The 144179-nt window shown below is 44.7% G+C and overlaps 2 protein-coding genes and 1 long non-coding RNA gene across 4 annotated transcripts; 2 read left to right on the plus strand and 1 right to left on the minus strand.

Annotated features, from left to right (window-relative positions):
* The first annotated feature begins 5922 nt into the window (after positions 1-5922).
* DLX5 (distal-less homeobox 5) lies at positions 5923-8707 on the plus strand. Its single transcript, XM_065831998.2, has 3 exons — positions 5923-6477; positions 7586-7770; positions 8021-8707. The coding sequence occupies exons 1-3, from the start codon at positions 6123-6125 to the stop codon at positions 8351-8353; spliced, it is 873 nt and encodes a 290-aa protein (XP_065688070.1). The 5' UTR covers positions 5923-6122; the 3' UTR covers positions 8354-8707.
* Positions 8708-14202: 5495 nt separating this feature from the next.
* On the plus strand, positions 14203-56083 carry LOC139827281 (uncharacterized). Of its 2 annotated transcripts, none has more exons than XR_011737744.1 (3): positions 14203-15458; positions 50554-50763; positions 52267-56083. It is a non-coding gene; the product is annotated as an uncharacterized lncRNA (long non-coding RNA). The 2 variants fall into 2 exon arrangements; XR_011737743.1 differs by lacking the exon at positions 14203-15458 and adding an exon at positions 22013-22251.
* DLX6 (distal-less homeobox 6) lies at positions 14831-20936 on the minus strand. The gene is made up of 3 exons (XM_065832288.2): positions 20253-20936; positions 19138-19331; positions 14831-17319 (listed from the first exon to the last, which is right to left on the minus strand). Exons 1-3 carry the CDS (start codon positions 20605-20607, stop codon positions 17068-17070), a joined length of 801 nt encoding a protein of 266 aa, XP_065688360.1. The 5' UTR covers positions 20608-20936; the 3' UTR covers positions 14831-17067.
* Positions 56084-144179: the final 88096 nt, after the last annotated feature.

A 144179-nucleotide genomic window follows, 5' to 3' on the forward strand; every position in this document is an offset into this window, starting at 1 on the left:
GTACATATTGATAAACGTAATACGTGAGGCCAGACAGACCATGTAACACAAGTAATAATGACAGAACCATATGAGAAGGGATGTACATTTTACTATTTTTATCTTTAACCCAAAAGGTATCCTGGCTCCTTGTTGAATGTCACTTTTCATATTCATCGATGGAGCAGCCTAATTGCTGTGCTTCATTTCTTCATTGATTTGCATGGTTTAACATTGCCTGATTCAAGCTGATTGCACAGGCTTGCTAGCCTTGCACTAAACTTAGCATTATCTAAAAAGGAGTTTCCAAGAGCTGGTCCTAACACTGCCATCATCCACAAATCTTCAAGGTCTAAATTATAAAAGTTTGGCTGACCTCTGTAGGATAACAACATATTAAATCATTAAAAGAGGCAAAAGAAAAATTACAAGCTTAATTCCCAGAGCTTGTAGGGGAAAATCCACATTGCACGACAGCCCCACGGGCGGGTTCCCCCAGCCCCTCTGCCAGCAGCCCTGCCCTGCTGAAAACACACCAAAGGGCCTGAGGAGCTACGCCTCAAATTCTTTGATGGGTCATCTTTTAACAGGGATGTCAGAGACCTGGGAAAGCATTCCTGTGGCATTGGGATGCAAAGGGATTTATCTCACATCTGAAGTCCCGCAAAGAGACAGCAGCCCTGCTCCTATCTGAGAGGCTGAGAAGTGAGTTACGGCTGAAGGAGATGTGACAGGAGAGAGAGAATAAGCAGAGTGAACAGTCCGACTGGAGATGAATCAGCCCTCTTCCTTGAAGAGCAACTGCCTTTGGCTACTCAGAGCTAAAAGCTACAGTAATAAATTTTAAGGGCTGAAAAGATCATTACAGTCATCCAGCTCAGCTGCCCACTCATCCAGGATGCTGTATTTCCTGAAGTCGTTCCCTCCTGCCCCTCCTGCCACCACAGCCGAGGTCCTTTCCTCCTCTGCTCTTGGTCAGAGGCCCTTCCCAGCGTGCCACTGTCACCACCACTCTGACTGCCAAGCCAGACCTCTGCAGCAGGCAGGTGGCAAGGGCAGCTAGCACAAACATTTTCCTGGGAGTATTTCTGGCGAAGTGAGCTTTAACACCTGGCTCTCCAGTGGTGCTGGCTCAGGCTCTGCAGCACCTCCAGCAGCAGTTTTGCCCATGCAGCTCCAGGCTCGTGCTCAAATGTCTGGTGTGGAAACCTCAGGCAGCTGTACAGGGAGCCACACTCCTGCAGCTCCCACTGCTGACCCAAACTGCTGAGATGAAGATGGCTCCATCTGTTTTGTGTCATCTTTCTTAGAAACCATCAGTTGAAGTACCTACAGCTCCTGGAATAACAGTGCCCAGCTACCCAGAGAGCAGGTAGGCAGAAGAACAACTCAGGAGAAGTTGAGTTTTCTCATTACATTTCTCTGCTGGACTCCATGACCTTAGAAAGAGGCTGGTGTTACACCGCAATGGAAGTACATGGGCTGGAAATAGGAAAAAGCTCTGGGATGGGCTTTTCGTTGAACACCCTGCCCAGGCCAGAGCAGGTCTCCTCAAGATGGGTCACATATGTACCGACCTTTTGAATCAAAGAACAAGAGTTCCCCATTTGGCCCAGGAGCTCATGTGGAAGGAGCTTCAAAAGGGAAGGGAATGGTTGGGTTCATTATTTCCCACTCCGGAATGGCAGGCCTCAGGCTGGACTGTGAATGCCAGGTAATGCCCTACCTTGGGAAGGTTGTGGTGCATCAAGAAACAGCTAAGCAACCCATCAGTGACCCTGGCAGACATGCTGCAAGAAGGAGAGCTCCAGGCAGTAGTCTTCCCTCTCCTGGTATCACCTTATCCCACATGTTTGGCTCAGTCTGCTACAGCTGATGCTAACAAGGAGCCCTGGCTCTTCCCTTCAGTCATGTTGGCACAATTTGGGCGAAATAGGTGCAAGTGTGAGCTCCTCATGTCAGCTCTTTGGCAAGCAAAAGAGACAGCCACAATTTGCCCTAAAAAGCAAATTCTAATTCTTAACATTGTACGTCATGGTTTTTATGTGCAGTGCAATTTACAGGCCAGACGAGCGAGGCCAACAGAGCCCAGGCTGCGGCCAACCCCAGCACTGAGTCCATCAGCGGTGGAAATGCTGAAGTGACAGGTTCACTTCGTTAGCTAGAGGCCCAGCATTTCCTGGGCACTCGCAAGCCACTGGAAGAGAAAAGGCTGTTCCAGGGGTGGGAGATGACCGGACCCTATTGAACACTGTCACGATGGAGGGCAAAAACAACATCTATCCCAGTGCTTGTTGAGACCAGACGGGCTTCCATCCCAAGGTCACATGTGCATCCTTCCATGAACACGAATGGTGACCTTCACAGCAACACAAAACCGGCTTTTCTTTTGGAGGGATGTAAATTCTCCAAAGCTGAGCCTAGGTGGAGAAATGCCTGTTTTCCTCTCCCTGAAGCAGCAAAGCTGCTGTACCCAGAGCTAGAGGCTGTGCAGAAAGCTGCTGAAATCTGAGTAAAAAGTCCTAGCCTCTTTGCCTGAGTTTTCTGTCGGCTTTATTTCTCCTCCCTTGCTCCCAGTTGTTTTTTTCCAAAATCCTTTCCTGCATTTTTCCCTTTGATCACTGCCCTGTGAACATCCTTCTGGATAGTTCACTAGTCCTCTCCAGTGGATTCCTGCTTGCTTTTGCCCATACTGAACACGACAAGATTTTTACTTTGAAGCAGATGTAATTTTTTTTTTTTTTTTTTGCCTAGCCTTAGGCAGGAGTACAAGGACTTCCAGTCCCTTTGCCTTTTCATTCTGAAATTACTCCCCCAGGTAAACGAGTCCTAGGAGGATGCACTGAAGCACCAGGAAAGCCCTTAGTTGTTGAAGTTGTTTGGAAATCACTATTTTTGGATGCTGCAAAGCAAGAGTTAAGCCTTGTTTCCACTGTGGAGGGCTGTTTGGGTTTGGGGTTTTTTTTAAGAAAAAAATCCTTTCATTCTTTGCCAGCAATTTCCATGGAAATATGAGTTTCCAGCAAAAACTCGGTGCCCGAAAGAGAATATTTTATGCAGAAAGTGAAAGATTTTCTCTGAACAATTGCAAGTTTTCATCCAAAAGTCTGAGAGGCTTCATCCGAAATGTTTTGCTCGTTGGCTGGAAACAAAGCCCTGCCGAGAGAGAGAGGACGGAGAACCCTCTGCAAACCTTCCCGGTCTCCGTCCAGGCCTAGCGCGGAGGGCTCGGCCCGCGGGGATGCTCTCGAGCCGGGCCCAGGGCAGGGCGGAGCGGCCGGCGGGCACCGGCCGGGACACAGCGCCCCGTCCCGCCGAGGGGCTCGTTTTGGGGCCCCAGCGCTGCCTCCGCGGCAGCTCCCCGGCGCGGGCGGGCCACGGGAACAATCGCCGCTTTGTCCGGCCGCGGCCGCCGGCCCGGCGGCTCCCGCGCCCCGGTCCCCGTGCCCTGCGGGGACAGCGCTGGCTCGGCCGCCCGGCTCCGCGGCCGCCGCCGCCGCTCAGTCTGGCCCCGGCGGGGGCGGCGCGGGGGGGGGGGCGGCGCGCAGGTAGCGCGGCGGCGCTGCGCCCCGCGCGGCCACGCCGTGGCGCTCTTGTCACGGGCACGGACGCCGAGCGCTCCGACGTGTCCGCTGCCGCGGCGCCCGCGCACCCGGTGCCCCGGGACCGGCTGCAACCCCGGGCCCCCCTCCGCGGATGAGCGGGTCTTGGGCCCGAAAGGGCCGCGACTGGACGCGGGGGCCCTGGGCAGGCGCTGAGCCGGCGCGGCGGGCATGTGCCGGTAAACAATGACCATATTGTGAAATAGAAAACAGACTCCGGCTCCCTCTGAAACGCTCACTCCCCACCGGATGTGTTAAATAAAAACCGCTGGGGGAAAAAAACAGCAGAAAGTCAAGAAAATAGGGTTCGGGCTGGGAAGGACGAGGGGCAGGAAACCCGCAAACAGGGGGATTTGTATGCCCTCAGCTCGGTAATCCTCTGACGGACTGCAATGGCTGCGGACGCCTTCAAAAAAATCAGCCTGAGGGTTTTGTGGTTGTATCTGGTGGATTTCTGACTATTTTTTTCTTCTAAGATCGAAACTTTTTTTTTTTCCCAGCCTTGTTTCTGAATAAAACAAGAGCAAACTTTCTCTGCTGCAGGAAACCGACACAAATTTTCCCGGTGAGCTGCAAAAACAGCTTGTCAGGACGGCTTGGCCGGGACCCTCCGCGGCTCCGGCCACTGCCGGGGCTGGGTGTGATAGCAGCGCCAAGGTCTTCTGTTTTCTCCCTTCAAACGGCACCTTCTTGCCCGGACGTGTTGAAGTGCAGTGCCATGGAATTTATGACATAAATGGGCTTCCCCACGACATGCTCCCCCTGTTGAAAATCTCTACTGTCCATTCCAACTGGATGCAAATTGGGAGCTTTAATAAACTTATTTCCCCCACCCCAGTCGTAAACATATATCCCTCTCCGGTTCCTCTCTTTGGAAAAAAATGAAGAGGGGGAGAGATATTTCCAATGAACTTAAGTAAGTGATTCATATAATGAAATGCTTAGGGATTTGTTTAATGCGATTTTATATGAGCTGTGGACATTTCCAAAGCAAACAATAAGTTCAAGTACAACATGCATGGTTGTATTACAAGTGTTACCCAGCTGGCTAGGAGATCTTCGGTGAGCAAACAGGCTAAATCTGGAGAGTAAACAACTTCAGAAAAATCTACAACTCCAGGTCACTGAAAACAGCCTTTTATTTGTTTTCCTTAGTGTCTAGTTAAATCTGATCCATTTTTTTTGCAACGCTGCTGTAAAATCACCAGGGACGGGCATCACCAGTCCGTGGCTCGCCCCGGCCCGGCCGCAGAGGCCATCGCCTGGAACCTGGATGCGCAGATGAGCACGGAAAAACGGGTGCTGGAGAAGGAGGGTGAGGTCGGTCGGGGTGCTGCGGGGGGACGGGACATCCCCGCACAGCACCAGCCACTTCTGGGGGCCTGTTACTCGGGAAGTAGGCTCTCTGCGACGGCGTCTGAGTGGAGAAGCCCCGCGGTGGCCTCTCAGTGGTCCTGCCCACGCGTGAGGGTGATTTGAGCTCCCCTCGTGACGGGCATCTGACCCTGGGCTGGAGCCGGACCAGACGCTGAGCATCGCCGCAGGGCGATGAGGAGCGGCCACGCGTGGGGCCGAGCTGCCACAGGCGCATCTGGAGGGGCGCTGGCACTGCCCGGGGGGCCGGGAGATCTCCGCCCACAGGCATCGTGCCACAGCCGGGTCGCCTTTCGCGAAACACGCGGAGTGGGTGCCCCTATGCCGTATGGTGCCACGAGTGTCCCCAGCAGCTTCCCCACATCCCCATGACAGGGCGTCCTGCCGGGAGGCCCCTGCCTGGCTCCGGGCCGTGTTAGGGTCTTCGACGCAGGAAATGATGTAACTAAAATTCAAGATTTTTAGGGGGTAATGCTTTATTTAACGCGGAGGTCATGGACGGCATCCCCCTGGAGAGGGAGGACAATCCGAGTGAAATCACCACGGTTAGACGCTAATGATTATCGCCACCAGATCAGAAATCGAGTTGGGAACCAGGAGCGCCCGGTGCGTTGTTCCCAAGCCATCAGCGTAGCCAAGAGGGATCGGACGCCAAATCCGAGCGGCGTGGCTACGGCCATTTCCCGGGGCTCTGCGGACCGGAGGTGCGGGGGCACGGGGCTGAGAGCCCCAGGGGCTGCGGGGTCGGCCGAGCCCCTCGCCGGCTACGGGGGGAGGAGGGGGAGCCGGAAACCTTCCGATCGCGACGCTCCGGCTCGGAGATTGCTGTTGGTATTCACTTTAAAGGAGCTTGAATGGGACTTTTTTTTTCTTTTTCTTTTCTTTTTTTTTTTTTTTTTTTTTTTTTCTTTTTTAAGCCAAAGCTTTGTTGTGCTAAACTAGTTGGACGAGTTAGGGTGTCGCTGCTCCCGATTGCTCTGGCCAATGGAACCCGATCCACCCTGCTGTGCGTAAGAGCGCAATTAAGGATTTAACCAAGCCTATGCTGCACCCCAGCCAGCAGTCTGCCGGAGACAGACAGAGCGCCGCAGCCTCCTCCCCCAGACATGTCTGCTTAGACCCGAGCAGCCCCAGCAGCCAGCCCCAGCCAGTCGCCGGCTCCGAGCTATGACAGGAGTATTTGACAGAAGGGTCTCCAACATCAGATCCGGCGACTTCCAGGGTCCTTTCCAGACGGCCGCAGCCATGCACCACCCGTCCCAGGAATCTCCTACTTTACCCGAGTCCTCGGCTACGGATTCCGACTACTACAGCCCGGCGGGGGGAGCCCCGCACGGCTACTGCTCGCCTACCTCGGCTTCCTACGGCAAAGCGCTCAACCCTTACCAGTATCAGTACCATGGCATGAACGGATCTGCTGGGAACTATCCTGCCAAAGCCTATGCAGATTACAGCTACGCTAGCCCTTACCACCAGTACAGCGGGGCATACAACCGCGTACAGAGCTCCGCCAGCCAGCCAGGTGAGAGCCGGGGGCTGGGGACGTGCGGGGGGCTTCTACGGCGGTGGGCAAGCTGGGAGAGCGTGGCCCGCCAAATCGCCCTTGCCTGCCCTGGGCACCGCGGTGATGGAGCTTTCCCTAAACCACAGGGAGAAATATATTTTAAAAGAAAAAAAAAAAAAGCAAACAAACCAACAATTTTTAAAAGGGAAGATTTAAAAAAATAAAATAAAAGCTGGGTCTAGGTTTCCTGACCAGCTTGCACAGTGTTAAACTTAAATCCTAGGGCTAGTGCTTTAGAGAAGCAAACATCGCTCAAGTGCTTCGCTCCTTCCCTCCGCAAGAACAGGGGGAAAATAGCCGAGCCTTGTTGCGTGTCTCAAACTCGGGTTCGCGGTGGCAAAGAAAGTTTCCTTCCTCTGTGCTGGAGGGGCGGGGGAGGAGACAGGGAGGGGGAGCCCAGCCGTGGTGGGGCTGCGAAGCCGGGAGGGTTTTTTACCAGAAAACGCCGCGGTTTTAGCGCTTTCCATTTACTTCTAAGTTGTGGGGGGGAGGGAGTGGAAGGGACAGAGACAGGGAAAAAATAAAGCAAGCCCGTAGCCAACCCAAGTGGCTGGGGCTTGGCTGGGACGAGCGCGGCCGCGGTGGCCCATGGAGACACGCCGGCGGCAGCGAGGGGAAGGCGCGGGCGTGCGGGGGAAGCGGTCGGTGCCCTGGGTAGGGCTCCGCTCCGGGCCGGCCTCTTCCCAGCAGGGCCCCAATAATCCTCCTAATTCCCGCGGCGGGCGCGCATGCCCCGCGCTCCCGCCCGCGCAGCGCTGCGCGCCCGGCGCCGCCGCCCTTCGGGGAGGATGCCCGGGCGGTCGCTGGAAGCGGAGGAGGGTCGGAGGCGGCCAAGTCCCGGAGCTGAGGGAGCGGGGCCTCGCCGCGGGAGCCGGCGGAGGGTGCGCGGGGCCCGGAGGCGGGAGCCCCGGGGGGAGCCGCGGGGACCCGTCGGGCCGGCGCCGCTGCCCTGCCCGGCCCGCGGGCGGGACGCCGCCGCCGGCGGTGCAGGCTGAGCGAAGCAGAGCCGTGTCCCGCGCCTTAACGTCTGCGTCTGTGTCTCTCTCCCGCCCTTGCGCCCATGCAGAGAAGGAGGTGGCGGAGCCCGAGGTGAGGATGGTGAACGGCAAACCAAAGAAAGTGCGCAAACCCCGGACTATTTATTCCAGCTTTCAGCTGGCGGCGTTGCAGAGGAGGTTTCAGAAGACCCAGTACCTCGCCCTGCCCGAGCGGGCCGAGCTGGCGGCCTCTCTGGGGCTCACACAGACACAGGTACCGCTCTGGGCTTGGTTTGGCTCTGCTGGGCCTGGCCCGGCCTGGCTCAGTGCGGCCTGGGCCAGCACGGCCCGGCGGGACACAGAGATCGGGTGGCCGCGGCGGGAAGGGCCGGATCGGGCCCCGCGGAGAGGTCGGGAGGGCGGCGGGGAACGGGTCTCGCAGCCGCGGAGCGCCGGCTTGCCGGGCGGGCATTAATGGTGTCGGTTTCCCTCCTCCCTCCCTCTTTCTTCCCCTCTCCTCCCAGGTGAAAATTTGGTTTCAGAATAAAAGATCCAAGATCAAGAAGATCATGAAGAATGGGGAGATGCCTCCGGAGCACAGCCCCAGCTCCAGCGACCCCATGGCCTGCAACTCTCCACAGTCGCCCGCAGTTTGGGAACCTCAGGGGTCGTCCCGTTCCCTCAGCCACCATACCCACGCACACGCTCACCCTCCAAACTCCAACCCATCCCCTGCATCCAGCTACTTGGAGAGCTCCGCTTCCTGGTACCCCGCTGCCAACTCCATCAACTCCCACCTCCAACCCCACGGCTCCCTACAGCACCCGTTAGCGCTGGCCTCTGGGACAATTTATTAGAGTCTGACCCCCTTTTTTTTTTTTGTTCCTTGGACTCCTGTGTTTTACTGTTAAGGAATAATAACAAAAGGAATGCATATGGGGAATTTTTTAAAGGGAAAAGAAACAAACAAAAAGATTAAAATGTGTAAAGCTTGTGCATGTAACTTATTGCATTTCAAAGGAAACCCTTTTTTATAAAATACGGACATTTTTTGGCTCAGCTGTGGACACTATCAATGGTGCCTTGAAATCTATGACCTCAACTTTTCCAGAGACTTTTTTTCAATGTTATTTTAACCCTGTAAATAATTGTAGATAGAGGAATTAAACTGTATATTCTGAATAAAATAAAATTATTTCGACCACGAGAAACGTTTCCAAATTACCCCTTCTGCTATTAATAAGGGGGGCCGGGGGGGATAATGCAAATTTGCTTCCAGAGAGTGAGTGAGGAAAGAGGGATTTTAAGGAGCCCGATCCTGAGCACCTACATTCGGTCTCTGCGCCGTGCCCTGCCACCACAGCACGGGCGTGTTGACAGGATCTGACCGCATTAAGTTCCCACGGGCGAGCCAAAGGGCAGCGATGCTCTCTCCTCGCTGGGAAAGGGCCTTTTGCAAGATCGCGTACACCTTATCGCACAGTGATTTAAGCTGAAGCGAAAGCTGCCCATCCTAACGCTAGAAAGCAAATCTCTCGCCTTAAGCCGCCCTGAATCCTTTCCTGAGAGCAATTAGCGTCGAGAGCTGCACACTCCACAGCCCATCAGTCGCCCATGTGCACTCGGCTAATTATACAAATTACGTTTCCGTCAAAGGGAGCCACTAAATATAAGAAAAGGATAAAATGAGGGGCCCGCTCCCCTTGCTCCTGGTAAAAGCCTGCGGCGGCTCCGGCTGAAGGAGGGACCTCGCGGAGGTACTTTTATTTTTTGTTTATCTCTCTCTACACGACTCAGGGAAAAAGCCGGGCGGCGGATCCGTCACTTGCTCTGTCCGGTACACCGGGGAGGGGATGGGGACACGGCTTCAGCGAGGTGGCCGGAGGGCTGCCCACGGCCACGCACCGAGCGTGGGCCCCTCTCCCAGCAGAAAACTCGGGTTTTCCCCGGCAGCAACCGGCCCGTGGGTCCCCCACGGCTACACACGTTTCCGCGGACTTCGCCCCTCTCCCCGGCCGTCAGGGGAGGAGCGGGGAGCCCCACTGGGAATCCACGGCCGTACGGGGTAAGGCGGCAGCAGTACGAGTGACAAAGGCATCATTTGAAGGATCCCCGAGATAAAAAATTACCCCCTGTCACCCGAGGATGGCGGGGAGAGCGCTGGCAGGGCTGGGAGGCGAGGCCTGAGAAGGGACGCTCCTGCCCTGAGGCGCACTTACCTGTCTAGTCTTCCTCTCCGTTGCCCTCCCACTCCTTTCTTCTCCCCCTGCTCCTGCCTGCCATGTTTTGTGCGTGTGCGTGAGTGTGCGTGTTCTCCACAAAGAAAGAAGCCCGGGGTTGCTGTTTTGTAACAGGTTTGGGGGTTGGTAAAGGGCTTGCAGTACAATAGAACAGTTTGTTCGGTAAAGCTGCTCCCTGCACGCCGGGGAGGGTGCGTGGGTGCCGGAGACAGGGTGGCCGGGGCCCCCACTGGCTGCCTACCCCTGCCCGCTGCCCGGCGGGCGCTGCCGACTAACGGGCTGCGCTGCCGACTAACGGGCTGCCCTGCCGCTGGTGCCCAGCCGCTCCCCGCGTCCTCTCAGAGCCTCTGAGGACCGGCTCCTGCTCATTTCACTTGAAAGGTTTCAGGGACTTTCCGCGACTCTGGGGTTGCTGAAAACCTCGGCTTTGTCTCTTCTGATAACTTCCACCCCGTGGAAGAAAAAAGAAAAAAAAGCCAGAGCTTTTAATTTTCTTCCCTTTTTTCCTCGTCTCCCTCTACACAAGCATTAATATTATTTTTTCAACCCGCAGTAACAGATTCTCCCCGAGGTCCCTTTCTTTTGCCGAAAGTCTTGGACACAAGAGGTGGAAGGCTATTTCCCAGGTCGGTCCACCCACGCGTTCTTGGAGGAGCTGCCGCGGGGCTATGGTAACCTGCAGGGCCAGGAGGACTCGGGCGGATAGCGCAGCAGCAGCTCCAGGCAGGCGGGATGCCGGACAGGATGGAAATTCACTCCGCCGGCGCTGGCCGGACAGCCTGGGCTCTGGCACCACTCTCCGCTCCGAGCCAGCCGAGTCAGCTCGGCTCGATTTTCATGCCGGTTCCTCTCCCTGCTTAATTTGTTCCTCCTCCCAGCTCAAGGTGGTGTTGGGCAGGTCGGAGAGAGCCTGGCACCCCTTCCCGGGAGAGAGTAGCCAGGTCCAGTTAGGAAATGCCGCTCGCCGGGGCTTTCTGTCGCCGTGGCCCCAGTCCCAATGCATACCCATGGGGTACAGCCGGGATGATGCTCCTGTGCCCCCTGTCATACACAGGGGCAGGCACACCCCGGGGCCTCTCCCCGCCTGGGCACAACCCCAGGGTTCTGGCCGCGGCCTGGGGAACCCTGGTTTGTCTGGGCCTCCTCTCTTGCCTCCCCGGGAGAGGGATGGGATGAACTGTCCTTTGTCCGGCGCTGAGTTTGGGCTCAGTGGATTGCTGGCTCGGGGCTTTTTTTTTTTTTTCTTCTTTTTCCCCCTCTCCCTTCCCCTCCCTTCTCTTTTCCTGGCGGCCACTTCCATGTGGAGTCGGGGCAGCTCGGGGAGCCGAGAGGAGCCACATTCCTGTGGGTGCCGAGCGGCTCCAGGGCTGAGCCACAGGGCCTGACACACACACAGAGCAGCCTGCAACCCCAGCTGCCCCAGCTCCAAAACTCCTGGCACTGCTTGCACCCCTGGGGCTCTCACACTCACAGCAGATCCACCCTCCACACTCCGCTCACCCCCAAATGGGGCGCACACCCACAACACCCACACCCAGGCACACACAGCTGACTACCCGCCAGTCCCCAGCTGGGGACACCGGGGAAACACCTTCCCTCGTCGCCCCAGAAAGAGCCCCCCGATGCCCCCTGCCTGGGCATCCCCGCATCGCTCGGTGGGGAAGAGCCTCCACCCGGGGGAGCGCTGCCGCCTCGCCGAGTGACTCGGTTTCCCTCCCCCTCCCCCTGGGGAATAAAAAACCCCACGCCCTCCAACCTGCCACCGCGTCAAGGCAGCCCCACTCGTCAGGCGTTTCTGTCGCTCCCCTCGGTCTCCCCCATAAATTCATTCCCTTCGGACGCTGCCCGCTCCGCCGCCGGCAGCGCCGTATCCCGAACGCGCATCTCACATGTGGCATCGATTAAAGATTTCTACCACGCAATTTTGCGACTGACAGACTTTAGGTGGTTCGGCTGTGGATTACGGAATGGAGATCTATTGCTTCAGAAAATCGGTGGGGTGGGGGGGAGAGAAGCCCCTCTTCTTGCTTTCAGTCACTTCAGCGGTTGCCTGCAGTAACGCAATAACCTGTTTTATAGGTCAGAGAAGAACCGTGAAAATAGCAACCGCGGAGTTTACATTAAGCCTCCGTTTGTCTCTCTCTTTTGTAGGGAAAATCTGTTACATCAATTAAATGTTTCTTCTCTTTGTTCGGCGGTGCGTCTATTTACACCCGATTTGGGAGGATAAGCAACGGTTTATCTGCCGGTGTACAGACCAGATAAACCCCGACGAGCACCCTGGCCCCGCGTGTCTGTGTGAACACTCTCCACAGACACGGCCTCCAATGCCGCGCGAACAACTCCCAACCCCCCTCGCTTCCTTATTTCCGTTTAGGTGAGGTCCGCGTAGTGGGTCCCGGCCAGAAGCTGAGACTGCTTCAGCACTTGGCAAGGAGGAGCCTAGGGATGGCTCCTCGCTCTCCTCCCGCTGCTTGCCTTCCTCTTGGGAGTCCACAGAGGTTGCCTAAACCTCAGCCTGGGCTTTGCAGCAAGGATCGCCGGGCCGGATCCTGATTTGGCTCCGTGCTCTGCAGCGGCATCGTCTGCCTGATTGCGGAGCTGGCCCTCCATCCCAGGAAATCTTTACAGTCTCCTCGATATGCACCATATAACGCGTTTTATAGAGCTTTCTCCTCGTGGTATCCACTTAGCTTTCCTTTTCCTTTCTTCGCGTGATTGTAATTAATTCCCGTGGAGAAAAGCGCACAGAGGAAGGCTGCGGGCTGCGAGGCGCGGCTGCAGCTCGGGGAGAGCAGCAAGGGTCGGGGCCGGCACCCCTCCCGCCCGTGGGGCCAGACCCGACCACTGCCCCCCCGCCCTCACCGGGGTCCTGCGATACCTGCCGGCGGGGCAGCAACCGCCCTTTGATGATTTGGCCTGTTAAAAATGAAACGGGTTTGTGTGTTTCGTGCCCAGGGTTAATAAAAGCTAATCAGGAGTCGAAAGTGAACTAGCCCAATGAATTAACCTTGCTAGCTGCAGGTAGTCCAGTTAGCCAGGCTCCTTTAGTTAATTAATTACAATTGAATCGGATCTGTGATAATTTCCTTAAGGACCCCTGACGACTGGTCCAGAGGGTGCGCGGGAGCGCAAAAGGCCGCGGACTCCGCAGCCTCCCGTGGAGGATGCCCGGCCCCAATATCCTGCACCCCGCATCCCACACTCTCCCCCGCCCCGTTACGAGACTCCCGAGGCTTCTTGCCCGAAAGTGACGTTCAGTCACCTGAGAGGAGGTGCACGACAAGGGCGAGCCCGTTTTGGGGGGTTGGGTGGGGAGCTCGGGGATGCTCCGGGTACCGGGGAGAGGCTGCCGGGAAGAGTCGAGCCGAGAGGTGGATTGATGCAGGCGGGAGCCTGAAGCATCAGCTCCTGCCTGCACATCAGGCTCGCGCTCGTTGAGATTTGGACACGTAACGCTGCAGACCACTGATTTGCTATTTTCTTAATTCGCGCTCTTCTCATTCCCTACGAATCAAACAGTCTTTTGTCCTTCAGAGTTTGATTTGATCGCTACTGTTCACATTTCACTTTTGTATTTTTCTCTCCCTATACCATTACTCATTGAGTGCCCCGTGAAATTACAATCGTACATTTTCAACTCAGCAACCCATTTGCAGTGCAAAAATAGGGTCTAAATAATGGCTGAATTAGCCCTACTGGACAGTTTCAGATGTAACACTCTGTAATAATTATATTGCAGGCTGGATTAGGATGCTATTATCATAATCTGGACGTTTACAATTATCTGTAATTTGCAAAGATGCGCCAGGTCTTGATTACAGCAGGTTTTTTTTTTTTTTTATCAAGCTAACCATCACTAAACAGTGACAGTAATAACAGCTAATTTTGCTGGCAATATAAGAGGTGCTGGGGTGTGCAAACAATTTCACACCTGGATGTGCTCACTCAACCAAGAATATAGAGAAAGAGCTTCTGCCCTGAGACTCAGAAAAATATTCTCCACTGCTTCTGTTCAGTATAGATTTCTAGACCCCGATCCTTGCTTAGGAGATTTTCACAGGGGGTAAGTTTTGGGGCTCTCTTGGGTTTGGGGTCGGTTTGTGACTGTTTCGCGCCTTCCACTTTGAGGAAGGCTCCGTCTCTGCCCGTTCTACTTTCGCGGTCACTCTAGCGCCGGTGGTTTCCCGCACCGGCTCGGACCCCGACAGCTCCGCGCCCCCTTTCTCCTCGGTGCTGCCGGGGACGGCGGGCGGCGCGGAGCGGGGGGGCGACGGGGGCGCTCCCGGGTTTCCGGGGGGCGGCGCGGGTCTCAGCGCAGAAACCGTGCGAGCCCTGGGGCCAGCCCCGGCTCCGCAGCGGGGCGGTGGCAGCGCGCCTTTCCGCGGCTCTCCGCGGCGCCCATCCTGGCGGCCCCGGGGCGGCGGGCGGGCGGTGGCAGGTTTGGCGCTGGCGTGGGGAGCTGCTGCCGCTCCATCCATAGATGACGCTGTTTCACGAGAGTCTCCCGGGGCGGCAGCCGCGAGAGTGGGAGCCGACGCTGCCGCTGCTGCCATTCGCTGCCACCCTGCTCTCGAAGGCCTGCCTGCCCCATCTTCTCCCGCTCTTTAAAAATTAATATTACCATTTATTTGTTTGCTTGCTTGCTTGTTATCTGGGCTTTATTTAAGCCTATCTGAGAAATCACTCGTGGGGAGGAGACGCACCGAGAGGATTTCCGCGCCGACCCTCACGCTGGCACCGGCAAGGCGTGCAGGCGAGGACGAGCCCCCCGAAAGCCCACGGGAAGCAGCGATCCCCCGTCTCGTACTCCTCAGGGTCCGTCAGCGGGGGTGTGGACCACCCGCCGCCATCCCCTCTCGGGGGTTGTAGCGAAAGGGTTAAGGCGGCTGCGGGGGCCGTGGGGGCCGGGACCTGTCAAGCTGGGCTTGACTGGGCTGGACTGGACTCCCCGGGCTGCGGGGCTCGTTCACCTGGGCATCTGCCGTCCCTCTGCGGGGGCGAGGGTGAGCCCGCACAGGGTCCAGCTTAGGGGGTGTGAAGCAGGATTTCTGAAAGATGCACACACTCACACACACACACACACAAATGCTGTTGGTTTAAATGTATGGTAGCTTTCTCTCCAGTGTCATTTGAATAATTCAGTGAGCCCCACTACCAGCTGTACTTCTGAAGCCTCTTCCATTCTTTTCAGCATTATAATTTTGGTTAATTTTCAATTTTAGGCCCTACGTCTCTGCAATTTGTGTATGAATAACAGAATAATTTTCCTCTTTTGTTTCGCCTTTCCTGTTCCTGAATCTAAATAAAGATGGCTTTTTAGTATTAAAAGTGGAAGAAAATTACAGGTAATTATCTTTGACGGTAAAAACGCTGTAATCAGCGGGCTACATGAAAAATTACTCTAATTATGGCTGCATTTAAGAGAATGGAAAAAAACCTTCTTGTGGATAAAAACCTTAAATTGTCCCCAATGTCTGCTTCAAATTGGATGGCACTGCAGCTGGAGGCTTTGTTCAGAATTGATCCTGGGGAGCTCTGAACCCAAAGTTTCACAGTGGGAAGGGGAAAAAAAGAAAAGAAAACATTTTTCCTAATGTAACAATACGAATGGTAGAAAATGACAAGACTGATCGGTTTTAAACCACTCTGAAGACTGACTGAGCGTGGAAGTTGCTCAAAAAAAAACAAAAAAACACACCCCCCCAAAACTGGTATATTGGTAAGTAGTCTTTGCTTTGTGTCTAATTATAGTGACTGTCCTTTTGCACGACTGTATGTAGCTGTCATTATATGGAGCACTCTGAGGATCTCTATTGACTTCTGATAAATGGCTCAGTGGTTTCAAGGTTCATAATTTGCAGGATGCCCAGGTCTCTAGCCATTAATTCTCGCAGTATGGGGCACCCAGCTTGGATGAGGAAAGGGCTTTTCATTGTCAGTAGTTGCTGTGCTTTCCACAAGCTGGTGAGGCTGGAGCCGGCTGGACAGCGTGTTGTGTGCCTGGGCACCTCTCACGGCTCTGCAAAGCATTCCGCAGCGTGCATTGTCTGCTCTTTAAAAACAAAGGAGGGCGCCTCCTTTCTTAATAATTTGGAGAAGAAAGGCAGAGCTCTGAGCTTTGCCTCGGCGAAAAAGCTCAGCTCAGCGGAGCAGTGAAACGGCAGCAGAAACGATCGGGTGATTAGAAACTTCTTCTAGGCTTATCTTTGCGGTCTCGATATGTCCTGTGGTAGTCGTAGCCTAAAACCTAACCAAACCGCCAGCAGTTCCCCCGCCTCCATCCTTTCTGTCTTTGCTGGCAGATACATGTTCAGGTGGCGGTGTCTGTGAGCGCAAGCAAGCGGGGGGACAGCGTCCAGCTGCCTGGGCTGTACTGGGGGGGCAGGTCGGAGAGGTGGGGATCCGCTAAGGCGGAGAGAAATAGGACCCAGGCGGGCGTTTTGTGGCTTTTACTCTATATATGAAAGAAGACAAAAACATACAAAGTATATGTACAACTAAAATTCAACAATATATACAGAAAGGTTGCTCGGGGGAAAGGTCCCCGTCGCTCAGTGGGTGAGGCTGAACCTCCCTTCTCCAGCTCGCCGCGGCGGGTGATGCCGCGGATCCCTCGCTATGTCCTTCCTGCTCGTCTCCGGGAGTCTGTTCGACTGTGTGCGGGTGAGGGGGCTCTTCACGGGAAAGACGGTGGTTTCTTCTGAGCCGCAGCCCATTGCATTTTGAGAAAGCATGCAGGTTTTGCTTCGTGGTAATGTTCTAATCTTACAGTATATTTTCATTTTTCCAATCAGTTCTCCTTTTCTTTTCTCTCTCTTTTTTTTTTTTCTTTTAATTCCCTTCTTCTCTCCTTTTTTTTTTTTTTTCCCCAGTCCATATTTGGTGAATAAAATGAAGGAGCTTTGACTAGTCTCTCTTTCATCATGTAATGTCTTTAGCTCATTAAACAAGTAAAAACGGCTGCCATGGTAGATTCAGGTTCTTCTTGTGTGCAAAGTCTGTAAAAAGTTTGTTTTGACGTATACTCCACAGAGAAAGAGGTTGGTGCCTTGCAGTCCAAAGGAAAATATCCTAAAAAGAAGTGTCTTCTGTGCGCCAGAATGAAAGTTGTGTCTTTCTGTTCAAGATCAATCGCTGAGGTTACTTAAAAAAAACCAAAAAAACAAAACAAAAAAAAATCAAAAAATAAAACCCAAACAAAACACTGTCTCTTTGCCGCATCTACAAGTTCACACAGAGCCTGTTATCTGGCACGGCTTGGCAAAGCAGGAGAACTTCTTGCCATGTCGAGACGAGGCGTTCTTGGGAGATTATTTCTCTTGGACAATTCACATCATTTGTGGTCTCTGCATTGTGTCTTGATGTGGAGAAGAATACCAGTGAGAATAGCCAGGCATGTAGCTGTTGGGAGGCATATTGACCCCCTTGGCAGAAGCTGAAACGTCCCAGACTGGAGGCAGAGCCGGAGAGCGAGGGGAGAGGGCGGCGGAGCCGGGCAGAGGGTCGCTCTCGTGGGGGTTACTGCCCTGCTTCAGCAGCTTCTTGAATTTGGAGCGCTTGTTCTGAAACCAGATCTTCACCTGTGAACCAAAACGCAGCGGTTATTAGTCTGCCGTCAGCACCAAGGGCACGGCAGGAGAGACCCCGGAGGCCACGGGTTTGCTCTAGAGAAGGTCTTGGGAGCCCATGCTAGTCGGGTGTGGATCTGGGGATGAGGAGGAGAAGGAGGGTGAACTACTGCTGCTCTCGGGCTCTGGATGGAGGTGGAGAGAACAAGAGAGGCAAAGTGGAGCTGGAAAGCGAGAGGGATGAAGGTTTTCACCTGGATCCTTTTTTCCTCTGAGCAGGCCGGATTGATCGAGCTGAAACAGAATAAATGCTCTGAGCTCTCCTGTTTTCACGCCTCATTCAGAATTTTGGAGGCCATTTGATCATTTGGGCAAATGTTGTCAAACATGGGCAATCATATGATTTTGTGCCAGGAGACAGGAGCCAATAGACAAAGGGCATCTTTACGAGGAAATCGTGCATCCGAAAACATGCACGATCGAGTGGTCCTTGCTGATGTGATGTGGGAGGAGGCACAATGGAACCAGGATTGTGGCTTTATTTGAGAAGGGTTTTTTTGTTTGTTTGTTTGTTTGTTCATCTGTTTGTTTTTTTTTTTTTTAATGAAAGTAAAATATCTTGGAGACTAATTGCCTATCAGAATAGCTTTGGTTCCCATCCTGCTCCTAATCCAGCAGAATTCCCAAGAAGGGAGCCTGCACTTGATGAGGTGTGCAAGGATCGGGCCCACTCTGGCAGGTCAGAATTATTGTAAGCATGATATATGCATGTAAGACATACATTAACACATTTTTTTTTTTAAATCAAGCAAACAAGTAAAACAACTCCCACGTGTGTATTTGACCTCGCAAACTTTACGGATGTAATGTTAACATATAAACAGGAGCACTTGTCCAGCTGCATGCTCAGGATCGGGCCCCTAAATCTATGCATACGAGAAAGCGAGACAGCAAAAGAGAGACAGAGTACGCATGCTAAAGATACTAAAATCCCATTTGTAAAACCATGAGGTCTATTCCCATGTTTAATGTTTGCTGAGTATTCAGAAATCGCTGGCTGGAAGCAACTGTTATCAATGACAATGATAAAATCCTGAAGTTATTTGCTAAGCTCATAAATTCACATGATTACATTTTACCCAAATTGATCCCATCTATCCATGTAGTTCTTCACAAACCCCAAGCTGGGAAGCCTGTAATGCCTCATGTGTCTTTCAAACTTAAATTAGCAGAATGGCACAGTTACTCCAACCACACTTAACTATGGCTTAACCTGCTACAATTTTGTACACGGCTGTCTTTGATCTTCAGATCTATTATCACCTTTCGTACATTTTGCCCAAGGGTAACCACTGCATTTGCTTTAGTCATCCAGGATGAATTTACTATTGATTTTACAGGTATTTCCTAACTTGTTCCTGCTTCCTCTCTACCTATAGGTTGATACAAGGCAGCTTTGCTTTGCTTTTAGCTCTACCTCAGGCCCAGCGATTCCTTGCCTTTGCTTTGTTCTCCTTCCCACAGCTAGGCAATTACATCTCGGTGCCGGAATTATCCGAAAATATAGGCAATTTAAAAATGTAACGCGTGGCATCAAAAGCGAGCGTTTGCTCGCCAGAGGGCTGAGGGAAGGGCACATTCAGCTCCTTACGCGGTAGACCGGCGTCTCTGTCGTGCATCTGTCGTCCTATCACATATAGATGGGGGACCGTGTGCGTTACCTTTTCCACCGTTCCCATACGGAGGCCAAAGCGTTTAGGGAGGAACGTACTTGGCTTGGCCTTTATGTCTCGCGCAGGATTTCGGTGATGTGGGATTCCCAGTAATTACCTGTGTCTGGGTAAGTCCTAATGAAGCTGCCAGTTCAGCTCTCTCTGGAAGTGCCAGGTACTGAGTCTGCTGAAAGCGATGATTTAAAGCCTGGAGTTGTAGACTAGAGTAAATGGTTCGAGGCTTCCGAATCTTTTTCCCTTTTCCATTGAATCGGATTTCACCATTTTCAATCACTGTGGTTTTTTGCTGATCTGCAAGCGAAACAACACAGCTGAAACACCACCCTCCTTAGCTATTTGACGCGAGCATTTTGGTTGCAAGAGCTCCTAAAAACCCAGCAGGCTGCCCCGATATCGGTTCAACACCATCGCGTACACATAGGCTCCGGCTCCTTAAAGACACGCTGCTGCTTGGGAGCTACCGGGAGCTAAAACAACCGTCTGGGCATAATGGGCACGCACGTTTCCCCCGGGGGAGAAAAAAAAAATAACAATATTTTAAAAAACCCAAAGCATAAAACTGCAGCGCTGGCTTCGTGAAGGGATGCCTGGCTCCAGGGCCATCCAGGTTTTACCCAGCTAATTGACTTCACGTCTCCAGTTTGGTGGTCAGTGAATCACCAGTCCGAGACATTTAACAATGCTTTCCTCCCCTTGCCCCCCCTGCCGTGCCCCTCCGGATGAATATGTACAAATGAGAGGTTCTCTGCAAAAAAAAAAAACATAAATCAGACGGCCACGGAGCGGAATGCGACCCGCTCGCCTGGAAACTTTCACTCCTCAGGTGTTAGCAGGAATTTTGCCTAAAGCCGGTCCCGCCGTAACAAAGGAGCGCCGTGCGCAGCCCCCTACCCGCCGGCCGCAGGGCGAACGGGGAGGCGCCGGTGCCCAGCGCCGCGGTACCGCCGGCAGCAGCCGCCGGCTGGGATAGAGCGCGGCGGCCCCGCCGCCGGGTACCGGAGCAGTAGGCCCGCGGAAGGGCCGCTGGAACAAGCAACCCCCTTCTCTCCCCGTCGCCCCGCGCACCCCATGGCCGGTATCTTCCCTGGCAGGAGCGGGGGGCACGACGGGGTTTGTTATGCAGGTGGCCGGGGGTGGTCGGAGAGAGGCCCGGGGATGGAGGGAGGTGGGGGAAGAAGCTGGCAGCGGGTTAGGGAACCGGTGCCGGCTCACCTGCATCGTCCGACCGCGTCTGGCTGGCCGCGCTGCTGTTGTGGTAGGACTGAAGGTAAGGGCTGTGCTGCGAGTGGCTCACGTAGGGGTAGGCGGCCAGCGAGCGGTGGTTGTAGGAGCCGGCGCTGCCGGAGTAGGGCGAGCTGTGGTGGTGATGCTGGTGGTGCGGGTGCGAGCCGGCGGCGGAGTGCAGGCAGTGCAGCGGATAGTGGGCGCCGGCCATGGCCGGCGAGCTCTGCTGGGAGTGGGGCGGCGGCGGCGGCTGCGGCGGCTGCTGCTGCCCGAACTCCATGAAGGCGGATTTGGAGGAGTCTTGCGCGTCCAGCCCGTCAGCCATCGTAGTCATGGTCATCATCAAAGTTTGGGAGGGAGAGCGCGGCGCTCCCCGGCTCGCCCCCCGCGCTCTGCCTCCTCTCTGCCCAGCCACCGCCGCTCCCCTTACCCGCCGCGGCACCGCTGGAGAGGCGGCGGTGATTTAATTTAATTTCTTTTCTTTTTTTTTTTTTTTCTTTTCCGCCTTTTTTTTTTCTTTCCCCCCCCTTTCTCTCCAAGGAGCCGTTGTGCGAGGGGCCTCGTTCACTGAGGGAGGGGAGGAAGGGGAGGGCGGTGTGCGGGGTGTGTGGAGGGGGAGGGCGGGCTACTCCCGGCGCTTTTTTACGCCGCTCTTTCCCTTAACCCCCCCCCCCCCGCTCCGGCGCGTGGGGTGGTTGGTTTTTTTTTTTGTTGTTGTTGGTTTTTTTGGGGGGGGGGGCGGGAGGAGTGGGGGCTTAAGGTGGGAGCCGGGAAAGTTGGGGGCTCCGGCGCTTCGACTTGAAGGGCAGGGACGCGCACAAGTCGAATGGTTCGTCTCCGGAGGGCAGCGCCTCCCTCATTGGTCACTCAACCCCCTGACGTCACCGCCCCGCCGCGCCGGCAACGCGCGCGCTGCCCGCGCCCGCCCCCCTCCCCCCCCCCCAGCCCCCCCCTTTTCCCCCACCCGCGCGCGGGGTGCGGAGCGCGCGCAACGCGCGCTCCGCTCCCCGCGCGCGGGTCGGGGAAAAGGCGAGAGCCTGTTCCCATCCCCCTCACCCCACTCCCAAATCACAGAGCCCCTCAACACAAGACACCCCCCACCCCTCCCTTGCGCGGTATTTTCGCTGTGGCGAAGCGGCGCGCAGCGCATTTTCATTTTCTTTTCCTTTTTTTTTTCCCCACTGAAAGCAGCGGCGGCAGCAGCAGCTCCCGTAATCGCTTTCAAATATATGCAAATGGCTACGTGCGGTTGGCGGTTTTGGCAAAAGCTTGATTAGGATATAAACGACCCAAGGAATAAAAAAAAAAAAAAAGAAAAAAAGAAAAAAAAGCGCCTGCGCCCTAAATTTGTCTTTAGATTACAATTCCAGTTGATTTTATTTTATTGTCAACATTGTTAATGATAAAAATAGAGTCGTTTTACAGTTATTTTTACTTTCTGGAAGGAGGCAATTAGACTTCTAATCAGGAATACACAAAAATCTCCCATGATTAACTGCAGTACTTTGTTCAAATTGCTGCTATAAAATTCAGAACAATTTGCCTGTAATGATTATGGACTGGGTTTATTTTGGGAGGTGGAATAAAAGTGGATATAGCATAAATTATCCTCTAATTATACACCAGTGTCGCCTCAATTATCCTCTTATCAAAATGGTTGTCTAACTGCCGCATTTAGTTTCAATTCTCTCCTTTTTTCTATAAAAAGAACTTCATACCTTGTTATTATTAATCCATTTATTATTTGCAAGGGGATTTATATCCGAACATCCAGGTGGTATTACCACTTCTCTTACAAAGATGGACTGGGGAAAGACATTAAGTTTGATCCAACACGGCAGAGGATCTCTCTCTCTCCCCTCTTCTCTCTCTCCTCTCTCTCTCTCTCACTCCCTCTCTCTTTTTTTCCCCTCTTTCCCTCGCTTAAATCTCCTCGCGTCCAGCTAAGCATGAACTCCAGAGACAGATCCCACCGGAGAGGACTGAGGTAGGAAGGACCCGGCGGAACTCGCTGAGCCTTGAGAAATCCGAAAGTTGCTCTAGATGGGGAAACGGGCTGGAGGCTTTGGGCTTGAAAACCAACACGGGTACCAGCAGCCGCAAAACCCCGCACAGCCCAGAGACATCCTCAGACCCAGGACAGGTCCGAACATTGCCTGAGGATTGGTTTCTAAATTTTGCAGATTTTTTTTTTTTTTTTACGCGTCGCTTTTGGAAATATTTAGAGGGTTTTTATTTTTTTCAATCTGGGATATTTTTTCCCCTCTCCCTTTATTAATTTATTTTCGGGTTTTGTTTCTGCGCAGCCCGGTCATTAGCTCTGGGAAGCCGGGGGATGTGAGCCCCCTCTTTGCATACCACACGGTCCATGGGGGTGGGGGGAAGGGGGATGCGAAGCGATGCCCGATCGGTGTCAGGGCATAACCCGTAGTCCTTCGGCATTTATAGTTCAGCTGACTTATTTCAGGGGGGGTTATGAGGGTTGTGTGTCTTTTTTTCTTTGCGGTTGGGATGTTTTGTGCCCCCTTACACACCCTCTTATCGTCGTTTCACTTCTTGAGCCCTTGGAATCGGTTCAGTAACTCTGAATGCAGTTGTAAGTGTCTTGCCTTGTTCTCCTGCTTTTAACAAGAGTTCCACTTTAACACGCGAAAGGGTAACCCGATCCATGCGTTTACAAATCTACAATGAATAAAAATATAGAGAAAGGCGAAGAGAAGGTAAAGAATTCCTACTGGGACTCTTTATTCTTCGGTGTAGGTAAGGTGTTCAATAGGAACAGGTACATTTGGCAGTTTTATTGCTTTATACCCTCCAGCTTGCTGTTAACATCATTAAGGCGTTTTTTCGCAGGTGCACATACTAGCATTTTCTCCAGCAGCAAGAGCATGCATAACAAAAGGTGTCAGAAAATGGGCTGGGGAGTGTTTGCAACACGTTGCTTTCTTATTTCGAAATAATTCCTGCCGCATAATGAACGCTAACCCGAGAATGGCGGAAAGTTGAGCAGGAGAGGAGACCGGTTTGAAATAATACCTAGATGCAGCCTTAGCGAAGGGAAAAAGGCGTCTGAGTCACGAAACGTGAAACAAAAAAGAAGAAGAAAAGGCAGGGAGAGTCTGCAGGAGCTGCTCCCTTCGATAGGAAGCAAATGAAGTCGCATGTGCATCCCTCGTTCAGCCTAGCTGACGGACGAACTGCGGCGGGACGAGTGGGTGTCGCGCCCGCGGGACAGGCAGCGGCTGCGGGTGGGGGTCGCGGGGAGCGGCAGTGCCGCGGGGGTGCGGGAGCACTGGCGGGAGAGGAGGGCTGGGCACCCGGTGCTGCTCTTCCCTGCGGTGCTCAGCCATCCTCGCCTGTCGTCAGGACAGTTGACTCCATCCAGACTCACACCAATAATTTTCCCCAATTTAATTAGGCAAATCTCTCGGTATGGAGCCGCCAATGATTGGTCGATGTTAATGACTCGGCTGCAAGAAGTCACGATTCTTGTAAATATTTATTGTTTTCTTTTATTTTTAACCCCTCTCCCTCCCCCCCCACTCCCCTTTTCCACGTCGCCCGTGGCACGAAGGATCCGCGCCTGCGGAGAGGGGGAGTGCGGCGGGCCCGGCGCACCGTGGGTGGCGGAGCCGGGCTGCGTGGCACGACTTGGCATGGCACGGCTTGGCATGGCACGGCTCGGTACGGCACAACTTGGTGCGGCACGACTCGGTACGGCTCCGGTGCCTGCCCGACAGAGCTGCCCCCTTGTCCCGCCGCCCTGCCTCCATTTCCCCCTTCTCGTTACTCGCACCGGGGGGCGGAGGGTAAAGGGGGCCGGAACTGGGGGGCAATAGGGGCCCAAGCCATGCCCTGGCAGAGTCAGCAGCTGTAGGGTTATTTCTTCTGCGAGGGGCAGGCAGGCCCCGCGCTCTGGGGGCGAGGCGGGGGGTACCGGGAGGTCCTTTGCCGCCGGGACCCCGCGCTGCCGGGCACCAGCACCCCCCCGGCTCCACCTTGCGTGCAGCCGAGCTCCGTTACAGGCCTCCTCTGGGGAAATCAGACCTGGATCAATAGCTCTGGACGCATCAGAGCAGTGAGGTGCTCATTTTCAGGGTGGGTGACTCATTAAAGAGGGGGGAGGGGGGCGGACACCCCACAGCACCTATTCCCCTCGCACTGAAATGCATTCGAAAGCAAGCAGGCAGCAGCCACGAGTGGGGTGCGGAGCTGCGGTGGCGGGAGCCCACGGGGGTATCTGCCAGTCGGGGCCGACCAGGCGGGCTGGGGCAAGGTGCGAGTCAGGGGACGGCTGGGGACTACCTTGGGGCGGGAGCCCCCGCACCGCCACCTGGGAGCACCCGTCCACCCCTCCGGGAAAAGGCAGCTCATCGTCTGCTGCCTCCCTGTCTGGCTTCTCCGGTCGTTACCTGACCAAACCCAAGCTCCCGGAGAGGGAGACTGCATTCTTGGCAAAGGACGATAGGGATGCACCCTGCACATTGCTCCGCACCGGACCCCAGGCAACTCCCGCGCCCTGGCCGCGTATCCTCGGCCGGGCTTCTCCTCCCCTTCACCCCCCGGTTCATTCTTTCCCGGGGATACGCTTCCTGAAGTCACACTCGCTCGCCTGAAGGGCAGGGAGGCCTTTACACCTCGGGTAGGATTAGGGCCAGTCTTTCTCCTCACCCAGGCTGGGTGACAGCCGAGGGGACAAGGCTGCCTTCTTTCTCCCCCGCCCCTCCCCGGTGCTCGACCGCTCCACTGCCGCGGTGGGGGGCGGAGAGCGTGGCATCGCGCACCGCGCTGCCTGTGCCCCGGGACTGGGTGACTTCGTGCTACCTGTCCCCCGTGTCACCTTAAACCGCGTCCTTTCAATGATCTTTGCGGGTAGTACTTTCAAAAGACCAAAGCGTGTGTGCGTGGTTTAAAAGCACGTTTCTGAGACGAAAGATGTCACACAACAGACACAACAGTTGGAAGGAGCTGACGAACTACAGGAAACGGGGTTCTATTTTTAGGGTATAATAGGAAGTTAATATAAGCGGCCAGAGGCTTCCTATATGCCTCCAAGCACCTTCTGTTCCATTCATTCATTCATTCATTCGTTCACTTATTCAAGTGTTCAACAATAACAACAGGGGAAAATAAACATTCCTGTTCTGTTTCTCATCCCCCCCTTTCTGGGAAGTCCTGCTCTGGTGTTTGCACGGGTGGGCTCTGCGAACGGAGACCCTCTTTGAGGTTGTTCATATTGTTTGCTGGGGGGAGTGTGATAGCTTATGGCGTTCATCAGGCGGGACTCCCCCAAGATGCTGTCGTTGGGGGCTTCCTGCGCGCAGTGAGTTGAGGATGAGGGTTGCTCTCTGGAAATCTATATTCCCCCTCCCCAATTCACACCAGAGTTCGGGAGAGTGTTTACTGTCCCACCCTGAGCAGGGTGGCAGGAAAAGTCCGAGAGAAGATTATTTCAGGAATGATGTTACTGCGTGTGTTTGTTTGTTTGGTTGTTTTTTTCCACGGAAAGTAGATGTACATGCACAAAGACGATCTTGCAAAAGGATTTTTAAAAGGGCAGAGAAATGCTGGAAGTGGGGGAGGAGAAGGTTAGTGGCTGAACCCGGTTATTTAGCGACAGAACTGAATGTATAAAGCAATCTAAGGGCGCTCTGGAGTGAGTGGGGGTCTCCTGCAGAGCACTGGTGGGAAAATCTCGAGAGAAGTGGAAAGACGGAGAATATTCCCGCTGTCGGCGATCCTCTCCAGATGCATTTTTGCGGGGAGGCTTCGTCCGCAGAAGCACGGGACTCTCCCCGCCCGGAACGAGGCTTCGGCGGCTGCCGAACTTGCTCCCCCGCCCCGCGCGGCCGTGGCGCTCCACGGGTGTCCGCGGCCGCACGACGCGGCCGTGCAAGGCGGCTGCTCGGCACGGCACGGCTCGGCAGCCGCCGTCTTGCCCTGGCAGCGCGGACCTGCCCGCGTTGTTTACAGCTCCCAGAGACGCAACAGCAAAATATCTCGCTTTATTTCCGTCGGTAGCATTTTTTCCCCCGGTCTCTCAGTCCTGTTTACCCCAAAACATATGGTCTTCTTTCTTTCTGCCAGCATGTCATATTGCTATCGTCTTAATAGTAGCTGAGTGGTGAGCAAAGACTCCCGCAAAAGGAGGTCACCTCCCCAAGCTGGAAGCGAGCTATTTTAAGGAGAGACTGGGGAATTTGAGCGCTGCCAGTGCGAGAGCAAGAGCGGAGCGGAGGCTCCTCTGGATTTCAACCCACTAACATTATAACAGACAGGCAGGCGTCAATGGCTTTCCATACCGCGAGTGCGAAGGAAGTGGCAGGGAGACGGAGGGGGGGCTAAACCCCAGCCCAGCCTCGCAGATGGATCACACACGCCGCTCTCTATATTGTAGCCTGGGTCAAAATAATAGGAGTCAGAAGGGGAAAGATCCAGAGGGAACCAGCCACTGTCTCTTGTACAGATTTGTAGCGAAGCCTTTGCTGTAATTAAAACCTTACAGCCGGATTCATACAATGTGCGACTTTGCAAAAGGTCGGGGCTTCTTGTTGGTTAATGTTTTGCCGTGTTGTTGTAGTTAGTTGTTTTCCTTGATGGGGGGTGTGAGTATCTGGGGGGAGGGGTGTGCTGGATATCTGCTTTAAAATGGAATTAGGCTCCAGACGAGTGGCTGCCCGAATGAGGGATGGGACCCCGGCGTAGAGGGTCGCAGCACTGGGCTTGAGTGCTCTCCTCTCCCCACACCTGGCCAGGTGTGCAACCACACCGCCTTAGCCGAAACCCCGGGGACCGCTCGCTCTCGCCCACACGGCGAGACTGGCCCCAGCGTGAGGAATCCCCGTGAAGAGTCTGAGCGGGTGGGTTTGCCTTCCTAGCCACGCCGCTGGCAGCCTTACGTGGGAGCAGCGTGGGGGTACCTTCCCCTCCGTGGGCCAGGGGGAGCATCCCCTAATGCAGCGGCAGGTCTGCAGACCTCCGCCTGTGAGGCTTTCACTTGGCAGGCGTCTCTGCCTGCTCGGGTGCTGCTGAAACAGAGATGTTGTTTTTAGCGGGCACTTCTGTTGTTCTGTTTTCTTTTCAAATGAAAAAAAAAACAACAATTTAAAAACCCTTCTTCTGGCAGAAGAAGAAGACGCCATCCAATTTAAATTGAAAAAAAAAAAAAAGAAACACCACTGCTCTTAAGTGCCCATCTTGGAAGGGCTCGGAGGCGAGTGGAAACTCGAGGCTCTTTTAAGTCATGAGAGAAGCTGCAATTTCTCTTGCGGTAGCGGCCGGTTTCTCCTCTGAGCCAAGTGCCGCACCGAGCTCTTCGGAGCCCAGCCGCGACGGGTCGAGCCGCGGCTCCCCACGGCCGCTCGGCTCCTGTCCCGGTGACACCCGAGGGGAACGTGTCACCTCGGCTACGCTCGGGAATCCTCGGATTCCAGCGAGAGAAAGCAGAGACTTTAATTGCGGCAAATGAGCGCGTTGTCCTCTCCAGTCTGTTTAGCCTTCGTTTATTTTTAGTACACTTCAGATACCTACACATTTCCCTTGTTGAGATCAGTGCAATTATTTACTCTACCTTTAGGGATGCATTTACCCAAGTATTGAATGGAAATGTAGTAAACACTGAGCAAAGTCAATGCAGTTATTGAGATTTATTTAATAGGAAAAGAAGTAAATATCTCGGCTTTACTTGTTTCTTCAGGCAGCCTCGTTACCTAGAGTAGATTGCAATGAGAGTTCTTCACTCATTCCCGTGTAGTGAGATTGCTTTATATGTTTATCTCGTATCTGTATCTAGCTACAGCCTCTTTTGTCAGGGTCTTAACGGACTATAAAAACAAATCTAAAAGTTAATTTAGAAAGGTAATCCGGAGGGATCCATTATCTGATTTCCCTGTAGAAACTCAGCTAGGTGAGGTCCCGTATCGAGGGCGTAAAAAGAAACAGACAAACAGAGTATCGCCTCCAGCAACGTGAATTCCCCTGCATCCACCGTCCGCAGCGGGAAAGCTCTTGACACCGAGTGCGATTTCACTGACGGAGTGAAACTGCTTCGCCCGGTCAACTGGTCCCAGTCTCACCATGGCATTATCCTCCACCTCGCCAAGAATTATTTTTATTTCTCGCGAGTGGACATCGTCTCCTTTCTCCACTTGCTTGCCCTGAGCGCTCTCCCCCGCCCCGAGTATCCCTCGCAGGGAATAAATGAGGGAGGAAGGGACGGTTTGGGGAAGGTGGTAGGAGCACGTTAGATATCTGCAGCATGAGACGCAGGAGACATCCCAGGGTTCTGACAGCTGGATATGAAACAAATCAGATCTGGATTAACTTGCCTGTTTTGTGAATTGTCTGCATTTGAGCAAGCAGCCCTCACCCACTCTACTTCTGGCAGGTTTTGTTACACGTGCCTCTATAAATATATTATCCCAACCCTCTTTCCTCGTTGGAGCTCTCTGTTCAACAAAACAGAAAGCAGCACGAGGAGAAGAGACATTTATGAGTAACCTAATTTCGTATCGTGGAAGTAAATTTCATGCTAGGATATATTTTGCACAACATGTAATCTTTTAGAACCGGAAGACATTTAATTAAAGCCATATTCGAAGAAGTACAACTTAAAAGCAGTCATACGACCACATATCTAATTCATATTCAGGATCCCTCCTCGAATTCATATTGTTTTAATGTGGGACATCGCCTTTACGGCATAACTCTGCGAGGCCTGGACAGCATGAAATATAACAGAAAGGAGAGCAGACAAGGACTTGAACGTGGTGCTTCACCAGGCGGAAGATGTCTGTTTAACCTAAAGACCACAGCTTTGTGACTCCCAGCTCCCAACTTGCCATTGGAGGATCTCCCAGGAACGCACATACCGTAGTTTGGGGCTAGGGAGTAGAGGGAAAAGCCCACAGAGGACGGGCCCGGGTTAAACATCCCGAGCTGGGTACTCCCGCTTCGGTTCCGCACGCTGCTGTTCCCCTCACGTTGGTTTGGGACAGACGTGCGTGGGTGCAAGGTTTCGTCACACCCTCTGCAGTCCCCCAGGTGGGAGGTCCCTTGGCAGCCCCATTTTCCACCACTCCGGGCGGGTGTGGAAGCGGCCACGCAGACCCGCAAACCCTGTGGCTAAGAGAGGGTCTCTGGAGTAGGAGGGGATGGCGCCCTGCCGGCACCGCTCATGGGCGCCTGTGAACTTTTGAGGGCACCCATTCCGTTTGACGGAAAACACACTTTCTAATCAAGTTTTTGCCCCATCTCCTCTTAGACTGTTTGACTTCTCAAATAAAAATCAGGGACCCTCGAGGAAAAGGAGGAGCACGAAGGGAACAGCCCAGCCCCGAGGTGAGAGCGGAGCTCACGCCCGGCGCTCAGCCCGCCGTCCCACGGTCTGCAGGTCTCGGGTGTCGCCCGCTCCCGGTCCTTCCCGGCTCCGCCGGCCGGGACTCTGGCCCTTTCGTTGAAACAGCTCGTAAAAACTGCCCTGAAGTCGGTGCGAGCCGGATTGCGTCCCCCTCCCCGCACTAATTATCTCTATGTTAAGTTTGGTCCGACCGGCCGCTTGCTCCCTCCAGCCTTTTACCCGCCATCTCCGCGGCCCGCCGGTGCGAGAGGCTGGTTTTCAGGGAGCCGGGGGACCTGTGCGATCCGCGGTCCTGTCTGCAAGCGCTTTTGTTTTCTTCTTCATGAAAAGGATAGCAAAATACTCTCAAAGGCGCGGGGAAAATCGAAGCGAAATAAACTGGAAAAAAAAAAAAAAAAGATTCCCCAAAACCAATTAATTCCCCCCATCCTGCCCGAGGCAAAAAAAACGGCAGCAAAAGTAGCCCCCCCCTCGGCCGCCCGGCCTCGCTTTGGGGCTGCTTCGTTTCGGAGAGGATAAAATTCAGCGGCCAAATCAAATCAGAAAGGTTCTGGTTAGTTTCCTTGTAGCGGTAATTAAAAGTATTAATTGGTTGTGTCGACAGCTTAAAAAGACAGGTGTTGCTAAAAAAGCCTCATTAATCTTCCAGTCATTACTAAGCGGCGGTGGGAACTGGGCTGGGAGAAGGAGCCGATTGTTTACAAGGGTCTTTCAAGGTTTAAGAATGGAGATTATAATAATACCACTACTAATCGGACGACTTTCTCCACTCCTTTGAAAAATGAAAATAAATCAAATAGTCTGCCTGCAGCCCTCAGCTAGAACTGGGCAAGAAGTCTTTCATGGACTTCGCCGCGTGTAAATTAAACTTTAAAGAATTCGCTTAATTTTATATTAATATATATGGATTAAAAAATAAGGAACATAATTCATGCTTTGTGTCTTCGGCTTTTTCTTTTTCTTTTTGGTCAGGTGGCCTTTGTCGTGTGGGTAAAGTAAGTTTTATGCAAGTTTTCAGGACGCTGATCTAAACTTCACAGGTTCTCACTAAACCGGGTGGGGATTGGTTGTGCTCCCTCCTCCACCGTGCAAAGCAAGAGTCGGTGCTGGTGTAGCCCGCGTGTGAGAATGAGGAAACGACGAAGATCAGGCCCCCGGCATAAGACCCGACCCTGTTTTTTTAAATGGGTGACTGGGAGTTGGTTTTGTTTCGGGAGCGCTGCCGAACAGACTGCTGCGAATGGCCGAGCAAGCTGCACCGGGAAGAGAGGAGCTGCGGGAGTGGCGCGACCATGTCCCGGTGCGCACGTCGAGGGCACGGGCAGCCGTCCGGGAGTCCCCCCAGCAGTCCTGGGGAGCCTACAGCCGCTCCCGGAGAGCGCTGCCCAGGGCTTCTGCCGGACGCCCCTCGGCGCCTCGGGGCTGGGTCCCGTCCCTCCACTCTGGCAGGATCGGGCCGGGCAGGGCGGCCCCGCCTGCGCCCGCGTCCCACAGCACGGATGGCCGCGGGGCGGCCGCTCCTCAGCGCCGTTACCGTCGCCCGCGCGGCACGTGACCGCGGCGCGGGGCATGCGCGCAGCGGACGGGCCTCGACGGCCGCGCGCGAGGGGCGGCTGCGGCGGGTGGGGGCGAAGCGCCGCGGGGGTCGCTGCGCTGGCCCTGCCCGCCCGGGGCCGCGGTGCAGCCCGCCCCCCGCGCTGCCCGGCCCTCCGCCGCCCGCCGGGTCCCCGGCCCGCAGCCTGCCCGCCGTAGCGTCACGTCTCGACGCCAAGAAAAGCCCCGAAACGGTGAAGCACCCTATGAAGTCATCCCGCCCAGCGGGTTATTTTTAACCCTCCCGGCCGGGCTGTTCCCATCCGCCAGCCGGCGCAGGTGCCGTGGCTCGGTGGCGGTCCTCGCTCCTTCCCACCTCTCCCGGCCCGTCGGGTCGGCGGGAGGGGCCCGTGGCTGCTCCCCGCGCCGCTCGGGCGGTGGCGGGTTGTGCCGTCTCCGGCCTGTGTCGCGTTACAGCGTGTCCGGTTCTAGCGCTGCTTTGCCCTTGGACACGGCAGGCGAGGGGTTCTGGCCACATCTCCGAGCGGTGTAATACCCCCCTCCCCAGAATGATCTCTGAACGCTCAAGATCCGCTCGAACGGACTCTTCCTGCAGATTTATTTATTATCCAGAGTCCTTTCACAGCCAAAGAGCAGCAGCCCCGGGCAGTGCGTCTGCGGGGTGTTGCTGGGGCGAGGAGCGGGAGGCGAGCGGCGGCTCCGGCACGGGAGCACCGAGAGAGCCCCACCACCCCAGCGATGCACCCCATTCCCAGACCAGCCCCCCCCGGCAGGCTTCTGTGAGTCCAGGGTCTTAACCCTCTGCGGAACCGCGAAAGCAGCACATGCACAGCCTCTTCCTACTGCATCTCGGTAATGACTTCTTCCCCCCTTCCTTGCTCTAAAACAACAAAACACAGACTTACCTGAAGTGGTTTTTATTTTCACAACAAGGGATATTCCCTGCGTTACACACATACACACAACGCATGCACACGCATACACACACATATTAACCAATAGAAGAGCAAGATAAGAGGGTCTGATGCTCTGCTGTGACATGAATAATTGTCGCATCGTGTAACTTCCTACATCTTGGTTTTAATTTGCAGTGAACCAAACAAAGATATTTGCAATTTTAAAATAAGCACTCTATGTAATAAACGGGAACATTGTGCATGAATGCTGTTTCTTCCCCTTTTCTTTAGAAGACATTATTAGCTCTGACAGCATGCAGCTCAGGTTTGGAGGAGAGGATTTTGTAAAGGGATGACAGACAGGAAGGGCAGCAATCATGGGCTTCTTGGGCTAAAGCTTTTTTTCTTTTTTATCAGAATGTTCTGTTCGATGCCATTTATCCTTGATGATAGAAAATTGCTCTGTTGCCAGGACGCTGCTGCTGAAATAGAGGGCAGGAGCCACATTTCCATTTTGCAGCTTGAAAGCTATTCAAATGAATTTGCAGAAAGGGGGAAAAATCTAGAGATAAACAAATGAGAATAAGCCGAGTTCCCCTTTCCTCTCCTTCATTTCTCACTCTCTTTTTCTTCCTTTCTCCCCTTTTTTGGGGGATGTGTATCTGTATGTGTGAGGGAACTATTAATTCTCTAGATAAGGATTTTGGTTCATCAGTGTTTGCAGTACCTGGGAAATGCTCTAAATCTGGGAACACTTATTTTGCTGCTGTTCCAGCCACTGAACATATAAACATATTAGTGAAATTTACGTGTTCGTGCAGATATGTAGTCACCCACGATTTTCTTGTGTGTGTACACAGACCCAGAAACGCGGTGCTGTGTGTGCTTCTGTGCGAAGCGGAGGGGATACCAAAGACACGCACCACCACGTTCCAGCAAGTGGGATTTCTCCCAACATTTACGTGCTGATTCTGGTGAAATACCTTGTCGTTTTAGAACAATTAAAATCTAAAATGCTTCAGCCATAGCCTTGTCCTTCCATCATAACTAATTGGGTGAGAAATCTTCATTTTTGCTCCCAGTCCATTTAGATGTTTTTGGAGTCCCAAGGAGAAGTAATAACGCGTCTGGCTACAATCCAGCACGTAGCCCAAGGGCTAATTTTTAATCATTATTTTTAAATTAAGCATTGAATAAAATAAAGCCAGAAACATTATTTGTAAATCGGAATGAAGATAATGACAAGTAATTACGCTCTTCCTTCGCTGGCGATTCAAGGCTCAGCTCAGCTCCTCAGTTCAAATCCAAATGAATGAAACGTGTGAAGCCTGTTAAACACTTCGATTTCATTTACTTTTTCCATCTGTAGGTTGCTGCCGTGTCAGGCTGGAAATATTAGACATACCTTGACTGGGGTTGTAAAAACTCTCAGAGGTCTGAGAGCCCGGTTACCACAAAATAACTTGAAATGAATTCTAACTTTACTTCTCTGAGCAAAAGCTGGTGCCAGTGAGTCATGGGGTTTAGAAGATTATGCAGGGTCCTCTTAAACATAGGATATTAAGCGACCATAATATATTTGATGACATTCTAAATCTGATCAGCTTGGATGCTTTTCACTATGTCATTTCAACAGAGTTTTACCTCTTATTAATCTATAATTAGCACGTTGGCTTCAAGCATGATGTATTTCAAAGCGGCACCTTGTTAGATGTGGTTCCCTTCTGCAAGGAAGAAAATTCTGGAGGTGGAAAAGAAACAAACAGGACAGAGAGAGAAAAAGGAGGATTGATTTATTGGCCTTGGCCAACAGCTTTTCCATAAGTGCCCAAGCAGTCAGGCATGCGACTTTACTATTGATTTTTAAATCTCCCTTCAGCCGAAAAGATCAGCGCTCAAATAATAATAAAGTCTAATCACTGCTGCTATTAGATTAGGTTAAACGCGGGGATTCGAGGGTCCCGCCGTGCCCAGCTCTTCCACCCGTCAAGGTCGCTTCGTCTGCTCCCGGCCGAAGCCCCGCTCCGGAGGCCGGGGCAGCGCGGGGCCCCAGGGGCTGCACCCCTGGGAGGGCGAAGTGAGCGGAGCTGGGCTGTTCCCGGGGGATCCGCGGCCTCCCTTCCCTTCTTCCCCCGCCGCGCTCCGGAGCCGGCCCGCTCGCCTCGCCGCCAGGCTGCCGGGGAGCGGGGCGGAGCGGCTGCAGCCCCCCGAGAGCTGCACACCTGAGGGCTCTGCCCGGGCCCCGCGGGCCTGGCGCCTGGCGGGCGGCGGAAACCCGCCACGCCGAGGACAGCACCGCCTCCCCCGCCCGCGGCGGCTGCCGGGCTGCGCCGCCCCGCCTCAGTGCTCCCCGGCAGCCGCGCTGGGCCTCCTGCGGCGGGGCCCGCACCGGCTGGGCCGCCCGCAGCGTTTGGCCGCCCTTGGCTGGAGCCTCCCTAAGTCTCCGCTGCTCGTCTGTTCCACATGGCGCCCCGAGTTTTGTCGTGCCTGGTGCAAGCGGCGGGGGCCGACGTGTCCCGCTTTGATGCCTGATGGGCGATCCCGGCAGAAATCGGGTCGCCCCGGCCAGGCAGGCCCCGCCAGGGAAATGAATGCTTTGCAGCGGAGTTCCCTCGGGGGAGTCCGGGCTTCCCTTGCCAGGTGCCTCACTGGCAATGGAAAGGCATAAATTATGATTTGAGAGGCGAGATTAAAGCTGCTCTGGCCCAGTCTCCTGCTATTATCCGGGAGATGAGAGCCTCTGTCTGGGCTTCTCACCCCCCGCCATCCTTAATTTGGTGACTTGACTTGGGCTCAAGGAAGCCAACACTGGCACATTGAAGTGATTGTAGAAGTCAACCCAAATATCTGTAATACCCACTGCGGTTCAGAGGGTGCTAGTGTATTTTCAGGCAGCAGATGGTTAGGGTCATAACAATTACTTAGGGGTCCTTTGTTTAAGAAAACTGCAGGCCTAGATGAGTCCACGCTTGCTTACAAGGTAGTGACTACTTTGTTCGGAGGGCTAGAAAAGCAAAGATAGCTAGACCCAGGTATAAAATTTCAAAGGCACAAAGCTGAACAAAGAAATATTTAGAGAAGAGGTGACAAAAGCCACAGAATTGCCAGCAAATGCTAGAACAACCCGGAAAAAAAAAAACAAAAACAAAAACAACCCAAAGAACAACAAACCACCCCAACTTTGTCAGTACTGTACTTGTAATGTGAACCAGATTGCCACAGAAAACAAAACGGGTCATAGGCTGGGGAGCAACCTTGGCTATAGTCTGCCCCTTTTTGTCAGCAATTCCCTTGATAGCGTGTAGCATGCCACGCTGCTGCAGCTCTAGCCTGATGCCTCCCTTTCTTCCTTTCTCCTCACATGGTGTGGCAGAGGGAAGAAACCTGTTGACATGGCAGCAGGGCATTTCTCAGTGTCCCACCTCCACTGTCCAGGGCAGAGCTGGGTCGTTTGACCCATTTCTTGCCATGCAGACCTGGTAATTCTGTCTTTCCTCAGGGCTGTCCAGCACAGCACATGATATTGCTGTTTGCTCCTCTAATAAGTCAAGCTCACACTATCTTTGTCCTGTGGAAAAAGTGTATGTGGCCATGTAATTAAAGCATGTCTAATCATGAACTCACATACGGAACTGAATTTGGGTTGCATGTGTAACCTCACGTCTGGCACTTTCTACCTTTTGAGTGACTGACTTCACAACCTTACTGTTCTTTTAGCTTCAAGGTATATGCGTGTGAGAAAGACCATTACATAAACCAAAGCAAAATAAGCAAGCATGACTTTATTAAAAAAGTTTTTTTCTGAGGCTAAGGTTGTCCATAGTTTAGATGTGTGCCATGAGAGCAGAAGTGTATCTGCTGTTTGAATGCTGACAGCCACAGTACCTAAAAAATCCCTTCTCTCCAGTTTGGGTTCAAACACATTCAAAGTCTCATGAGAATAGCTTGAGACACAGCCTGGTTATCACTTGATCTCTGGCGCCTTCTCTTCCCCACAAGAGAATTAGAATGCCTCTTTTCTGATTACACTCATTTAAGAGATTAGGTGTTGGAAAATTAAAGAGATAAACATTTGAATATGCATCTGTCTCTATATTACCACTTTCAAATGGCTAGATTTTAATGGGACATTCCATCAGGAAACCATCAACTTCAGTTCAAAACCATACGGTTTTTGCTGTATAACAATCTTTTTAACAGACTTATATTGTTCCCGCAAGGAGTACAAAATCCATGAAATATTTAGTTTACAGATCTCATGAACTACATGAGGCTTCTGTCACTGAGAAAACTACAGACCTGTTTGATTCTCCAAAGTAACACTGGCTTGAGCAAGCTGGATTTTAATATCTTAACAGGTTCTTTTGCCTATTTGAGTCCCAAGCAATTCTAGATTCAGACTGGTCAGAACTAATACTAGTACATTAGTTTGTTGCAGATCCCTCTGGGCATGTTTGCAGCTCCCTTGGGAATCTTCTTCCCACAGCAGCAGGAATGCTTGGGGGATCAGCTCTTAGGCTGGCACAGCATCAGAGTGAGGGCAGGGCATGTGCATTCATCCTTGTGAACTCGAAGGACATTCTGAACCGATCAGATGTACAGTTTCTACTTCTCCTTAAACCAGATTTGTAAGGTCACCTTCACAGGAGGCCTGTTGTATGAATTTGCTGTTGTTACACAAATAGTAAAGCTTCTGGTCTGTAAATGTATCTGTTTTATACCCAGTGATTCAGAGAACTTTCTAAGGTGCTTTTACAGCCACCTGTTGCCTAACTTTCCAAACACAGCTGTGTGGTAATCAGCTGTATGTAAAGACTCATTTTTTACAATCAAGTAATGTATGGCTCAGATGGACCTTAAGCAAGGTCTGACAACAGAGAGAATTTCATAATAGTTTTATCTGAAAGCATCCACGGTAGGAAGCAGTCAGACTGGCTGCCTCCAGACAGTCCAAGATCATGCCTGTGTTTCCTAAGTATTTAGAAACTGTGGAGTTAAGGAAAATTAACCTAGATTTTCTAATTAAAACTTTTTTTCTCTGAGTTACTCAGTAACTCAGTAAACTAAGTAATTTTTCTTAGCCTGTTAGTTAAGAACTCCCTCCAACCACCACATGAAAATGACCCATTTTAATAATATTTTATAGAAAAAAGCGTATATGTATGTTTTGCAAAGGTAGATTGCAACACAGAACAGAGTTACTGTACCAGCTACACAGAAGTGAGAGCTCTTCATACTTGAGGTTAAAAACCTGAAGATTTTTATCACTTCACTTAAATGGAAGATTCTCTGTTGAAGACAGTAGGAAAACCTTATGTTGTCTGTACAGGTATTTAGACATGCTACCAGATGACTGAGCAGTTCCTACCCTACAGCTGAATGTTCCCACCCCTTGGTGAAGACACAGTCACTCGCCATCCATAGTGTCCTTTTCCGTAGCAAATATGAAGGAAAGTGTAAGGTGGCTTTGCTTAAGCCAAACAATGTTGACTATTGGAGGATAAATTACATCTGTTCATTCTACAGATATTATAAATTAGATACAAATTGTAATAATTATGCTTAATTGCTACTTAATTACTGATTAAAACAAACCTTTTTATTTTTCTTTATTACAATCCCATGCTTTTTTTATTTTCCAAGGATGTTTAATCAGGCAGACGTTCTGAAGAACAGCCACACATCATATTTTAGTGGAAGGATTAAAAATATAGTATTCCATACACCATTTTGAATAAGAGCATTTGCATCTGACCTAAACTTCAATACAGTTGGATCATTTGTGTCCAAGTGTTGCCAAAAAGTATTTTCAGAACAGTTTTTCAGAACAAAGATGTTTTAGAGGTCCAGACCATGCTAGTACACTAAATTAGTGACAGATTTCCTCCTCCCCCTGTATCATAGCCCTTTGTTAAGCAAATAAAATTGCAGGCAGTGACAGGAGAAAATAAAATAACTTTTAAAAGACTACTGGGATTTTTATGCTTCATTAGTAAAGTCCTTATATCAATGAATCAAGAGGAAGAGGTGGAGGAATCTTTTCATGCTCTGTTGTAGGGTAGGGAAGATGGAGATGTTGTAGAGACACAGAATGATAGTCTGCTTGAATTCAAAGAAGAGCCAGGTGAGTCATTAATCAAGATCATGCCTAGATAACTGGCTGAAGGGCAACAACAGAGTTGACTCTGTGTTTATGGCTTTGAGAGAACAGTTCATGGATATATAAAGAATTTTGACTGTGCAGCAACTGCTGGTTTGGGCTAGTTCTTCCATATACCTGAACTGAGTATCGTTTTTGAAGTCAGTGCAGATACACTGGTAACAACTGCTGAGATCTGCCCCTTGGTATTTACAATCTAAAAAAATCCAATTTTGTAGATATGAAGTCTATTTAAAATAATTTTCCAAGCATTAGAGAGACCAACTGCTGGTAGCTGTTTAGAGGGTTGGAGTAATTATGCCCATGCACTGCACAATATAAAGCACTTATGACTACTGTATGGATTGTGTTACTGGGGGTGGGGCCCATCATTTGGAAAGGAAAAATAATCACCTATTCTCTTCTTTCTTTGCTTGTTACAAAGCCCATTGAAGTCAATGGGAATGTTACCATTGATTTGTGTGGGCTTTCTTCAAGCCCTGTATATGCTACTGCACGCTGGAGGGGAAAAGGAGTATGGTTAAAGGGAAGAGAAGCAAGAGGGAGGGGAGTTAAACACAGGCGAAGAATAGAGCCCTTTGTCTATTAATTAGGGTTTACATGGCTTGTGGAAAGCAGCATTCCTCCAACGCTGGATCGTTCTGCCCCACTATTTCATTTTTACATCTCCCATGTTAGTTGCTTTTCAGATCAATATAATGCTAATAAACTATGCGCCATGTAGCACTAACCATTGCATGCTGCCGCTCTGATGCACAGGAAAGGAAGGCATTGAGTTGAGCAAGCTTCTCTAGGGTCAAAAATATTTTTTATTTCTGCAGCTGATGCCAACTCTCCCTGAAATGTGTTGTCTGGCAGCAACACCCACACGTATCACAAGAGCTTTTCTCTGAATTACTCAACAATATCTAATAGTTTGTTGTCTTTGGAGAGACAGGACCTGGTAGAACCATGGAGTTTCCCTGATGAAGCCTTGCCAGCATGCCTCATTTGAAACTGGAGGGGCTCACTGGACAGTCCCAGTTCATTCCTATGTCTATTTTCTTCTGGTTACCCCCACCAGAAGACAGTGACAATTGGTTGCAATTAGAGAGGAAAAGTGCCATTGTAGGCTGGACTCCGGAGATGTTGTTCAGTCGCTGGGTGTGCCTCAAACTGCTGGGTGACCTTGGGTAAGCCATTTGGGACTCAGACTTATGATCAGTTTATGACAATTTAACAAGCTATTGTGTCTCAGTTGAACAGCAGTGACTGTCCTTGTGTGCACTCTTACCCAGGGCAAACACAGGCTGATGTGATCCAAAGTGTAGTTACACAAGCAAGCTAAGCCAGTGCAACCAACTTTGCTGCCATGAGATTGTATCCCTGAGAAGGCAACTAATCTGGTTGAAAATCTAGGAGTGTTGTTTTGGTTTTGTTTTTTTTTTTTCCCTTCTCTTTTGCTGGATTGTTTTTGATCTTCACCAGTTCCCTAGTGCAGGTCACTCTGCAGGAATAGGTTTTTGGTAGCAATGTTTGGCATACAATTGTGGTGCTAATTTAACCTGTAGCGAAACAGGTCTAGTTACTTCATCCCTATTGTGCAGGAAGATGATGTACAAGGAGACAGCAGATCAGCTGGTGCTTGAAGATATTTTAATGTGGTTATGAGTCTCACCTATTAGATCCAAATCAGCAAAGCACCTAAATATCTCCATGGATCAGAGCATTTGTTCCCCATGTAAAAAGGGAGGAAACTTTACTTCCTTCTTATCCCTGTGCAGATTATAAGCTATATAGTGAAGATGCTCTCACTCCATGCCGGTACAGAGTACAACGTAATGCTGGACTGATCTTGTCTGAGGTCTGCATACAAGTAAAAATAAATCACAGGAGTAACAGAGGGAGAGGTGTGCTCATTTGTTGGTGGAGAAAAGCAGAAGGCAGCAATCAGCTGGATTTGTAAGCTTTGTTGACTGCCAATTAGTTCTGACCTGATAAAGGAATATCCTGAGCCCCCTTTCACTAGGTAATTTCCTGTGATAGGACTTTTTGTTATTATATGAAGTGCTATTTTTATAAAGTAAAGACTTTGGTAGAGAAACATTATCTTGATACTACGTTAACATATGAGTTATTTCACAGTACACACACACACACTTCCTAGTGTTAGGGCAGTGTTTTAGTCCAGTTTTCTCTCTCTTTTGGTGGACAGACAAAAATAACACGTGTATTTGTCTGTGTGAGTTAAGGATAACGTAGAACTTACTTGAGAGCAGTGGCGAAGGATGAAGTCAAAAGGGAGCCCATGGAACAGAAGACAGGTATCTGCTACGGCAGAGGAGCCTGCATCTCAGGGGCTTCTAGGTTATGTCTCAGAGAATAAGAAGGATAGACCCACTGGGTTGTGAGAATAGGCTGCTTTTTGCAGAAGAGGCTGTACATCAATTTTACTACATAGATTTAGTTTCATGTCTGTTAAGTCTGCTAAATTGATAGGCATTAGCTCTAGAGAAACTGTTCTTTTCTCAGCTGGTTTACACTCAAAAGCGGAGTACTTGCAGTTTATTCTTAGGTGCTGAGTAATGACAACTATATGTTGGTTCTTAGAAATATGATCATATTTTACAGTGACTGTAAATATTGCAGTTTAAAAAATGTGCGGAAAGGGGGATCTGGACTGGTCACAGTCAGGCTGTCACCCAGCTCCTTTAAGAAGGGCTTCACACCAGCAAGTTCCACGTCTCTGAAATTATTTCTCTTCTAATGTAGTAGCTACTAGCTAGCAGTTAAGTTTCTGTCTATAGAAAATGAGTCCAGCTGGCTCTGCTTCCTGTACCTGGAGAAACTCTTCAAGGTTCTAGGTTCCCACAGCTAGGCTTCCATGGCTTCAAAGGCATAATTTAGCACATGCCCACTGGGCATACGTTTGTCAAAGTACACATACAAAATTTCACTGTTAAAGATTTATGCCTCAGGGAAAATTCTGCTCTGAGGTAGAATTACTTCTTTCCAAATGCCATATTTGAACTATGTAGGCATACAGCCTTTAACATAATAATAGTGACTTCCAAATGCAAAGACATAGCCTCTGATTTACAGCACCCATATCCACCGCAGATTACCTCTTAAGATATCTGAAGGCAAAGTATTGTATCAAGAGCTATTTACCCTAGATTCTGCCTCTTTACAAATCATCCTTGTACGTTTTGCTGGAGGAACAATAAAACAACCTCCTATTACCTCTTACAGAGTGACATACAAATCAAAATGCTCTCATTTCTTACTGCTCCTCATTCAGACAACCATGCTGCTCAAGTGTAACCTCCTAAACAAGCCACACCTTTTTGAGACAAGTACCCTTTTTTTTTTTTTCCCACCACACACAACTTTTTATGAGTGAGGAATACCGCATGACAAGTAGTGCTCCTTCATGGAATGAAGCCACATGAGGTTTGTTCATCAGGTGAGACGCCCTAGCAACCTGCCCAATGGCTCTCTTTTCTGAGAGGTCTTCTTAGATCTTCTGTTCTTATAAGCTCACTCCATTTGACAGTGTAATTTTTGACACAGACCAGAAAGGTTAGATGAGTAACCATGGATGCCCTTGAGAAAGATTTGACAACGCACCATGTCCCAATACACAAGAACTAGTGTTTGTTTCACTTCTGCTGTCCCAAAGTGGTGTGTTTAGACTCACTAGGTCGGTTGTCTAGACTCCCACTTCAGTCAATGGAGAAAGACAGACTGTACTATTTTTCAGAGATATCTCACTTGGATTTCTTCGTTAGGGTACGGTGATGTGTTTCTGGAAGTGAACATCTACATCCATAGCTATAGAGGATGCATAGACAACTGAGTTATCCTAGATGCCCAACTCTTAGACAGCTAAATATGAGGAGATGGATCACATGTAAATGGATGAAAAAAGATGCCCAGAGAACGCCTACTAATCCAATTGTGACTGGATGTTTGGCATCGTACAGATTTTCTTCTGTGCCTAGTTTATGAAGGATCAGAATAGCTTCCAATCAGACCAGTTTTGCTTTTCGGTTACAGCTGTGCAAGTGCAGTATGGTTTTAGCACTGGAAATCCAAACGAACTGCTAATGAAGAGGGTGATGTGCTGCTTGATGCTATGGGAAGCATAGAACATGTACACTTCAGGTTACTACAGAGGTCGTCCTTGTGCTTATACCTCCAACTAGTTTTCATATCATCTGATGGTTTCAGCAGAAAGACTTGTGCAGGCAGGGTTGAAACCAGCAAAGTAGGTAGACTTGTCTGCCATTTTATGTACCATTTGGTACATGAAATCCGGTTTTGTAGATTGTTTCAGGGGAAGGAGGGGATGGGACCTTAGGCACCTCATTATGGCTTAGCTATCTAAGCCAGCTTTGAGGATGAGGCCTAAGCACCTACATATTGAGCCTGGAGGGACTTTGTTCTCACTAAAGGACATCACTGTAGAACTCACCTCCCACTTTTGTCTCACCAAACCTGAACCTCTTGTCCTGCAGAACACTGGTATCTTCTCAGGCTCTCTCCTGATGGCTGGTTTAAGCTTCAGGAGAGTTTCTTTTGGTGAAAAATGGCTAGTGTCAGTGTTGATACCTGTTAAAGCATTTTGCGTTTGCAAAAATTTCTGTGCATGTGGGTTTTGATTCATTACACCATAATGAATTTAATTAATTTTAACAAGATTTATTTCATTACAATATCCTTAGCTTTCTCAGGATGGCGTAGGTTTGTCTGTAGTCTGCTCTTTAGTCTATTTTGTTACCTATAACACTCCTTTTGGCACAGACAGTCACAGATCAGAGCTTGTTTTGGTTAGGAAGCTAAACCATTGATGGAGTCAGGCCTTTCTTGGATGCAGTTTTACCTATTTACAAAGAACATGCATCTCCCCTTTCCCTGACTGCAGGCGCAATCAAACCACCAAAGACAGTGTCTTTGCTTATAGCATCACATTTTTTTTTTGTTCGGTACCCCCGATAAGCTCTTCCTTAAGGCATTTATGCCTAGATAACTTCCTTTTAGCTGCTGTGTTTAGAGCTTTTTTCTCTCTCTGTTTCAGCTAGCTTGTTTTCTTGTACATGCATACACGCAAATACACCCTTACCCAGAGCAATAACCAGCAGTACCATCTGCCCACATTATTCAAGATTTAGGGTGCACTTTTGCCTTGCCTCAGAAACCTATATTACCTCATCAAAGAACCTGTTATCTCAAATGAAGGGTGGTGGTTACTTCCAGCAGCTTCAATGACTCTTCTCCCAGTCTTCAACAATAATACTCATGTTCACCCTGCTTTTGCCCTTACAGGGTTTTCTGCTTGCTTATCTTTAATTTATCTCTGTATTGCTTTATTTGGCATTAAAATGCAGAATGGAGGTGCTGGGGCTATATTCCTCTCTCACTGACACAGTTCCACTATCTTCTGTCTCCGCAGATACTAGATAGTGGAGATATTTTTGATGCACATCTATACATGAAAGATGAGATAGAGACTTGGTTTTTTCATTACTTTTGTCAACTCCTGCTAGGTTTTTTTTGTTTAATTTTTGGTTTATTTTTTATTTCTCTGATACCTCAACTTTTGTTTTTAGGTGACCCTAAAGAGAGCTGAGAACTTTAAGCAGCACTAAGGGAGAAGACAGAGCTATTTGAGGACCACAAGGAAATTACATCTAAATTAGAGAACAGAAGTCAAAGTCAGGTCTTTGTCTATCAAATAATCGTCTCTGGAATTAGGCAAGTAATGCTTTCACAGTTAGGAAGATATTAACTGCTAAAGCTTTTAGCTGTTTCCCCTGCCAAACAACATCTGACGTCCAACAGCCACGCTGACAGGGATTCACTTATGTCATAGATTTTATTTGGGGAGAAATACAAAGAAACATATGGGTCAGTTTGACCCACCCCTTCATTACAACTGTGGAAATGCAGGTTTTTTACAACAGAATAACATCTCTGTGATACCTTGGTTGTCAAAAACCACAATTACAGTCATTGTTTATGCATTAGGAAAACCTCATCCTAAATCTGGCACCATATGGGGGTGAAAAGAGCAGCTGCTGACATTTCAGGATGATCATTATGATCTAGCTGCAGATATGACTCAGCATGATGAGCCTGACAACAAGAAGGGGAAAAAAAGCAAAGCAGCATGAGCAGGTTTCAAATGTCACTTCAAGGCACCAGCCCAAATACATTTCCAAGGGGATAGACTTTCAACACACAGAGGGCAAGACAGCTCCTTATGAGCTCCACACGGAAAGCCTGGACAGGACTCCAGACCAGCATAACTGAAAGAGATGCTGATGTTTGTGTGTTTTGTAATCCAAGGGACAAAAAGAATTAATAATTGCCCAGGAAGAGTTTTGGAATATTGTTTTTTGCCTTCGTTTTTGTGAAAAATGCAACTATGCCAAGCAAAACTATGCAAGCAGCCTCACCTCCCTTCTTTTCAGCCCTTTTCTGAAGCACTAACTCATCACTTTTCAGTGAGCTTGGAGTTCAACAAATTCCTTTTGATCAGAAAATAATAGAGATATTTGGCTCCTTCCATGCAGCCCCACTGGTGTTATTCAGTATCCCTGAATTCTTTCACCAAGCCACTACCTCCTGCACTTTCAATCTACCTATCCCCTTCCAATGATGTCTGCAGAAAATGTCACTGTTGATGACTTTCTGAATGTTTTACTCTCTAGACATTTCTTTGCTCCTGTGTTCTTGGAGTGTTGATTTCCCAAGGCAGGGATGCTGTTTTTATGCAGACATCTGGAACACAGATATGTTTTCAGTGTCATGGATGAATCATTGTGACAGAAAGACACTACTGACAACTTCAGGAAAATGCTAGACTGTTGCTATGTGTGTCCAAAGCCAAGTTCTGCTGCATTAGATCTACCAATAAAAAATAGTTGTGTTTGCTCCATAAATATGTACTGCACACACCTTATGTCAGTCTCAGCCTTTTGGTCTGGAAGATTGTGTCATTTTTAAGGAAGAATTCATATACTCTAACCTCTGACTTGAAAAGAGGCATATCCATTAGAAAACAAAAATGCAAGTGCTTCCTTCACAAAATGCTCATTTTGGCAATAGATGAAGAGGTTCAAGCAGAGCCTATCTCAAGCCTGAGATTCGCTCATACTTTTGTCACAGGACTGTTCACATCAACCATTCTTCATGTGATAAGGACATGCATGAATTATGATGGATGCAACTCCTGGTTTGTAGTGGCCACAGGGCCTTGGGCAAAAATTATTCTAAGACCAAGCTTCTGGCCATCTTTTTGCCAATTCAGCAGCTTGCAATTCATTTCCATCCCGTGATTGAGGGTCTCAGTGAAGTTACGACAGCAAAGTGTGGCTATCGGTTGGATAAGGTATTCTGGCCTTTGGAAGCTGGCCCAGAGGCCATAGGTTGGGCATTTCTCCTTTATTCTTAAAAAAAAAAAGTCACATATAGAAGTAAATAAAATAATTAATTAATAAATTGAGGCCCCCAGTTGATTTGTAGGTAGATGCTAAGTTTTTCAAAACAGTGCAGGGACTTCTGGTGTTTGTCACAATCTCTCCTGTCCTGTTTTGAAAGAAAGTCTCTAATGTTTTGGCTATTTTTGTAGATTCTTCCACAGCTCAATATTCTGTTTGCTTCTAATATTATATAAAGTCTCAGATACACATTAGGGGCCTGACTCCCGAAGTTCCTGTCATGCCAATTTGAAAAGATACCGTTTACCAGCTAACAAATATATTTCAATAATTTTCCTGCTTATTTTGACTGTGTAGGAGGGAAATGAAGCTAAAGAGTATATGACCTGTGCTCTTATAGTAGACAACTGAATATTTATGTGTTTATAATGAATACATGTTCAAGGTTCAGCATTGCTATCTGTACCTATTATTATTGTTGTGTTAACATCATTATTATTTTGCACTGTGGTAGAGATCCTCCTGAAGATCAAAGTCCTTTTGTATTGGAGTCTGCATGAAGAAAATGAGAGGCCCTGCTCCCATGCTAATCAGCTCTGCTCATGCTTCAGCTGCACAAGTATTTTATTTATGAAGTAGCCTCTGAATGTACAGTGTTGGACATCAGGGGTGGAAAATACACATCAGCTGAATGAGCTCCATCATAATGTTCACCCAGTTCTTCAGAGAATATGACTATGGCTACTACTATATCTACATCTGGTTTTGTATAATTTGACTTGTTTACCTGCTTTACTGGTTTCTCTGTTGATGACTCTTTAATGGCTTGGACATTTTGTCTAATGTTTTCTTGCAGAACACTGAGATCTTGTCTCTGTAAAGTCTAAGTATCATGTGACTTGATTTTTTGGAGAGACTTCTCTGAAATTCAGGACAAGGGATGTGATTGGTGCTGAAAGTTTAGAGCTGTATGGATATGGAGAGTTTTCATCCTGCATGGTGTGTTGCCATGAGCTGGGGCTCCACCATTCTTCTTGAGAACCTACTCTCCTATGATGCTGACAGTTCTGGTGCATAAGTACAACAAACATAACTTTTCTTGCAGAGAAGCAGTTCATGATTCTATTTAACATAGACCCTCTAGATAGTTTCTCTTTTATTATTATTATTTGAAAACAGATGTATTCCCTTCACAGTAAGATGACATCCATCATGCAGTCAAATGACTGCTTACTGTCCAGGTGATTTAGATAAAGCTGTGGCATACATTGTAGCAGTGCTAACTCAGGACAGAAACATATTTATGATGGAGCTGTCAAAAATAACTGCTGAGTTGCATTGTCTGTTCATGAGTTTTATTGCTTCCTATTTTTCTTGATCTGTAGTGTAATCTGTTATAAAGAATGGGAAAATTACAATGCAATGGTTAAAACCCCCATATATTTATAACACGAAGTTGTGCATTGTGGATAGATAACATTCTCTGTCAGATCAGTGAAAGTGATGTGAGTAACACATGAGATTTTTGCTCACCTTCAACAACATGGACAAAACTGTTGCGATATCTTAAGTGAAGCTTTGTTCTCAATGTGCTGTTGACTCCAGAGCCTACAGTGGGAGAGCTGTGTTCATGGCAGCCACAGTTAGACGAGACAGCTGTTTTTCCAGCTGCAATGTTGCAATCTTTATTTAGATGCCAAAGCAGAAAAAGTTGGTTTTTTTAAAACAACAATGGTAGCAAAAACTGTCCTTCTAACAAATGTATGGTATTATTCCTCAATTCGTTTTTAAGACATTATGTTTCTCTTCCTACTTAGCAGTATACAGAAGGAAACAATAAAACTTGCATCACAGATCTGAAGAGTAGTTTTTGCGCTGTGCGCTCATGCTGTTCTAGAGGAAAATAGGGAGCGGGAGGCTAAGCCAAGAACATGTGTGGAGACTGGCACCATGAAAATGCTCCAAATTCCTGATCCCCTTCCCTCTGCTTTTTGTATGCCCATTCTAGGCAATGTGACAATGTGTTTGCTTACTGGTTATATCACCACTGGAGACAGAATGTCCTCTGGGGCTCCTGCAATAGGAGGATGATTTGTTGGTTTAGCAATCATTAACTCATCCCTATTTTTTTTTTAACACAAATTAAAGTCGGTGGTGGAGTAGGCTCATGCTGCTCCATGGCAGATCCTTGGCAGCTCCTTATGCTCTCTGGTTAGGTCCCCTATGCCAACCAACACATGGACTTCAGCTGTTGTTTAGAGTGCTTCAGCTGGCTTGTAGTCAGACATATCTTCTCTGAGATGTACTGGCAGGTAACTGGAAGACCTCTCAGAAAACATCAAGGTTTTTCATTAAAACCACTAATGCATGTATTAGCTAAGTGATTTACAACTGGACGTAAGCAGCTGGACACGATGTATGCATGTATCTAATAATCTAATAAAACAAGAATTTTAGGTTACTGAGTGGTTAGAACTAGGATATTTGGGTACCTGCAAATAGTTTCAGTTTAGGCTGAGGTCAGTAGTCTCCACTGATTTCTGAGGCATTGATGGGAAGGTATCTGTAACATTCAAAAGGCTGCTGACAACATCAATCAAAACCTATTATATGACATGTTATTTACTTGGAGATCTGCTGTATTAAGATGCCATGTGGTTGGGATCAGATAATTTTAATTGTTATCATATGTAATTGTCAGCCACAAAATCGTCTCTGACCGATCTTTAACAGTGTTTGTTTTTCAGATTTCTTTCCTGAGGCCTGAGCTCTTTGTGGATTACTTCAGTGGTCTTTTTAATATCAAAAGAAAAACTAAAGTTTTCAGAGACCGGACATTACAGTGATCCTACATCTAAACAATAGAGTGTCTGATGTTAAACCAACATTGTAATCTGACTTTCCCAAAAATTTCAGAGCTCATTATAAAATGCTATTTAGCTGTAAAAGCAGCAATGGAACCTTTTGTTCTAACCATGCAAAAGCAAACAGACAGATTCTGCTTTTAGTCACATTGTTTTGAGTGGATTTACTCTGTGATTTTGCTAATGTAACTGGCTCAGCAAGTTTCTGGAAGATATAATACGCTACAAAATGGAAGAGTGGGGAGAATGCTAACATCTATTAATTATTGTTATTTGATAGAAGCAGAAAATACCTGAATATATACTGTGGTTCTAATAATTTAAAAATAACACTGAGGTACACATGTAGTTCAAAGCATATGTGGTGGCAATATTTTCATAATTAATCTGTTAATATTTGCTGAACTAAGATGAATTCAGTTTCTTCACTGTATTTTACCTCAAGTTTGTATCTAACAATTATGGGCTGTGGTGTCGCAAGAAAAGTTGTACTGTAGACTTTACTATACTTTGTAAATGTTTGATAAACTTTGTCTTTCGTAATATCCCTTAAGGTAGGATTAAACAATGATAATCTACCTCCTTAGAAGATGGTTCTTAATAAACAATTGTCCTAACAAGTCATACCACAGGCAGATGAGGAAATGTTGCCTCTGGTCAATTTGCATACACTTGTACACATAGAATAGGTTTGTATTGAATCTGGGTGAGACAGAGTTAATTTCACCTCATGGTGCTGTGCTCTGTATCGGTATCTAGAAAGGTGTTGATAACACACCCGTGTTTTGGTTCTGCTGAGCAGAGCTCCCACAGCATCCAGGCTGTCTCTCTAACATTCCCTTCATCAGTAGGCTGAGGGTGGGCAAGATCTTGAGAGGTGACATAGCCAGGACAGCTGACCCAAGCTGACCAGAGGGATATTCCATACCTTATGAGGTCTGCTCAGCAATAAAAGCTAAGAGAAAGCGGGAGGAGCGGGAGTATTCATTGGTATGATGCTATGTGTGCTGAAACCCTCCTTCCCAGGGAGGTGGCTGAACATCACCTGCTGATGGGAAGTGGGGAATAAGTATTTTGGTTTCTGTTGCTTCCACGTGTGGCCTTTGCTTTTGCTTTAATAAGCTGCTTTTATCTTGACCCCCAAGGTTGTTCCATCTTATTTTCTTCCCCACCCCTGTCCTGATGAGGCTTGGTGGGCACCTGGCATCCCACCAAGGTCAACCCACCGCAATGATCAGCTTGTCTCCTCATATGTCTTTCTACTATCTCCAGTTATTCTTATGTTAAACAAACCCCTCTGTTTTTGGCTAAAGCCTGTATTCCTCTTGGCCTTAAGAGATCATAAAATGTACTTGGTTATCCCTGTGAAGATTTTTTCCAACAGATAAGCATCTGTGTTGTTGAAAAGGCACCTTACTTTCAGTCTCTCTGGCTTAAGTTTTCAGTGCGTGGTTCTCCTGCTAGATGGAAGAGTCCTTTCTAACTTGGTATTTCCCCACTGTGAATTACTTATGTGTACAACTCACCTCTTCCCATCTTCTTTCTGATAAACGAAACAGGTGGAATGCTTTAATTCTTTATTTTTTAGTGTGGTTTTTTTTGTTTGTTTTGTTTGATTTGTTTGTTTGTTTGTTTGTTTTTACTGCAAGGAGCAAGGAGTTATCTGAATAACTTTGTGGTTCTTTCCTGTACCATTCCTGATTTCTTTTTGCCTGCCCAGTCTTCATCATTGTATACCATCGTGCTGAACTCATGTCATTCACAGGTAGTGTTTAAGGATATGTAACGTGACCATTGGTGAAATTGCTGAAGAATATTAAGCCTTGTACGGTACTCAAGGGAACATTGGGAACATTCATTCAATCGCAAATCCCAGCTGATGCCTAGTTTTTTGAGATCTGTCAACCAGTGTTTAATCCATTTGATATGTGTTTTATTGCTATTACAAAATTCTAACATCATAATAGTGTGTCAATTTCTGTGGATATTAATTCAACCCTTCCTTTCTTCTTGTTCTTTCTGTGCTACTGCAGTAACTGAGTGCATTCTACATAGAATAAATACCCTTAAAGAAGCTCCATTGAAGAAACTTCTTAATATACCTGGCATTTTCCCTACATGTGGATTTAACAACAAATAGTTTGACTATTGTGCACATTTTGTTACTGGTTGAATACCTACTTGACTCAGCTGATGTCAATAGAGGATCTGATGGTGTAAATGCTTAACTGCATATATTAATTGTGAGTTACCTTCCAGTCTTCACTTTGATTTGAACAAAATATTATAGTATACAGTCAGAAAGTACAAAAAGAAAAGCCATTAATGGCGCACACAAACAAAGACAATATCACATTTGAAATTGTGGCTCTGGATTTCAAAGCATGATGAGTTTAGTGTTGCATGCTAAAAGCTGATCCACTGTAAGTGCTAAAACCAGTATATGTACTATTGAAATCAGGAACTTATGTTGTTGATATTCTTCAAGTTACTTAATTGAATGAGACATGCGTAACCAATTTAACTGTAATGCAATGACAGGGAAATTAGCTTGTACAAGCTTTGACTATTCAGTATGTTTAATGTACCTAGAGCCCCAAAATGCATGTATTTATTACCAAGGCCTGTGGATAAACAGAAGTAAATCGGCCCTGAGAATACCTGCTGATAACAGTATTCTGTAGTTGGCATTCAAATAAGTTGTTTTCAGTGCAACTACTGTAGAGTATTTGTACCTAGAATCTGAAAGACATTAAATACAAGACTAAGCAATGTGGGAAATCTTGATTTTGTAGCTAGTATATATCAATACTAACAGCATATATAACATAAATATGCCTAAATGCAGTGTAACTAATACATAATGAGGATAAAACTATTAGGTAAGTACAAAAGAAGCTGAAAGGAGTTAGAGGTTCACAAGGCAATGTATCACATGTATCTCCATAACCTCACGGAAGTTATGACAGGTTTTCTGACCTCCAGGTTTGCAGAGAAGGTGAGGAATCATAATATTTCTGAGTGCAGGACTTCTTCATCTGAATCAGATGTGATTTGATGGGCAAGGAGAGGGAAATTGTTTGGGTTTGGGTTTTTTTTTACATGTGTGTCTCTGGCAGCTCCTTTCTAGTTACTCATCTGAAGAAGATGTGATTTCATAATATATATATATATATATAAAATAAGGTAAATTAAGACAAAGTCTGGGAAAAATATTGTTTTAGCGTTGAAGGAAATTCAGCTGTGACCAAAATCTTAATTCTGTCCAATAATGAATTATTTTTTGACTGCAGTCACCTCCAAGGTGGACATCAGGCAGATCAAAAAGCTCCTGAACTATGGAGGGCATTGATACTCTTCAGCTTCGAAAATAAGTAGCGATATTGTTACAATGACTTGGGATATTGACTGCAAATCAGATAATGACTCTTGATAATTTTCCTGCAGATCCCTAGTGCGAAAGGGGATTCATAACACAGAAACACCTCCAACTCCCTCAAACAGTAATTAAAAAAATCCAGCAAAACAAGCAAGCAGTTGGCTTAATTCAGCATTCATGTACATGTGCCATTTCCCATTTGTAATCAATGAGAAACTTCTCTATACACCCCAGGGCAAAATCTGGCTCATCATATGTAAAACTTTAACATTAATTTAGGATGATTAATGATCAAGTCAGTAGCTGTGTAATACTTGTGAATTCTATTCTACCACTGCTTAACTTTATATTATTTTTAAATTTACAGCTGCCATGGAAAATGACCAGAAATCTACAATCTGAGAAAACCCATCCATCATCTTCAGGCAGTCTTCCAATCTGTTAACTTTAGCTGCTACTAATAAGTGTCTCAGTCCAGGAAAAGCAATTATTACGATGTTTCACAGAATAGCTTCCAGATAGCATATGATGTAAACTGCTCTTGGGCAACATTTCTTCTAAGGAAGCGGCCTTTTTTCTTCAGTAAGCAACTTTACTAATGCAAGTGTGATAAAAACAGAGGTAGAGAGGAAGAGCTGTTGGAAATGGGGATTGACCGTGGCAACTACGCCCATTGACATTTTCCAAAGAGTGGGATCACTATGCTTTGTAAAGCCCTTGTTACAGGTTTGATCAGTGTTCAGACTCTTTCAGTAAGGATCAGAGACATTACATGTGATGGAGATGTAGTCACTAACATGTCACGTCACACAGGACCAAATCAGGCATCCTGTTTTGAGTGCAGGTTCATATCCAAAAAAGCAACATTTTGTCTGCTATCCAACACACATAATAAGCAATGCAAAGCAAGCCCAAACTCAGTGCATTAGCATCTCTCTTGTGTTCCTTGCTGTTTTGAGGCCCTTAGTAAAAGTGCAGCATTGTTGCAGGCTGCTGCCTGCCGTCAGTACCTGATCCCTGAACTCACACCTGGCAGTCACTTGCATTATGTTCAGTGCTCCATCTCCAGGGCATGGGGACACCATGCAGTGGCAGAGGGAGCTGCCACAGGTCACTGTCGCTGGGAAGGTGTCAAGTGGCCTGGAGAGATGGAGGCTTCCCGAGGTAATAACGAAGTGCTGTTAGGTGACTTGATGGATATTCTGCAGATGTAGACAGGCCAGTGGAGGAGCACAGCTGAGGTCCAAAACCAGAGGGCTTCCTCTTAAGAAGGGTGTATCTAGGACTATCTTCACATGGCGTAATTTCTATAATGTGGGACCTCTAGCGAGGGATTTAGGGGGAAATCTTGACAACTCCTTTATGACAACAAACATACATTGGCAAAGCGCTGCTTTAGGACCTTAGAACCAGCACACTTAGGATCAGTCGGATAATCATATGGTGGCTTCTCACCGGGCCTCTCTGATTAGTTCTGGAGGCTGGTTAATATGATACCTCTTTATTGACCGTTCCTTGCTACTAGTTCCTGACTATTCTTCGCATGTCTTTGTAGGCAGATATTAGGTCATGAGTAACTTCAGAATCAATTCAGTCTGCCTCTGCTAGTCTCCTTGATCATGATGGGTGTTGTTAGCAGTTGACATTCAACATGCTTTCGGGCACCCATCTACCTCGTCAGACTGTATGAGTTGTCTTTTCAATTCCATTTTTGTAGCATATTATAGATCGCCTTGGCATGTTTGGATTTCTGATTGCAGACTTCCTTTCTGAACCTTGAAGAATTTGACACTAAAAGGAAAGCATGGTCTAGATTCCTTCTGGAAATTTCAGATTAATGTGCTAGATCTTTCTGCATAAAATGTAGTCCAAACGTAGACACCCATTTACTTCTCAGGCAAAATTTTGGTCTTGAATACCATTGTTAACTTGTTTGCCAGGAGAAATGAGGTCGATGGGACCATGGTACACTTGCAAACTTTTTCTGGCAATTGGTTCTTTTCACAGTTAAATTAAGGAGATACATATAGTGGAAGTTTAGAAACCATAATTTTCCTGGCTTAAAAGAAGATGTGCAGTATATCAAGATATTTGCTTTAAATCATCAAAGCTGTTTTGGCCAGCAGATGTGCACACACACACGCATTCTTAAAATGTGTGTAGCCATTCATCCTAATATGTGTGAATTCCTTATTTGGGTATAATTTGTACATCATTTGTCCTTACAAATATGTAAAATTTTTTCTTATATATACACATGTTCCTTTTTAATATGTCCTCTTGTCTTTAATTGTTGAAGGCTGATGGATGCCAGCAAGCAATCTAGTTTTGATACCTCATAAACGGGTAAGATACATTGCTGAAAGGTCAACAGCTGGTGTTTGGGAGTTCTTGGTCCCCTGGACACCCTGAAAATGAATAAGTGCCTGAAAAGGCTAATCTTGCCATAAGGCTTGTGAGCTGATCAGGGTTTGGCTATATGAAGGTCTATATTCTTCATGCAAGTCACAGGCAATTTAAAATATTAATCAACTTAGTTATGTGTTGTTTGTTGTCCTGGGCAGTATTTCTACTGCAGTGAGATGGAAGGTGTTAAAATCAGTTATTTTCCCTGGTCCAGGGGGAATGAGAGCTTCTGCCTTACCAATACATGAGTTTTTTTTTGCTTCATGTGAACAGTTTGGGGGCATTAGTGATGCAATGTATTAAAATATGATGATGAAATTGTGAGCAGGAAACATTTAATGGTACCTGCTTGATTCTTGATCACACTATCTGTAATGATGAAAAAGACGAAAATAAAAATGATAGTTGTTATTTGGCAGATGCTCTGTAGCACTAAGAGGCCAACAGACCCTTTCAAGGCTAGAAATTATTATAGGTCTAGTGAACTGAAAACGTGCTAGTTCTTACTGTCTATAACAACAGAACATTATTTTAGTTAAATATGTAAATTAAGATGTGTATGAGCAACAAATATCAAGTTTGAAGTAATGCTTTCCCATTACTTTGAAAACAGAAATCATCACTGCTTTCCTAGAGACATGAATTTGCAGTGAGAGCTACTCTGGTCTTTCTGGTATTACTCTGTTATGTGATTTCACAGCAATGTGCTCAGTCTGTAAAGTTCATACCACTGAAGACTTTTTTTTTCATCCAGATATTAATTTTCTTCTATAAGACAATCTTGTTGCCTCAATATTTTCAGACCTATCACTCAGTTTATGTGCACAAACATCTTTGATAGTTCTGCATCTTTTCCTAAAGATAAAAATCAGAGGGGAAAAAAAGTATTATTACATCTAAGGATTTGAAAATTACTCTGGCCGAGATGCCACTAAAGCACAAGTGTAACAGTATATATTTAAAAAAAAAATCTGTGTAGAATACAACATTTCAGACACATCACATTGTATTCAAATTCATATGTGCCTTTTGTCCAAGTCATTTATCCCCCTGATAGGTATGGGAAACGGGGTGGCATTTTTTCTGTTTTGTACTTTGCAACTTATCAAGGTCCTCAAGTTAATGTTTCCCTACATTCTTCCTTTGTACTCACTGGGGTTGTCAGAAGAGATGTGTGAATGAAAATAGATCTGAATTCTGCATTGCTTTTGGGACTTGGTTCAAAGAGGACTGGCAGCCATGGAAGGATCTCACCAAAGGCTTCCATGACTTCTAGTTATGTCATTAATGAAGACCTTTCAAACATTTTGGTCTTCTATCTTCCATATGAAGAGAAATAATGATCCCGCCTTTGAAGAAGGTTTTGAAATTGCTAGGAATGTAGATATTAATCACTGTTATACCTTCTTACAAGCAGTGAGAAATGAAATAGCATTTAACAGAAAGACTGTTTTTTATTGTATTTACAACAATGAAACTGGAATATAACCTTTTTATTTAAAAATCAAGCCACAGATTAAGTTTTGATTGCAGTATTTTGTACTGAAAATGAGAATAATAGAAGCAATTAAGTATTCATAGTCCTGCTCTCACACAAACACCTTCCATGGTGAGCCTGTTTATGCAACTGAGTGTGCCATACAATTGTTTTTATTACCTTATTATAAAACAGCCTGTATAAAATACTCCTTTTTTTAAAAAAATAAATATTTCTTTGTGTATTGTTGAGCTTGTTTGCATTCTAAAGGGCTTTACCTCATTAAAGCAATTAAAGTAAACTTGCTGTAGTTTATTGCTTTTTTCCCCCTTCTCCCTCTGAGCACTAGAGATATCTGTAAAGAGCTCCTGCCCAGCTGGGATGTTCTACATCTCCCAAGGCTAGCAGTGGGAAGCTTCATTCTGAGGCTAGAAAAAGGCAATGCCTATGCTGCAGAAAGGCTGATGAAGTAATCTCCAATATTTTTCCTTGAATCATCTTAAAGAAAACTTAGAAAAATGAAGTCTTGCAGGTGGAAGAACCTACTGAAGACCTACAGGTAAAAGTGACAGGGAACACAAATGGCTGGGAGCTTTCTGAAATAATGTCCTCAAATCATAAAATGCTGATTTATCAAAGCTGTAACTTTCAATGGGAGTATGTTCACTGGTTCGATGAGTTTTTGGTAGAAATAAGAGACCTTTGTTTGATGTGTCAGGGCAGCCAGAAGTCCCTGGGTAGGATATTCAGATCCAAAAGAACCAATCACATGTAGGCCTATAGTCTCTTTAAGTTGACCCAGGGACGTGAAAGTCAGCACCCCACAGCCTGGGTGGGTTCTTGGCTGCTGACTGCTTTGAAATGGGAATTTCTCCTGTTAGAGATGCTCCAGTTCTCATAGATGCCGAGACAATCGTTAGGCAAGAGAGTGAAAGAGCCTGAGCTGGTAGTCCAGGAGTTAGATCACCATGCTGGGAGGAGCAGACAAAAGTCCAGGTCTCTTCCCAGACTGACATGTCATTACTTGTACAAAGTGAAACAGCTTCAGGCAGGGAAATGACAAAAGCACCCCACCCTCCTCCAACACACTGAGCTGATACTGCACTGCAGCAGACTTCTTATTTCTGTAGCGAGATGTTTTTTACTCAGTTCTCCAGCATCTCTGGTGAGAGTCTTAATCCCTGGCTGTTGACTGCTCCGAGCAGGCCCTATTTGAAATGCCTTGGTAGCATCCTGAAGTAGAACAGCAGCAGGGACTTTTTTGAAACCACGAGATCTTTCACTTTGCAGGGAAACCATTTTTCCTACCCAACTCTAATAAGGAACAAGTCATTGAAAAATAAAAAAGATTTTAAGGCCAGGAAAGTATATAACAGTATAGCACTCAATAAAGGGGCCCTTTTATTTTCAGGAATATGCTGAAGTAACTAATATGAGTCTCTTGATATCCATAGAAATGCTAAACAGAGCCACAGGGAGTAGAATTAGTCAGGGAGAAAGCTCCTCAGTCGGCTTGGGGGCAGCCCCAGGTGAGGAAAGCCATGATTATTACTGCTGTCAAAGAGTATACAGTACCATACCCGCAGAGGTTTCTTCCTTCAAATCACAAACCTAAAGAGCTGGAGATGCTAGGGCTTATTCCTTACCATACCATAGCCTTTGCAATCCTTCACTTCTGCACAGAGGAATTTTAAGGGCTCAGTTGCCTGGCACCACCCCCCAGCTCTGCTGGTCACCAAGGTGCCGTGACAAAACACACGAGGGACAGGGCCACATAGAAACCTGATGGGCCTCACTGGAAAGCCAGTAGAGAAACTTCTGTACATTAATATAGGAAACAGAAAGTAATGCTTTCCTATTTCATGCAAACTCTCATTCAACTGGGATTATAGCATATTAAATTATCTAGTATCACTACGAACTGTAGGCTAATGCTATTTGCAAACCAGACAGATATTCCAGTGGTGACTGCAAAGGGTTACTCCAGAAATCAGTAATCTCTCTCCTTTCCTGGTGAGCTGTTGCTCATGCTGTTGGCTGTAAACCCTGGGAGCTGCTGAACACCTACCTTTCAGCATTTGACTCCAAATCTCTATTATTTAAATAAACTCAAACTGTAAACCCACAAAGAATTCTTTTCTTTATGATCATATAACTTCTTAGAGAAAAGAATTCACTCCAAAAGCCCACACCAGTTCTGAGTTTGCCTTAACATTTTTATTGCAGATAAGATTGTTCAAAACATCTGCATTGTTATTGGAGCTGCTATGATTTACATGTCAGTAACTGCAAGTCTGTCCACAGCTCTAAAAGCGCTCACATCAGCATCACCTCTCCTTATCTCTGCACCATCACACTGCTCCACTATATCTAACTCTAAAGAAGTGGTTTGTATTTATTTGTGGGTTGTCTCAATGATTTTGGAAGCTGCCAGTGATTTTCCTAATTCAATAATGCTGCTACTACAGCATTAATCATTCATCATATCCTGAAAGCAAAAGTGGAATGATTTAAGAACAAAAGGATTTAAAGAAAAATAAACACATGACCCACTGCGGCTGCTTTGGGGAAAGTAGCAATATATGCATGGCAGAGGCAGTAATGAATAGCATCTGCTTTATCTGTGGAAGAGCAAACAGTTGTAGACATTGATCATTTCTCAAAAAGAGTGGTGTTGACCAAAAACATGGGGGAAAGCCATCCAGAAGCTATTTTGTGCAAATGAAGTGCAGATTTGTGTATATGAGTCGATACCTCATTTGCTGTTTCCTTTCATTAAAACCACAACATTAGCACTGGAAAATGATTATAATGGTTACAGTCAAAGCCACTGTAATGCTCAATTCACAGAGAACTCTGTGAGGGAAAGGGAAGAAAAAAAAAATCCTTTAGATCTCAAGAAGTGTGCTTTCACGTAATGAAGCTCTAGTGGAATAGGCTCAGGTATCTTATCTTTTCATGCTCTCACTAGCCTATTGTGTAAGTCATTCATTGCATCCTCAGGGCTACGCAATGGCACAGTGTGATTTCTCAAAGCACCCTATTACCACCTCGATTTCCTTGCTGTATTTAGGCCAAATCCTACTCCTTGCAAGAGGTAGCTCTAGCGCATGGAAATAATTAATGGTATCTCTTGGCTGACTTTATCTTGAGGATTATTTTAGTCCCCTGGCTCCCAGAGGCAGAGATCTGCAAGCCCTCAGCAGCCACAATGTGCCTGGAGCCTGCCCAGTGCTTCATGCTGACCTTGCCCTGTGCCCCTTGGCATGCACAAGCAGATGAGTGTCCAGGAACTGTGCAAACTAATACTAGGGGAAATGGCTTTACTTTACATCCTGACATGTCTCCAGGTGTGAAGAAGGGTTTCTGTTCAGGCATAAGTATCTGAAATTGCTATTCGTTATCCAGTAGTTGGTAGGGGATTGCTCCAGTGAGATGCTCGCAGGAGGACGGTTGCAGGTTTATGCCTTATGACTGTGATGTTGAGCCTTGGTTGCTTACTTTTCCTGTTATCAGGCAACTCCTCCCAAGACTACACAAGCCTTCTGTGTTGGGCCTGAGCTTTTCTCTCAGCAAAACAAGGAGCAAAACCTGCACTGGCCTAAGTGGCAAGGGATGGGAGCCCAGGCTTCACTGTGCCTACAGCTGTCCAGTGAAATCCTCTTCAAATTGCCCTTCCAAGTCATCCCTTTCCACGGAGGTACTCAGGACCAGATCTCACTTGTCCCTTAAAACCAAGCAAACGTCCTGCCCAAGCCAGTGAAGTCCTCATTGTCCTGAGTATCTGCTTACTGATGAGGGACATTTCAGCCACATAGACTTTGAGGATACTGTCAAAGCAGTGATATAAAAAGTCTGTTAACCAGCTTGTTCCTCAAGTTGTCCACCTTTTCCCTGTTAAGATGGCTGTAAAGGGAAAAGGGCAAGTGAGATTTCTTGGCAACACTTCTAGAGCCAAATTAAGTTGGGTGAATGGCTGGCCCCGAGAGCTGCCTTCCCTCTTGCCTCCTGTGAAGCTGCAGCCCCACGCTGGAGCAGAGCTGGGGTTTGGCACACTAATGCTCTACCTCTACATTGCTGGGAGAGGCCACTGAAAATATACAATCCCCAGACGGGAGCGATTTAGTGAAATTAAGAACAGACAGGGGGCATTGAAACAAGGAGGTGTCAAATGTTCCCCCTGCCCCACCAAGATTTTGATGTGGCTGCTATGTATACCTGTCTGTCTCCTCTTCACTGCTGTCTCAGCTTGAAAGTTAAAATGCACAGAAGGAGGGGAATTAGAGCAAAGACACACACACCCTCACAGACACACACATGCGCTTTTAATTGTGTGTTATTACCAGTTAATTTCAGCTTGTCCAAAGGCAGGAAGAAAACAGCCTACAGCAGGGCTTGGGCCTCCAGAGGTATTGTAAAACATAACATCCAAAGGCCTTCCTTGACTCCATTGCTTCCTCTAGCCCACAAAGAATGTATTAATTCACATTGTTTGATTTTTCCAGATGCTGTTGCTTTCCCACTGTAGTCCTTCTATTTTTTTTTTGTTAGAAAATAGACTCTTATGCATGAGTGAATGATAACGGTGCTGCCTTTTAGCACAGAACAAGCAAGAAGAAAATTAGGAAGTTAAGAGAGCTTTTTACGGGCCTAAGTAGCTGAATGTCTCAAACAGAATGTTTTATTTGAATATATCAGAAGCTTGAAGGCTTCAAGGGAATCACAGCATCACTTGGGCTCACAGGAATTAAAGGTGGAGCTAAGAAAGATTCTTATCACATGAGGTTTTGGGAAGTTATTTTTCTCTGCCTCCTCTTTTCTAGTAGTAGTAATGGTACAGAATGTGAAACAAAGGTGTTGCCGAGGCAAATTAGGAAATTAAAAGCAAATGAATTACCATACTGTATAAATCTGCAACTGCCAAGTGATAGGATAATATTTGCATTTCCTTATTAATTAGGGGAATAGGAAAAAAATGTAGGAGATAGAAGACATAATATTTAAAGCATTAGGGTAGTGCTTAGACTACCAGTATTTAAAAATACAGGGATAATTTGGGATTCATGGACCAGTGGGAATCTTATCTGTACCCATTAAATTCATCAAATGGCAAGTAAAAATAAAAAAGTAACAGGAATATGTAAACAGATAAGATTTGGCACAGATTTTGCCAAATCATACCTCCCTAATCTCTCTGAATCTTTGCCCATGTCCACAGCAGGGTGTACAAAGGGGAACCAGCCAGCCATCGTTCTACACTTCCAGTAAGCCTCTAACAAAATACATGAAGCTAAGGAAAAAAACCAAATCATCATGCAAGTTAAGTTGAATATTTCCATCAATCAAAACCAGCTAGAACATAGGAAGCAAAGTATTCTCTATACCTAGTGAATAAGCAATTACTCACATAAGGATTAAATGGCTAGCTTTTGTCAAAACTAAAGGTTTACCATTGAGATGCTCCATTTACTAGGATCAGTGTAATTACTTGCTATACTGCTATTTCTGTATTACCATTACTACTGCTCTTACTGTACAAGTGGGCAGTGTGATAAAAAATAAACAGAGGACATAGCATTGTTTTTTTTCACTGTGTGAAAAGAACATTTTGGGGAGGTTCACATGGTTGCAAACAGACTACTGAGTAAAAAAATGACAGCTGAAATTCAATGTTGATAGAATATTTCTATATACATATTGAAAGGGAAAAAAAACCCCTTTTTTTTCAAAGAGTCCTAAATTTAACCACTGATTTAGAGGGGAATCCTAGTTGGTAGTTCACTGAGGGTGTTCTGTTAATGTGAAGCTGTGGATTAAACCCTGGATGGGATTTAATGTGATGGATGAGGAATAGTAGAGGAGAATGCTGTTGCTTAAATCACTACTACCTCTTCCCCCAGCACTGCATAGGTGGGACTAGTTGTTCTGTCTGCAGAGAGAGAGGGGATTTGGAAATGTGCTCAGAAATGACTCTGACTCATGGGTGGAGAAATTGGAAAGCTGGGATTTGTTTCTCTTTGAAACGGAGAGAAAAAAGACAGAATCATGATAAAAGTGGAGAAAATAATCAGTGTACTCTCTCGCACACAGCAAAAAGTGGACACTCAATGAAAATTAAAGGCAGCTGATTCCACAGCACAAACAGGCAAGTTTCCTACTCGCGGGGGCTCAGGCTGCCTCTGGACCACTTTGCCAGAGGATACCACGCAGGCCAGGAATTCACCAAAATCTGAAGAAGCACTGAGCTTTCCTTTGGGCAGTAAGGCTATCTGCAATTACAATAACTAATGCCAAGAAAAATAACATTAAATACAAATATAGGAACTCATACTTCAAGCCAGTCACTCACTGTCTTAGGGATTATACTGCAATCTTAATTAGACCATGGTCATGGCAGGTAATATGTCAGGTTATTGTGAACTCTGTCCAATATAGGACAGTGAGCAGATGGATTAGGGGGCTGGGCCAGAAAAGCAATTCCCATATTGTTACCCTGCCTAAGCTATAAATACACATTTTTGCAAGGCCATCTGATAGCAAATTGAGTGTCAGTTTTAACAGCCATGGCTTTCCTCCTGTATTTTGCAATTCATTTTTATTAAGAAGTAAATAACTAGGATTTTCTAGACTGAAGTTTGATCACAATTTCTATCTGGAGAGCTGCTGATAAATATATACATTTTTAAATGACTATACTCATTTTAAAATCAGATTGTCTCATTAAATGATGGACAATGGCTCAGGAAAGACAGGCATCACTTTATACTCTCTGTTTGTGCTCCCTAACTTTTAACAACACACAAGATCCAGGATCCAGACAGATAGGATGCTTGGTATCTTTTATTTTCTTCAAATACTCTGTATTTAAAATACTACTCCAGTGGTTTCTGACAACTGCTTAGGGCAATTTTGCTTAGCCTAGCGGAATGTCCTGGAAACTACTGGCAATGATTTAGCTCCCAAAATTGGAACACATTTAGCAGAGACAGAAAGCCTATGAACAAATAATGGACAAATGCCAGAGTAAATAAATGCGGTTCGTGAGCTGTGGTCAGAAATGTCTCTCTTTCAGTATGCAGTGCAGATCTTTTGCCAACATTTACCATAAAGTTATTACACAAAGCAGTTTTTCCTCCCAGTAAGACAAACTCAATGAAAGACCGCTTCTAGTCTAGCAGCCTGCCATTACGGCTGCAATAGCCTGTCATGCCAGGAGAAAACCTGTGTGCAGCGGGCTCGTTTCAAGCTGCGCTTTTCATTTTGTTAGTCGGGCTTCTGTGCAAAAAACCCAGGGTGAGCAAGAGGCGCCTGACGGTTCGATATTCCTTCAGGAGACCACGATGAACCACAGGGCGAATATCTCCCAAACCCAACTCTTGGCCCATCTGCACAAGTCCTAAAGCACTTTATGAGACTGTTATTATGGACAGAGGCATTGCAGGCACAGCAACCTCGGACCCAGCAGCATCACTGTCCTCTTTGAGTGACTTATCAGGAGGTACAAGAGAGGAAAGGGCAGATGTGAAGTGGGGGCACAATATTGTTGCTGCTTCTTTCTGAAATCATCTCCTCCACCATTTTTGCAGGATAATTTCAAGTATTTGCATTGTAAAGACCCCATGCAGGATTTTGGTCCTTCGTTCTGCATGCTGGTCGTGGATGAGACTTCTACTCTACTCTCCTGTAGCTTTCGCCATCTTTGGAGGAGGCAACTGATGTAATCTTCACAATCCTGCAGAAGAAACCAAAGAATTTGCAGAGCCGCTCTGTACCGTTAGGAATCCTGACTCCAAAGCTAAAGAGCCAGAGGTGGCTGGTTTTGGCTGCTCTCCCACCAAAAATGCCTTTCCAGCTACCAACCTTCCATGCAAGAACAGAAGGAAAAGAAGTCTGGAGGAACAGCTTTGTCATTCTCAGGCAGTTTGGGGTTGAACCAACACCAGGGTAAGACAGATGAGAGAACCAAAATTATATTGTTCTGCTCTGAGTAGTTTTCCTTGTACTAATAGCTGGAAATGCAGAAACAGAGGCTAAATTAACATCTGCATGCTGCTTATCAGTGGTAAGCCTCAGAGTGTATCAGCCCAGGCACGCTGCCACACAGAACGATTATCAGCCCCATCCCTTGGCACGTGAATGAGAGAGCATCTGGTTGAAAAAGTGAAATCTGGATTTTTGTTTCAAACCTTGCCCAGCCTGTCTTCCTATGCACGCAGACATATAACCACACACTGTCCCCCAACAGCTAGAGAAACACGTGAATTGAAGCAGAAGAGGAATCCTAATAGAAATAGTTAATCGGAATCAGTTGTCATTTGCAACTTTGTGAAACCCTTAATAAATGTTGTTCTAGCAGTGTCCTGGATTTCCAACACTGACAGGATCCAAGCAAACAAAGCTAAATGATTTTGGTAATGCCAGCCAGAAGCCGAAGTTACAGGGTTAGAAATCATCCTACTTTTAAAATTTGGAATATTTCTATATATAAAAACCTCTAAGCCCACTCAGGCATTCTCTAACAGGCACTGAACAGATTTGCTTTACTCTAACCCCATTCCTTTAATGAACATGCATCATTCTGTGCTGTGCCCGGCAGATGTAATAATAGCAATGTCTGGCGAGCTTCTGCAAGGAGCCCTGCAATAAAAGCACCTTCCCCTCCCGCCAAGTTAAAAGAGAACAGGCTGACATGTATTGGAAATGCACGGGCAATATAATGATAGCAAATTGCTTTGGAAAGAAAAAGGTTCCGTGGTGCAGATGTCATTTCAGTCCCTGGCTATGAGGCAGTGCTTCAGCTCCATCCTTTGTGTCTCCCTCCACATCTACCCCCTCCCTCACGCTGCTTTTGGGGAGAGCTCACCCCGTGCTGTAGATCAAAAGCATCGTCTTCACTACAAAGGAGAAGAGAGCCCACAAACACATGCTGAGCACCCCCAACCTCAAAAAGGGGAAGCCTTCTTTCCCCCTTCATCACTCTTTTAAGAACACATTGGAAAAATTCATTCCTTTCGGTCCCTGCCGATGAATTCCTCTGACTGGGATGTTCCTGCTAGTGCCTGTTTCCCTGCTCAGCCCTGTCCGGGCTGTGCCATGAGGCTTTTGTCACAACAATGGTTCTTCTGAGATGGTGACAGAACATCTTCTAACACCCAGGAAAATGGGGCTTAGCCATTATTTCTAGAATATATTTAAGCCCTTTGGGAGGTTGCTATTGAAAAGGGATGTTGATTACCATTTTTTATTTGGATGTCTAACAAATATAAAGATTGTCTGCTGCACTGAGGAGGAGTTTAGTTTTCAATACGCCGAGTGGTTTGCCACTGTGGGTCCAGCGCTGCCAGGCACAGAGGGGGAGATCACGTTATCCCCTCATCTATCCCTCTGGACTCTTTCCTCATCCACACTCTACTTCTTTGACCCCTGGGCTGTGTTTGTGCAATTCAGAATGCCTTTTATAAAGCACTGTTCTTATTTTTGCTCAAAACTCTTCAGCTTTTTCAGCTGTGTGAAAAAAACCCAATTGCGAAATGGTGTAAATCATACTCATCCACCTTTCTGATGTGTAATGCGGTCAGAGTATCTGGACATTGTCAGGGCATTGTAGCGCGTATCCCAGAGTGACTTTGTTATAAGAAAGGAGTTTAATTTTTTCCTCTTTTGTAACCTTGTGAAATTTCCACATTAAAAAGCAATCACATCTTTCAAACCAGCAATGATTGTGTTTGTCATAATGGCTGCAAACCCCCAGTGTGCAGAGCTGAGCTTGTTTTCACTAAAACGAAATCAGCTTTCAAAATAAATGATCTGCAACAACATTATATTCCCCAAATCTTATAATCCTATTAACAGAGTTGATTTTTTTTTTTCATTGCCACTAGACTGACAAGATTGGACCCATTTCAAGGGGGAGAAACAGAAAGTCGGTTGAGGATGTAGCCAAGACATGCACTGCAAGCCGAGGACCAGCCCTGCCAGGGCCTGTGGTTAGAAGCTCTTAACAACTATTGTAAGCCCTTAAATATAATCATCTGTATTTCACCTCCACCTAATGTACTTCATGTGTAGTATGTTTATCTGTTCACACAGTCTTTGAAAAGACTCAACAAACAGCCCTGTTTGCAGGCGTGAGAGACGAGCGGGTTGCCCTGACTCTCCCGATGAATGAGACTTCTATCAAAAATGACACGGCGGTGCCAATGTGGTGAAGGGAAATGTCTCCAGATTAGCCTGGGCAAAAAACTCTTTGCCAGAAGTGGAAATTACATGGTAATATCAAAAGGCAACTTTACTTATATATAATTCCAGGTTTCTCTGCAAGTATTTTTTTTGGAGGGAAGTCAGGAGGGCTCAATCTTGGGCTGCTTTTGCTGATCCTGCCCTCTGAGCCCTTCCCGTGGAGGGAACAAGGACCCCCTCCTCTTAGGGGCACCGTGCACCTTGGAGTCACTTCACTGTTTAAACCCTGAGTAAAAAGGTGCAATAATTGGCCCAGGAGGAAGAAATCTTCATGATCACAGCAGAAGTTTTCCTTTTGGGAGTGGGAGGGAACACCCAGAAAGTGCTGAGACCATCCAGAAGGAGCATGGGAGGGTCACGGTCCCCCTGCAATGCCTCTGTGCTGATGTCCATTTGGGGGTTGCACCAGCTGGGATATCATCCCCCCCTCTGTGAACCCGGTGTTTCTGACAAGACGAAAGCTCCTGCGGGCACAGTGTGTCAGCAGCTGCCTGGGGCTGCTGGGCACTGGCTTGCAGCATTTGCAATACAAAAGTGTGAGGCTCCTCCGGCTGCACTCGGGGTGCCCAGCAAAGCCTGGGGAGAAACCTGGGGTGCTGTGTGACAACACACATGGGACCACTGAGGCTCAGACCCCCCCCAACCCTCCCAGACACCTTTTACTGCAATGAAACGCTGACTGGGGAATGTAAACACAGCCTTTATTTTTTAACATTTTCCTTTTATTAGTTCAGCAGGGCAATAGTGGTTTCCCTCCGCTGTACATCAGATGCTGACAGGTCCCCACAGCCGCAGGAAAACCGGGCTCTGCACAGTATCCTCTAGTCAGAAGCCGCCGCTGCGATAGTGGCTGCACAAGTGCTGCTGCTCCTTTATTTACTAAATGGCTTTGCAACGTCTTTATGTGAAATTTAAAACTATAAACCCATTAGGTTATAAAGTAAATAGGCATAACCATCTCTGAGAAAACATAACACCTGCTTCTCTTCCCCTTGCTTCTCACTCATGCTGGCAGCTGAAATGTATTTTTGACCAACCCTGTGATGAATAAATCACTGACATCGGGTCAGACCTCCTACCACTGGAAGCCAGGAGAGATCTGCTATCGATAGTGCTGAGAACGCCTCAATCAGTATCGCAATCCTAGTGATTTAAAAACCAGTGCTGAGATCCCTGGAATAATGGGCTTGGCTTAAAAATCAGGAGAATTTTAGATCTAGGAAATGGGGGCTTGATTTTATCTGATTTCTGAATTTTAAGCCTCTGGAAGATTATACGGCTGAGTTTTGCTCTGTAACCAGGAAGATTTGAGGCTTCAAAAAATAAACAAAGGAAAGCTGATATTCTGCCAGACTGCTTCTGCCAGGAACTGGGATTTCAATGGGGCAAACTATCCCAAGACTCGTGACAAAATCTTCAGGTCTGCAGCATAAGCAGGCCCAGAGTCTGGTCAAAATGTTCACATCCAGCTGCAGTTTGGCAGATATGTGAGCTTCTTGGGAATTGTGTGCAAGTTCCTGGCCCTGTGGATGTAAATGGGATCTGATATATAAAATTGCTGTTTGGGCAGGTAATTTCAGGATCAGACTCAAAAATTATTACAGTCTCTTCCACTATTATGATTTTAATAACTGCAGCTAGAGGTATGAATTTTCCATGCAAATTGCTGTTGGGATGTTATTAGTCCTGTGATAACAAAGAAGTGTACCTGTCGAGAACAGATCCAAACTGCATCTGTTCACTGTATGCATTAAATACCCCTCAGGTGTAAGTCCAGATATTTAAATTAATAATATGAATAAGGCATGGATTTGCCTACAGTTTCTCCAGTGCACTTGGCTTAGGCACAGGTTCTTTTCTGACCAAATATTTCATTATACATAGAGGCAGATTCGACAGAAAGCCATCGTATCTCAACAAATCTGCTCTGGACTTGTCTGCCTTCCACTTACAGACCTCCTGGCAGAATCACAGTGCAACTTTGTTTGGAAATTACATTTAGATAGTGCCTGTTGCATAGTTCATTTTCATTTTACAAAAGAAATGGTTCAAAAACCTGTTTAGTTTTAAGTATTGAAAGAGTTATTAATTCCAGTAATGTCATTACAAACACCTAAAGCTGTGTATAAAAGATCCCTCTTCTGGCTTCTGCCCTCATTTTTGAGGGGTTTCAGACCACTTGATATCTGGATTTGTTAAATGCTGTCTTGTTTCTCCAACTGCCAGAGCAAACCCCTCATCTAAATGCTGGACGGGGCAGAGCGAGTGCAGACCGCTGTGTGCAGAATTAAACATTTGGATAAATATCTTGCTGAACTGGAATCTTTCTGGGAAGGGCTGGATGTGAGCACTGAAGTCCAATGCTGAGGGTGGGGTTATATAGTCTTTCTCCTTTCAGAGCTCTTCACCATCCAAAAGAAATGTTGCAATTAACAAATGAACGTAGGCAGGCAATAATATGGGAAGAAATCTAGGTGAGATTTGCAGAGGAGCAAGGGAGATGGAGATGTGCAAGTCTCACTTTTTATTTGGGATTGGGTAAGATCAGATTCTTAAGGAGGTATGATAACGTCAGTTTACATGCTAGTTTTTAGCTATTGAGATTTTACCATAAACAATAGTAGAAAAAGTACTGGAATAATTATGAAAAATATACTGACATTTTGCTTTTAAGAAATTTCAATTTATTTTTTTTTCCTGAAGAAACAGTTTTCTAAAGCAATTTACTCAGACAATAATAGAAGTATATTTATGTAGCAGAAAAGATTAGCAACTCTCTTGAGAGAAAACAACAGATTCCATCTACCCATCGGGGAACTACCGTGGCCCGCAGCTGCAGAGCGAAAGAATAAGATCCACAAAAGCTCATGCCAAGAAGAGCCGCCTTGCACCCCAGCTCACCGAACTGTCTTTTACTGGCAGCCCTTCTGCAAACCCTGACTGCTGCGCATATAAGCGAGGCTGGTGTTTGCACTGCAGAAGTGTTCAGTCAGCATAGCATAAACTTATAAAGTGCTCTCCAAACAGGCGGAGGGCTCGATGAAGTTTCCTCTCCAGTTGTTCCAAAGCCCCAGCCAAAAATCTTAGTGGGATTTCCCGGAGGAATTACAAATCAAGCGCGGCAGAGCTGCAGCCAGACGCCAAGGCTGGAGGTTTGTGTCTTTTCTGCTCTCCCCCATGGCTCCTGGGATGGACCCCATTGCCGTGGGTGAGCCGAGACTGTCACCAGCTCTGCTCAGCTGCTCTCACCTTCATGCCAACCTCCTCGTCCTACTTTTCTCTGCCGGCTCTCTCACCAGAGCATTACCGTCTTCCATTGTTTCAAAGTCATCCTCTAAAGCAGGGGTGTCAAACTCATTTTCATCAGGGGCCACATCAGCCTCGCAGTTGTCTTCAAAGGACCGAATGTAATTTTAGGACTGTATAAATGTCCTGTGCAGTCCTAAAATTACATTCGGCCCTTTGAAGGCAACCGTGAGGCTGCTGTGGCCCTTTGACACTCCTGCTCTAAAGTGTATTTTTTAAGGCTTGGTGCCTAGAGCCATTTAATTACATTATAATCTCAGCTTTTGTTTAAAAAGAAATGCGCTAGGCCCTCGTGATGGCAGGGAGAAGATTGTACATTTGAACCTTTGGGGCTTGTAGAAGTCAAAAAAAAATACCTAGTGCATATATATTTAATTTCATGGTCTGGGGTGGAAGACTAGCGTTTTATAGTATCACAAGACTGGCAACAGCGAACATGGTTTCAAACCAAGCTAAGGAGGCTTTTTAAACATAGTTCCAACAGGACTGATTTTTCTTCTTTGAGCCCTTGTTTTTTTCTGGAGCACGATGTGCTTGTGGCTTGGCAAATGAGTCTCTCTGGATCATTGTAATGCTTTATTGGTGCATATAAGACTATTGGGACAACAGCTGTAAACCAGAAGTGAATTCTTATTTTCTTTTTGTTTCCTACTCTGGCATGGTAGACATTATAACCTTGGTATTTTCTGAAAAGGCAACAAAAAGTCTTACATTTCCTGGTATGAAAAATACGGGTAGAGAAAACAAACACCTCCAATCAGCAGCCTTTTTAGCTTAATGTCCTGTTCTGGGGTGGATGCCTGAATACCTTTCTGTGCTTGCAAAGCCACATATTTCTTTCTGAATCTTACTCTGAATGTAGGGGTCATATTAGGCCAAATATGATTGTCCTCAACTAGATTTTATCTGCTTACTGTGGTAGGAGAACAGGCTTCCAAAAGCTCTGTTGAGAGGGCTCTGCAGCTTTCTCAGCTTACGGGGTCATGTTTTTTCTTTTCTCCCTCTGTTTCCAACTCATGATACTGCTTTTAGATGATGACAAAAATCAGGTTTTCATTACCAACACAGGCAAAATAGCAAAGAGCATGTGCAGGTGCTGTGGCGGGAGAGAGGGAGAGGCTGAGGTTGTGTGCCTCACATGGGCTCCACACTCAAGAATGACATGAGAAATGCTTCAGGGCGTTTTACGTGTCATGTTTCTGCCCAGCATCCTTAGTGATAGGGTTACCCAGAAATCTTTCCCTTTTTGTTGTTGTTGGTTCTGTTTTGGTAGATGTCAAGGTATTAATATAGAACAGCTTGATGCCTGTGGTGTGTAAGTCCTCTGCAATAAAGCTATACCTGTGTGAGGTGGATCAGGCCTTTGGGCAGGAATACGAGGTCTTTCTTATGCTTTTGACCCACCATATAAGTTGTTGTACTTCAGAGAAACCCTGAGGTATCCAGGAATGCTAGGATGGGATCACAAAGGGTTCAGATGACCTAAAGACCATTGCACTGCATTAGCCAAGACAGGTGCATGCTGTAATTTGCCAGCAGTGACACAACTTCATCAGCCACAGGCACATAAACATGAAAAAACCCCCAAACAACCAAAAGTAACAATCTTATCAGCAGGTCTCGGGAGGTTATTCTCCCACTCTACTCTGCCCTGGTGAGGCCCCATCTGGAGTACTGTGTCCAGTTCTGGGCTCCCCAGTTTAAGAAGGACAAGGAATTACTGGAAGGAGTCCAGTGGAGGGCTACAAAGATGATTAGGGTTCTGGAGCATCTTTCTTATGAAGAGAGACTGAGAGAACTGGGTCTGCTCAGCTTGGAGAAGGCTCAGAGGGGATCTTACAAGTACATGTGAAGAGGATGGGAGAAGGCTCTTGTCAGTGGTGCTCAACAATAGGATGATGTGAGCTCCGTAGTCCTTATGCTCACATTATCTGCTACCCTCCAGCTGTAGTCCTTCTCATGAGGTGGAAATGGTTTTATGGTTTCACTCCTTCACTAGGCTGGCAGTGTCTTGCGCCACCACATTTCTCCTGCTGTTGGCTCTGCTGGGAGTGAAGGACTGGAGGTGCACAGCTCTGATGGTAAAGCACCAGTCACGGAGGGAGCAGAGGATATCTGTGTGGGCAACATCGGCCTCTAAGGGAGGTGTGATTTATTGAGACACTCTCCTTTTCCACCAGAGTGGTGGGAGTAAGGGAGACCCCAGTGTTGCTGGAAAACATTCTGAGAAATCTCAGTAAGTGGTTTCTTGGCCTCAGTGTGGGCTTTTTCCACTTAAAGGTACAATATAACACTTAAGCTATGAAATGCTTGGTTCAGGAATTTCTGCCTTATGCCTTAAACATGGATGGCACTTAATAAATAAAGTGTTACCCCTCTTCCCGGCTCCTTGCTTTTTTTTTTTTCTTTTCTTGTTGATCGGTCTCTCAGTACAACTGCAGAACTTGTATACCTTCACTCCAGGTAACCTCTGATCACCTCTCAGTCTTCCCCCATGACAACTTCTCTCTTTGAGTTTTCATTTTCACTTTCATTTTTTCATTTTTCATTTTCATTTTCAAAAATCTGCTGTGCATGGAAAGTGACAGGATGAAAGAAGCACAACTGGAAGGAAGGTAAAACTGAAAAGGCATGGGATCAGTTGTGCTGACTTTTGTTCAATGTTTGTTTATTAAAGGCCTCCATATTTAAAATGTAGGGGAAGCTGCTGCAGAATGTGCCATCTCTTGCACTAGGTAATCTAAGACTGCTGAAACGATAGTTGATAAAGCTGGTTTAAGCTTTGTACAGAGTATGCTCAGTGTTGAGTATGTTTGTTAGTTTTGGATGGAACTTCTTCTCTTTTAGCATTTAACTGCTTGGCATTTTTTGCTGCTTCATTAAGACACTGGCTGAGATCAATCTCCCTTGTACCTGACGCTGAGTGCTCTCTGTCACAAAGAGCTTCACCTCTAGATACACAAGACAGCATGAGAAGGAAAAGGAAATAGAGGAATAAATAGGTGCAGGAATTTGTCCTAGGATAAATGGCAGGATGGTAGCAGTGGTGTGATGAGAAACTAAGTCTCTTAGCACCTAAGTCAGTGCCCTTTCCACTGGGCTACAGTAGCAACAGCAATGAATCCTGCTAACAAGGAGGTAATTTTGGTATTCATAGCAAGATTAACCAACATACCATGTCCGGTAGAGACGACTCAGAATTCATATATACAAAGGGCACATTTGTTACAAATTCACTGAATCCTTTTAACCTTTTTCCATTTATGTCTGAATATTAACACTTGGAAATACACAGAACTAGGGCTTAAGCTAGAAGAATTAGATTATGGATGTTACTGTGCTCCTTCTATTTCATTAAATGGCATGCAAGGTAATTATCAGTCATTGAGTTTCCCCTTCTCAGAGATACACCAAAGGGGCTCAATTATTTCTGTAAAATCTGAGAGGAAAAAGAAAAGAGAGACAGATTTTTAAAAACAAAAGTAACAAAGCTGCAGTGCAAGCAGGCTGTTCAATAGAATAGAATAGAATAGAATAGAATAGAATAGAATAGAATAGAATAGAATAGAATAGAATAGAATAGAATAATCTCAGTTGGAAGAGACCCTCAGGATCAGCAAGTCCGACCATAACCTAACCTAACTCTAGCACTAAACCATGTCCCTAAGAACCTCGTTTGAACACCTTTTAAACACCTCCAGGGATGGTGACTCCACCACTTCCCTGGGCAGCCTGTTCCAATGCCTGACAACCCTTTCCATGAAGATTTTTTTTCAAAAGGACCATGGGCCATGCAGCCCTGCAGAAGATAGGCAGTGACTTCACATAGACATGAATGAGCTGTAATGTTCAGTGATCAGACTGAGCAGAACTTACTCTTGGATGTGACAGAGGGAAAACAACTATTTCCTTACCTTCTTCGCTCTGGCAGGTGAGGCAGAGGACGGCAGGTTGCTCGGTGGCCTGGCTTGGGCCAGCCTCTTTGTGTCTCAATGTTTACCTCTATAAAAGAGACCAGTAGCTGCATCCTCTGTAAGAACTTTGAAGGCTCTATATGGGAAAGCTGTTCCAGGTGTATGGATTCCTATTAGTATGATTTGGTTTTGTGCAGGAAAACCTCAGAGCAGTACTTTGTTTTCGAACAGCTACCATCTAACTAATTTTTTTTTCTGCTAATGGTACTGCTTGCCCTCTTGATCAAAAGATACATTTTAAAATAAAGCCTGGTTTGTTTTTTTGGGCACAAGTAAAGCTTTAGACCACTGTATAAACAATAGTGTAAGGAAAACAGCAAATTTTGAATATGAAGTTTCAAAGAGCTTCTTCACAGTTTGCCTGCGAGGAAACTGGAGGGGCAGGGCATGGCCACCTACCGCTGAATGCAGCTCCTTTCTATATGTCTTTTTCCTTTTCTTCTGGCAGGTCATTAGTCATGATGACAAAAGTATTTACCAGGTAACTTGAAACAGGCAGTATTCACATCAATGGGGAGGAATTCGACAAGATTTCCACATCAGGCATCTTTCATCTGACCCCATTCTCTCTCCCAGAGTGCTTGATCAGACCTGCCTACGTGATGTGGACAACACATCAGGGAAAACCCTTGTGTTGGTAGAGGGTGACCTAGATGACCCATCAGCTCTTCTTCTCTGATGCCTTTGGTCATTATGAGGCACACACCTGAACATGCTCTAGCAGTGCTAAATGCTCACACATGCACAGAGCAATGTGGAGTGTTTCCATGCTTGGATGGACCGGTGTGGAGATGTGGGATGAAGATGCATCCGAAATAGGGCCCTTTCTCTAGAAGGAGCTGAGCCTCTTGTGAGTGTCCCATGGCAAAGCAAAGCATTTTGGCAGAACTCCAGAGCATAAAATTATCTCTGACAAGGAGACGAAGAGAAGGTTACTATGGCCATCTGAATAGTGAAACCAAACACAAGTAGGAGTAAACTGAAGAAAATTCCCCTTCTTTCATATCCTGTGTGTCCTTTGTGATTGTTTACTCTGAGACCATTTGTTCAGCTGCCTGTATGAATTAGCATGTGGATATCTGACCTTGAAATTCTGGTCTGAGACCTGATCCCACCATTTCTACCACTTGAAACACATGCTCCTGCTGTCTTTGTAGCTAAAATTAAACCCATATCCAAAAAGTGTCCTGCTGAGGTTAGGCATTGCACTTCTCAGTGTCTCAGCATAAGGTATTTTACATGTGGAATTGGCTGAACCCACTCTAACAGTGATAATTAAATCTAAAATATTAATATTTACCATGGAAATATTACAAGACCACTAATAAGAAGGAATACAGTTCAAATGCTCACTTGATATGTGTTCAGATTTTGTTGTTTAAGTATAAATAGCCCTGAAATACATGCTTGAGTCCAAATTGTGAAGCTTAGTGAGGGCAGCTTCAGGATCCAAACCTAGAACTGTGTAGGAATTTCATGGCTGGTCACTCTGATGGGTTGCCCTGCCCTTGTCCTGTCCACAGACAAAAATCAGGAGAAAAGGGCAGATTTCCAGCACTGATGCCTGCATCAGCCCTTGCCAGGAAGAACAGGCTTGTGGCTGTCACAGCACACTGGAGGTCTGAAGACCTTTGTTCCCTTCTTAACATCTGGACTTCGGGAAGTTGCTCTCTCCTCAAGTCAAACTCATTCTTCTCTCTGAAAATGGGAAATAATACTTCCCTAAGCAATAAGAGTAAAGTATGTATGGTACTCAATTACTTTGATATCAACTGCTATGTAAAAACCAAATAAAGAAACAAAATCACCAGTACAAACCTATGTAGTTTTCTCAGTTTAAACATAACTTCTTGTATCCATACTACTTGCTTAAAGCTAGAACTCCACTGAGAAGCCAGCCAGGGTGGTCCTAATGTGATAATTTTGAGTTTCTGGTGGCAAAAGGTTCCTTTTCTTTTCCAAACAAAAGTCTTTTTCTTAATGCATTGAAAACCAGCCACACAAAGACCAACATTCCCCAGTGTTTGCATTAAAAAAAGAGATGTACTCATAAAATGCAGACGACCGGCAGCTTTCCTGTAGTCACAAGTCAGCATATTCAAAGCACTAACATATGTTATTTGCTAAAAGCCAATACCTAAATTCAGATCGGTTCTGGCTCAAGACTACCCTTATTAGTCACTGAAAACACAACACCTTGTTCATCAGCTCTCAGATGTAATTTTAAATAGCTTCACAGTTAATCTGAATGCTATAAAATCTCTCAATTACTTTCAAGTTTATTTTTCTCCTACATTTGGATTCTCCTCTAACTAAGATTCACTGTTGTTATATCCTCTATTTATGTCAATGTTTTGTAACTGTCAGTGACCAAAATGATTTTTTTCTGTCTACAAGGTCATCAGTCCCATCACAATTGCATTGTTTATGTCAACAGTATTCATGATCCCTAAGTGGGCTTCCATCCCAGCACTGTTCAGGCCCACAGCATTTAAACTTTTAACATCAGGCAAGGATGGAGCCATTATAGCCAGTAATACTAAGGCACAAATAAGATTAAGGTAATAAATATCAGATATCAAAGCAACTTCAACACAGCATATATCAGAGTTGTGGAAAGAAAGAATTTTTCTGATTCATCAGCAGCTCCAAAGAATAAAAAGCATTTCTGACCACTTAAATGAAATATACTGTTTGATCCCTGAAAGAACTGTTTTATTTTGAAATTGAGATTTTAAAAAATGTTTTCAATTTTATTTCAAAGAAAGTTGAAAGGCATCTCAAAACAAAAAGTTGTTTTTTAAAGAAACACTGAATCCTTAATTTTGAAAATGCTACAACAAAGGATTTTAATTTTCAGGGAATTTCTCCTCAGTTTTGTGCGTGAATAAGTTGGTGAAATGGGACATTCCTGGAAAGTTTCAGTGTTGACAGTACTGCATTTTTCATCCAGTAGAGTCCTAATGAAAAAACATTAGTCCATAATTTCTTAAATCAGATGCCATTCCTTCACTTTCCCCAAGACATTTATATTTTGAAGGTGAATGCACAGCTTTCCTCAGGAGGAAGACAACCCTCAGCAGGACAGGCTTCCAAATATAATTATATTCAAACCCAGGATGGATTGTCCCACACCACAAAACTATCAACATTGCATTGACTCCATGGAAAGTATGCAGCTCAAAGCAGAGTTTAAAATAACATGGCAATTTTATATCAATGCTAGCCCATCAAAAATGTTTCATATTCTAAAATTAGGTGGGTAAACCATCAGCTGATGTCACCGAAGTTTAGCTAAAGTCAGTCTGGTTTCTTGTTGCCCTTAAAGACCTGCCAGTGTCACTGGACCTTGGTAGGACAGCAGGGCAGCCTTAGACTTGCAACGCTCTGTCCTTCTCATGTCTCAGCTCTGGGGAGTTTAGAGAGGGATACAAACCTCAGTCTACTCAAGATGCTGCAACATGCCTGCCTCCTTGTAGACAATTATGCCATTTACCTCTTAACTAGGTCTAATGCGAATAGCTGACAGTAAAATTTGAGGATTTGCTCTTTTTTGGAATTGCACGGATTACTTTCTTAGAAATAAAACTCATTCTTAGATAGGATCACTTCTGGGTTTTCCATGAGTTTAGCAGCTGGAGAGTCATTATTTTCCTTCAGTGTCTTGAAGAATGGAAAAGCACTTCATAAGGTTGGAGTGTTAGATACTTTTTGATACTGAAAGCCAAGTTGAGGGCATTACTGGTATAAATAATGGGTAAAAGAATAGTCAAAATCACAGTTACATAACTGGTATACAGTGATTTTCTTCTGAGATTCTCAAAGAGAGAATCATATCTACCCCTGTTCCTCTACAGAGGCAATGCTTTTGCAAGGGTGTTTCATGCCATGCATGTGTGAAGGTGTGGATGTCCTACTGGAGGGTTAAGAAAAGAAATTCTGTAGTAATTACATTCATTTTAGAGAGCAACAGGCAACAGATACTTTTCAGATTTGTTTTTTTCTTCTGCTTCCAAGAAGAAACACTTTATCTGTAATTACTGTAAGTTGTTTGTATCAGGAATACCAATGTGAAGAAGATTTACAAATGTTTTTATCAACTTCTCTGTGTGAAAGAAATGCTCCCAATGCTTTTATATCCTTTGCCCCATTACCGCTCCATCTCTCATCATCCCTCTTGGAGAGGTTTGGTTTGGTGCTGGGCAGTCTGCAAACCACAGCCTTGATCTGCAGTTTCTGAATGTGGGCAGAAAGCATGCCTAAGTACTTACACGTTACAAACTGGAGGTTAGGGATAATATCCAAGTTAGTGCACTCTGCAGCCTATTATGTAGCTTAATTAGTGTTCAGGTCATAGTCCCCTAAGATGCTTTAGATGCCCCAAAGAGCTTACACTGGGTCAGAGCTGTGAATCTGAGTCTTCTCAGGTTTAGCAAGCTCAGGTGTCTAGGTCCTTCTCTTTCTGAATGAAGAATAGGCCGGTGCTATCAGCATTTCCTCCTCTTTCTCGTCATCAAAAAGAGATGTGCGTACACTGGCCAAGTCACTTTGCCTCATTCCTGAATTGGGCACTGGTACAGGAGGGTGAGCTCCCACCTGAGAGATTCTCCTTCTGGATGCCTGGGAGAAGGACGCTGTGCCTCTGTCTTTGGCAGCTCCAGCTGACCACACCAAACCCTTTCACAGCTCTGGATTTGATCACTTGAGCCTAACTTGGCACCATGAATTTCGTGCCTGCAGTCAGCTCCTTGATTTTTCAGTAGAGCAGGACTATGTTTCATGATGCCTCTGTTGCCCTTCCATTTAAGCCTCAAGAGACTATTTCCAGGATTGAAGTTGCAATCTGTCAATCATGCCCAGCTTCTAGGTGCATAAAAAGCGAGGAAGAAGAATTCACCGCACCTCCCCAAATCCCTATGTCAACATGAGCTTTCTCATCACTGAATATCAAAGTATTAAAAGTTAATCCTGCAACTCTTCCTGCAGGACAAACAAGTCTCTGAGTCAGTTGTGCACACAAAAAAGAACCTCTTCCTCTCCAAAACAGGGGGCTGTTTTACAGCAGAAACTGCTAGATGCACAGACACACATCTAGCAACCCACTGAAATCAGAGACCAATGACAGGGTCTATATATATATATACATATATATATATATATATATATATGTATATATATATATATATATTTTTTTTTTTTTCTCTCTTGCCTCTTTGCCAAAAGGAGAATGGGTGGAGACAGACACTTCGGCTCCACGTTTACCTAAAAGCCCTTTCAAACACCCGGCCTGTTGAGCAACACGGAGGCAGAAGTTTCTGTCTTCATTTCAGCGTGTTGACAAAGAGAGAGGAGAATTTAACTGGATCAGCTCGTTTCCTGTGGCAGGGTAGGGTTTGCATGGGTGTAGCAGGAGCAAGGTGGATGCACAGCCATGAACAAGGGCTGCCGTGACACAGGGAAGCAGCAGCAAACCTGGGTGTGTTTTCACGTGGATGAACTCCCAACTAATGCTCCAAATCCCAAACTGAATCCAAACCTGAGGTTGCCACATTAAAGTAGTGTGAGGCTCCAGGTCTGGTTCAAATCACCCTGAGATGCACAAGAGATCTTCTGCACAAGTGGAAAGGCATGGGAGCTCCAAACCACAAGGAAAAGCGCTGTTTGGTGAGATTCCAGCTCAAAACCACTTCCATACAGGGCCTGTTAACAAGGTCTGTACCATGACATCCTGCCCATCTCTGATTTTTCTACCAGTTCTCCATTGAGGAAACATTTGTGTCATTTTTTTGCTTGGAGCACTCAAAGTTGACCTTGTAGAGTGTCCTGCCCATCTGAAGAAAATGGCCAAGCCCAGGAAGCTGATGTGATCTGGGGGAAATAGTAACAGGAAGAAAAACCAGCCCCTGAGTGGAAAGCTACAGCGTACTGCTTTCCTCTAAGGCCAAGATGGAAATGTTCTGGAGGCAAAGGGATTACACCAGACATGAACCTGTCTTGCTGTGTTTTGTGAAAAATTGGGTGTGTGGAGTACAGCTGCCTTCAGGCACATTCTTCCTGCAAAACCTGTTCATCTTGGTAGAAAATAGGATTTACTGCCCTCAACTGCATCTTGAGAGCTCTGCTCCCATACAGGGTAGTGTTTGCATTAATAAAAATAGTTTCTCGGATTACTTTTAAATGTTTATAAATGGAAATAAATGATTTTCCTATCTCAGAAAGCACTGAAGACAATCCTGACTACAGAGATGAGAAGCCAGAGTACAGTGAGACTTACTGTGCATTTTCAGTGGTCTAGGATGGATCTGGTTTCTTACATAAACTTCACACAAAATTCATTGATGCGTGAGGCCCAGTATAACTGTTCCTTGCAAATGGAGCATCTGCTACTGCCAGTTTAAATGCATCTGCGTACATCCATACACAGGCACTGAAATATTGTCAGTATTTATGACAATTTAATTTTTCCTTAATGACTAGTGCTGCATGAACAGCACAAATGGCAAAAGTTCATGCTTCTGTTCTGTGATCGTACTGCACTTCTCTATTCCAATCAATGCCAAATACATCTGTAGATTATAAGGAACCTTTAAGCTATAAATAACCTCTCAGTTTCCCTAAGGACAAATCAGTTATTTGCTTTTTGTTCACACAGACACATCAAATGACATCACAGATGCAAATTTTTATGTACCACTTCAAAATCTGAATGTCTGTCAATCTCATAAATCAAAGAACTACTATTTCTTGGAAAACACTGTGAAAATGGATAAAACTCCAGATATGAATATCTAATCAGTTAGGCTTTAGCTGGATGAGTCATCAGCTCTCACGAGAGATGGTTTTGTGATGCTTTGTGTTTGGTGCTGTGGCTTTGACATCATCAGGTGCACTTCCCATAGTGACTCATAGATGCATTTGGACCCGAGGGGAGGAGGTGAAAGGGGAGAAAGGATTTGTGCATGTGTGGGTATGTGCACAATGCAATCTGAGGTACATGATGAAGCAAGGCAGGCTCTCCTGCAGAGTCACTGGGGAGGAAAGGCTCCTTGGAAGATGGTTGGCCACAATGGCCAACCATAGGTCCACTGGAGGAGCCATTGTCTATATGGCCAAGATAGCTGGTACTCTAATATGTGAGATGTATAGGGTTACATGCTACAAACACCGCTCCCAGAGCCCTCAAAAGAGAAAAGCCAGCAAGATTACTCACAGGCACAGGCAACTTCAGGTGGTTGCTTTGGATTCTGTGCTTCTGAAGTCCTTGGGAGTCTGTGCCTCCCATGCCTCACATCCCTGCTGGCAAGCTGCCCCTGGTGAGCTGCTTTGCAAAGCTGTTGCTTCTTTCAGCACACCGAGAGGAACAGATGCCTTTGATGCGCAGCGGGGAGGGTAACCAGCCAGAACAAGACAACGTGCTCCACCCTGGATGGGAGTATTCCTTTCATGGGAGGATCTGGGGCAGCAGGCTTGGAGATGCAGGGCTAGGAGTTGAAATCCTCATTGGGAGAAGTGGGATGCTCAACACAGCAGTTGGCGATGCTGAAGACAAGGGCCTGGAGATAGGAGTTTGATAAATTTTTAGAAGAATTTAAGATTCTGCTTCTAAATCTGATAGTTCACCAAGAAAGAGAACAAGGGCTAGATTCTGATCTCAGCAACGACATTGCAAATATGGATAACTGCATTCATGTCAACTAATTCTAGAAGTGGTAAACTTGTGTTACTAAAAGTGCTGGTAAAACTCCCTGGGATTCAGTGGAGCTGAGAAATAACCTCATTGAGACACCAGCTGGGCAGTTTCAGATGCCAGCATGTTGGACTCCAGAAACCCATCTGTGTCCTTGCCTATATCCTGGTCAGTGATTTTAACCCAAATATGATATCCCATAGTTGCAGCTAAATCTGAGTTTCTGTATGCATTAATGGGAGGTTGTGCTTTTGGAATTATTTGAATAGTCATGAAAAATAAAGCAATTCAGCTTATTGTCATATGCCAGCTGACACACAGGACAACAAGACTGGAAAGGTACTTCCAGGGCCAGACAACCGAACTCTACCTGGTTGTGGGCACCATCTCAAGCTCCTTCATGAAACGGGAACATCAAAACGGTACACAGCATTTGAGATGAATTCTCACCGGGGACTTGTAAAATTTCATGAATGTGTCTTTATCTCCTTTAGTCACTAGTTCGTATGGCTTCTGCAAACACAGGCAGAAAAAGAATCAGATCATTGATTTGAAATCAATTTGCAGCTGTGAAATTAAGCGTAAACTGTACAGAGATACTTTGGGTAAAATTGTGGCATTTGAGAATAGTTAGCTTTCTGTCAATATTTCTACTTCAGAAGTATTTAGGAGGTGGGTAGCTGAAATTTTGTTGTTACTTAAATTATAATGCACTAAACAATAAAGTATCTCTATCATCATCATGAAATTAAGACTTGATTATGTGTAGCATTTAAAATGATCAAATGACAATTATTCAGGTACCACCACCTGTAAAGCTTTTCAAATAATCTATAGTCAGTGAAGCTAGTAACACCAGTAACAACCTAACAACCTAAGATAAAACTTGTGTGTCCATAAATTAGCCACGGTGAATCCTTGACCTAGTAAGCACTGCTAAGTTGCATGGTAGCAGGACAGTGGACAGTGGGAAAAGATGGCAACCTACTTTCATATTGGCAGTCAGCTATGTGTTGAGGCATGAGCCCATGGGGATAGATCCATAGATCCAGATACCAACTCACAAGAGATACTCCCTGGCCAGCAGCTCCTGTTCCCTGCTGCCAAACACACTGGGGTGCACTATCCGTCCATCGCATGCGTGCAGGTGAGTCACCATCAGGTGTGCAGCACATCCAGTCACACCACACACGTGGAGTCACTGGCTCATGCTCCTCTGCCCTGCCTGGGCTCCTGAACACTGCGCAAGGCTCTGCAAACAAGTGCTAAGAAGTGCTGCCCCAGCATAGCTTGGCAGTGCTGGTCATGTTGGGAATCACATTACTTGCTTCCTTGTTTGGTCATATTGGGAATCAAACTGTTTCCTTGCTAACCAGGATTAGTGAAGGAGATGGTAAGTACACGTGGAGACTTTCAACATGTTTGTCTCAGGATACAAATCCACATCCCACATCATGCTTCACAAATGAATGTATACATAGCTGAGCAGTGGAAAGGAGGTGTGGTGACAGGTAATATGGAATAGTATTGCAGCACAGACTGTAGGTTGGGGCTTGCATACCTGTGATGCTCCAAATGGCTCTAGCACATGACCTGACACCCTTCTGAAGCAGACAGAGTATATATGTCCTGTGGCTGAGCATGAAAAGAAGGATCAGTAATTTCTGAGGTGAAGAGACTTCTGCAAATGGAGATAAATTCTGCCTGCATCTCCAGTCAGTACCAAACAGTTGCAGATGCTGAAAAACATTTTTTCTACGTCACTTTCTTTTATACACATGCACCTATGTTAGCATGCAGGAATAGAGTGTCCCAGGTGCATCCCCTCTGCTCCTTTGTGCTTTCAGCTGAAAACCTTTGCCTCAAGTGCAGTGACTGCTTCAAACTATGATTCTTTCCTGAAGCAAGCAGCTACTGTGGAAAAGTGCTGTGGAATATGCTTGCATGTTCTTTGAGGAGTGCAAAAGTTGGAGAGAGCAAGGGCAAAAGGAGAGAGTGGGACACTTAGCACAACTAATTTCTTTTTTTCCAGTCTGCCTTCCCTTTCAGTGTTGAAGCTTGAAGGTGTTCATTAGAGGGAAAACAAGTAATTTTCTTCCTTTCAGGAATTACCCAGAGATGTCCATTTTTCTGTCGGTGATGTTTCCAAGCAAAACTACATTTGAGTGTAAACCTCAAGAACCAAAGGTCATCAATGTAATTGCAATTGAGAATCACTGATTAAACAGATCTTGTTTCAAAGCCCAGAACTGGTTGTGTTTCAAAATTCTGGCTTGTTTTTCAGTGTTCCCATTGATTTATTCTTTTACAGAAAAATGGTGTGCAGCCAGGTTGTTACCGACCAAAAGATGCAAAAGGATTTCAGCACCATTCTCATTGCACTTGCTAGGGCTGAAGCATCCTTTGAATAACCCATGGGCATCACACAGCCCCATCCTTCAACAGCATCTGCCAGGCTTACGGTATCCCCTGCTACCCAGTGTGACATGGGGCTCTGGCCCACCTCACAGAGGGAGATAATGGAGAGATCGGACACAGAAAGACTGTGTCAGGACTTTCTCCAGTTAGCAGGACAGGGTGCCCACATCATGACTTCTCTGGCATTCTTGATGCCAGGAAACAGCCTGTTGTGGAAACATGGGATATGTCGAAAAATATCTTGGTCAGGGATTCACCCAGGTGGTCAGGGGCTCACCCTCTCTTCCCATGAGAGACAAGTGATCCTGTGCGATGAGCTGGGCACTGTCAAAGCACACAGGAACGTGGAGTTGTGCACTCTCACCAGAGCCCATCCCACCATCATGGGCTGCCTGGCATCGGATAGGGTTTTGTAAATCCCTGTCATTCTGCCTATGAATGTATTAATAAATATTTATCTATCTTGAGAGTGTCTGTGCCTTTCCTGTTGGGATCCAAGAAGAAGCATCACCTCATGATGCAAATCAAGGTGAAAGGGATAAAAATAGTGGAGTGAGAAGCAGCTGGGGAACACACAGGGTGTCCTTTGCTTGGTGAGCTCCAGCCTGCTCTCTGAAGAAGAGATGGGCTGGGGACAGTAATAAAAGAAGTTCTAAATTTCTGTGGTATTTGTCCTTTGCGATAAAACTTAGCAAGGCTTTACACCAACTGTCCTCAAATAGATTTACAGTTTCCACACATATCTGTTTTGTGTCTTGCAGTGGGTGGTGTCTGCTTCACAAATTATGCTAATAAATATTACAGCCATAGGTCTCTCCAACAGCACCACGTTTCCTTATGTTTCCATTCCCTTGGATCTCCTGGCAGCATGTGACATTGCCCGGGTGTGCCAGCGGTGGCTGCCTACAGCTCCTCTGACCTCACTAGCATGGTAGATGAGAAACAGACCATTCAATATTGTGAAACCACCGCCTTGTTGTGGGAAGGTATGCGTAGAAAGTATCTTGGAGACTGCCCTCCAGGCATCCCCCTTGAATTTTTCCAAGATTACTAACACTGGTACAACCCCAGTGATAGCAGCTGGGGCTACCACAGGCAGTGGGAGTCTGCACCACCATAGTGTGTCCTGGTTCAGGCTAGGTGACACAAGGGAAGGAAGGCTGAAGACCTGTTTACAGAAACCTTCCCCCTCCACTGCAGAGGCACCTGCAGCCACGGCTGTGTCACATTGCAGGGAAGGAAAAAAATGTTGGGTGGAGGTCTCTGGAGGCTGCTCTGCATGCACAGGGCTGGCTGGCTGCAGGAAGGCATGTCCATGTGTGGAAGGCATGTCCATGTGTTGCAGGCACTACCAAAGGCGCAAGCCCTGAAGCTCGGCCTGTGGGGTGAGGTTGTCCCTGGAGCACTTGGGAGGGGAGGTCACATGCCTGCGTGTGGCCCCAGACTCTCACCTGTGCAGACCAAACAGGTGGGACATAACAATCTTCTCTAGCAGCAGGTGACCTGAACTTTGCTTTTCCTAAGCTCTTGGTTGATGAGCCTGGGACAGGAGGTGTAGGGCTGGAGCAGTCACTCTCCCTGCTAGATCATCCATGGCAGCAAGCTGCTTCCAAAGCAGAAACCTCTGCAAACTGTGCCGCCCCTTCTCCACTGCTAGCTACACTCTGCCATTGGCTTTACTCTCCTAGGCACTTCCTTGTGCATGGAAATTGGTCCTTCTTTTCTGCTCTGCTTTCCTTCCCTTCTCACATTTTGAGAGTGATGTGTATCATGGCCCTGATTATTTACATTCATTGCCTAGTTAGTCTTATTTGCGTCTGAATTTGTGGGCTAATTACACAGGCACATGCACATAGACAGAAACCACTTTGGCCCATTCCCAGAGATAAAGTAACCTAAAGCATGCATTACCAGCATGCTCAAAGGCTTTCTTTACCATATATCTGATAGATCTTTAAAATAAAAGGATTTAATATGCCTTAAAATGAAAATACAGAACCACAATAACAAGGGTTTCCATGCTGAAGGCAACCAAATCACAACATAACAAAGGCGTTCCTAACATAAGTCACACCTTTGGGTGCCCACCTGAAGCTTCAGAAACCACAGCCCTCCTCCACACGGACACTGACGCACCATGTGGCATTTCTCACCCCAAAGTAGGTGTCAATACTCCCACCTTGCCATGGCACTATCACTCTTGCCCACTGGTCGCATTTAAATGGTGATTTTTTTTTTTTTAAATTGCATTATTCATAGAGTGCCTGAGCAATCCCAGGAGGAAGGTCCATCCATGTGGGAGACTCTTGGCATTGGGAACATGCCAAGACCTTCCCAGTCTCCAACGGTCTGGGCCAACTTGGATGTCCTTTTCCACTTTGTTCTTCAACCAAATACCTTTTTAACCTTGTGGGAGCCAAACCAGGGAATCTAAAAGCCTTCTATAAATTACATATTTAGGGGGAAAATATTCTGAACATTATCCTTGGAGGAGATGCCATGGTGTGGCTCTGGGCGAGCATGGGTGTACCCAGCCAGAGGGGAGTTACTGACTGGGAGGAAGTGGAGAGCTGTGAGGGAACAGGGCAGTGGTTAACCTTGATTTTTAAAAGCTGCTTGTTCAGTAGGAAAACACAAGAAGCTTATGAACATTATTTAAGAGAGCTTCGAGAGGTTTTCCTTCTTTATAAGAGAGAGCAAGCCAGGCCAGAAACCTGCCTTCCCTCTCCTGTGTCAGGTGGGTCAGAGCAGGTGACTCGAAGGCAGAAAGGAGAGTTTTAGGGAAACACCTCTGGACTGGCACTCCCAAGAGAGGGTGGGCAGGGGACTCTGGGCCCAGGTAGGACTGGACACGCTTCACTTCTGGCAAGCTGCTGCTCTGGGTTTCAGCGCTTTCCATGTGTTCACTGAACTCAGAGAAATGCCAGAGTTGAAGAACTGCACTTTCATTGTCACTGTATTCAATTTTTGTTTTTAAAACTTGTACTTTACCAAAAGACCAATGTTTGGGGCCATTCTTCATGTAGGCTTTAAGGTCTGTCATGTAAGAGTAAGCATTCTTCTCTCTAAACTGTGGTGAGAAATATGACTTTAATGTTTGGTAGCATCACAGCTGAGCCTACTAAGGATGTCCCAAAAAGATGGACATTGAAATGGTGAAAAATACATTAAGAAGAAGATAGTGTGAATCTTTTGAAGTCATAACTTAGATAGTTTTTATTAAGTAATAGTGAACAAGCTTTAGAGAAGCAACTGGCGATATTGGTTGTCTGGTTCTACAGAGGCATTTGTACTCTGGAATGAAAAGACATCAATGCATTTGCAGATAACTCTAGAGTGAAATTTCTTATATACACATGTACAGATGCCCACATTTACATATTACCTGAGACAGGACTTAAGAAATAATAGGAGAAAGGAAAAAAATATTCCCTACTTTTGGTTTGGAGTTTCATGGCCATTGGAAGCAGAGAGTTTTCTGTTTGAAGCATTGCCATAGTGCATTGGCATATACTAGCCATAGAGTGGCCTATTTTGATCCTAGAGCAGTAAGTGTATGCACACATAAAATATTCATACAATATATTTTTATCTTTCTGTACCAAAAATATCGTAATTCCTTTGCCTTCTCGTACAGTTTTTAAGAGTGAATCCTCTGTGTTTTTATGCAGAATTGGCCAGGTAGGAGGGTCCCTTTCCTTCTCTCACTTGCCCTTCCTCCAAGGCCAGGGCACTCCTGTGCTGGTGGCTGTGAGGGCTCAGACATCCCCCTCTGCCCCTGGTTTTGCTTTTGGCTTTCTTCCTACTTGAAGCATCCTCTTAGTCTGCTTTATTTCAGTTGTGGTTATGTTTTAACTCCTAACCAGCTGAAAAAAAATCCTCAGGGGACCAAACCGCTACTGGTTGCATCCAGGTCTCCAGCTGGCAGTGCCACGGCAAACGTGCTGTCATTGCTCCAGCACAACCCAAATGTTCTTGGTGGTCATGGCCATGAGGAGAGCACAACAACAGGGTGAGGTTAGCAGGAAAACACAGCCCAGGCTGCAATGGGTCTGGTGGCTGAGTAACCACTTGGGAAAAGGTTACAGCATATAGTGATAAAACCACCTCCATGATGTCCACACTGTAACCCTGCAACTGCAAAGCCATACTTGTGGTGAATACAAGTTCAGAGGCACCCTTGGAAGATTTGGGTGTAGAAATGCTGAGAACAACAAAGGAAAAAGTCCTCTCTAAGTTTAATTTTGTAGGATATGATTTTTAACCCATAAAACCTGAGTAAGTTTAATGTCTCACATCAAGGTGAAAAGAATTTGCCTTATCCCCAATATTAGCAAATGTCAGGACAGCTCAATATCCAGACAGTGCTGTGACCCTTTGAAAGCATTTTTGTGGTCAGGGTTTGATTCTACATCTAAAATTAACTTCAAACATTTTTCCCCCTTTTTTAAAGAACCCAGGCTTTGGGTTCATAAATACATAAAAGAAGGTAAAGTGAAGGAGAGCAGATCTTAGCATTTCCCAAAGCAAAGGAGATTAAGAAGTTTTTAAAAAATGCTTTGCGAGCCGTGGACTCACGGCCTTCCCTTGATCTGTGTGTGTAAGAGAATGAAAAATGGCATATCTAACTGAAAAGATTCTTTTGAGATGGTGAAATTCTTTTAAAATCATAAGCCCTCTTGAGAAGGCAGACCCCACCTGTGCCCTCCTGGGTCAAACTTAATGTGCTATTGGCACTTAATGCAGAGTGCCAGGGACTATGGACCTATGTTTTCATCTTTTAGTGGTGGCTCATTACCATTTTTCTATATAAACTCCATACTTCCTAGCTGTGAAACCTGAGATTTGTATAAATAACAATGGACACACTACAAATTATGCCCCTCCCCACTTTCCATGGCATGCACTAATGTAAACGAGTACAATTGCTATCACATAATTTTGAGTCATTACATAATAAAAATTTTCATCTGAAGATGTCACTGATATGTGCAACATGATTTGAGGCTGTGGACTGTGGAACCAGGATAGGTGATTTACAGTGCTAAAAAAAGAAAAAAAACCAAACCAAAATAAAACAAAAAAAACACACCAAAAACGAAAGCAAAGGGGTTTTGCTCATTTGTGATAGCACAAAATCCCTTTAAAAAGCTGGCCTTTGATTCCAGTGGTGATCTAAGATTGAAAAATTAACCAAACCAGGAACCTCTCTGAATAGCAAGACTTCTGTCTCTCAGAGGTGCTTTTTGTCCCTTTTAGATTTACTGGGAATAATTCTGGTGCCTGTTTGTTGGAGCTACTTTCCCAAGATAGTCCAAGAAACTGCTCTGCAAAGACTCTGTGTCAAGTTAGTCTCCATGGACATGATGCCGCATCCAAGCTAATCAAAAGGAAAGGCTGAAAGGGACTTGGAAGGCCAACTCACCATATCCATGCTGTCTTTAGGCAGGTTTGTCCAACTGGTTTGTAAGATGTATAGCAACAAGTGCTTCACTGCTTTGTCAGACAGTGAACCTCAGCGTTTCACTGTCTGTAGTGTCAGAAGGTTATTCCTAAAGTGCTTAGCCTGAGTCTGTCTGGGTACAATTAAAGTATGTTGCTGCTTCTTGACACAACAGAAACAGAAGTCAGGTGTTTCTTTGCTTGGAAATGGCATTTTATGTACTTGAAGATGCTTTTTCTTCCTGGCTCAGGTCTTTTGATATTTTCTCAGGCTCTCCTCAAAGGACACCTTGGACCGTTTGCCTCTGGGATGTCTCTGAGAGGTCCTTGCTTTTGTTGATGCGCAGTAGCCAAACCTAAGTGCATCCTTGCAGCTGAAGCTGCACTAAAGTTTCGTGGAGCAGAAGGATGTCTGCTGATGCTCAGCAAGCTGTGCCCTCATGTAGGAACATACTCCAAACCCCCAGCATGAAGTTTGACTTCTCTGCAACAGCATGACAAGGTTGATTAATTCTCAGCCTGTCATCTATTATAATGCTTAGCTTCTTTTCTGCAGAACAGTTCCCTAACTTGTTTTTCTCCATCTTGTGCTTTTGCTTGAGTACTGCCACCTAAATTTAGTGCTTTGCACATGTATTTTTAAAATTCATCTGTTTTTTTTCCTAGCCTATTTCTTCGGCTTGCTCAGATTAGTTTGAATTCAAGCCTGTCCTCCAACCTGCTAGCAATCTCTGCAGTGTCATATAATCTGTAGCTGTAGTAAGCATACTTTCTATTTCATCATCCAGCTCACTAAAGGGAAAAAAAAATAGCAGAGTGTGTTAAGGACAGAACCCAGCAAGAGTGAAGGCATGTATCTGAGACATCTTTTGACTTTAGTGTTGAAACATGAAACTCTTCTCTGGGCATAGTACCCAGTCAGTTATGTACCTGCCCTCTGGTATTTCTCCATAGGTTCTTACAAGAATGCCATGCACGGAAGTGCCAAAAGCCTTACTGAAGTCAAGGTAGACAACCCTGCAAGACAATGTGAACATACCAGCCTGCTGACAGCCCTGTCCTTTTCCATACCTGTGTGGCTATGCTGGGGAACACATTGCTCAGGCTGCCTGAGCTATGAATGATTCAGAAGATGTTTAGACAAACTCATGGAGGGTGTCGGTGGCTGTTCATTGCAATGGTGTCAAGGGTTAAGATTGTGGGGTGACAATAAAACCCTGGCAGATGTATTGTTAACCTCCTCTCCCCCCCACTTCCCCCTTTTGCCCCTCCCTCTCCCCACTTCCCACTCAGGACAGGCGATCGGGAGGGAAAGAAGGACAGAGAGAAGAGAGTTGGAAAAATTAAAGATGTTTTACTAATGCTACTAATAAGAATAGAGAAAATAATACAAAATATACAAAACCAATCTTGTAAGTCTCAGCAACTGCAGAGCCAGCACCCAAAGTCCTGGATTAGACTCTGCAGCCAACCGGAGCTGGATTCAGTCTGTCATAGGCCTCAGTTCGCAGGGACAACCAACAAGGTCCTCATGTCAACCATGAGGAAAAAGGAAAAGGGCAAAAAGGGCCAAGATCCTCGTGATCTCCCACTTTTATATGAAGTATTCACGTGAATGGAATGTTATACACAATTGGTCGGTCTCTTGGTCACTGGTTTCTCGTTGCCCCTCTCACGAGATGTCCATCCATGCTTATCAATAAGTTTGCATTCCATTGCTAGGTTTGCCAAAACATGTATCTGGTTCTCCAGGAAAATGCAGCTAAAATGAAGGCTTTAGTTGACAGGCAAATTCACTAAAAGAGAAACTTGGTTTTTAACAAAACCAGGACAAATGGCTTGAAAGCCATCTCCTGCAGACAGACCATCGGGACAACTAGAGGCTGAGGGGCAGAGCAGAGATCCTGTCTAGCACGGCCTAGAAATATGTCTTCATGGGTTATGTATTAACTAGGTTAACACTAACAGAATCAATTTGTGGCGAATAACCAAAGCCTGGTTTCATTAACCCATGCACCACATTTTGGTCTAGATTTACCTAAACAAGGTGCTAAAATCCAAATGCCCAGTGAATTCTGAAGGATCCTAAGTCCATGCACTCGCATTTTACCGTCCATTCTCTAAAGGCTCCATACCACTTACCTAATGCATAATGTTAAATGAGTGTTGGTAGGTCTTGGTATGAAAAAGTGAAATCTTGATTTCTATTATTTTTAAGTGTTTTTTTTTTCCTGCAAAACTGTGAGCTGGAAGGATGTGATTGAAAGGCCAGAGTAAGGTAACAAATGTTAATTTCATTGTATGGTATGCTATATGTTGGAAGTGAAAGCCAGAAATCACAAGCTTTTCAATGTGACACATAATATGATTGCTCTTAGATACTGGTCTGCTTTATTTCCAAGATTTAAAAAATTACATTGTGAATACTTGTACTGATCATAATAAAATGATTGCCTGAGAGTGTGAATTCCATTTAGCCTTTTCAATAAAGCACTTAGTGGGCTTTGTACTGGGTGGGCACGACCTTAGAAAAGGCCTATCATTTGACTATGAAAACATGGCTTAGTTCCAGTGGTAAAAACATAGCTCTGCTAAAATAACTTTGGTGGATGCAACCACCTATAATTTTTGTAGCATCATTGAAAAAAGTGTTTTCCTTATAGCAGTGTTACTTGTGTACTGGATAATTTTTTTTGTACACATTAATAATATTGGTTTGATTACATATTTTTAACAGAAAGGGTGAACAAGGATCTCTGGATGCTTGTTCCAGTGAAGGGTGAAAGTGCTCTGTTCCCATGTTAGGAGTGCTCGGTACTTGATTCTATTATCTCTCCGTTTTGCTTTTTTTTTTTTTTTTTAATTTCAACACAGCAACTTGAGTCACATCAGCCACATACTATCAGATGGTATGGTATATGACGTGGAGGAAAATACGACACTGCATTCAGAGTTATAACCTGAAACAGGCACTGGTGGGATTGTTCCTCTGACCCTGCTCCCACACAGCCTGGTTACGAACAGTCTAACTCTGAATACTTCAGTACTCATTCTCGATTGCCAACTGAGTGAGTCTGGCCCAGGGCATAATGTATTTACTATCAGTTCACACTGTCCGGTACCTTTTCTTCATTTCAGCTGACACAGATTGTGAGACTGACTGTTTTTCTAGGCTATATCCTCTATACTTACATCACCACTGTCGTCAATGAAAAGAAGAATGTAAAATGCAGCCGTTTCAGCTGAACTGTGAGCCACTATGACTGCACAAGGTGGAGGGCCTGCAACAAGTATGCACGTTTGCTGCAGAGGCAACAGGAGAGATGTATTTGTATTGAATCCAAAGGGTTTGGATAAGGCCAAGTGCCTTTTTTACTTCTTGGTTTCGTTTGTCTTCATATAATCCTGCTATACAAAACCCCAAGGATAGATATTTCAACACAGAGACAGTCTTCAGTGATTAAACTGTCATGAAACACAGACAAAGTTGGTAGGGTTCATTTGCTCTCACTGTGCCTTGACGCAGCTGTGGCTTGGATGAAGCAGATCTGGTTATGAGTCAATCAGACAAGGATGGGATCATGCCAGAGGTCAGGGGAACCAGCTAGTTAGAGGAGCACAGATGGTTATTTTCTCCTTCAGGTTTTTGTGTTGTTGTTTTTGTTTTGTTTTGTTTGTTTGTTTTAATGCTGGTAATTTGTGACACTGACTGAATGAGGAAGGTGTCCCCATCATGGTCCCCATCACCATGGGCTAGTGTTTTCAGCGCGGTACAGCTGGGTCTTAGCACCTCTGACTCTCACCCTCAGCAAAATCAATGCCAGGGCCCTGAAGGAGCTTTTTGCATGAGATGGTCAGAGTCTGGGGAGCCATCCTGGTTTCTAGGTCACTTCTGCAGACAGGCCAGGAGCTCATTTTAAGGGGTTGCTATACGAGTTAATCAATGGAGCATCTGCACAGCTGCAAATCAGGGAGAATGTTGGTAAAGGTGATGCCAGTCATTCCACTGCTCAGCTCTGCACCATTTTCTCCTTTTCACTGTATTTTATCCATCCTGAAGGAACTACATCTCAGCCACATCAGATAGTGTCCTTCCTTGTGTGATAGCAAGGTGGCTTCAAGTGCCGACTCTGAGATGTGACATGCTGCTGCTGAGGAAACTGTACTGTGGAGATAAATTTCTGTCTCAGTTCATTCAAACCCTTGATATTTTGACCAGTAAGTTATGTCATGAAGCTTGTTTTTTCTCCATATGGGGCACAATGTGCAAGGAGATACTGGTGACTTCTTATTTTACAAGAGTTTGAAAGGATCTGGAAAGACTGTTGGATACTGCTATGAAAATACTGCCTTAATAATGTATGTATATATCACAGCAAAGGTTGAAGAAACTTCAAAATTATGAGCTAATAAAGTAAAATTGGAATGATGTGCATATCAGTAAAGACAAAGAAACTATGTCCATGCAGCTTGGCTTAGTGGTCCTTCTGTGCTGTAGGAGGATCCCTAAACAAGGATGAATTCACCCTCTGGTTGGGTTTTGTTAGAGTTGAGAGAGAAACTCAGCTGGTTGAGATACAGCTGAGACAGACTGAAGCAGTTCGAATAGTCTGAGCTGTGACTTTCCATAAATCGTGTTAGCAGATTAAACAGTCACAATTGAAAGGTCTTGATTTGTAGGCATCAGGCTGTAAATGAGCTGCTAGGGTAGAAGGCTGGGAGTTTAAGAACCAGGCTGGGAGTTTAAGAACCTGGCTGGGAACACCCGTTCTGGAGTACATGCATTTGCCAATAAGCCTCTATTAAGGGACCAAAGGAAGACAACACAGCTGTGACTGATCAAGTGGAAGAGAAGTAATACAAAACACCCAGCAGTTTTGTTGCTTCTAGAATATCCTGCAGGGATTTAAGATGTAAAAAGGAGGCAAGAGAATCTTTACCTTTCAGTAAATGGTTACTTCTCTGTTAGTGCATTTCTTGCATTTTGTAGTGTTCCTGCAAAAGTGTTCTCAGTCCCTTGGGCTGATTCAGGCCCATACACATCTTTTCCATCATATGGGCCACCTCCATCATTTACTGTAGGGACACGATTTTTAAAAGTTAATTTTGGATGCTATGTTGCAATCAATTAGCAATCAATATTAACTTTTATGGTTGCCTGTGCTTGAGACATGGAGTTCAGCTTTGCATTTAACACACTCCTAAACTATTTGTAATTCCTCTTCAAGCTTGCTCTCGTCCCTCTGTTTAGCTATTTCCTTCAGTATTTCTTCACCATATTAATCCTGTGCTGAATGGTTTATACCACGCAGTCCAACCAGTCTACTGATAGACTATCTGTTTTAGTAAAGCCCGTCTGTTAGTTTTGCTTGGAAAAGCTGCAAATAAATGGCATATTCCTCATGCTGTATGCAGAATATCACATTAACCTCTAAAGCCAGATCTTCTTAAGCTTTCTGATTCTCACTGGAAAGTTATGTGGCATACTAACTTAAGAGAGGTTGAAGTTTGTTTGAGGATGGTTATCTAACAGCATATAAATAGCTGGGACCAAATTATGTCATGGTAATACCTCATGATGCACTTTGTGCAAAAGTGTCTGTTAAATGGTCACACTGCAATGCTGGCTAAAGTTGTGGGGGACTTTCTTCTGGAAAATGAAGTTTCTAATATTAATAAAAAGCCCCAAGCACTTTGAATAATTGCTAACAATAACCTGGACTACAGTGCTTCAATTGTACAGTTCAGGAACATTAAACCACTTAACCTTTGAGTTGCCTACTTGATTTTAAATGAATATGATACTCAAGATGATAACAACTGTGCTGCTTCGTTCTTTATTAAGGACACAGATGATTTCTCCCCTCCATATTAACACGCTCATTATAATAATAAGGAATGGCAAAAATACAGGTATCAAAAGGTTATTAGTACCTTCTAGACACAGTCTTTTCACAGTTCCTATTTCTAGAACTACACCACTTTAATTAGCGTAACAACTATTGCTACATTCAGGGTGTCAACAATAACATTTGATGACACAGAAACCTTGAAGAGACTCGTTTCATCTATTGTTCTGTCTGGAGTTTGTTTGGAAAAATCTGTTTCATGTCTGCTCTTCCCCTGTGTCTCTACTACAGTGTGCAGAGAAAAGCAACAACACCCATTTTGGGGGTTAAGGTGAATTGATCTGTACATCATAGGGAAAATCTGCTTTCTTCCAGAACACCACTGCGCAAACGTACTGCATCCAACATGAACCATACTGTTGAGGTTAGATGCATTTACATGCTAAAAGATCTTCTCCAAAATGTAGATGCCACACAAAAGAAAAGACAGGCCAAGAAGAAAAACATGTTTTGGTAACAACAACAGCAGCTCAGCTTTTAATAATGGATAAGATAAAATATTTTGCCCGGATTTAGCTAACTCCGAGTATAAAGAGTAACATTCCTACCACAGGACTTAAATAGACGCTGCCTGCATAGACCAGACCTCAAAGGACCTTTGAGAAGGGTGCCCAGCTTGACTGTCCTAAGCCTCAGCAAGGCAGGTGGAGGGAAGGTGGGTTACAGCCACACAACGTGCTCTTGGGGCAGCCAGGCTGTGGTAGCACACTGGGTATTAGCAGAGCAGCAACTACGATGCTATGAGAGATGAGGCAAATAGGGCTGAGCTCCCTTGAAGTCCTGTGGCTGCAAATGTCCATCCGCACGCCCGGTGCCAAACGAATGTGGGAGGCATTGCTTCTGGCACTCAAACAGGCATTGTGCTGCAGGAGGGTGCCTTTTTCCTACCCAAAATCCTGTTGGATAACCCCAAATCTGAAACATAAGGCAATTGTCTCCAAAATAAAATATTTTTCACTTAAAACAGCTAGAAATGCTCTTACCACAAGAAAGACACAGACCAGCTTAATTAGCCTGCTGGCAACTCAAAGCAATGCTATGCATCAAGGTTGGAGGGAGGCAAAGAAACACTTGTGTTTCTACATAAACACAGTGTAAGGTTTCAGCCCACCCTCAGGACATGATCAATCCTGCCAGTCACGTTCTAGCCACCCTTCTCTGTAACTCAAGGTAAGCTACAAGTGCAGAAGGTCTGATTTTTAACAGAGGATTAAATATTGCTACAAAATCCTCACTGGATGAGCTCATTAAATGGAATTTTTTTTTTCCATTAGATCTCTCCTGGTTTTATTAGCCTCCTCCTTTTCAAGTCCACACCTCCTTCAGGTCACCATTCCACCATTTCAGATATTATCCTTATTTACAAGCAGTGGATTTGGACTAGATTCACAAAAAAGTTTACTCACCTAACACTTCTTACCTGCCACTGTACTTCTCAGCACCACCATTTGCATTCCCATTGAGCTGCTGCATATGCCCAGAGGTGTCTATTTCCTTGCCAGAAAAATTCCTAAATATCAGTCCGGAACTTGCCAAGGTCTTAACAGTGTGAGCCTCCAAGCACCTAAAATCACATCTAAGCTCTTTTGGGATTTGCAAACAAAAGGTTACCCCCTGCTTGCCAGGCCTGACCTGACATGCATTTTCAGAGCACGCCTTCCAGATCAGGCACCATGCAAAGCTCAGTAAGAACAATGCTGGTGAGTCTCCGCGGTTCAATGGTGAGAGCACCCACGCAGCACGTATGAAATGAGGTTCATTGCTTTTGAGTGAGGGGAACCTGTCTGTCTTACAGGCTCTAATCTCAAATAACTTCTGTGGTTGAAGGTACTCTTGCTCTTGAAGATGCCCCTGTGGATGCGCCAGTCAGCAGGTACTCATTGGGCCAAGTGGAAAAAGAGAAAAGTATTAGAAAAGTAATAGAAAGAGTGAAAAAAAAAAGTGGAAAAGAGAAAAGCAGGACAGAAATCAAGTGCAATCAGCATGGATGATAACCTAGTGGTGAATTTATTGAACTAGAGTGAGAACTGCCCTCTTTCTCTGGTTGTATCCTCTTTGTAAAGGTCAGCAAGAGCACTCACTGTACAAAAGAGAACCTTCTGGTGTAGAGACAAGAGGTAGGCTGTCTACCAATTTAAACAGGAAAACAAACTCTTTTTGAAGGACAAGGTTTAAGCTTTTCTATCTCCTCATCGTTTCCTTCTGCTTACTTAGCATGCTGTTTTTGTTAGCTCTTTTTTTTTTTTTTTTCAGGACAACAACCTTAGTACACTATATAAAGAGCTTCAGTTCCCAGAAGGCAAGACCACCAGAGACCTTTTGACTTTTCTCTGGAAGTCACTCACTGGCCTTAATGAGTACAGTAGCCAGGGCTGAAGTGTCCAAGTATGGGACTGTGTGTTCCCATGACACTTCCTTGTGTGTAGGGCTTGTCAGGTCTTAACAGCCTGGTTGTTGAGCATCAGTGGACCTTCTGTGACATTATTAATAGGAACACAGGGCATTCACAGTTACTAAATCCTGCTTGTTATTTTGCAGGTACCACCCTTCATCTTTCACTCAAATTCTATCTTAAAATCACTTGGGATTTTGACTGCCCCTTCCCCTGTCATTGTGTCCTATCCTTGTGCTAAAAACCAGAAGAGACATTTTAGGTCTGCCAGTGGTGAGTGCAGCTGTACCACTGGCTGTTTTGCTCAGAGGGTACAGGCAAGAGGGAAAAAGCTTAGCAACTGCAGAAGTCTGGCAGAGCACAGAAGGAGATGGTTGGTCTCCGGTCTCTTGGGGATGGTGAAAGGGGAAAACAATGTTGCCTTTGTTGCTTCAGGACAGCACGTAGGTTGCTGGGTACTGTCTGAAAGCATCCTCAGTGTCTGAAGGCTGACCCAAATTGTGTTCTAAGTGGAATGAAGTAAGTTTCCAGGAGCTTAAAAATAATCATGGGGTAGATGAGAGGGCCCTGTATGCTGTCCCACAACTTCTCTGCTTTATTAGTTAGGTTGATTGTACTGTGAAAGGTGCGAAGACCAAGCCGTACAAGAGCAGATCTCTGGAATTCCAGTCATAACTATTTTAATATTTCTTAAAAACCATTCCAAGTCAGTTCAGATCACATATGGAGCCAGTCTTAGTGTAAAACAAATTTGCAAAATTACTACAGGTTTCATAATGCCTTATGGACACAACTAACTGGGAATAGAAATGTCTGAAAAGTATTTCCAACCACATTAAAGACAGTGACATTTGCAAAATGGTGATGTGTGTCTGATATGCTTGGGGAAGTTGTCCATTATTGCATTTCATTACAGGACATAGGATCCTCTGTGAGTACTCTACAGCCCTGGATGGAGAAGAGCAAGAGAGCAGGTACAGCTGCACAGACTGTGGAGAATGTTCATCTTGATCACCTTAACAAAGAGCTTTCCCAAACTCATCCTCTGCCACAATCAGTAGCACCTTAACTGAGGTAGAGACCTGCTCTACTTTGTTTCTGATTCTACTTACACTGGAGTGCATGGAAAATCTCTTATTCTCCATAGAGTCACTAAAAACACATCTGGCTGGTACGGAATTCTGGAGATACCACAACCCAAGATAGAATGGGCTGTTACTGTCATCCAGTCCTGACTGATCTGTTCTTAAAGACTGCCACAGCTTTTTTCAGGAAACCTACCCTGTTGCTTTGCTACCTTTACTCTTCATGAATTCTTCTCACTGAAGCTCAGTTCTTGCTTTTTTTCCCTACAAACATGCAGGACTATTCCTTCCTCTCTGCAGCCGCCTTCAACATACACTAATTTTGTCAGCCCTTGGCATCTCTTTTAAGGCTAAGAAAGCCCAATGCTTTTGCCCTTCCTTCAGAGGTCCTTTCCCATAGCTGCTCCATGAAACCTTCCTGGCTGTCCTGTGTCATTCTGGGAATGCCACACACAGGACAGGAAAAGGCATTCACAGCACCATGAAGTCCAGCAACCCAAAGGGTGAGACCTTGACATATGCCAAGACAGTCAATAGGGTCATTTCCTCAATTGTAGAATAGGGATAACTTTAAAAAAAAAAGAAGTGAAGAGAAGCTTCATGTGCAGGCATCCCACCTTTCAAGAAACTGCTTTGGTCATCTGAAAGCCATGTCTCTGACCACAGAAGGCATGCCTTGCTGGATGTAAGGTATATCTCACCCAATGACCTGATGTGAGTAAAGAGGGTGAGGAGAGGGCAGCACGTGTGTCCTGACCAATGCAACAGGCTGGGTGCATACAGTCATGTTGGGCTGCTGTTTGCTTGGCTGTTAGACACTAAATGGCATGTCACCAACATCAGGAGGCAGCTGGGAGGAGGCAGGGCATTTTGGGCTGCTCCTGGGGTGTCAGGTCATAGAATCTTGTATTGGACACGAGGAAAATTTGTCATTATGAGAACAATCAGCCATTTGAATAATCTCCCCAAGGAAGTGGTGGATTTCCCAGAAGTGGACACTTTCAAGATTTAGCTGGACAGGGTGCTGTGCCATCTTGTCTAGACCATGCTTTTTTGAAGAAAGGTTGAACCAGATGATCCTTGTGGTCCCTTCCAACCTGGTGTTCTATTATATGATTCTATGACCTGACACACCAGGAGCCATACATGTCCCCCTAGTGCCCTTCTATCAAAATTTGGAATAAAGGAGGATACAAATTCAACATTCAGCAGCTGGGATGAATGAAGAGCAGATTGAGTCAATCTACAGTAAGGGCCTTGCATTTCGGAAGTACCCACACATGGCGTGTTAATAAAAATAACTACTCGGAAGTACTTATTCTGACTCCAGTCAGAGACAGCCCAACATCTCATGTGGTGAAGTTCAAATGTAGCCTACAAAAGTGGACAGATGAAACCATGCTACTGGTGAAACCATGCTACTGGTGAAACCACGCTACTGGTGAAACCACCACCACCAAAATCTCAGCAGCCTCAGCAGGGCTAAAATCTCCCTCTTTATTTTAGTGTGGACACATCCACGCGATGGGTGCTGTGAGAATTTATAATCATAGATGCTGCAACTGAAAGGACCTGTCAGGTCATCCAGTCTCTTCTCCCAAATAATAAATAATTTGTTCCTTAGTGATACCAGAAAGGAATTACAGCTCATACTGAATTCAATTATCTGCCTAAAAAGGCGATGTGAATCTAAGGACTTGCAAGCAACCTTTATCATCTTATTTATTTCTAGGTGATTTCCTGAAAGTAGTCACAGCTTGATGCTTTTGTGAGGTCCCATAACTCCCTTCTCAGAGAAGATGTATTTAAAGTAATCATCCATTTATGCCATTTATACCTGGCAGATAACTGAACACTAAGCAGCATTTTAGATTTGTCTGATAAAAAAAATTGAGATTCCTGTGAAAATAGGATTTCAATGATATTTTGGGGAAAACACTCTGCTTATACTATTTCTCTAATTGAGATGCTAAATTTCTACTGATGGACAATGGAAGAGAGGCACGTGTGAGGCTTCGGTGTACCATGCACTCCTTCACACATGGAGGGAAGGTGTCAATTAAAAAGAAACATTTCTCTCTGTTTTCCACTGAGGTTACTGCAATGCCATGGAAATCAACAGCACAGCAAGGAGACATCCAGTCGTGAATCAGACCCTGAGCTAACACCCTATTTTAAGTCATATTCAAACTGTGTTAATTGGCAAAAGATAAAACGTCCACACTGTTTGTTTTGCTGCTGTAAGGAGTTTGTGTTGAAAAGCATGGCTAAATAATAATTAACAGGCTTCAAGTAATCAATCAATAGTATTTCGTGAAAATAAGTTGTAAACTAGAATCTTGGACTCAGCTTTAAAGTTTGATTTTTTTTTTTTTTGACAGCAATGGTGCAAAGCTGAAACTAAATCCAGGCTTGCACTTGATTAGCAATTCCTTATTGTGGTTTTACAATGTTAAATTTGTACAAACAGATTAAGGGTATTTTTAAGCTGTTCCTAAATAGCCTGGGAACTAAGAATTAGGTGCAGATTCTGCCCAGCCCCTCAAAAACCAACACACCCTTCTCCAAAGCCCAACACCTGCTGTTAAAAATATATCACACAATGGCTCTGATCTTATATACCAGCAGATGTGAAGATGCCCAGAGGTCTCTCAGATGTTTGTGTTCCTGGGTCACGTGAGGGCACCAGGAAGGGGAGGGAAAATTATTCTGGAATTCCAGAGGTCACTGCTGGACAAAAATAGTGAAAATTGCACACATGTTGAGAAAAACAAAAGGTTCAGAAATCCGGAAATTTGGCCAAGAAGCTTTACCGAAGGCAATGTTTCATTCCTGAATTAAAAAGAAAAGAAAAGAGAATAACAGAATAGAAATGAAAAAAATGTCACCAGGAGAAAGAAAGGACTTTTAGGATGGTCTCTAGCCTCAAGCTGAAAATAATTAAAAAGTTCTAGCCAGTAAAAGGGAAGGTGATCCTCTCTTGCAAGGCTTCCTTGGGTGAGCTCTTAAATGTTTCTACCTGTAGCTAGCTGATACACTTTCAGGTTACAATTAATAATTACCATTAATGGCCTGATGAATGTTTTTGTACTCGGAATATTTTTATTTCCAGCACACCTGGCTGGACTGCATTTGCTTTATCTGTACATTTTTAGCTAGGGAAAGAGCCTAGAATTTGGTCCCAATATTTTATTTGTGTACTCACCCACATGATAAATCTGATTTTAGGGAGACTGTTCACACCAGCAAGTCACCGTTTAAATAAGAAAAAGCTTTGCAGCTTATCCCACAGTATTCGTCATTTCATTGGTATTAGCCATTTGTGGGTCTGTGTCCTTTTCCTTACGCCGAGAAACGTCTTGCGCAGTCCCTGCTGGAGGACACAGTGTTTGAAAGGCTCTTGTACACATGTGGAGGGCGATGAAAGCCCAGGCCATGCACACACAACACATGGCAGCACTAACAGTGCTCAGAGCTTCTCAAAATAATCAACCAAGCTGCAGTGACACAGCAAAAGACATCATAATCACATCAATTATGCAATCACTATTTTGTGAAAACAAGCCTCTGGGATTTCTTTTTAAGTAATCAAAGAAATATCAGATGGGAAAACAATGAACCTTCCTATTACAAATGAGCAAGTCTCCACTGGGAAAGGGGTAAAAAAAAAGAAGAGTGAGAGAAAACTAGCCCCAGACAAGCCATAAAAGTGTCTAATTCTGCCTGCAAGAACGTGACCCCCTTGTTTTCAGTGCTGGGAGAGGGCAGAGCTGCTCAGTGCCAGCTTGCCTATGCCCCATCCCCACCCATGGATGCTGCACAGCCCCTTTCCCAGAATGCTACCACCGTGACACTTGGCTTGAGCTTGCAGGGATGAAAGAGAAGTGCTGGGTATCTACTGGTGTCCACCACTGTGGATTTCACACCTGGGCCTCCTCACCGTGCAACCATCAGTGGCTCGTGGTTCCCGCTAAGTGGCCAGTAAATCCCGTGCTGGGAAGAGAAGTGCCTGCAGCCTGCACCTGGGGGAGCCCACAGTGCCCCTGAAATGTGCTGCACCGCCCAGCTTCCCCCAGCCCCACAGCATCCAGGTCGCAAGAGCACGGCGGTGGGATTTTGCCCTGACCATGTGTGTTTTGGCAAATCCCTTTTGCAAAAGCTGGCAAAACCCCTTACAAAATGCTCACAGCACTGCATGCACAAAGGCCTTAAAGATTACTGAAATCTTCTCCCCACCAACCTTATGCAAGTGCTACCAGCCACTGCTGCTGATGTGCTCCCAGAGCAGGGCTGTGCAGGGCTTGGGGGATGGGATACAGCTGCTGCAACCACAGCCTGAATTTGGCAGCAGCGCTTTGGAAGGAACTATAAAGAAACACTTTGCCCTGCAGCTAAAAAGCCTGATAAAAATCTGTAAGCATGTGAATGGTAAGGGGAAAAAAGGGTCAGTTCAGTCCTCTCCTCTCTTGCCTTTCTCTTGAATTTTCAGACATTCCTTGAGCCCCTAGCTGCTTGGTGGGACAGTCAGGTGTCCCTCCTTGTCTCCTGGTCCCAGGGCTAGCTCTGCCAGGACCACCATGGCTGGCATGACCAGTGAACCCCATGAGACTTGTGCGCTGCGGCAGCACCCAGGGCTCCCTCCCGGCTGGTGGCCTTTGTCCCAGGGAGCTCACAGCCTGCAGCAGGATGAGGGACATCCACTTCTCAACAGCCACCATCTCTCAGAGGCTCATGGAGCAGTATCTCCTTGGGACATGGGATAGACAAAGAAAGTGCTGTGTGGGGCTGAGGGTGCTGGCCCTGGGCCCCCCTGCCCAGGCACCCCATGAACCACACCCTGAATGGGCCGGTGCACACTGGGGTAATCTGGGCCCTCAGGGAAGGGATCTGGGAGCAACGGGTAGCAGGGCCCTGCCTTGCTGACATCAAGCGTGAATAATCAGGCTTTAATGTGGCTGAAAGGTGGGAGGGGTGAAGGCGGCAAACACACCACCTTTCCGCCCGGGGCCAGGGCATGGATGGCTGCCGGTTCCCACCCCTTCCCTCCAGCCATCCTTTCAACCTGGGGCTGGGGAGGCAGCCCTTCCCCACCCCTCGTGAAATGCTTTGAGCTCAAAGAAGCCTCATAAACCCGCTCCCTCAACACTCCCTGGTTCTCCTCACCTCGATGCAGCCTCTGCCACATTGGCTCTCCAAGGCAATCGGGCTCCCACAGTCATGGCCATCACATCCCGTCCCAGAGGGATGGTCTCCTCGGGCTCCACCGAGGTGTGACTCCAAAGAGTTCAAAGGATTCAGGCACCTCCTGCCCATTACATTTCATTGAGAGTTGTTGCTTAAACCCCTTGGATGCTTCTGCACAGCCAACCCTGAGAGTTGTCCCCTTCTCTCCGTCTGCTGAGCAGAGGGAAATCCCTATGAAGCTAAGTGTACTTAGAGCACATGGTTTCCCTGGTAGCACAGGGGGCATTTCCCTCTGATATCTGCTATCACTGCCACATATAGCACCCCCAGCCTGCTGTCCCAGCTGGAGTGCTTCAGTTCATGCTCAGCAGGACATGTTCTTCACAGCAGTGTTAGAAACTGGACAAGTGAGATGATCCAAGTTTTTAAAATATTAGAGGTTGATAGTAAAGTATTTATTTTCCTTAGCTCAAATAATTTAATTGAGGTGGTAGAAACCCGTTAAATCAGCTTTGCCACCAGAGAAAACTACTCCGTGGCTCTACCTCTTTCAATACCAGCTCATTCCTGTGAAACACCAGGTTAGTAACACGAACAGGTTAGTACTCTGCCTGGCTTCATGTTAGATGTTCCGCCTGAAGAGTCTTCCAGTTCAAGTGGAAAGAAAATATTCCATAATGTATCGCCATCATCCCCTTTGTCTCCATCTCCTTCCAGCCTCGCTGTTTTTGTTCTTTACTTCAATACTTGTTTACTCCCTTTCTTCCAACTTGTGTGTTGCCAAGGTTGCTTATCTCCTTTTTCCATAACCAAACTATATAGATCCAGCTCTATAGATTACAGGGCATTTACAGGCTAGCCAAAGGAGGGAAACCAATACATGGAAACCCATTTATCTCAGATCTTTTCTTTGCACTTCCCTACAAATCTAATTGGATAACTCTTCTGCTGGAGGGCTTTTCAGTCTACCTACACTTCCCCAGCTCTGAATGATGAAGACACAGGTTACCATGTTGAGTTTTCTTGTGCCTGAGTTTCAGGACTTGTCAACCTTGCTGTGGAGAGAGGGTGCAGGAAATCTCGCAGTAACTCTTTCTAGATAGTGTTTAAATGCATCCCAAGAACACAGTTTGATTCTGCATGGAAAGTGCACTCTGGCTGGGTGCTGAGCATGGACCACTGCTGCCAACCCCAGTGGAAAGCTCTGGACACTTAGCTCTGCACAGGACTGACCCCTAGAAAAGACAACTCATATTGCAAATACAAACACATCCTAATCATAAATAAAGTAAAAATGGAGATATGTTAGGGAGTTGCCCCTTCCTAAACATTTCCTGTACAAAATGAGCAAAACAGCAAATCAAATGCATCTTTCACTAGTACTCAACAGCCATTCAGAGATTTTGAGTTACAGTTTTGAAGCAGAAAAAAAAAAAAGCTAATTTGACAGAGCAGAAGAGATATGAGACATTGTATTGTACACAGCACTCTGTATGAAGGCCTGCTAATGAATTCAGATATCTTGAAAGTGAGTGCATTATGTACAGATGCTTCTTGTTGTCATTGCATTTACTCTAATTCTGTGTATATACAGTCATATTTCCTCAGCTTAAATTTATAATAACTCTAAGAAAACCAACAATACATTAAGATGCAATTATTAAGAAGAACTGAATTTCCAGTCAGTATTTAGTGCTTTGAAATACCTAGATATCCAAAGGAATGGGGGCAGAGACTACAATAAGTTTTAGGGAATCAGTCATGAATTGATCTATCCAGCAACTTTCAATTTACTGGAAATTCTGCTTTTGGCTTCAATGATAGCAGAAGAAAAAAAACATATGTGAATGTTTTTGAGCTTGGACACTCATTACGGAAGCCTTGCCTCCAAACCTGATGCATACTTGCAGCGGAAGGTTGAAGTAGCAGTTAAGACACTGGATTAAGACTCAGAAAACCTAGGGGGAATTTCAGGTCCATACCAACCTTCTTTGATGACAATGAGGAAACCCTTTAACCTCTGTCTTTCTCACCTCTACATCAGTAACAGTCTGGACTGCAAAATTTCTGTGCCGGACATTTTTTGTAAGCAAACCTCTTCATATGAACTAAGCATCAATCAAAATCAACCCCTGCAGTTGGGCATTAGTGCAAGGATAGCCCACATTATACATGCACATGTATTTTGCATAAATAAAATGCAAGTACAGCTGTAGAACATGGGAGATGCAGACATGGGGTATAGCTTCTAGTGGGCTCGCAGTACGGCACGTATACGATCACATTACATGATCCACTGCAGCCACTCCTTCCCTCTGATTTTGCCTGAAAAAGCTCTGAAAAAGAAGGTTTTATGCTCACTGCTAAAACAGTGCTGATGCTTTAATTTAAAATGTGTAAAGGCACAGGGTAGAGTCTTAACCAACACCTTGTAAACAGGAAAAAAGGGGAAGGAGTGTACCAGGTTAGCTTTTTTTTTTTTTTCCCTTTTTTTTTTTTTCCTTTGGTCTTTTTAGAGAAGAAAAGGGCACGGGAGGGAGAAAGAAAGGTCTGAGTTGAATAAATGTAAATGTATGAATGAGACACTTCTAAGCATACCCAGGTGTCTTGCCAGCTCAGTGCAAAGGGGTCACAGAGAAATAGAAGTCTAATCATTGGAATAAACACAGCTGTGCATACTTACATTTTCCATACCTATTTTGCTAGTGGGGAAAAAAATAATCACTCCTCAGAAGATCTTTTCCAGCCACTTCTAGTTTCTTTATTTTTTATCCAAATTTTTTGCTTAAGAGTGTGTGAGAGGTGGGGTTTTTTCTGGAAAAAAAAATTAAGCTACATAACCCAATTGGTTGTTCTCTTTCAGATGATTTCTAGCATTTGGAATGTTACCTAGCTTTCCAAACATTTTTGGTATCAAATTGTATGGAAGTGTGTAAAGACAATTTTTTCAGTGTGGTATTTAATACTTGTGAAATTTTAAGGCAGAGAAGAAGGAGACTAAAAGGATTTTTGGATGGCAAACACAAAACTGGAAGAATGTGTTTGGATGGAACCAATGGGGAAAAAGAATAAAATTAATCCTGCTCAACATGAGGCTCACAAAATTCAGCAGGAACCACTGAAGGTGATAATTTTTAAAAATTTCTACAAGCTTGAGAAGAATATTTGAAAACCTTTGAATTAATCACAAATATCTTGAATAGATATATTGCTTTGAGATTTTGTACAAACCAGATTAAAATCAAGAAATCTGGCTGAGAAAAAAACAAACATGCTTTTAGATAAAACAGTGGGTTAAAGAACAGATATTCACACTCCTTAGAAAGCTTACCCCACTTGTATTTGCTTTCAAGGAGTTCATCATCAAAGCATTTTGCAAGGAGAATTTATGACAGGGTAGGAGGGCTTCTTGCAAAATGAAAGTTGAATCACTGAAACCAGTTTTGTTTTGTGGCCAGAAAGCTGCTTTTAGCATGTCATTTGAAAACAAGGGGCTCAGCCACCAAGTAATGGTGCAGTACATGCAAAGTATGTATGGACAATATTTGTAGATATTTGTCTGATGTTGAGAATTATAGCAACTGCTATCTGCATTCCCATAGGAAATCCAAATTTTCGTTTACTTTTCTAACGTGAGCAAAAATATTGCTCCAAGCTGAAAATTTAATTTACGGGACAGGGTCAAATAGATCTGTTGTTCTATTAAAGTAATCTTGAGTCTGATACACCTCAAAATAAATTTTATAAGACAAGATCTGACCATTGTCTTATGAACGTGATACTTTTGCTACTTTGGAGATCAAGCAATGAGTGAATATATTTACAGGGCTTGGTGGTCATCTGAAGTCCCATAATTTTCAGCCTCCCTGCACAGTTGCTCTGTCTGCATCAGGCAAATGTCCTTCTGGAGACTGCTCCTGCCTGGGCGAGAAACCATCACCCCTTTCCCAGCCCACGGCATCTCCAGGCAGGCTGCTTTGCCCTAACCTGCAGAGTCACAGGGCAGGCGGACATGCTGAACCCCCTTGAAGCTGGACCTGGCTGACAGAGTTCACCTCTTTTGAGGTAGTAGACATTAATCAAGACAGTGAGATTAGATGGGAATTATTTTGTTCAGGTGGCTTTTCGTCTTTGTGACTGCCCTTAGCTCTCCTTCCTGGGGCAGATATGGATGCAGCAGAGAGATGGGTTGGACACAGGAGATTTAGGCAGAAACTCCAACTGAACTTTGTTGATAAACTAGATTTTTTTTTTTTTTTTTTTCCTGGGAAAAGTAGAAACAAAAGGAAAAGCAACAGAGCAAGATCATTATGGATAATTCTCTTTTAAATATCCAGGCCAATTCAGATAATGTTATAGTGTGGGCCATATTGAAGCAATTTTTAAATAACCTTTCCCTCCTGCTTCTGCACAACCTTATCACTGTTTTTCCTACACAAGGAAGCAAAACTCCACCAAACCTTCAAGTGGTGCACAGGGCTTGCAATGTGCTCCAACAGCAGCTCCCTTGAGCACACTCAGCTCTGCTTCACGCTTTAAGGTACAGCTTCATAGCTGTGCACTACACAGGTTTTAAAAAACAGTTTTGAAAACCACACTGCTGGCAAAAAACCACATGAAGTGAAATAATCTCTTTAAGATGTATTTTTAAACAGTTTCCTCACACAGTGGAGGCCATTGAGTATACAAATAGCTAGTTGTAAATAACTGGGAGACTCAAAGCTGCGGTGCAGATCAAATACTCACAGGCAGGGAATATCCAAAGCCAAACTTTCATTAGGTGCATTTTGAAACTTAACAAGTTTGCAAGAACCAGAACCCGCTCTGTAATTTCAATGGCGCAATGCAGCTGTTGACTCCTGTAAGTTTAGTTCAAATCTACGCCTTAGTGAGAACATGTTCAAATGCTTCTCCGTCATAGCAAGGGGAGGATGAGGTGGGCACTGAGCTTCCTGAAGAACTGAGACTGAAGGAGAGCTCAGGAGAGCAGCAAGAATGAGACATCTGTGTAACCTGCCATGTGGGAAACGCCTCAGGGACTGAGGAAGTTCAGCCTGCTGGTGAGCTGAGGGGAGTAAGGAAATATCTCTAGATACAGAAAGGAAGGCAGGGACCAATTAATCTCATTAATCTACAAGGCCAGAAGCACAAGTAATGGAGTCTGAATTACACAAGAGTTACAATAATAAAAATATTGCAGAACACGCTCTGTTATGGGAGTAAAAAGAGAAAGGGTTGCCAGGGCACTGGACAAAAATGCAGAGGGTTGGATTTATTCTCTAGCTTTGTTGTAGATTTCCATCATGTCTTCAGCTGAAGGAAGCTCCAGGAGGATCAATGAGTTAATAATGATGTAGGGGTCTAGTATGCAAGTTACAGTAGAAAGAGTGATTCAACTCAAGTCACATCAATTTTACACCCATATAACTGCAACTGCATCAGTGTACATGAAGAGAAGATAATTAAAAAGAGCCTTCTAATTTTTACAGTAAAGGCCATATAAGAAAAGCAAGTCATCAGATAAACCACTGCTTGTGTACAGCCTATTCAGAAGTCATTCCTAGAAAGACAACATGATCCAGGGTTATTAAGCTAATTTTTGGTTCTCTGATTTAGCACCTAAAAGAGTAACTGCCTGAGAAACAGTTTAAATTACATTTTAAATTGTTTGAATTCTTCTGTACTAAAGACAATATATTTTGCTTTGCTCACTATGAAATACTCCTTTTGGTCACTTCTAAGAGAAGTGTACAAGAGTAAAGTTGCAGGGAGGGAGAAGGAGCCAACATTTTTCATCCAATGGCTCCTATTGCAGAGTAGAAGGGCGTTTAATAGTCCTCTTTCCAGGAGCCATATCTAGGGAGCTTCTGATCTGCCAGGCTCCAGCACCCCAAAGCAAAGGAAGCTGCCAATTTATCTTTTTGGCACTGTTCTACTTTCTGTGTTTATATTTACGTTTTTCACTTACGGTAAGATGTTGCACCTTGGGAATCAGCGTTCTCCCCACCAGCTGCAGGACACATGTCCACCTTCCATCCCTTCTGACTAAATGATATGTCAGCACTGCACGCAAAAAGCAGCATCAGCAGAAAGGACTGCTGGAGACCCCACCTAGGAACACAAGGCAACAGTGTCAGACTCATGCCAGGGACAGGCAGGTCATAACTCTCTCAGGCAGATATGGAAACCTAACTTGGGCTCAATTCAGCCTGGAAGAGTGTCCTTGCTGTTTGCTAAAAGGGAAATAACATTATCATTATTCAGGTTGTCTGACAGATCTAGCTTTCCTGCCCCCAAATGTAATTTTATGGAAATCACTCAATGAACTGGAATATCCAACTGGAATTAGCTAGTAGTATTGGTCCAGCCACAGTCAAGGATGCTAACTTTTTTGCTCAACAACTGAAAATCAGAAAGAATATCACTGTCTATTACTGTTACAGAAGGTTAAACATGCAACTTGGAGAATAAGGTATGGAACAGAAACAGGACTTATTTTGAGGAGCATAATTAACCTGTGGATCAGGTCGGATGGGAACATGGTAGAGCCTTAGTGATTCGCAGCCCTTAAGTCATGATTGCCTGTCTTTCTGAAAAGCAGGCCATAATTCAGCAGAAGTTAAGGGGCTGATGCCCAAATTATTAGATAAGGTTTGATGACTTGTGGTGTGTAGGTCAGACCACGTACCCATGGTGTTCCATTAGGGCCTTAATGTCCCTTAGAGCAGATTACATGAAAGTCAAGAATAGGACTGTGACCATCACACCCCACATGAAACCCAGCAAACCCATTAAAACCTCACATGTAAAGAGAAAAAGAATGGTAATTGTCATAGGTGACTCCCTTCGGTAGGGAACAGAGGGCTCAATATCTCAACCCAACCCACAGGGAAGTCTGCTACCTCCCTGGGGCCTGGGTAAGAGATGTGGCTCAACAACTCTCCAAGCTGGTAAGGTCCTCTGATTATTACCCGCTATTGTTTTCTAATGTTGGCAGGGAAGGTACAGGAAAAAGAAGCATTAGGCAAATCAAAAAGGACTTCAGAGCTTTGGGGCAGTTGGTCAATGGCTCAGGTGGTTTTCTCCTCCATCCTTTCAGTAGTGGGTAGGAATACAGAATGGAACAGGCAGGCTCAACTAATCAACACATGGCTACGTGACTGGTGTCATCCATGGAACTTTGGGTTTTTCTACCATGGGATGATCAGTCCTTCACCAGGACTCCTGATATCCAATAGAATGCACCTCTCATAGAAGGGGAAAAGGGTGTTTGCTCAGGGGCTAACCAGAATGATTGATAGGGCCTTAAACTAGATTGGAAGGGGCAAGGGGGCAGTACCAGGCCAGCCAGTGATGAGGAGTGGGATGGCACACCAAAGCTTGAGGAGGTGGTTGGCAGTGACATTCCTCAGACTGTGTCATGAGGTGAAGGGCACAATCAACCACACTTGAAGTGCTTCTACACTAATGCGTGCAGTATGAGGAAAAAATAAGACAAACTGGAAGCCTCGGACTGGTCCCAGGGATATGGTATAATTGGCATTAGCCAAACCTGGTGGGATGAATCCTGTGACAGGTGTGCCATGATGGATCGCTACAGGCTATTCAGAAGGGACAAGCAGGGGATGGCACTGTTTGTAGTGGAGGGGCTGGAGTGCATGGAGCTGGCAGCTGGTGATGGCAAAGTTGCGAGCCTCTGGGTAAGGATTAAGGGTCAGACAAATAAAGCAGATGTCATCATGGATGACTACCACAAGCTACCCAGCCAGCATGACAACACTGATGAGTTATTCTTTAAGGAACTAAGTGAAACCTTCAAATCATCTGCCTTTGGGGGACTTCAACTTGCTAGATGTCAACTGGGAATATCACACAGCTGGCACCAACAGGTCCAGAAGATTCCTAAAGCATCTGGATGATAACTTTTTGGTGCACGCACTAAGGAAACTGACCAGGAAAAGTGCCTTCTTAGATTTGATTCTCACTAACAGAGAGGGTCTTGTGGGAGAAGTGGCAGCTGGTGGCTCCCCTGGCCACAGCGACCACAAAGAAGTCAGGTTCAAAATCTTTGCTAATGGAAGGAAAACTTCCAGCAAGACCTTAACACTAGATATGAGAAGAGCAGACTGCAGGCTGCACAGAGAACTAAGATTCCCTGGGAAGAAGCTTTTGAAAGTGCTGGGGTTCATCAGTGTTGGTCGTTTTTTAAGTAACACTAAAAGCATAGGACCGGGCAATTTCAAAATGCTGAAAGTCTAGCAGGAGAGGCAAAAAGCCAGTTTGGTTGAGCAGGGATCTTCTTCTTGAAATACAGTGAAAAAAGAAATTACATGGTCAGTGGAAGCAAGGTCAGGCAACATGGGAGGACTACAGACATGCTGGTCATCATCATAGGGAGGAAATTCATGCTGCCAAAGCTCAGATAGAATTGAAGCTGGTCAGTACTGTGAAGGACAATAAAAAAGGCTTTTAAAAACATACTAATGGCAAAAGGCAAACTAGAAATAACATTGGCCCATTACTTGATGAGCATGGCCACCTTATTAACAGGGACACAGACAAAACTGAGATGTTTAATGCTTTCTTTGCCTCTGTCTTTAATGTGGATGATGGACTTGGGGGGCCCCATAACCCTGGGTTAGAAAAGCATGGTTGTGAGAATGATGAACTCTCAATCAATCTGGAACTTTTATAGGATTTGCTACTCCAGCTAGATCCCTACAACTTGATGGGGCCTGACGGAATTCAACCAAGGGTGCTTAAATAGGTGGCTGACATCATAGTGAGACCTCTCTCCATAATTTTTCAAGGCTCCTGGGAATCTGGAGAGGTCCCAGTTGACTGGAAGCTAGCAAACATTGTCCCAGTCTACAAAAAGGGCAACAGGGATGACCCTGGCAACTACAGGGCTGTCAGCCTCACTTCTGTTCCTGGCAAAATCATGGAGAAGTTGGTTCTGGGAGTTATTGAAAAACATCTGAATGACAATGCAGTCATTGGTCCCAGCCAGCACGGGTTCATGAGGGGAAAGTCTTGCCTGATCAAGTTAATTTCATTCTATGACAAGGTTACTCATGTAGTTGACCAAGGGAAGCCTGTTGATGTGATCTTTTAGGATTTCAGTAAAGCCTTTGATACTGTCTCTCACAGTATCCTCCTGGACAAGATGGCCAGCATACAGCTGGATAAACACACAATGCAGTGGATGAGGAATTGGCTGATGGGTTGGGCTCAAAGGGTTCTAGTAAATGAGGTTATGTCAGGTTGGCGACCAGTCACTAGTGGGGTTCCGCAGGGATGCATCTTAGGGCTGGCACTCTTCAATGTCTTTATAAATGACTTAGACTCAGGACTTGAGGGATTACTTAGTAAGTTTGCTGATGACACAAAACTGGGAGGAGCTGTTGACACTCTTGAGGGCAGAGAGGCCCTGCAGAGGGATCTGGACAAGTTGGAGAACTGGGCAATCACCAACAGCATGAAGTTCAACAAGGGCAAGTGCCAGATTTTGCACCTGGGACACAGCAACCCTGGCTGTACATACAAACTGGGGGATGAGATGCTGGAAAGCAGCTCTGCAGAGTGGGATCTGGGGGCTCTAGTTGACAGCAAGTTGAACATGAGCCATCGGTGTGCCCTGGCAGCCAAGAGGACAACTGTGTCCTGGGTGCATCCAGCACAGCATTGCCAGCTGCTCGAAGGAGGTGATTGTCCTGCTCTGCTCTGCACTGTCCCGCTCTACCCTGCAGCCTCACCTGGAGCACTGTGTGCATTTCCGGGTGGCACAGTATAAAAAAGATATAAAACTACTGGGCAGTGTCCAGAAGAAGACTACGAAGTTGGTAAAGGCTTTGGAGAAGAAGCCACATGAGGAGCAGCTAAAGTCACTTAGTTTGTTTGGCCTGGAGACGAGGAGACTGAGGGGAGACCTCACTGTGGTCTACAGCTTCCTCACAAGGGGAGGAGGAAGTGCAGGCACCAGTCTCTTCTCTTGGCGATCAGTGACAGAATCTGAGGGAATGGCAGGAAGATGTGCCAGAGGAGGTTTAGGTTGGACATTAAGAAAATATTCTTCACCCAGAGGGTGGTGGAGCACCGGAGCAGGGTCCCCAGGGGGTAGTCACAGCTCCAAGTCTGACAGTGTTCAGGAAGAGACTGGACAACATTCTCAGACCCATGGTGTAAACTGTGGGGTTGTCACATGCAGGGACAGGAGTTGTATTCTGTGGTCCTTGTGTGTCCCTTCCAACTTGGGACATTTTATGAATCTAAGACCAGCTTTACTCTTAGTGTTGCATTTGATGTGTCACATTGAGGGCTACCTATGAACAGGAATTTATGTATGGAATTCATGTATCGAATTAGCTGAATGTAATTGTGTGATTATTCATTTTACATTCATTCTCAGAGCTCTCACTTTTGATTTAACTTATGTGACTTTGAATAAGTTTAAGCTCCATTGAAACAGAGCACTCAGAGATAAGAACATCCACGCACAGTCTCACACTTAAATCACAATGTGAATTAAAAACCTGGCTTGTTTTTCTGCTCCCAGGCTGGATGCAAACAAAATCCCTTGAGGCACCACTGAGCCCTGAAAGGTGTAGGATTTAACTGCTAATCACCCCTGACAGCCTGTTGGCTCGGTAGGCAGGCGACACGACTTGTGAACTGCCAACAAGAAGTGAGTCGGCAATAAATACACAGATTCTGGGATTTCATCTGATTCCAGCCAGCCCATGGGGCTGACAGAAAGAGGAATTTTGAAACCTCTGATCACTTAAGAAGCTGGTTACAGCTGGGCCCAGTGGATAAGGAATGTGGGCCAATTGCTCCATGTTGTGGCCCCAAACTGAGCTGGTGATTATGAAATGCCATTCTCTGTAGCTCAGCTGTTGTTTCGGAGCATCACTGATCCTGAGTTTACTGGTATGGTCTGGCTAAATTTGGTTGCCCTGCAGTCAGTTGATCCTATTTCATGGTCACTTTGCAGTACAGGTCTGGTGCATGAGCAGCGGCTGTCTTGGACACTTTTGATGGCAGCATCCCGTAGAGAGATCTGCTGGCCCAAAACTAGTGACTCAGTAGAAAAGTTGGTTTAACATGTGTGAGCCTGACTCATCTTACAATTACTGAGGAAATAGTTTTATCCAGGAAATAGCCTACATCATCAAGGCTTTTCAAAAAAGTTGCTTTCCTCAGTGTCATTCCTAGAAAACCATGCAATCACACACTCAAAACCAAGATGGGTTAATTGCCTATAAAGAGAGATCATGGCATTGCATGGAGAGCTTGAGGGGCCAGGAACACATATTTCCCAGTGGAGACAACAGGACTCAGTGGCAGATGAAGATATGAAATGCCAAGTGGAGGGGCTGCACCAGAGAATGTCCTTTAGGAATGGGTCTGGGACCCTGCTAGCTGTGAGGGGGGTGAGTCTAACACAGGCTAACCATCATTTCTGAATGACCCAGCAGAGATAAAACTTCCTGCCCTGGGCTCCAACCTATGCCTGTCCCATAGCCAGTGCGGAGAACAGCTCGTCCTCCAGTCTCCTGGCATTTCCCAGACTGCTTCTGCTCCCTGCCTGCAGGCACACAGTCCCCCTTGGTCCTGGGAACTGTATTTACTGCAAAGCAGAGGGAAAATAAGAAATAAAGGAAGTTTCTCTGAGGGAAAGGAATGATCAATGAAACCGTTACTTCTGCAATGCAGCTGCTTGATCCTGTGGGATATCGATGAACAGCCCTTTGTGGATTAGTAGAAAGAACCAACACTGTTGTGTTACCAAGATAAAACTGTTCAGGTGTGTATTTCCCACTCCTTTAAGATATAAAAAACACCTGACAGCAACTTCTGAGCACATCCTATTCTTCTTTCCTCCTCAGAACTGTGGTAGAAAAACAGCTTATTGATCTCTGCTAAGAAATCAAATGTTGTTATAACTCTGAAGGGTGTCCAGTTACAGAGAAAATTGGTGGTAATCGGAAGCTTCACACAGACCTCATGTGACCCTGCTCATTCCGGCACAGAAAACTGTTTTTGTCTAACTTCGAAAGAAACCAGACAAACTCTGTGAGGTTACTTATAATCCTGACACCACACTCAGAATTGCCATATGCTGGGAACATGCCTTCTTGCCTATCTACAGTATATGTCTGAAGGACTTTGTTACAGCCCTGATATTTGGCATATCTTAAGCCTATTTAGAACATCAACACCATCAATCACTTGGTACGGGGCCGAGCAGCTGGATGAACCTTGGCTATCATCTAAAGGCTATTTGTCATCTGGCCAAGTCTGTTTGGTGTATAATGCTCCAGTCCCAGAACAATTTTCCCTCTCCAAAAATATTCTCTTTGATTCAGGAAACACGTGATTAATAACGAACAAGGGCTTAAAGATGGAGGTCAAGGCTGAAGTCTTAACCAAACAAGTGCATTGCTTTCTAATGTTTGCCTCAGCCTTCAAATATTCCCTTGAAGAGCACTCTTGGTACAGAAATACTAAACTGTTTTTAAATAACACAAGATTTGAGAAACCTATGTAGCTTTGGCCACAACAGAGGTTTTCCTCAAGTGCGACCATGCTGTTCTTACAAATCAGTACCCAGACAACAAACCTCTAACAGCAACCCACATTTAGGATAAGCTGTGCCCATGTTACATTCCCATACTCTCCAAGACAAGCGATACTCGGCACTTCTGACATTTAGGCAATTAGCTCTCTCTTTAAAATAAGAAATATTAGCTGAAGTATCTTAACCATCTTTCTGAGCCAAAATAATAGCAAAGGAGTTTATATAAACAGTCTTAGCAGGCTTAACAAGCATGTAGCTAATGATTTATTTTTTTAAGCCTCAACAATAGAGCCTACTGGATATAAGCAAGTACTTAATCATTTTTGTCTCTGTACTGTTAATGAAAGACTAGTAATTAGTGGGTGACTAGACTTCAAAAGTACATGTTGCTTCAATACATGGTATTGTAAAAGACAGATTCCTTCCAGCCATCTACAGAGCCAGAAGGAAAAGGGAGGAGAAAAATATTTTGAAAGTTTGCCTTATCGATTAAAGGTTTTTGTTCATATCTTCAGCCCCACTTCTTAACCTCTCTTCATCACTTATCTCTCCCCATCTTCTCCGTATTTGTTAGTTACCTAATCTTGTTTGGAGTGTTAATAGGCAGGGAAGTTGTTTGTCACTGTATTTTTAGAAACAGATTCCAACATAACGTAGTGCAATCTGACATCTGACTTGCTGTGCGGTTCACTGGATGCAAGGCATGGGCAACGCTTGTGGTCACAGGGACGACCCTGTGAAGCAATGACAACACACGCAACCCCCAAATTTGTTAGCACTCATTGTTACTAAAGCAGAGCGAGTGACCTTGTCATATTTAACAGCTCTGAGCAGACACAGCAGTGGAGATCCTGAGGGCAAAAACAGAATTACCACTAGTGATGTAATAATATACCATGATAATTAACCCTTTTTCCACTCCCAATGACATGAATAACTGCATAGTCCAGCTGGCAAACTCCCAATGGTTGAAACCCAGGCAGCCAGGATTTGTACAAACAAAAAGCAAAACAGAAGTCATCAGTGGTCTGTCTTGTCTCCCAACAAGTGCAGCGTTCAGAGGGGAGCGTGGCTCCAGCCAGCGGTGGTCACGCTAGCATGGACGCCACCGCCTCCATCTCCCAGCACTGCTGGAACAGCAGCAGCAGCCACAAAGGGTACAAGCAATGGCAAGAAGCGACCCAAGGACATGGCGAAAGACGCACATTTTAAACTGCTTTTCAAATGGACCTGAAAATCCTAAGGACTGAGGGGTGAAATATCTTGTTTACAGTTAAATTCCTGATCCACGTAACTAAGCAACACAACACTATGGCTCCACAAAATGGAAGCAAAGTTAATTTTTTAACAATGCCACATTACCTTTGTACATCTTGTTTCTACTCTCCCTCAGGGTCTTACATGAATGAATCAGAAAATTGCTCCCTTATGTTAGGCTTGTGTCTGCACCTGCATTAAATTCATGTCAGAGCAGGGTGGAGGAGGCAAATGTTGGGAGCACCAATGAGATGGTACCTCTAGATTTCAACTACCCATCTGTCCAATATGACAATTGCCTTTAATAGCTTTTTGAGGCACTACAAGAAATGAGCCTCGCACCAGTGGTGGTCCCTTTAGATTTAAAAAACAAAAGAGAATAAAACCAGTACAGGGTCTCGTTTAGTTTAATGCCTGTCTCCCATATGGCTGGTCACCCCCAAGTCAGAGAAAGAGAGTCCATGCAAATGGGAATTAATTACTTATACTTACAACATTTTTGTAAATAGAAGCACTTTCTTTGCATCAGACTAATATTTTTGATGGTAGAAAATGGGAGTTTCAAGCTGTCGAATCTGGGGCCTGCGGGTGTTTCCGTGCTGGATTCCTGGACCGTTGCCCACAGCCCTGGTCTGGCTTTGGGCCAAATCCTGAGCTAAAAGGGCCTGCTCTCTGGTTCTGGTTTTGGATGTCGCTTCCGTGATTTTGGCACAGGCAGATCGGAACGCAAGCTCAGCCTTGAACCCCAGCATTAGACTAAACCTAATCCGAAGCCTCAGCCTGCTTCACATTATTCCTGCTGGTTAATTCCAGCTGTTAAACTTCTTCCCCCACTACTTAGCCAGAGAGTGTTTTGTTGACAAATTTGCCATGCATTTCAAGGAAAGAGAGATCTGGCCAAGGCTTTGGGGTTGTATTTTTTTTTTTCCACTGCAGGAAATGGAAGTGTTGGCAAAAATATTCGTCGTTGTTTAGGATAAGAGAGTATTTGGACATATCCAGTTTTAAGCGGTCTGCTTAGTCTGATACTCTTGATATATGAGACAGCAAAGAAATATGTCTAGGAGTCTTGGAATGAGGTATCTTTTTTATAAGATGAGTGAAATACACACGAGGATGAAATATTACTTGCATATTACCTCCAAAGCTGGTTAAAATTCACTCAATTGAGTCCAGATGTGGGTTTCTTCAGCAATTTTAAAGTTAGCACTACTGTAACTAGGTGTGAGGCCAAGGCAAACTACTCTAGTGCTTTATAGCACTTGGAAGCTGCAGTAGTCAAATCAAAATATGTTACAAGAGAATCCGTTTCTTTAAGCTTAGCAGCAGGAAGGATTTAATATACTGAATACGGCCAACCCATCTTCATTTGAAAGAACATAAAACAAATCCTTACCACATTTGTGACTTATTATTTGCATAAAGGACCCAGTTCAAGAAGCAGATCCCTGGCATTACTCATGCAAGCAGGGCCATACAACCCCACAATGCTTTCTATTTATTTTATTTTCTTTCCATGAGATGACAACTAGGCTTAAGGTGAGTATGCACCTTCACGTTCTGCTTATGTAGGTCAGTCATCTGAATATTTGAAGCGACTTTTCAGCATTTATTAAGTGCTTAATGGAATATATTAATTCTGCTTTTTTACTCTTTTCCTCTGCCTGCTCATTCTCCTTGCAATTAGGAACTCCATGTAAAAAGCTTCACAGAGGAATCCACTGTGGTAGCCACCAGCAAGAAGTTTGACTCATCTTATGGCACTGTGGATTTTAACAATGCCTTTTAGCATCTTATCTAACCACTTCTGTGTACACTGGCACAGAACATTTCAGTTGCTGCCTTCACTTATTACTTCATTATTAAGCTGTGAGAGTGATTCCATAATGAAAGGTAAGCAGCCTCCTTGATGCTTTCGTAACTAACAGTTAATGTTGTGCTGGGCTCCAGCCCAGCTCATCTTGGTGGAGCTTCGAACGGGCAATGCTACCCTCTGTCATGCTCAAGGGAGAAAGGATTTCCATGGTAACAGATATTCGGACTCATCCTTGATATCTGTATGGTGATAGAAAAACCACATTTCCACAGCAGCTCCAACCAGTTCTGCTTTTCCACTGTGAGGTTGGTAAAATCCTGCTCTTAAAGCCCTAGGTCCTGTACCAATGAGGTTGCCACCTTTCCAGAACTTGATTTTGCCTGCTTTTTTATTAACTTTATGATACAGAGGGGCTCTTGGAAATGTGACCCTAGGGCACCCTAAGAAATAAGAAACTGGAAGAGAAAATTGTTTATTTTAAAGTAAGGACCTTGTTCTGTGTAAACCAGACTCCTGAGTTTTGAACATTTAATGCTGGCAATGTTGCAGCCATGCTATGCTGGAATGGCAGTTATGCTCCACTTCCACCACGGAAAAAGTCTTCCCTGGCTGCAGAGGAAGAAGTAAGATTTGCCACAAAATTGCACAGCAACCTAAGTGTTTCAGGCTTTCTCTAAACCACTCAAACCCAGCTCCTTTCTGCCTGACATTTCCAGTGTGGGCATATTGCAAGAGGGTAATTTTAATATCTAATTTAAACTGGTCAGGTAAGTCTGTTTTAATATATTCCATATAGTAAAGGTTTAGAAAGAAAACCTGAGGTCATTTAGGGGTTTTGACTGACCTTCTGTTGAAATAGTTTTATGAGAACACTGCCTTAGTACGTGTTGATGATGTAAGGACATATCCTCAGCTGGTAAAAATCAGTTTGTAGCTCCACACATGGCAGGGGGGCTTTGCCAAGTTACAATAATGTCATGCAAATTTTCCCCGGCAAATTTAGAACTCTTTAGCTCTTCAGTAAAACACCACTTTGCAAAAAGTTTAGAAGAGACTTGAGTAGCAGATAAAAGAAAAAAGTGACAATAAAAAAGGAGAAAATATCCTACACTCAAGAACCCTTGGCATGCTACACAGCACTATTTGATTAAGTGAAGTTGTAATACAAAGACAAGGATTAATCACACAGAAGAGCAACATAATTAATTGCAAAAACTAAGGGAGAATTTCAAGAAAGAATGCATCCTTTCATTTAGCTTACAAAAATACAATTAGTAATTATTACTGATTTCTTGGAGAAAGTCCAGAGCAGAATTAAAAATATCTCAAGTCACAAGGAAGTTCATTGGTCTGTGGGGACAGACATGCTGGGCTGTGGGAAGCTTATATTTGCTCAGCAAACTTCTTGTTTTTAAAATGATCTATGCTGAGTTACACATCAGGACACCCATGACTGGATCTGTGCCAGGACTGGGGGAACTCTTATTTTTAAATGTTCATTATCTATTTTAAACAAAAAGAAAATCAGATTTCTGCCTGAAAATGTTGTAACAGTTGCTGTTACAATTAATATTTAAAGATCATTGTAATTCAGAGAAATCATTACAAGCAATCAGAAAAACCTCATCCATTTAAAAATAAATACATTACAAAGACCTCATGAGCAGATCTATTTTATCTAAATTATTTTAGCTCATGTGGAGCAAATTAATGCATTTCAGAGGAACAATATACTTTAAAAACGTATCCGCCTGGGATCTGATCAGCCTTTGAATTTGTTCCAGGCTGCGTACACACGAAGGCCGTTCATCCACAGGCATCTCAGAAAACTTGTAGCGGATGTTGCCCATGTTTTGTTTGTTTCCCCCCTCTACGGGACAGCAGCAACTCCTGCACAAGACCTCTGCTTCCTCTGCAGGGTTGCAGGAGGATGCCACACAAAATCACTTCCACTTCGACTTTTAAAACAAAAATCTCCCGCAAAAGCGATTTGCTCTGTATCTCTGCACTCACTTGCAGCCTTTACTTCCACAAGAGCTGCCAAGCAGCCCTTGGGTTTAATGGAAAGTTTCCAGTCAACTTTGGTAGGAATTGAATCAAACCATAATGACATGTGCATCCTGAGAGTGACCAGCCAAATGCCTCACATCTCAGGTTCACACAAAACCCTTGGGATGAGAAATTATTGTCTATGGAAATTAGGGGGTGCAATCAATTGATGTCAGCCGAGAAGCATATTAGGCCATTTTCAACTGCATGGAATATGCCTACAGCATCACGCGGCTGCAAACAGCTACAGATTCAGATAAATAAGCACTTAGCCTGGGTATGGCGAGGCTGCAGTGAACCAACCTACTCGCCCTGACCTTCAAGCCAAGCTGCATTCACAAGTTCACTTCCAGGCTTGCTTCATGCACTGTCTGCCTTCAAAGGCATTCTCAGCCAATTCTATTTCTAGCGGTACACCTCTAGCATTTTGAAACTGTTTAGTGCCAGATTTGGTCCTGAATTCCTGTTGAAGCTTGGCCCGTTGGTTACAAAGAGCCACACTGTGGTCTGCATCCCTGGTGCTCTGTGCTGCTGACTGACAGCTGTCCTCTGCTCCAGAGACCCTTGGTAGGAGCACAGCCCAGCCAGGCACGTGCCATCACCTCCCATACAGCCCAGCAGATGGGACCTGGGGGGAGAAAACAGAGCAGAAACAAATTACTTTGGGGGTCATTCCAAGATGGGAGGAGTCTGAGCAATCCTAAGGTTGTTCTAGTCTACCTTCGAGGTAAAGATGGAACAGAATAAGCGGTGAAACCTCGCAGACACAAACACTTTCATATGCACTTAGCTGAATCCACCTTGATGCTACCCAAAATGCTTCTGCTACATTATTATACTTTATTGTATCCAAGCATTTCCTTTTGCTTGCTTTTGGTGCTGCTGTTGAATACATGAACAGTTTGTACATCTTCTGTGGTGCGTGAAAGCAAAGACAACCCATTGTTTTTAAAGTTGTGAAGCAGCAATACATGTTTTATGTTCCAGGTACTCATAGGACCAAAAGTCTCTCTAGAAGAACATAGATCTGGAAGAGAAAAACTGACGTTAATTGTATTTTCAGCTGAACAAGATGTGGTAGTTGTAAAGACATGTAAGCAAATGCCTATGTAAAGTGGCACTGATGGAAACACAAACTCTTGAGCAGTAAAACGCTTTGTATAGAAATCGTCAGGGAGAGTCCTGTATTTACAGGGAGATGGACTAGATGTTCTAATAGGTCTTTTCCGTCTCAATTTTTATCACTGTGATTCATGCTAATTGTTAGTGGGAAATCACTTAGTGTCAGAAAAAGAGGTGACACATTAATTTCTTTTTAGTCATTGCACATATATTGTATTTGAGGTGAAAGAAAGGGTTTATTTCTCCTCTCCTTTCCCCAGAAGCATGTTTGGATTTCATGCATAAATAGTCTTTCTTCCCTTAATCTGATTCACATGACAGTATGCATTTGCATAAAGCTTCTTCTTGGGAAAACCATTCAAAGCTTTATCTAGAGACAGTAGTCACATTGCAGAATTATGTCCTGCTTTACAAGACAGCTTTTTTTTTTCTTTTTCTGATGCATTATTTGTATCATATGCTAATTTATTATAATGGTTGTTAAGAGCACCAGGCCTTGCCTTTCAGCTTCCCATGTTTCCCCAGGCATACCCTAACATTCCTCTCTTTTCAGCTGTGCTCATCTTCTCCTGTCAGGAAGTAAAGAACAATTAATACATATTGCAGATAAAAATGTTCACACCAGCCCACTCATTATTTGTTGTGGTTAGAGCTCCAGAGTGCTTTGTGCTTTCTAGACATCCAAGCTGGATCTGCCCCAGCAAGAATGTGAATGGTAACATACCATAAAGCTGCTCATTTTTACCACACCACCTCTGGCTGGCCAGAGGGACAGTATTATAATTTAACCTAAAAACCAAGTTCTGGGTCAAATAAAGCCCAGTTTCAGACCTGGAACTTCAAATTATTGTAATCAGTGCTTCTGAGATGCTCACAAGTTGAAAATGGATGAGGAGTGAAGTCAGGACAGCAATTGCTCTCACTGGCTTTGTGCCACCTTGAGCTAAAATCTTACCCCTAGTAGCTCCACTCAGGAGAATCTGAGCCCTCTACACCAGAAATGAAGAACAGTCTCGCTTTTTACTTCAAACACATTCAGTTCCTTAACCAAGAAGGAAGGTTTCAAACTCACTCTCCTTCCTAAATTCCATATGGAAAAATTCCTGCCTGAGATGGAGTTCATACTCTAAAGCTTTGAGCTGTTGTTTTTAAGTCAACAGAGTCACACTGGGATAAAGCTAAGCCCTGACTTTATCCCTGGCTTCCACTTTGGCCCGTTTCTAGCTCTTGGATTCACAGCAATATCCTTCTGAACTCTGACAAAAGGTAGTGTATGGGATAACTCATTTTTGTGGCTGTATAACTGAAGAGAGAGAGATCCAGTCTACGCAATTTTAGTTTTGAAAAAGCCTATGATTTATAATGTAACAGCAAATCTAGATATGTTTTCTGGCTTTTAATAAACAATAAAATTGCTCTGGACACTTTTATGAAACCAAGTTTCCTCTGTCCCAATCCTGAAATAAAACTTTGAACAGAGCCAGAATCAATATTTTTCCTCTTGATAAAGTATCATATGTTTTAGAAAGCCAAAATCCATATAAACTTCACAAAAAACGTTACTTTTCCATGGAGTCACGATGTCTCAAGTTGATACAATATTTACCATCATAACTGAATTATGAAGTGTCTTACGAAGTGTATAGATAGATGTTGTATCAACATGAAGTCAATAGTTAGAAGAATAGATTAGCATCCATTCAGCAGTGCACTAGGATTGTGTCAAGGGGTTTGGTGACACCATAAACCACAAAAGCACAACTCAACCTCCCCTATGGAAAGATTTTGAATTTGCAGCTCAGCTGAAGTGGGTCTCAGTGAACTAAAACAGTGATAAACATAGCAATACATCACTGTGTGCATGTTCAGATGCTCACATAAAAGAATTTTAAAGCAAGTAAGTACCATCCAATGAAACGAATGGAGGCAAAATTCTAAATCCGATCATCTATATATGAAAATCACAGCTATTTAAAATTGGTTATTCCACTGAGATAATTTTGTAAGAGTAATGGTTTCTAGAATGGGGCCCCAAATTTTCAAAATGCAGCAACAGTCCTTAATTATCAGACTTATTTAATGTGCATGCAAACTAAAGAAGGTGAAGGTTAAATATTATGTTTAAAATAATTCAGTAATGGAGAAATGAATCCTTTAAAGCAGGGGTGTAGGAGTAGTTACAGTTATACAGTCCTAAAATGACATTTGGCCTTTGAAGGCAACTGTGAGGCTGATGTGGCCCCCAACCAAAATGAGTTTGACACCCCTGCTTTAAAGTGACAAAAATGATTCCGTGGGAAGGAAACATTCTCTTTTTGCTGCTCAGTGCAACCGTTGCATTCCTAACTATTCCATGTTAAGTTATATATTACAAAAAGGAGAAAATGTTATGTATGCACAGAACCGATTAATTTCTTAAGGAAAGGAGAAGTAAATCAGAGAATTAATCCATTATGAACAACGAGTCAGTGAATATTTACAATTCAGAATCACTTTGGTACCCAACATACTGAAGTCCTGAGATAAATCTCGGCTGATGGAGATAACCGTCCACATGAACCACATGAAGACTTAGGTTTTGTGGGATTTCTGGTTGGTTGGTTGGTTGGTTTTTTGTTGTGTTATTTTGTTTGTTTGTGTTTTTTTGTTTTTTGTTTTTTGTTTAAATCTGGAAAGCTGTCTTTACCACAAAAAACTGCAGTGCTCTGTTACTTTCACAGACCTAACCCGCTGTCTGTAAGTGAGTTACTCTGCTCAACAGAGAGACACTCAAGCACACACAAGTGTTTTGAAAGAGCAAGTGCTCACAGAACTCATGACAGCACCAGCTGCCTTCTAGCCCAGAGGTCTTCCACTCTCAGGTGAAACTGGGGGTTCATCTGAAGGCTGCAGGGTATCCTGTCCTGTACTGGCATCTACAGCATCCAAAGACTCAAGAGATTCTGCCTCAGTAGGGAGTTCTGTCTTTCCACATTCTCACAATCCTGTTTAAACCCACCCCAAGTCCCAAAGAGACAGTAAATGAAAGGGAGAGGGGAGAAATTCAGCAAAAAGGGAACAACTCCAGATAAGCACACCTCAAATATATTCTTTCCTATCTCCTGTAGCAAATAATGTACACAGCTCTTAGGTACAAAGAGATCTCTTATAATGAGCTAGCAGTTTTCCCGGGAGAACGAGGGCTGCTCCAGGGCTCAGGTTGGATCACACCCCACCTGCTCGAGTTTCTCTCTTCTTGTTGGTACAGCCTGCACAGCTGATGAAGACGTACAGGAGAGAGACTGCCAGTGAAAGAAATTGCTACTGGAGCTCATCCCTGTTTCTTCCAGCAAGCTGGATCTGCACAAAGTCTGCACATCTGTTTAAGGAGCATGTGTATCTACATGTGGTTCCTACTCTGTGTACAATGCATATTCTCCAAGGAGATGCTGAGGAATGTCCTGTGGCTGGGGGACAGTTAGGACATGGTGACAACACCAAGTTATTCCTAAGCTTTTGTTTTACTGCAGTATATTCCCCTCCATCCTTTGTTAATAATTAACTGGCAAGTGCTAAAAACCACAACAACCATAAAGATGAGATTCTGAGTTTCAGAGTTCAAATGAATCCTTGACCTGGACTGCAAATATACCACATCCTACAAGGCAGAAAGTCTTAGGGAGTTGGTACACAGGGCAAACACTGGCAGAGAGATGGAGTGAACCGCTTTGCTCCCTGCACTGGTGACTTAATCAGTCCAGTTCGTGCAAAATCCCTGCTGTAGAAACTGTCTCCTGCTTTTGGTGTGGTTTGTCAAACAGCAGAAAACTGCAGCAATGAGAGACATGCATCTCCTGCTGCCCAAACTGTCTCCCCCCTTTGCCTTCAAATCAGTGAAAACCACTCCAGATTGGTTTTTCTCCTGTCCAGCACATGAAGTCAGCCTGAGACTCCTTTGCAGGATGATTTGTGTAACCACTACTCTAAAGCATCGAGGGACCAAAAGAACAGTGCTAGCTGTTGAAAGACTTGCCTGTTCCTTGCTAAAGAGATGCTGGGCAAGAGTGTCTTGAACAGGACAACTGAAAAGAGCAGTGTGACAGGGAGCCTGAAAAACCTGTTTGTGGATAAGGCCAGATAGTCATAGCTGTAGAATAATGGCAATATCCTAGCAAGCCCTAATGATTGCCCTTCTCACAAACACTAATCTGACAGACCAGGAGAGCGCTCGCTATCTGTTGAGAGTGCTTATGCTCCATGAGAGCACCGAGGACACTCAACTCCCGTGTACTTCTCCCCAGAGGTTTCCCACATCTGTAGCTAACAAAAATTACAGAAACTTGTGTTAGTGACCAAAGTTAGGACTCAGGTTTCTGAGTCTTGGAATGGCTGCTTTTTCTCACTAAGATCAGTAACAGCCAAAGAAATCCAGCAAACATTTTATGAGCCACTTAGAGCTCGTAAAATGGTATTAGCTATTATCATAGTTAATATCGCTTGATGTGGAAATATAAACTTGGGAAAACAAGTACTAAAACATTTGCGTAAATGTAACTCCTGACATTCATATTTATTCATTTGCTTTTGAGTAGTTTTCCATATTAAAAAAGAGATTGATTACTCTGAATGTGGAAAATACCACGTTGTCACTAATATATTTTATTTGATTACAAAAGCAACAGAAAAAGAGTTTTAATATAATTCTTATGCACAATTCAATATGCAAGATTTTTTTTTCAAATCCAACACACACTTGACAAGAAACAGATATGTTGAAAGACATCAATAAATGTACTGATTAAGAGTTTGAGACACTTACTTTAAAAATCTGGAGCAAAGGATGACTATTCTAATTACCTGAGACATGTGAAGTCAATTGTCCTTAATACTTTAAGAATGACAGATTACAAATGAATAGATATTAGGGCTTTCTGCTCTGTTGCTTGCCGAAGAATCTGTTGAAGGACAAGTACTTGGATATGTCACCTTGTGTCTGGGGAGAGGGGGAGTAAAAAAGAATGAAAGGATGATGATGGGAAACGTGAGATTATCTCAGTGTTGCATTCTTTCCTAAATCCAAAGTGGGAACTGATTCTCCAAGAGAAAACAATGCTTTGTGTTTTTCAATTAGAAATACTTAGAAGGTATATGCAGCTAAGCTCCAAGCATTAGGCTCTCTTCGCAGCTCTGAGTAGCACTAAGAAACTGCACAGATCGTATTTCCCATGTATATATTTTTATATATATATAAAAGGAATTAATTCTCTTTAGTGATGGAATGACATGGACCTCTGACCAAGTTGTTTGCTGCTTTCAAAAGGCTCAAAACAACAGCTAAACTTCTAATGATGTTCATACAAGGCCTCAGCTAAATAAAGATTTTGCATTTGTTCTGAGTAAGTCTGTGAACAGGTTTGCCTTCAAACAGAAAAGGCACACCTGGGATCCAGCCCTGCTCCTCTGCAGGTCACGAAGAGCATGGACTGAGGTTAGTGAATGTGACATTTCCTTTAAGTAATGATTTTTACATGGAGAACTATAGTGTGAGGCCAGAGTTAGAACAGTCTTCTAGTTTACATCTCCTGCATAAAATAAGCCATAATGTGCTGCTTCTAGCACATAAGCCTGTTAGGGACCCTTTGCCATTGTATTTGTACACAGCCACATGAGACAGAAAGAAGCCCAGCAGAATTCACATAGCAAGTGCTGTGGGCCATGAGGTCCTCCCAACACAGCTGCCACCAACAGTTGCAACCTCTGTCAGGGTATATGGTGACATATATGTATAAAACATGGCAACAGTCTCTGCTGGCAGAGGGTCCCTTGGTGATGGGGCTGGTGTCTTCACCTCTCTGTGAGGGGCAGCAGCAGTGCGTGTTCTCCCAGGGACCGATGCTCCTGCATTAATGCCTTCCTGCCACTCTTGACACAAACCTCATTGAAACTGATGACCTCGCCATGGAGGAATTTACGACATGTTCATTACCCAGCATTTGAACACCTGGAAGAGAAAAGGCTCTGGATTCTGTTACCAGTCCTCTGAGTTGTGGTGTTCCACTAATTACTTTTAATTCTCATTTATTATAAATTACACAGCTATTTCTCTGCCCATCTTTCTCTTTCCACATGAAGTGCAGTGTAGAAAAATTATTTACTCTCACTTAAGTCACCACGGGAGAAAATGAGACTATATTTCTCTTCAAATCCACAAGAAATAAAATTGCCTTAACACTGAATGCTTTGTGCATATAATAATAATATTTATTTATGTAAATAAACATGGGCATCTACTGTCCGTAACACAATTAATATTCAGTTTCCAGGGAATGATCCACAGGCAGTGACTGAACCCAAAATTCAGCTCTTGCAAATGAATTTTTCAACAAGCATGTATAGAAATACACCTAGATACATCATAATGGCTAAGGGTCACAAAAAACCCAGTAAATCAGTGACAACCATTATAAATTCAGCAACAGATCTGTTAATATCATGGTCCTCTAAACACAAGGGATCTTTACCCTACTTGGGTTTTAGCAACACAACCTCCCTTGTAGATACAAAATGCCAGTTAAATAGAGGGCTTGTTATCCTGTGGCTTTCCCAGAATTTAACCCAAGACGAGCTCTAGTTAATATATCTATGCTTCTATCTGGTACAAACACCCTTGCTGTACAAGAGACTGATGCTAAATGTTTCTGTGAGGTTTTATTTATTTATTTATTTGTGTGTGTGTGTGTTTGTTTGGTTTTTTCTCCCAGAAAGACCATTCCCCTTAGAGTGAGCAAAACTAAAAAAATAACCAGCAAACAAAAGGACCACATTTAAAAGGCTCAAAACATGGACTCTTTTCCTTTCCCCTGTGACACGCTTAGAGAAAATTGTGGGTAGCAGCATAGCTCAAAATTAATATCACAATTTTTAAAGAAGTGTATTTGCTCAGAAAAACTTTTAAAAAGTACTCCAGAAAACAGGATTCAACTTTATTTGGTGATGTTCTTCACGAAGTGTATGAGATAGGAGGGACAGGTGAAATTTAAAGAGAACAGAACTGTGCTCATCTGCCAGGACCAGAGAATAAATTGCAAGCAGTCCTATAAACCACTTATTTGTAACATGAAATGAGTGAAGAGGTAGAAAAAGAACTGGAGAATTATCAGCTTCCCACTTTACACCCTACTTGAGAACAATAAAAAAAAATCCAAAGTAATTTGGCACTATGGCCTGTTCTGTTAGCCTCCTTAATGCATTTCATTTCTTCTGCTTATTCATAAGAGCTTCATTAGGCAAACAATTCTATGATTCATGCGTATCTAAGATAGAAAATATTTTAGTGAACTATTACAATTCTTGACTTTACATTCTTATGGTCAAAACCACAAGGAGACAAGACAAATGTACCTATACAACCACAGAAGTATTTTCATTTTCCCCAAGGTATAAGAACCAGGTTTAATTATAATTAAACCTTCATTTAAATGAAAATATTTCCATATTACTTCTGCCCAGGTGTAACAAACTCCTCTGTATTTCAAGGACTTGGTGAAAAAAAGAGTTCTTACACAACTGAAAGACTTTAAGAGACTGAGCATACACAAAACAAGGTAATTTTCTCTAACAAAAAGCATTAGAATGTGGATTTTAGGAAAGAAAAATCCCAGCTTGAAGATATTCCAAAGCACCTTTGCTCCCAAAAGCACTTGCTAAATGAAGGAAAATACAAAAGGATGAATATTGCAAAAGAGAAGAAAATCCACCTAACTCAAACCATAGCCATTTTCTTGTCTGATAAGTCCGGAGCCAGGTGGCTAGAATAAAAGATCGGTGTTTATCTGTTGGGAGATCAGTGCTGATTCATTCTCATTACGCTGCTGCAGCAAGCTCACCTGTGAGGCTTTATAGATGCCTTGGGGGGAAAGAGCTCAGCAGGGGTTAACTTCTTGTTGAGGGGGAAGAAAGAAGAGGTGAGATTTGGGTTTTAATTGGTGCAAGGGAAAATCCCCTCTCTTTTTTATACCTGGTTCAGAGAAAAACACAGGTAATAACAATAATAATAAAAAGTCTTAGGACAGGAGTTTTGCTAAGTACAATTCTCTGAGTGCTTCCAGGTCAGCTTGGAGGTGGGGGAAGGGAGTTATCATTGTAAAAGCTTCCTCTAAGGTTCAGTAGAGAACTTGGCTGTGAGATTTGTAGGAAGCTTTAGTTGGTGTAAAATCTGTGAGTTTATTGTTTGAATTAACTCTGAACTGAGGAATGAAGTATACTTAATACACTTTTAAAGCACTATGTTTGATTTCCCTGTTTGTTTCTATAAAAGGGTGCTTCCCAAGCTGATCTGTGCAATACATTTGTCCCCCTGGGTTTTACTTTCATTGGCCTGGTTGGTCCAGAACCAGGAGACTCAAATATCTGGTCTCAGAAGTAATTCTTTCACTGTGAACCACTGTCATTTCTTTCTTGCTTTCTGTTTAAGACTCCAGCTTGCAACATTGCAGTTTTCAGGTGCTGGAGACCTAAAATGCCAGTGCTTCTCCCTGGTGCAGTAACTGCAAAGATAAATCAGTTAAAAATCCCAGAACAGTTTCTTTATTTCATTTTGCAGATGATGTGGAATAAAGCACCAGGCTGTTTAAAAGTGAGAACAAAAAAAAAAACACAAAAAACCCCAAACTTTTGCATATGGCTGCAAGGCAGTTTATTTCAAACAAAAATCCTGTAAAGTTATTCCAAAAGTACTTGCTTGTAGAGGCAAGGCCTTCCCGGAGCAGCGAGCGTGTTTAGATGTGTTGCCCTCTGCGGGGTTCGCAGATCTGCTCTGACCGGCCTCTCGCCCGCCGGCTGCCAAAGGCCACCTCAAATGGCCGAGCAGCAGGAGCCCGTGCCAGCCCTCACCCCTTCTGCCTTGGGAAGACTTTTCCATGTCCTCCCCATGGGTTTCTTCACTCCTCAATTAAAATACTAGAAGAATTATATTACTCTCTTTGGCCAATTTGAACAGGAAACAATTAATGCTGGCAAATAATAATGTTTTATATTTGCAAATTTGCCTTTTTTTTTTTCTTTCCTGCATCTAGCTCCTTGTTAGGGTAGGGAGCTGCCTACTTTGCCTACCCTTAAAGCTGGCCTTGGCAAATGCTGTGTTCTATTCCCACTGAGACTATGAAGTTTACAGAATAACAGGGCTGCTTTAATGTGGCAAATGGAAAGGCCGGAGATAGGCCAAAATTACTTTGACATTTAAAAAATCCAGCATCCTTTGTTTTGCACTTTTACTTGGTGCTGGAGTTGAGAAACATTTTTAAAAAATAAAGCTTTACAGTTCCCTGTTAAATCTGACTATTTCATACTGTGTAATTAAATGTGCCCTTGCACTTTCAATCCTCTCAAACTGAAATGAATAACATTGTGGGGAGCTCTGACTTTTACAAAGTCAGTTTAGTTTAAAAACCGTGAAGAAATACTGATTCAAAGAACAAAATGAGAGGAACTGAATAAACATTCTGTCTGGGGGAGAAGTGAGTGTCTGAATTCCCCCACCTCAGTACATCTCGTGAAGTGAGTAATTTAGAGTAGATGACTCTGGATGTACACTATGGAGGCACAGAAATCTTCCAGCTCCCAGCACTCATGTACGTTCATCTATGTTACGCTCTGTCAGCTGCACACAACTCAAAAAACCAGCCAGTTTACCTTTCCCTCCCATTTAATATCCAGGATCAACTGAAGATGAAAAATTGGGGACTGGAGTTATTTGTCCTTAGTCCATCTGTTTCACAGAGCAGGACAAGTAGCTCCATGCTGTTGATTTTATTATACTGTAACCCAAAAAGGAAACACTAGTGTATTTTTTCTTCGTATTTTCTTGCAGCCTGGTCTGCCATGAGCCAGAGGACAGTTGGTGGAAGCACGAGGGCAAGAAGTGAGATAAAGCACAGCCAGTGAATGTTCTTCCCGCTGCTTCCCACACAGGTCCTACTGGTGGCCTCTACGTATCTCATTTGGGAGTCCTGTCTCTGGAGGCACATACCATCCTGCTGATAAAGGAAGCAAATAAAGTTCATTACTGCAATGCCAGATGGAAACCAACATGAACCCTGATGGTCAGAAAGGCAATGAGTCCCCAGAGCTGGCCATGACAAATTTATCACGCTGTAGAAAGATTGAATGGTATAATCCTAATTTAAATGCCTAGTCTTTGGTTCTCTTATCCCCTAGCAAAGAAATTGAGAAAATAAAAATAAAGGAGCCTGAAGTTTCTGGGGAACGTCATGGACAGGTCACTAAACTACTCAAAGAACCAAACATGAATCTTGCTGGAAGAAGTTAGGGAAGAAGGCAGGACTGTTACCACCAGCCCCAGTGGAAGCAAGCTGTGTCTGCTTTAGGTCAGGATGAGATGGTTTTATCCCTGGACCAACTAAGCAAAGACACAGAGTCCTACCAGCTTCCTCCAAGAAGTCCTGGAGAGCTGCACCAAATGCTCCCCACCAAGAGGACTGAAATGTGGCCACTGACTTCAAGGAGATGGGCACAGGGTCTTTCACCTCAGCAGCTCCTGTGCCAATGCCACCGGATTACCATCCTGACTGGAGAGGAGATCTCCTGTCGCTACCTTGAGCTCTGCACCCAACAGAAGTGATTTTTCCTGGCGCCCACCTGTGTGTGAGTCAAACCCCACTGCAAACTGCAAGCAGAAGAATGTAGCTAATAATAAAATCCTTTCAAAGAGATTGGAGGGCAGGAAGAAAGAATAATTGCAAGAGGAATAACAGGAAAAGGAAGAGAGGTTTGGCTGGGATCTCTCACAGATACTTGGGAGGCGTGTATTTGCTATGCCTGGCGGTTAAGCATCCTGCTGCCCGCATGAGATTATTACCCCATCTCAGGTGCTGAGGGTCTGTACAGCGGGTAAGGGCTTAGTTTCTCAGAAAAACTGAAGCAACTAAAATGAGCTGCTCAGCACCTAGGAATAAGAGTCCTAAAAGCCAGAAGTTGGAGAAGGGAACTGCCAAACCTACACTACAGGGTGTTTCAAAAAGAGGGACCTGATCTGAAATCACTATATCTCTGCAACTGGGTTCCTCTTTTTGAAACGCCCTGTAGAGAGGCCAGTATTTCTAACTTGCAAAGAGAACGTGTTATCTTGGAGCAACTTTCCCTCCTTTCTCCATCTACAAACATATCAGACACCTCATACGGATTTGTGTGCGGCTGTGGAGAATGGTAACCTGGATTTAACGGAAGCTGTTCCAAAACTGTAGGTGAAATGAAATGCAGAAAGAAATGTTGATCTGCCTCCCCTGTTTGTTGTTCTTTAAATGAGGCAGTGAGCCTGCTCCTAATGAGTAACTCCAGAGACAAAAGAGCCAGGAGGCAGGAAAACAGAAGGCACTTAGCGTAGGTGGGAGCTTCCCAGGAATTCAGGAGCAAAATCCTGCTTTTCAGTGACATGAAACTATTTTCTGAATTTTTACTCCAAGACAGTGCAACTCAGACATTAAAAGTCTGTATTGCTTAGGGAATCAAATCACTTGCTGCAGATCCTGGAGCAATATATTCCTGAAACAAAATATATTTTAGTCTTTTCACTTCTATTTTTTTTTTTTGAATATAAGATAGTCAACGTATGTGCAATGCCAAGGGAATTCTTGTTTGTAACAACAGTAAGAATATAATGAGGTCCAAAATACTCCAAGTGCTAACATAAAGTAACACAAAACCTCTGTCCCTCAGATATTTCAATCTTTTGGACAAATAAAATAGCTGACACAAATAATTATCCTTTGGCACCGGTTAGCTTCACAGACACCTCCAACTTACTCCATGCACCAAGAGCCAATTTACACACCACACCAGCTTTTACCATTCCCTTTTTCCCTGCCTTTCAGGCTGATCCCTATTTATCTTAATTCCCACCATTCTTTTCTAAAAGTCATTGTGTGGGAATATTCTGGGGCAGGATGTACTTGCTGCTTTGAACCAGGGATTGAACAGACAATGCCACATTGATGTTGTCTTAGCAATATTTCACTATCATTACAGAAAAAATAGATTTATTGGATGCCTAACAATTATTGCTGGTGTTAATAATACTACTAACATTTTTTTGTTGTTGTCAGCTATTGTTATCTATTTACACAATGCTATTCAGCTCTTAACATACGTAAATTAATAAAATAAAAATGCATGCTGTGATACAGCACCCCCTTCCAGGTTCAGTCATCTTGGTTGTTTTTTACCTACTGGTGGGACACAGACAAAGGATACAGTAGGGACAAAAATATTTTACAGTTGGGAACATGATCCCATTGGGAGAAGAATTATTTGCCACATCTGGCTGTAGTAGAGGACACACAGACCTCAAGAGCTGGGACATTCATGGCAGTCCTCTATTTTAAGCTTTTTCAGTAGCATTATAACCACATTCATTTCTGACCCACAGGATACTTACTGGCTCAAGTCTGCGCACACAAGCTATTTCAGTCACAGGAGTATAGTGTGAAGCATGTGCAGAAACATCGCCATGGAGGACTTGCTTTATACACTGCTGTGCAGCTGCCCTCTTTTTCTGAACATGAGTCAGTTGAGGGGAAGCTTCTTCCCACCTTGCTTCTCATGGAAAAGATATTCCAAGTGGTTTCACAGGGACATAATTTAATATTGACTTCAGAAAAATGTAATTGAGTTCTAATCAATTAGGCAATTCAAAAGCTTTTAATGAGTTAAGGATGTGATTTCTTTGTGGTTGCATTATGGTTGGAAAATGGATTTCTTAGAGACAAGACAGCAAACATTTAACCTGGGTTACTGTGCTATGTCCCTCCACAATCCTCAGATGAGACTGAGTTTTTGAAGCGATTTTCACTGTGTTGTTATTTAGGTGTGAGCATCAAAGCTGTGCAGTCCTAAAGTTACAAGTGTGGGGATTAATTTCTTTTATCCTTCTTTAATCTCGTAAACACATCAGACTGACATGAGTTGGTGACCATTTTTTTACTACAGCTCTTTATTGTGATACTTTTGTCAACTGTCTTACAGGAAAAGTGTTGGAGTTTGAAAGTGTACTTTGGGGATTTAGATACTTTCTCCCGTCTGTGGCATGATACAAGTAATTTGGTGGCATCGCAAAGCATAAAACCAATCATCTGTGGATGATTGTAATGAGCTGGTTATCTTATTTCCCTTTGCAAATCAAATTAAAGAAACAAACTGGGAAATGTCCTGTTTGAAGGATTTTTTTTTTTTTTTTTCGGGGATGGCAAACAGACAAGGCAGATCAAAGCTGATAATAGCATTCCTGCGTTTAGTTCCTGTTGACTATAGACATTATAGACATTAACCTGCTTAATATGAATACTGTCTCTATAGCCCTCACAAAATGCCCATAGTAGGCTTTATGTTGGTAATAAGAGCTAAACCGTGCTGTATTTCATTTCATTCCCGCTGATAGCATTTATCAGCAAAATCTGGATTTAAAAACCCCCAAAATATGCAATTTAAGCCTCATCATAACTGGACTGCTGAGGAGGAAAGTGAGGGGATTATCTGGAGCCTGGAAGCACAAATATAAGAGTGTATTGTCAGCGTGGGCTATAGGCCTTTTGGCAAACGGTAGTGTAAGCTTCAGCTGACAGGCCTTTTCGCAACTGACAGACGAAAATATGAAACTTAAATTCTTCATGACAGATAGCTGTGCTGAATGAAGAGGCCAGTGGGACAGTGCTGGGCTGGGGGTGAGAGTGACACATACAGGCCCTGTGTGTGCAGCATGGGGCGGCTCTTTGTAGCTCACACACAACGAATTTTGCCTTAAGACTCTCACACTTTGCCATGCAAACTGTTAGAGAAGACTGGGTTTTTTTCTCCCTTTCTTCTTCTTTCAGACCAACTTTTTTTAAAATTTTTTTTATTTTTTTTTTCAGCAGAGTCTTAAAAGACAGGGGTGCCAGATTAAGTTTAATATGCAGGCATGAAAGATGTTTCCTGGATGATTCTCCATCAGACCTTTCCACCCAAACTAACATGCTGCTATTGTAGGAAGCTTATTCACTGTTTCATGAACTATGCTTAATCCTCAGTGATGGCAAGCTTTGTCAAAATTTTTTTAAAAAATGTATTTTGAAAGGATTTCTCCTTTCTGTCAGCACCCCACTCCTCCAGCCCTGCCTACTCATAGGGTCGCACTCCAAACCAGGATGCCCCTCAACGCAGGATGGTGTGTGATGGAGGAGCTGGGTGCAGAGCTCAGCCCCTAACCCCAGATCCGGTTTTGGGATAGCACGGAAATTACAACTTCTCTGCAGTCAGGCGCTGACAGGGGCCGTGGCCACCTGCACTTGTAAGCCACCCCCAGCCCTGCTGCCTGGCTCTCTCAGGGCTCCACCGCCAGTGCTTGCAGCACCTCCCCATGGGCAGGTCACTCTTCTGTGGCCTCCAGGAGCCTCCTGAGGCTGCAGCCACCCTCCATGGCCAGCCAGCTCCTGTGCCCATCACCTCTTCCCATCTGCCAGCACTGGTTTCCAAGCCCTGCTTCATCCAAGGACATGGCCAGCCTGGTTCCCAGCTGGTGTCCTGGTGGGAAAGCTCCTGGCTTGGCGTCCTGCAGCGTATCACACCAGGTGATGGCAAAGTTCAACTCTGGCCTTTGAGTCTACAAAAAAGAAGAAAACACCCAGGCAGGTTTTGTTTGTTTGCTTCCCCTTTGCAGTGGAAAGGGCCCTGTGACTGAGCTGTTACGGGCTCCCCTGCACTTTCAGCCTCGTTACTGTGCTATAAAAAGGGGAGATGGAATCCAAGAATAACAATGCACAGTATGGCCTCTGGGCAATCCCAGAGTCATTACCTCCACAAAGTTCCCTCTGATGTCAATGGACTGTAGGATCCAACCCTTAATATTTGTCTTCTTTTATACAATTTGTAATTATCAATGCAATTTTTTTTTTTAAAAAAGAAAACCCTAACGTAATATGTTAATTTTTACCAGATGTACTGTACATATCCCTATATGCTAGAAGCCTAGCAGGACTGCAATGTCACAACAGACATTTACTGAAGTACCTGGGGAAATGTAACAAAAAGTGTTAGTAGAAAATGGTCTTTCAGCTAAATTACCTAATATATTTGCTAATGGTATCTGATTTAAAAGCCATAAAAATACTAAGTTAAAAGCACACTATAAGATGTGGTATATTTATGAGTGTTTGTCACCTTGGCAACAAAAACGAAATTCCAAATCTAACACTAGCTTTGATGGGCCAAGACCTTTGAAAATTGATAAATACCTGCTCTTTATAGCAATGATCTGCTTTCAGTGAAGAAACACAGCACTGTAAAGGAAGTTCTACATTGCATAACATGAATTCTGTTAGCTTTCAGCTATGGTTTTGCCCTGTCTGCCCACCACAGTATCATTTCTTTAAGTCTTGACAATGAAAACAATACGTTTTCAAATATAGTAAAGCACTGATATTTGTTGTACCTGTTTTTGTAACTTCAAGGCTTAATTTCCTGTCTGCAAACTAGGTTTGTTTGTATCACACTGAGCCCTAAGCTGGCCTTGGTTAGTTTGCAGATCCATAGCTCGGATCTGATGGCTGTGGTGTGGGGTCTTTATTCCTGGCCAGGAACAGCTGTGCCACAAGCACTAAGCTTTGTATGCCCTGATAAATTTAGCACCAGTTTCAGCTCTGCTTTCCCGTGTAGCATATAGTCCTATAAAACTGTGCTTTAAGAATAAAAGAAAAGCTATTTACTCATTTGTAATGCAAATTCTTTTGGTATAATACCTCTGCATACAACTGGGTATAGATCTTTACTGTATTAATTCTTATAGCTCAAACGATTTGCCCACTGATCATTGATGGAAAACACTGGGACAGATCTACACAAAGAAACATTAGTAACCAAAGATATTAATGCTATCTGGAGGATCCCCTTCAACACTGCAAAGCTCTGCTCTCTGTGATGCCAACAAGCTTCTTCAAGGAATTGCGAGTCACAGTAACCATGAGACAGAATGTCCCCAAAACTGAGCAGAAGGGTGAGGTGTTATGTGTTTTCAAGAGGTATGCAGACAATGCACTAATAACACCTTCTCTCTACCAGGGATTGTTTACACAAATTCGCCTTCTTGAGAGAACAACTACCAGCAACTCACCTTTGCCAGATCATGGTAACGTTAATGGAACATACTGATGCTGTCCCAGTGTAAGCCTCTCATTTGATCCCTTCTGAGATGGAGAAGCATTACTGAGCAAAACTGCCCTTCACGTTGTATCCTCACATCTGATGGAATTGATTAAAGAACCTGGCCGCACAAAGGAAAGCAGAATCTCTTGTATTTGGGCAACATCTGAGCAGAGGTAAAACCCTGTGGGTTCAAGGGTCCAGAATGCCTTTAATGATCAGAGTAGCCTTTAGAGTTTTAGGCAGTACTGGATCAGACACTGCTGAGAATCTCGCATCCCTCTTTCTGTTTTGCAGATGCTTTCATTTCCTTCTACTGTTGATTCATGAGGTTGACAGTTGGCCAAGAAAGGCAAAGTAGGTGTGAAAATCAACAGGAAAGGAGAGAACCAGAAAGGGTATGTGAAGGGCAAGGAAGGAGGGGGAAGTAGAAGGACTGGAAATGGAAGAAATTTCCATCAGCAAAATTATGTGGGGACACGCGTTTTGTACATTTGGCTTGCAGAATGGAAGTACCTAGTGTTTATTTAAGGCACAGTAAAGCACAGATGAACTGTCCATGATAGCAGGAGACACTGAACTGACCTGCTCAGAAAATCTGTATTTATTTTTCATTTAAATTAAGTATCTATGGGAAAGAGGAAATGTGTCAATATCAATGAAAACTTTGGAGAAGTTTCTTTGGAAGGAAGAACTTTTAATTTCAGAGTTGTTCAGGACATCCCAGAATTGGTGCATAATTCTGCTGTCCTAAGAATAAACTAGATTTTTTTTTTTTACATTTTATAGAAAATTTTTAAATACATATTTATGCTATGATTCATATTTCCCAGTGGAAATGGAGGTGTCTAACTCATTTCCATCATGAGCGTACTTCACTTTTGCTAAAATTAATGAGGACCAAGAATGTCAATCAGGTTGGACCTCCAACCTTGTACAGTGTTTCAGTGGATTGAAGACCAGGCCCACAGCTCTATCCATCTCTATCCATCCATCCAGTCATGCCCCAACACCTCCTGAGTGAACATCTCCAGTGAACCATAGAACTGACCCTTATATTAGTGAAATTGCTTTCCAGCAAAATACATGCAATTTATATGGAGCTGATAAAGCATCTATTAAGACACCGGTTAATAGATGCAGTTGGAGCTATTTTTCAAGTATTGATAATAGGGTGGAAAAAGGGTTTCAATTAACTGAGGTAGCAAGAATCATATGGATAGACATGTGCTCTTACACTCAAGTGCACAATTTTCACTGATTGATAAACCTAACACACCACTTGAGACTATATTCTAGTTACATCGCTTCACCATTAAACTCTTCATTTACCCCAAATGAATAGATTAACATTAAGTAAACTCTACTGAAAAATTGTCCAATTCATTGAAGCTTTAATATAAATTTGCAACAGCCGTAAAATAAAATTACAACTTATCATCTGAAAATCATTATTTCTTATGCACATTTCAAGATTTCTGTGTAATAATTGTTTCAGATGTTCTTATTTAATAAGTTTATGCAAACTGCAAAAGGACACCTGCAGCAGGTATATAATATGGTATATATGTATGTAACATACACAACTACCTGTGTGAATATAAAAAACCCCAAATTTTCTTACCAGCCACATTGCCTTACCAAATCTGTATTCATAGTTTTGTTTGTTCTTATGTATGCCTCATATAGATTGGATTTTCCTTTTGTTTAAAATAAAGAAGGTAAGTTATATGATTCTGTCAAGCAAATCGGCATTTTATATGCTGAAGAATAGGGGCATTTCTGAAAGTCATTGAAAATGCAGAGGTGGAATTGCCTTCAGAGGTGTAAAACCAGTATTATTAAAGGATTGTCAGTACCATGGGCCAAATTTTGAGGAATCTGTGTTTGTTCTGTGAACACCAGGTGGCTGAAACCCGCCTTGTAATATCTCAAACAATTTGGACTTAAGTATGAAAGTTTTGGCTGCACACAGAACTAGAGGCCAATCACTACTTGCTTTGTGCTCTTAAGAGAAGACAGTTTTCTATGATACCCAGAAGGCAGCTGTCCTTGGTGAATATTTGGAGATCATTAATGTCATTAACAGTATGACAAAATATGACATTTCTACATAGTCTTGTATATCTTTGTCAGAAATTCTGAATACCTGACAGCCTTGGTAAGACCTGTTGACCTTGCTCTCTCTCTTTTTCTTTCAACCTTAAAAAGCATATTTTTTTTCAATTCTCTATTTAGCTTTGGGTTTAAACTCAAAAGAAATTGAGAGCTAGGCATTTGGATGTATTCAGTTACACTGTGCCAACAAACCATGAGTATGATAACTGGGAAATCAAATTCTAGATGTAGTTATATTTATGAGAACTGCGGAGCCATTGCTTCAGTTGCACCTCTCGGATCTGTATGTATTTTTCCTTGTGGTTTACACACAGCTTGCATAAACAACGAACAGACATCTTCAAACCCTATTGTTTTGGTTTGGTTTGTTTATCCTTTAGACTGCAGCCACCTCAAGACACTTCTGAGGGAAGACACAATGACAAATATGGACTTTACCCTACAGATGACAAGGCAATGAAAGAAATGAAAGACAAAGAACGGATTTTTTTTTTCCTTTCTTTTTATATGGCCTATGCATCATTTGCCATTAATGTGCAAGAACTTTTGTGAAGATGGTGCCATAGCCTGGCAGAATGATGCAATGGAGAGAATCTTAAGGTCCCAGTATTGCAGAGACTTTGGTTTTAAAAATAATTAACTTTATCTTAACTTTGGATAAATTATCAGTTTCCTGAAAGGAGGGAAACTGTTCTATTGACTGAAGTTATGTATATGACCAGTCAGCATAAAACTGTTGCCTTAAAGCATAGATATCTGTTCTGAATTATTTTAAAACAATCTGTGCTGCTACATGGGGAAAAAAATGACTTTGTAGGTTGGCAAGAGCATGAAAACAAGATTATAAAACAATCTTTCAGATCTCAAAGATCTGATCTACAGAAGTGCTTAGCATTGGCATCTCTGGGTGTTCAGGATCTTTCAAAATCAGGCCCAGAGCCTGAATAAGAATGTCACCACAATACATTTTCATGCTATTTGCAGATTTTCTTTACAATACCTCCAGCTTTTGATTGTGCTAAAGCCTTAAAAGCAAATCAGAGAAAAGTCTCCCCTATTGTGTATTACAAAAGGCACAGCCAGACACAGTAAAACTGAGCAAGCTGTTTCCTAATGCACTCCTTCACATGACAATCAGTTTAGATCTTTTACTTTCTTTCTCAGCCAACCTCAGTGAAAATGTACTTAAATCTAACTTTTTTTGGCTGTAATATACTGCTGTAGGTGATCCTACCTACTTTTAATTTTCTTTGTATGTTAGACTAATTAGCACCACTGTACTATCATATGAGTCTGCTTAATTGTACAGTTTACCTGTTGTAGTTTAATAAGTACTGTACACATAAATATATGGATTTATGAATACATATACATTGTAGACAAAATAATTTTATATACATATTCTGTAAAACCATTGATTTTGTAGATCACTTTGAATTATGCTCATCTTTTACTCTGATGTTATTCTTATAAGCATTCCAGCTGTCACTGGTGCCTCCGTATTTGCTATGGGTCTAAGAATTAAAGTTACAAAAACTTTATGTACTTTGGGAACCAAGTCAGGAAGAGAGAGTCTGTTTTCCAGGATTTTCTTTAAAATACCATTCAGAATAAACTACCATCCAACATAAACAAAAAGGACCATCAGTTTTTCATGGCTAGAAGTACAACAGCGCAGAGTCTGCCCTGGGCTGTGCTCATGTGGAAGGGCTGGATGAGGGGGATTAAGATCAGGACTTGATCCAATAGCTCCCTGTGGTTCTGATATGACATACTGGATCAACTTCAGTTGGTAACCTAGGACAAACAGCAGGCTTTGACTAAACTCTCAAGAATGTCCTCATTTAAAAATAAATTAATTGATGCCTCTGGTACTGGTATAGCATTTGTTCATTCATTTATGTGGAAAAGCACCAGATGGTTCATCAAAACCTCTACGCATGCTGAAGGAGGCATGACAGGTGGATAGGAGCTCTGAGGAGGAAGGCATCCTCTGCTTTTCAGGATGGACGAGGAAGATCTGTGGAGCTCTGTGGGTTTCTGCATATAAAAAGTAAAGATTTGGGTCATGCCACAGGCGCCATCTGCTTCTCCAGCCAGGTGGCATGGTGGCCCCTCCGCCTGCGGTGCAGCTGGCAGCGCGGGAGCTGGGTGGCCAGGATGGTGGTACTGCTCATGCACCACGCTGGCCCTGCACTGCTGGCACCTGCACCGTGTCTCCCAGGAGCTACATCCATGGCTCCAGCATCAAAACATACTTTAGATACCTGACCTTCATTTACTGCATAAGTCTCTATGATAAAATACATCCATTTCCCTTTCCTGGTGTGGTTGCAATGTAGAGGTGTATGCAGGCTTTGACCAACCGCAAATGCTTCTTCGCAGGCCATGACCCATGGTGAGGAGCAGTGAGGACCAAGGAGCAATGGAGGGTAAGGAGTAAACTGCAAGCGGCAGCAGGCAGAAATCACCATGCCTTGGACTCAAACAGCTGCATTGTCCATCACCTCACTGAAGGCACAGAGATGGAGGGAAAGTGAGAACCAGCAGTGAAAACAAGGGGAGCAGAGGTGAGGAAGGAGGAAGCAGAGGTTTCTGTCTGAAGCTGAGCCCAAGGAAAGGCAAGGAAAGGTGTTTCCATGAGCGTTTATTCAATAGTATACAGTTTGTTTGCTTTTTTCTCAATACTCAAATCAGTAATTAAAAGTTTGTGTTAATTGGCAATAAATTAAGTGAAATTCCCCCGAGCTGAGGCTGTGTTGCCTGTGACACAGCAGAACAGCTGAATGACAGCCAGGGCTGGTGACACGCAGGTCCCAGGGGGACGGAAGGGTAGCAAGTACACTCTGTCTGCCAGCATGGAGAAGCCATGAGCAGCAAGCTCAGAGCAACATGGAACTGCCACTGTCACCTCCCACCAGGCACACTGGTGAAGCTCCTGGAGGAGAGCTGAGCTGATAAGCAAGCTAAACAGGTACATTTTGGGCTAAAAATGTCCTGGAGGAACTTTGCCAGACAAAAAAATGTGGCCAACAAGGGTGACTGCTGTTACCTGAACTTGTAAGAGATTATTTATATCCCCTGACTTTCAGAACAAAATTAGGAGGCAAGTCTTCCTAGGCTCCTAATATAGTCAAAAATGAGAAAGGTACCTCCAAATCACATTTCAGGGCTGATATTTAACCCAGGTGGTCTGAATCTCCACCTGGAAGCGTCCATATATCTCTGTTTTCTGACCGGAGAGTCCAGAGCGGCTGCCTGGCTGAGTAAGATGCCTAAGGTGATGGTGACCTGAAGTTTGGTGGCCTGATTCTTCTGCTTAAAATGGTCTAGGTATCAGTAAGCCCTTCAGCTTGCCAGGACTGCTGAGGACTAGCCCTGCTTATCTATCAAAACATCCAAAATAATGCTTGGTAATTCCTTCCAGGCTACAGCATTTTATTTTGTTTGGGTTGAACTTCATCCTTGGCCGTACCTTAGCCACTATCTAGATACGTAAAGGTAGAAGTATGTTTCAAATGGAAAAAAAGGCCTACTCTGTTCACCTGATTCCTAATGATTTTTACTAAGTTATCTAGTGAATATCTTATACTGAGGCTACCACAGCGCAGGACATACTTGGCAGAAATAAACCAAGGCAGTTGTGCAATAAAAT

The sequence above is a fragment of the Patagioenas fasciata genome, chromosome 2 (assembly GCF_037038585.1).
Source record: "Patagioenas fasciata isolate bPatFas1 chromosome 2, bPatFas1.hap1, whole genome shotgun sequence".
NCBI classification, from domain to species: Eukaryota; Metazoa; Chordata; class Aves; order Columbiformes; family Columbidae; genus Patagioenas; species Patagioenas fasciata.

Coding starts and splice junctions, on each gene's coding strand:
- DLX5 (XM_065831998.2), top strand. CDS start 6,123: ATGACAGGAGTATTTGACAGAAGGGTCTCCAACATCAGATCCGGCGAC. Junction 6,478..7,585: donor GAGCTCCGCCAGCCAGCCAG/GTGAGAGCCGGG, acceptor GCGCCCATGCAG/AGAAGGAGGTGGCGGAGCCC. Junction 7,771..8,020: donor TGGGGCTCACACAGACACAG/GTACCGCTCTGG, acceptor CTCTCCTCCCAG/GTGAAAATTTGGTTTCAGAA.
- DLX6 (XM_065832288.2), bottom strand. CDS start 20,607: ATGATGACCATGACTACGATGGCTGACGGGCTGGACGCGCAAGACTCC. Junction 19,332..20,252: donor GACGCGGTCGGACGATGCAG/GTGAGCCGGCAC, acceptor TTTCGCTTGCAG/ATCAGCAAAAAACCACAGTG. Junction 17,320..19,137: donor TAGGACTTACCCAGACACAG/GTAATTACTGGG, acceptor TTTGGTTCACAG/GTGAAGATCTGGTTTCAGAA.